General features: G+C 39.0%; 12 protein-coding genes, 2 long non-coding RNA genes and 1 pseudogene across 30 annotated transcripts in view; 6 read left to right on the forward strand and 9 right to left on the reverse strand.

Moving 5' to 3' along the window:
- LOC111340410 (E3 ubiquitin-protein ligase ZNF598) overlaps positions 1–4,169 on the reverse strand; it is a 4,310-nt gene extending 141 nt beyond the window's left edge. The window contains exons 1-3 of the mRNA XM_022947259.2: positions 3,879–4,169; positions 2,334–3,124; positions 1–1,122 (exon numbers count right to left, since the gene is read on the reverse strand). The exon at positions 1–1,122 is cut by the window's left edge and continues 141 nt beyond it. Coding sequence (XP_022802994.2) covers positions 102–1,122; positions 2,334–3,124; positions 3,879–4,055 — 1,989 coding nt within the window. The 5' untranslated portion in view covers positions 4,056–4,169 and the 3' untranslated portion in view covers positions 1–101. The remainder of the gene's footprint in view (positions 1,123–2,333; positions 3,125–3,878) is intronic.
- A 1,922-nt stretch (positions 4,170–6,091) lies between these two features.
- LOC148722383 (uncharacterized) lies at positions 6,092–9,411 on the reverse strand. The gene is made up of 2 exons (XM_088736716.1): positions 8,553–9,411; positions 6,092–8,331 (listed from the first exon to the last, which is right to left on the reverse strand). Exons 1-2 carry the CDS (start codon positions 9,051–9,053, stop codon positions 6,934–6,936), a joined length of 1,899 nt encoding a protein of 632 aa, XP_088592842.1. The 5' UTR covers positions 9,054–9,411; the 3' UTR covers positions 6,092–6,933.
- Positions 9,412–9,498: 87 nt separating this feature from the next.
- LOC111340406 (cytochrome b-c1 complex subunit 2, mitochondrial) lies at positions 9,499–22,545 on the forward strand. Its single transcript, XM_022947254.2, has 20 exons — positions 9,499–9,656; positions 9,809–9,910; positions 11,183–11,332; positions 11,474–11,538; positions 11,761–11,817; positions 12,174–12,234; positions 13,506–13,569; positions 14,855–14,888; positions 15,725–15,788; positions 16,172–16,229; positions 16,680–16,778; positions 17,351–17,414; positions 17,660–17,699; positions 17,907–17,962; positions 18,408–18,450; positions 19,183–19,263; positions 19,389–19,465; positions 20,107–20,179; positions 21,505–21,585; positions 22,236–22,545. Exons 1-20 carry the CDS (start codon positions 9,594–9,596, stop codon positions 22,320–22,322), a joined length of 1,419 nt encoding a protein of 472 aa, XP_022802989.2. The 5' UTR covers positions 9,499–9,593; the 3' UTR covers positions 22,323–22,545.
- Positions 22,546–27,405: 4,860 nt separating this feature from the next.
- Positions 27,406–28,857, reverse strand: LOC111340393 (uncharacterized). Its single transcript, XM_022947242.2, has 2 exons — positions 28,614–28,857; positions 27,406–28,532 (listed from the first exon to the last, which is right to left on the reverse strand). The coding sequence occupies exons 1-2, from the start codon at positions 28,708–28,710 to the stop codon at positions 28,069–28,071; spliced, it is 561 nt and encodes a 186-aa protein (XP_022802977.1). The 5' UTR covers positions 28,711–28,857; the 3' UTR covers positions 27,406–28,068.
- Positions 28,858–33,213: 4,356 nt separating this feature from the next.
- On the forward strand, positions 33,214–61,152 carry LOC111340388 (metabotropic glutamate receptor). 6 transcript variants are annotated; one of them, XM_088736203.1, is made up of 5 exons: positions 33,214–33,770; positions 33,936–34,394; positions 46,590–46,708; positions 48,997–49,264; positions 56,436–61,152. In XM_088736203.1, exon 5 carries the CDS (start codon positions 56,500–56,502, stop codon positions 59,314–59,316), a length of 2,817 nt encoding a protein of 938 aa, XP_088592329.1. In that variant the 5' UTR covers positions 33,214–33,770; positions 33,936–34,394; positions 46,590–46,708; positions 48,997–49,264; positions 56,436–56,499; the 3' UTR covers positions 59,317–61,152. The 6 variants fall into 6 exon arrangements, with proteins under 6 accessions (XP_088592329.1, XP_088592328.1, XP_088592330.1 ...); XM_088736202.1 differs by lacking the exons at positions 33,214–33,770; positions 33,936–34,394 and adding an exon at positions 46,244–46,354; XM_088736204.1 differs by lacking the exons at positions 33,214–33,770; positions 33,936–34,394 and adding an exon at positions 46,244–46,354 and having other exon boundaries at positions 49,174–49,264.
- Positions 38,301–41,218, reverse strand: LOC111340389 (uncharacterized). Its single transcript, XM_022947237.2, has 2 exons — positions 40,522–41,218; positions 38,301–39,878 (listed from the first exon to the last, which is right to left on the reverse strand). The coding sequence occupies exons 1-2, from the start codon at positions 40,631–40,633 to the stop codon at positions 39,487–39,489; spliced, it is 504 nt and encodes a 167-aa protein (XP_022802972.2). The 5' UTR covers positions 40,634–41,218; the 3' UTR covers positions 38,301–39,486.
- A 2,934-nt stretch (positions 61,153–64,086) lies between the features above and the next one.
- LOC111340402 (uncharacterized) lies at positions 64,087–84,257 on the forward strand. 10 transcript variants are annotated; one of them, XR_015992510.1, is made up of 6 exons: positions 66,407–66,545; positions 67,080–68,418; positions 75,182–75,266; positions 76,245–76,355; positions 76,675–82,382; positions 84,078–84,257. It is a non-coding gene; the product is annotated as an uncharacterized LOC111340402 (long non-coding RNA). The 10 variants fall into 10 exon arrangements; XR_015992515.1 differs by lacking the exons at positions 67,080–68,418; positions 75,182–75,266 and adding an exon at positions 64,087–64,103 and having other exon boundaries at positions 66,152–66,545; XR_015992508.1 differs by lacking the exon at positions 67,080–68,418.
- On the reverse strand, positions 64,828–69,814 carry LOC111340398 (fascin). Its single transcript, XM_022947246.2, has 2 exons — positions 68,834–69,814; positions 64,828–66,523 (listed from the first exon to the last, which is right to left on the reverse strand). Exons 1-2 carry the CDS (start codon positions 69,639–69,641, stop codon positions 65,856–65,858), a joined length of 1,476 nt encoding a protein of 491 aa, XP_022802981.1. The 5' UTR covers positions 69,642–69,814; the 3' UTR covers positions 64,828–65,855.
- Positions 74,208–81,821, reverse strand: LOC111340400 (chitobiosyldiphosphodolichol beta-mannosyltransferase-like). The gene is made up of 15 exons (XM_088736206.1): positions 81,623–81,821; positions 80,663–80,743; positions 80,359–80,465; positions 80,062–80,213; positions 79,223–79,312; positions 78,880–78,946; positions 77,971–78,020; positions 77,761–77,882; positions 77,214–77,252; positions 76,818–76,880; positions 76,586–76,696; positions 76,288–76,349; positions 76,143–76,195; positions 75,437–75,512; positions 74,208–75,101 (listed from the first exon to the last, which is right to left on the reverse strand). The coding sequence occupies exons 1-15, from the start codon at positions 81,819–81,821 to the stop codon at positions 74,970–74,972; spliced, it is 1,404 nt and encodes a 467-aa protein (XP_088592332.1). The 3' UTR covers positions 74,208–74,969.
- A 96-nt stretch (positions 84,258–84,353) lies between the features above and the next one.
- LOC111340399 (monocarboxylate transporter 12) lies at positions 84,354–88,989 on the reverse strand. Its single transcript, XM_022947249.2, has 4 exons — positions 88,697–88,989; positions 87,524–88,119; positions 86,920–87,289; positions 84,354–86,171 (listed from the first exon to the last, which is right to left on the reverse strand). The coding sequence occupies exons 1-4, from the start codon at positions 88,884–88,886 to the stop codon at positions 86,005–86,007; spliced, it is 1,323 nt and encodes a 440-aa protein (XP_022802984.2). The 5' UTR covers positions 88,887–88,989; the 3' UTR covers positions 84,354–86,004.
- Positions 88,990–89,417: 428 nt separating this feature from the next.
- On the forward strand, positions 89,418–94,770 carry LOC148722384 (uncharacterized). Of its 2 annotated transcripts, none has more exons than XR_015992519.1 (3): positions 89,418–89,840; positions 92,594–92,914; positions 93,132–93,425. It is a non-coding gene; the product is annotated as an uncharacterized LOC148722384 (long non-coding RNA). The 2 variants fall into 2 exon arrangements; XR_015992518.1 differs by lacking the exon at positions 93,132–93,425 and adding an exon at positions 93,474–94,770 and having other exon boundaries at positions 89,420–89,840.
- On the forward strand, positions 89,886–91,685 carry LOC148722385 (uncharacterized). Its single transcript, XM_088736212.1, has 2 exons — positions 89,886–90,993; positions 91,148–91,685. Exons 1-2 carry the CDS (start codon positions 90,644–90,646, stop codon positions 91,416–91,418), a joined length of 621 nt encoding a protein of 206 aa, XP_088592338.1. The 5' UTR covers positions 89,886–90,643; the 3' UTR covers positions 91,419–91,685.
- Positions 93,891–95,772, reverse strand: LOC148722386 (uncharacterized; annotated as a pseudogene).
- Positions 95,773–96,426: 654 nt separating this feature from the next.
- Positions 96,427–112,983, reverse strand: LOC111340386 (polycystin-1-like protein 2). The gene is made up of 13 exons (XM_022947229.2): positions 112,732–112,983; positions 110,309–112,583; positions 109,283–110,108; positions 107,840–108,416; positions 107,534–107,740; positions 107,278–107,403; positions 106,525–106,749; positions 106,203–106,445; positions 105,218–105,787; positions 104,047–104,277; positions 101,857–103,551; positions 101,501–101,666; positions 96,427–100,947 (listed from the first exon to the last, which is right to left on the reverse strand). Exons 1-13 carry the CDS (start codon positions 112,981–112,983, stop codon positions 99,491–99,493), a joined length of 8,850 nt encoding a protein of 2,949 aa, XP_022802964.2. The 3' UTR covers positions 96,427–99,490.
- An 11,818-nt stretch (positions 112,984–124,801) lies between these two features.
- On the forward strand, positions 124,802–137,331 carry LOC111340391 ((E3-independent) E2 ubiquitin-conjugating enzyme). 2 transcript variants are annotated; one of them, XR_015992449.1, is made up of 14 exons: positions 124,802–125,021; positions 126,531–126,704; positions 127,250–127,347; positions 128,228–128,288; positions 128,601–128,741; positions 129,113–129,231; positions 129,730–130,649; positions 131,382–131,632; positions 131,737–131,835; positions 132,101–132,317; positions 132,517–132,680; positions 135,198–135,459; positions 135,722–136,029; positions 136,598–136,737. XR_015992449.1 is itself a non-coding variant. In XM_022947239.2 (14 exons), the coding sequence occupies exons 1-14, from the start codon at positions 124,833–124,835 to the stop codon at positions 137,121–137,123; spliced, it is 3,423 nt and encodes a 1,140-aa protein (XP_022802974.2). In that variant the 5' UTR covers positions 124,802–124,832; the 3' UTR covers positions 137,124–137,331. The 2 variants fall into 2 exon arrangements, 1 of the variants encoding a protein (XP_022802974.2); XM_022947239.2 differs by having other exon boundaries at positions 135,722–135,923; positions 136,598–137,331.
- The last annotated feature ends 3,220 nt before the right edge of the window (positions 137,332–140,551 follow it).

Genomic DNA, 140,551 nt, shown 5'->3' on the forward strand with positions numbered 1-140,551 from the left:
CTGTAAGGTCGAATGTCCTCAAAATAGGAAAAGACAGAAGATAAACTGCAAATCACCCTTAAAAGACGATAAAACTAGGCACGATTTTGTAGAAAAGGAACTTATTTTCCTCGAATCCATGCTTCTTTGAGCATAGTGGCATTTTTTGGTGCTTTATATCTTTGCTGATAAGATGGTTTAGATGCTGCAGGCAATGCTGGAAAATCTCTTTCAGATATACCACCAATGTTTGTCTCCACATTCCACGCAGTGGCACCAGTTTGCCACACCCCAGACATTTGTGGCTTTTTGTTCACCATTCCAGCTTTATTTTTATGCCCTTGATGCTTTTCCATAATTTTAGCATCTTGATGGGCAGCTAACAGTTCTTTTCGTTTATCAGGATCAGGCAATAAATCTACCAGTTCTGTAAAAACTTGGGAAAAGTTTGACTCAAATAATTCACAACACTGAGCATAATACTCTTCTGCTGAACAAAAACTTTTACGAAACTTTCCAGATAATTCCTTAAACTCTTCAAATTTGGACTTATATCCTAATAAACCTCTAATTTTATCCACTAAAGCTTGATTTCTCTCTTGCACACTACTGTTTGCTTTGACCTCTGTTTTAGTGATTGTTGGTTCTTGTAAAGGTGCAACGTTTTCTTTAACCTTCTCCTTAGAGGTTGGCTCAAAGAGTGTCTGAAAACCAGGAGGGGGCTTAGCACGAGAAGTCTGCTGTGTTACAGCTAAAGGGGGAGGCTGACGAGCTGGTGAAGCAAATCCTGGAGGTACGGTGGGTGATGGTTCAAATCTTTCACCAGATGTAGACAGAGAGGGGAAGTCATCAACAGAGTATGGTTGAGTAGAAGCAGAAGCATATGTAGTTGGTTTACTGGGTTTGCTACCTTTCTTGAACCCTTCATCAACATTTGTAACCTCTAGAGAACCTAGCGAAGCTGGAAATTGAGCTAATGCTTCTGTTTCATTGTCAGGTAGCCCTCCAACTGCTCCCTTTTCCTCTGGCTTGTGCTTCTTAGGTTCTTGTGGCTTAGATGAGGGTGAGGGAAGCTGTGAAGGGTCCCTTGCAGATTCACTCAAAGAAAGGGCCATGGCAGTCTGTAACTCCAAAGCTACTTTCCTAAAATAAGGAGATACAGGTGAAAAAGTAAAAAATGTAATGACAGTCCCTACAAGAAAAAACAGATGGAATATCATTTACATACTAACACCAAAATAAGGGAGTCATAACATAATATGACAACTGAAACTATTACCAAATAGTAGATGAGTGCCAGAGCACCAGCAAACATTGCTGCTATACTACAGTGTAGTCTTATTTCTCTGGGTAGGATTCTCTCCACCAGATTTTGGTATCGCCATACACTACCAGTCTACATACTGTAAGAAAATACTGCTAAATACGATTCAGGTTTCTGCTGCATGAAGCAGCTAGGAGTGCTCCTACTGCTGCTGGATGAAATGTCACTACATTGATAGTTATGCCCTCACATTTTGCCAAGTTAATTTGACAATCTGCTGGTGGCAATTTGTGCCTCTGAGTGGAGAAAGTGGATGGGTTGTAAAGTATGTTGCTAAGAACACAATGCGATGAACCTTGTCTAGATTGTTACCACAAATTTTGCGACTCACAGTACACAGTGTTGACTGTAAGGCCCTCATGGAACAAGGGTTGAACTTTGTGAGAGAAGCCAATTTGTGCAAATAATCAAGTACTTGCCTAATTTTAAGATATTTCTTACAACTTATAAGATCTTAAATGAGCAATCTACTAGTTATTTAGAACCTATTATACAAGAATACCACCCATGAAGAACACTGAGATCATCAACTCGCTTACAGTTATGCATCCCACCTATTAAATCCAATTCCTATGGTGGACGCGCTTTTCAGTAACTGCACCGAAACTATGGAACTCAATTCCTGAATATATTAAAAGAGCGGAAACAGTAGAAACATTCAAAACTAGGCTTAAGACATTTTTGTTTAAAAAACATTACTGTTAATTAATTACTTATTCTTATGTCTTAATAATCTGTTGTTAGGCGCATTGAGATTAGAAATGCGCCCTATAAGCATCTATTTATTATTGTTATTATTATTATATCATTTATTATTGCTTTGCAGATGCAGCTAAAAAACACCTTTGTGAAGTCATCCCAATAATGCAGTTACTGGACAAGGCTCTCAGAATGCAATCATTTATGATTGTGTTAACAATAATACAACAGAAGGTAGACAATGCAAAGGAGATGATGGCCCTCCATAGAGATTTACTGATAATTCTTCCACTGGTAGAAGATTTATTTGTACATCTCTGTCACTACAAACCTGTTTGGCCCTGAAAAGTTTCCTCTTTTTCCCCCTTTTTCTCTCTTTTCCTTTCTTTGTTCTGAACTTCTTACTTCCACAAAATCTCTGCCAGCAATTGAACCATGATTTGTCTGAGGCCTTGGCCGAGGAGCAAAAGTTATATCAACATCTAACTGACGAGCCTGACGAGCCTGTGCTTTACTCAACTTTCCAGAGTGTTTTGCAGCCCGATGTGCTTGAAAATCAACCTTTGTTCGAAAGACAGAAGTAAATTGCTCATGAATACAATCATCTTCTTCACAGAGAAAGTGAAAATCACGAAAGTGCTTTCGTAGATGTTCATAATTGGGGTAGTAGTCCTGACTTCCATCCCGTTCACAGAAGTGACACCAGAAATGATCTTTGCGCAGGTGCTTGTGAAGCTCATCATTGTCCAGATAACGCTGATCACAAAATTTACAAAGAGGGTGTCCTTTGTGGGATTTGTCATCAGAGTCACCAACTCTACGGTGTCGTGCCAGCTCAGAACGAGTGTAGGCTTTTAGTTCAAAGCTGAACTTTTGCAAATTAGCCACACAAAGATCACAATAGAACTTTTCATGTTCCCGCTTCATGTGATCACGGAGACGATCAAATGATCTCTCTGGCTGGCGGCTTGGGCAGAACTGACAGCGATGTTCAAGGAGTTCCTTCACTTTATCTTGGATACCCTTTTGTTGGTAATGAATACTGTGTCGTTTATCGATCACAGAGGAACCCCTTCTAGCAGCAAGTTTTCTATAACTGATGCTATCTTTGGTTATGAATACCTTGAGAAAAATTGTACAAAAAAACAATAAGTATCTCGGACACAATCTTTAAAGGCAAAGAAATAGTATATTGTCAGAATATTCCTATAAAGTTGAGGGAATTATTGACATGTTCCATAGGTGTGGCCAATAATTTTTTTAGTGTAATTACATGGGTGATTCGCAGAGCAACTGGATTCTGTTTTGCAAAAAAATTTGCAAGTTGGCTATTTTGAAAACATTTGTTAACTATTATCACCACTTATACATAGCGATTGTAAAAAGAAATGAATTATTTCTCTATAATAATCAGAAATCACCTAAGCAGTTTTCATTATCAAGTATTTACATCAAATGAATGGATTTCATGAGCTCTTATTTTACTCACGGTTCATCAATGTAAAAGGACTTGTCCGTGTGATTCCTCAAGTCGTTTCACAATCAAATCGGAATTCATGGTAAGCAGAATTGTGGGCTCCTTATCATACATGACTTAGTATGTTTCGACAAGTTTTAGATCTAAGGCCCCTCTGCTAAAAATAAGTTGCAGTGCAGTATGAAAGCAACCTGGAGTTGTGGAACGCTCGAAGGAGTGGTAATCTTCGCACATGGCTGTGAAGAATGCTTCTACAAGCACTTTCATTAATAGTTCGATCGTCTAGTATAGTGAGCCGGTATTACTTTTAAATTATATTATTTCAAAAATTCACTTATCCTGTTTATATAACATTGTACTGCAAACATTAGAGGTTATTTCCATTGTAACTATACCGACCTGCTGCAGTTCTGTTCGGCAAACAGGGCAATAAATTTCCTTCCCAAGTACACGCATTCGAACACAACACTTGTGGCAAACAGGATGGTCACACACTCCAACGGCGAAAAACTCGATGTCCTCACAACAAACAACACAAACATTAACAGGCTCTCTTCGCACAGGTTTAGAACTCATCTTTCCTTCGTTTACCGCAAAGTTACAGTGATAAAAATAACAGAATTCCAGCTCATTTGATGACGATCAAAATACACTTAAATATGGCCGTCTGATCAAAGTGCATAATGTCCAAATATAGAATTAGTCGTAATGCATTGCAACACCAGACGACAGAACTTCGTCAGAGGGTATGCGGTCAATAACGTGGGCTCAAAAGTCCTAGGTCTAAAATTTAGCGAAATTACTGGAAAATAATAAGGGCTGCCTTTAAAACCTAGGGACTCTGTTTTCATAGAAGGCACTTTCCTATTTCCAGAGGTTTTATGGAGAAAATTAATTTTTCTTAATTTTTAGGGGGTGTACCAAGTTTTTGAGGGTTGTTCTGTAAAAGAAAAGCGGCAAGGAAAACGACGCCTCTAAGCAACAGAATAGGAAATCAACCATGCGAACGACTCAAAAGTCCGTGTTTCCGCGGCAAAACCTAACGCATGCGTATGGGGCGCCAACCCAGTCAATATTCCCTCTGTATTTCTGTGACCCAGTCTACTTTTGACATGGTCGACTCGACTTTTTATATGGTCAACTCGACTTTTTATATGGTCAACTTGACTTTTTACATGCTCAACTTTTGACTTTTTCTATGGTCAACTCGGCTTTTTTTATGGTCAACTTGACTTTTTACATGCTCAACTTTTGACTTTTTCTATGGTCAACTCGACTTTTTATATGGTCAACTTGACTTTTTACATGCTCAACCTTTGACTTTTTCTATGGTCAACTCGACTTTTTATACGGTGAACTTTTTACTCTTTATATGGTCAACTCGACTATTTACATGGTCAAGTGGTAATCTTTTGAAACGTTCCCTAATGCATTGCGCCCAATCACTAACAAAGATGGCTGCCAATGCTCCACTCTTTGGCTTTTGAGGAAAGAATGGCCCAAGACCCCTCTAGAGAACGCAACGAGTACGGATTATTTCTATTTTTTGACAATCTAAAGCTACTGCTGTCTACAATATCCTCATTTGAAGAAGCAGAAAGATGCAATAACTTGTCTTTTGAGGATCTTGACCTGGCAGCCGATCGATTGAGAACTGCTGCAGAGACCATCCAGTTACTCACATCAGAGATTGGGAATAACGAAGATTTCATTGATGTGGCATCAATCCTAAACTTGTCTCTTATTAAGGTTAGGAACTTGATTGATCAGCTGCAGCAATACAGAAATGGGATGTTAGATTTTCACAGTGAAAGGGCATATAGTAGCCCACCTGATTCAAGAAGGAACGGTCCTGGGCGCCCACCTTATGTCATTGAGGAAGAACAGATACGCTTTTTAAGAGAAACGCATTTTTCTTGGAAAAAGATATCTGATTTACTTGGTGTGAGCGAGAGTACCCTCTGGAGGAGGAGATTAATGTATGGAATGACTGACAAAGAAGAGTCAAGTTGGACTCAGATATCAGATTCTGATTTGGAAAACATAGTGAAAGAAATTCAAGAACTAACTCCAAATATTGGACAGGCCCGACTGGTTGGTGCTCTGAGAAGCAGGGGGCTAAATATTCCACGATGGCGTGTGAGAAATTGTCTTCAAACTCTCGATCCTGTTGGGACAGTTTTACGGTGGCGATCTGCAATTTACAGAAGAAAATACAACGTTCCTACGCCAAATGCTCTGTGGCACATTGACAGCAACCACAAACTCATACGATGGAGGTTAATAACTCATGTGTGCGTTGACGGGTATTCCCGAATTATAATTTATGCCCACTGCTGCAATAACAATAAAGCTGACACAGTCCTGGAACAATTTATTGGAGGTGTCAACAGTTATGGATTGCCTTCTAGAGTGAGAAGTGATTATGGTATGGAAAATTTCAAAGTGGCAGAGTTCATGCTAGAGCAGAGAGGTGTTGACAGAGGTAGCATTATAACTGGTAGCTCTGTACACAACTGTCGTGTAGAGAGGTCACACAGAGATATTTACTCAGGAGTACTTTGCTTTTTTGCAAGAACATTTTCTCGCTTGGAGGATAATGAGCTACTGGATCCAATAAATGAGTTGCATTTATTTGCATTGCATTATACATACATTCCCAGAATCAATAAGTGTTTACAAGAATTCAAGGGTCAGTGGGAAAATCATCCACTATCTTCAGAACGAAATCTTTCTCCTATTCAATTATATACAGCTGGAATGCTTGAAAATGAACACTCTGGATATGCTGCAGTTGAAAGCGTGTTTAATGCTTGTAGTATGCATGATTATGGATTTGATCCCTCTGCCCCTGTCCCTTTAGAAGAAGAGAATTATCAGGTAGTAGTTCCAGAAACAACTGTCCCACTTTCTGGTCAACAGATAGCATTCCTAGAAAGTCACTGCAACCCCTTACAAGAAAATGACAGAAGTGGAGAAAATACATACTTAGATTGTTTAAGAATTCTGTATTCTTTGCTTTCACAGGATATATATCAACTGAACTGACAGTAGTTGCAAACTTGTATTTTGTATAAGAAATCACTACTACAAGCTACAAAATGCACAAAACACAACGCTTTTCATTGCACTTTATGTTTTTGAAAGAGAACTTTAAATACTTATGGAATTCATTGTATGTTAAATAAATCTAACAATATAACATAATGTTTTAAACCCAACAAAAGAACCCTAACATAATTTCCATCTTATGTCTTTTTTTTTACAAAATTCATGCTAAGAAGCCTTGATAACAAGATAAAATGAGTGTGTTCAGTTGTAAGTAAGCAAACCAATCTTGTAAAGACTCAACTCAACGTAAAATTACATAGAAACTGAACAGTCTGAGAACAAATGAAGTTGAGTAAGCTATACATGGTGAGACCCCCTTTTGGTACACATTTATGCTATTTACTCACACTATGTTCATCTCCCAACTATCTGAATTTAAAATGGCCATGAATTCTTCTCTGAGCTCACAAAAGCTAGCATATGTGCTGGGCACCTCTAAGGTGTAGCTACAGGTGTGGGCAATAGGCCTTCTCTGTAGACCTTCGCTCTGGGTGAATGATATTGTCAACCTGTCAGTGACAAGAACATCAGATGCAGTTGTAAACCTCAAAAATGAGGTAAGCTTAGCTTGGTCAAGCCCTCTAATAAATCTCTTGAGGTGGGCCATTGTTTCTGTCTCAGCTGCTGTAGCTGGACTGGCTTCAAGTAGGCCAATAACTTTCACATTACTTGGAATAATTGAAGAATATAATTGATGTAAAGATTTCACATCTGAAAAATAAATCTTGAGGTGGGCAAGAATTGGTTGCCAGCAATCACTTACATATTTGGGTTTTTGCACTATTTCCTTATGAGCAACCTCTTTCATGATTTCTACAAAGTTACTGTGTGTGACTTTTCTCTTACAGTCAAATGCTGATAAAAAGTCAAGCATCTTATCACTGTCACATGCAATATTATTGGCCAAGCAGCCTTCTATAAGACTAGTTTCAGATGGAGAAACATAACATTTGAAGGAATCTTGCAACATTTCAGGGGTAATGCTCCCCTCCCCAAAAATACAACCAGCAAGAAAGGCTTTCCTTAATTTATAGGGAAAATACTGACTCTCAGTATATCCCTTAACAAGTATCCTCCCCACTGCTTCCCACTTATTGCGGTCAAAATCATGCCTAATATAAGGGACTCTTTCAGTCTCCCCCAGCATGTGGGACTCGTAGAATTCTTTCCAAAAGAGGGCAAAAGCTTCCCTTAGGACCCCATTTCCCTGACCAGCCTCTTCATGGCCAAGCTGATTTATTATGATGGCATTTAAACTGGACTTAAAAATGAAAGGATCTGAAAAGATGTCAAGCATATCAGCTCTTACATTTGACCTGTGAACTCTGATGACTTTAGTTGGCACTTCACCATTATTTGATGGTGAAGTTGGTGGAAATATTTCATTAACATCAACTACAACTTCATAATTATTAACTGACTCATTGTTCTCCATTTCTGGCAAGTAAGACATTGGATCTTCAGTCATAAGTAGTTCCCCCGGGTCTGTAGATACAGCTTCACTGTTTTGATGTTGCAATGATGAGGAACTTCCATCAACGAGGTTTTCTGAGAGGTCACCAGTGAATTGATTAAATGATGGTATCATAAGCTCTTCATCATCTTCATCCCTATCTATCTCTTCAAAGGGCTCCAGACATCTGATATACACACTCCCTTGACCTGAGAGTTTTATTATTCTCTCACCATCCATTCTAACTCCCTTTGCTAGTTTTGGCGTTACTAGAGTTCCATAACAAGCCTATAAAAAAATACAGTTACAATCACAAGAATGAAGCAAGTTCTCATAAACACCTTTCAAAGAATGCACGACTGAGTTAGCCACTTAGAACTAGACCTTATCTACAGTGTAGGAGTTCTTCTTGAAGTCTGCCTTACAACTTCATGTACTTCCTAAATTAATATACTCAGTTTCACTATTAGTTCTTTATCTCACCGAGCAGGAGAAAACCAAAAAATTACCTTGAGGTATTCAAACATAATATCCTCTCTTGGAAGTTGACTTTCAATATTTCTTTTCAAGTCTAAGTAAGACCAGTCTCTATTAAAAGGAAGCTGGTGGATAATCAAGCCCCTCTCTTCGAGCTTCACTTTGTTGACGTGACTTGGTACTTGGTTTGTATTAGGGTTTGGAATTATTACCAGGTCTTTGTAGAAAATTGTCTTACTGGGACGCCCAGTCTTGTTTCCTCGTGACTTGGAACTCATAAAAGCACTCGCTGAAGTTCGTTTTCTAGTTGCGGTGACCCCACGTGCGCTGTAAGTTGGAAATCGACGAGCGAGCTCTGCTGCAATCGAAGGGCTTGATGATGGAACAGAGGAAGTCGAAGCAATGTTGGTAGCTGTGAACGCTGCCACATTTCGAATGTCATTATTCTGTAGATTGCCGATGGCTTCGAGGGCCTGCTTAGCTATGGCACACGCCGAGGAGATATGCTGCAAGTCTTCGTTATTGTCGGTCATTTTGTTAGAGTCCTAACGCAATGCATTGTGGAGATTACAAAGTCAAGTTGACCATATAAAAAGTCGAGTTGACCATAGAAAAAGTCAAAAGTTGAGCATGTAAAAAGTCAAGTTGACCATAAAAAAAGCCGAGTTGACCATAGAAAAAGTCAAAAGTTGAGCATGTAAAAAGTCAAGTTGACCATATAAAAAGTCGAGTTGACCATAGAAAAAGTAAAAAGTTGAGCATGTAAAAAGTCAAGTTGACCATATAAAAAGTCGAGTTGACCATATAAAAAGTCGAGTCGACCATGTCAAAAGTAGACTGGGTCACAGAAATACAGAGGGAATATTGACTGGGTTGGCGCCCCATACATGCGTATACGTTATTCAGCTCTGTCACCAGACGTCACACCAGACCGGAAATGCGCCATGATTTCCAAATAAATGATTTTCGAAAACGCGTTTTTGATAACCAGCGGATGACCACTAAAAATATTATGGTCTATTGCTGACCCGGTCTCTTCTAAGATTTCAGTTACAGTAGTAATAAAGGCGAAGATGTTGCCTTTATCGCGAAGGTTGCCTTCAATTTCAAAAGGAATAAGTTGTGCAGCTTCTTCTGTAAGTAACTTCCATCTTTGAAAGTTATTTTGCTGCGTATTTAATCAGCAAACGAGTACGAGATGTGGCGACATTTTCTGGCGTGATATTAACTTGGTTTGCCTTTGTTAACAAGTGTGTCGCTCAAAAATTTGAAATTTAATCTACTATAGAAAAGGTTATACGCCTATGCAGCTTCTCCGCTTAATGAACCGTTGGAAGATTTGCAGGCAGGAGCTGGAGAAGGTGCTGATCTAACTCCCCAGAGTGTACAGGTTTGTTATGATAAAACAAGATGGATTTGTCATTTAACTGAGAGGTGGTACTGAGTAAAGGGTCACTGAGGATCAGGCTTGATTCGTGGAACATTGAATTTCACTACAATTGCTGATATGAATCAGTTAGAAATAATCAAAGAAATTAACCTATCTTCTGTTCTTGGTTGAACATGGTGGCAGTCCAAAGAGCAGTGGATAATATAGAATGTACATGTGAGATTTCGGTAAAACTCAAACTATCCTACCATCTTAGTAGAGATCATAAACTGGTGCTGCATTGTTAGTGTTACTTACTTCTTTGGTACATTAGTCAACAATTAAAAGCTTTTTTAGTCCTTGATTTTTTACATTTGAAACTTGGTTCTTGCAGTGGGTCCAATATAAACTATCAAGGAAGCAATTACGAGATGGATGTTTTCCTTAATCACCTGGAAATTTTCTATTTTTTTTTATGCATTGATGATGTACTCTTGCAAATAAGTTAACTGTTTTTGGGTGGGACTACAGACAGGACTACTGTTTATTTTAAACCATTAACTTCTATGAGTGACCAAGACAGAATTTCTCTTTACATTACTAAAACTATATCAAGCATACAAGTGATTAGAAAACAGACAATATATATAAGGGTTTACAAATTATTTTTTCCACAATGGGCAATAATATCGCAATCTGATTGGCCAATTTGCCATTATTGATAACAGTACAGACAACATTGCCTGCATTAACAAGTCACGCAATGGTCACACACTGAAAGGATCATTTTATTTGACATGGATATTGTGGTGAAAACAAATCAACAGTTGTTTAGCGTGGTCTGTACTCTTATCAAATGTTATCGACTATAAGGCTGTGCCTCACGAGTCCACAACATTTTGACCACTGTGATGACAAGTATTGTTGTCGATACAAGTACAGGTTTTATTATGGTCTGTACTCTTATCAGCTCTTATCAACAACCAGACTGTGCCTCATGATTCTTCATCATTTTGACCACTTTGATGAATTTTATAGGCGATAAGAGTACAGATCACACTAAACCACTTTTCAATTTATCAGGGACCAAATTCTCCAAGCTAATATCTTAAGAATTGTATGGCAGACAGTAAGGAGAATTTGTAGTGAGATCTTGGTAGTGAAAGGCTTAATGGGTAGGGGATTTTAAAATGGATGACTATGGGACCATGACCTGTGGAACTCCAGCTGTATCTACACGAGAGCTCATTAGTATTGTGGGATGAATTTTTAAAATACTGCTTACATTTGCAGGTTACTACTTTGGAAAATGGCCTGAAAGTTGCTTCTCTGGAGACCCACTCACCTAAGAGTCGCCTAGGCTTATTTATTGATGCTGCCAGTCGTCATGAAACACCAAGCACTCTGGGTATTACCCATGCTCTACGTAATGCTGCATTTTTGGTATGTATTTAGTGCTTTGAGAAATCTAATTTATACAAATTTCATCTATTGTTAATGCTTTGAGAAATCTAATTTATACAAATTTCATCTATTGTTAATCAGTTGCAATGTATATTCACAATTCACTTGTGTTGTCTCCAGGGTAATGTGGACTATTCAGGATTTAGAATTACAAGAGAGCTAGAACACAATGGAGCAACTCTAGAGTATGTTATCATTTCTCATGTATTTAAGCCTATTGTTTTTATTTGTGCTCCATTTTCAACTATTGCATGCAGATTTCATCTGATTAACACTTTTCATCTTTAACTGGTTATTCAGTTACCCTGTATCCTACAAATGTGTGTGTATTTTGTGTGGCTATCTACATGTATGTATATTTTGCGGCATACTGTTGATGTCGCTGACAACTCTGATGATTCTTACAGGGCCACTTGTAACAGGGAGAACCTCGTTTACTCAGCAGACTGCCTTCGTAGCAATATGTAAGTACTGATTTGCAAAAATAAAAGGGTTTTTAGGTAAGGGAACATAGTCTTATCTTAATTATTTAAATATGGATTAAATAATTGGTGTTTATTAGTGAATTAGTGTTTATATGGGTATTTGTTCATGACTGTTAATAATAAGTGTGTGAAAATGACGGTGTTAAGAAAGGTGTTCTTGCTTTTAATTTGTCTCTTTTGGTTTATCTGTTTTTGTATTCAAACTGAGGTTGGGCAAAAGAGTAAGGTTGACATCGGCCTGTCACTGGTAACTTTGACTGTTTGACTGTCCATCTGTTGAGAACTTTATCATTATTTTCAAACTAATGTACATTGAGTTTGTCAATAATTTATAGCGGCTTGGTAGTTGACAACCTGGCCAACATTGTGAAGAAACCGACCTTCTATGGCTGGGAGGTGAGTTTTCTGCACTGAACTTGCACATATACGACATTGAGTTGGAGCTGTTCATGATTATACAGTGCAGGTAGTTCTTAAAACCTACAGGGTGGCTGTAACTCCTCACTTGGACATGAAAATTGCACCTAAAAAAATAACTAGGAAAAATTTTGACAGGGTGGTGGTAGTATAAGCAAGGCTGTGCTTTAAGAAAAATTGAAGGGAGCCCAGTGCTCTGAAACTTTGAAATCCATGCTGCCCAACATATGCTTTTTATGAAAAGACTAAAAGATTCCTGAGTTGCCCAAGAGCGAAGGTAAAGTGCCAGGAGCTATTAGGCACTGCTAGACCAGGTGGTACTCACACCTTGTCATCAGTATACCTTTCCATTTTTCTAGAGAAGTTTGCTTTTTTTTTCTTTGATTATGAGAAGCCTGTGAAAGAGACCTGGCCTGGGTTGATTGAAGGTTGGATGAATGTATCTTATTAACCAAGCGCGAGGGCCGTACTGGGAGAATATTGGCCCGAGGTCTTGACAGTGCGGACCGAGCATGGCGAGGTCCGTACAAAAAAGACCGAGGGCCGATATTCTTCCAGTACGGTCCCGAGCAAGCTTGGTTAATAAGAGATTTATTATACGACTGAAGTTCAAAGGGACACAATTGCAGTATCATTCGGGACAGTGCCCGGTCCAATACTTAGAGAATATTGGACCAGCAGTAGAGCATTTTGATTGGTTGATTCTAGTTATTGGCCCTCTGACTGCCCGAGTCGTGTAATAATGCTATGTACTGGATAAAACTCTCTCCGGTGGATAGGACTTATAAAACTATTTGTACAAAATGCAATTCATGTCGCAGCCTGAAAACAACACCAACTCTATGTTGATCTTAATTATTAATTATTGATGTGATCGTTTTATCATTTTAGTACTTTTCGGACCACAGTAATTGGCTATCGCTGTTGTGGTTGCCTGCCCATTATTGTTATTGCTATTTTATTTTATCTGGTCATGTTATAGGTTGTATGTATTGTTGGCAAAGCTAATAAACTAAACTGATAACGCTATACTTTTTGCCATCACTCATCTGTTGGATGGCAATTTATTCTTTGGATAACGTTATCTGCCTTTAATACAATTGGGCCTATTTGTTCTTGTCAAGTTGCATTTCTTTTAATTATTGCCTAGAGAATTAGTATTAATTGACTTTCTCCTATTGATGTTACATATACTGTACCTTCTCTTGGTTTGGAAGTTGTTTTAATGTTTCAGTTACCTCTTGTTGCAGGTTGACCAGGTGACTGATCGTTTGAAATTAGATCTTGCAGTGAAAAATGCCCAGCCACCAATAAGTATGTTCAATATTGTACACTGTATAGATTTCTAAATAATAACAAAATTTGTCTTACTTTAATTTGATCTCGGTGTATTGTATATTTTTACCTTTAGGTCATTGGGTATTGTGCTTACTGCTTGATGTGAATTTAGACTGAAAGTTTATCCTTTCCTTCTATAATGTATATGTCTATTATTTCTGTAATAATATACAGTACATGAAAAAATTATGCAACACAGGTGCAAAGTTGTAACATGGTTGCAAATTACAAGAAACGTGCAAGCGCTTTCAAAATTTTATCTGTCTTGACTTTCTGTGATGCTTTTTTCATGTAAATTATCTACAAGTGACAACATGATTTCCTGTGCAATTTGGTGAAATGAGCACTTGTAATTTTTTCAAAGAATTCAAATTGCACTGGCCTGTCTGGACTCGTTGGGACTAGACAAAATGGTACGAATAATCGAGGGTCTGGATAATCAAAAATATGAATATTAATGAGGAACAAAAACTGATTAAATTAAAAGAGTGACATTTAATCCTGAAACAAAACATTTACAAATCATTTTGAAAAAGATATGATCTACATCTTCACTGTCCTATGTGAATACAACTCTGCTTGTGTGTATTAACAATTAGGAATTTAATGAAAAATGTCTTTACATTGGCCTAAAATGTTGAGGTAAGTCAATTTGTCTTAAAGAAGAACATCGCCTTTACTTCACTTTTCAATGCTGTAGTTTTAAAAAGAATATGGCTATGGATCTTGAACATGACTAAAAAATATTCATCGGGGCCAGAGAAAAAGTCCAATTAATCTAGAAATCTGGATAATTGAGGTCTGGATAAGCAAGGTTCAACTGTACTTATAACATAGCCAAAGTAAAGCGCACACTCTGATTGGTCAATTTAGCATCCCCCATTTGCCCATGGGTGTACGCTGCTGACGTGAGCAAATGGAAAGACTATTTTTCCATGTGCGCTTGTTTTTTCTGGTCACATAAGATTTGTTAAACAAAAGGGAACTCTTTAGCTACAATGTATCAATGTTATGTTATAAAACAAATGGTAAACACCACAGCGTACACTATTGAGTTATGGATGCACTTGGGAGGTTTGCTAAGCACTCAAGAAGCTAGAGTCGCCCGAGGCGATAGCCGAGAGCAACTCTTATGCTTCTTTTGTCCTTAGCAACCTCCTGCGTGCATCTGTAACTCAATAGTGTACGCTGTGGTGTTTACCATTTGTTAATTACTTTATTAAATATTTTAAGTCTACGTTGGTTTTCTTTGTGTGTTTAGATGTTGTGGAGGAGCTTCACAGAGTTGCATTCAGGTGTGCTTGTGCTTCTTAGGCACAGTTGCTGTAATGATTTGAGTTTATATCTAGGGTTTCTGTTGAGAAATGTTGTAGCAGGCAATTATTGTCATGTAACTGGGGAATATTCTAAATAGCAGCCAAAGAATATTCAAAACTCCAAAGTAGGATTGCCAATAAGTTTGAAAGTAGAAGAAAGATAAGAAACAGTAGGAGGCCAGAATATTGTAGTCTTCATTTTTTTCCATCAGATTGTAGGAAAAAGGCTGATAGTTTCTAAAGAAACTGTTTGGGGCTGCATCGGTGGGGGTAACGAAATAATTTGAATATATCAACTAAGTTGAAATGGTAAATTGGCCACCATTACGATTATAAAAGCTGACGTTTCGAGCATTAGCCCTTAGTTGGAGCGAAGGACTAACACGAGAAACGTCAGCTTTTATAATCGTAACGGTGGCCAATTTACCATGTCAACTTTGTTGATATATTCAAATTAGATTGTAGGAAAGACTGAGAACTTTTCATTTAAAATGTCGCATGCACAAATCTTCAAGTAAATTCTGAATGCGGAATCAACTTATACATGCACATATAAACTTCTTACAGGTAAATTTTGCCTTCAATTTTACTCAATACAAATTTCTTGGATGGCATTTCAACAATTAGATAACTCTTCATCAGCATTTGTAGTAAAATGGGGTCAAAATGGCCAGCTATCTATGGTAGACCAGTGGCTGGTTCTGGTTGGCTCAGCCCTGATGCCTAATGTGCACACTATGCTACGTTAAGAGTGAACTGAGTTTGGATTTTGTTATTAATTTGGGATTGCTTTGTGTGTGTCTTTTCCACTTCAGGAAAACATTGGGAAATTCACTGTATTGCTTGCCACACAGAACTGGAAAATTTTCTTCTGAATTGGTGAGAACGATTTGAAAGTATTCATAACATTGCGAGAATTATTCTCCTTTGATGTGATAATAATTATTATTGTTGAAGACCAGAGTTAAATGTAGATCGTACTCAACTCAGTGCTCATAATTTACTTTAGATTTTCCCGCTCAAGTGCTGTTGAGATTTTAAATAAAATTGGTTGAGGACTAGGTCAAATTTTTCCGTAATCACCCTATGAGAGGTAATTAAGATGTTAAGGCACAATGTTCAGTATTGCCACATTATGATTCTTTCAATGTAGAAGAAATGAAGAAGGAAATGATAAAAGAAAATCCTGCTCCTGTGATCACCTGAATTAAATTTTTGTAATATGAAGGTTTTATTGGAAACTTTTATTCATTACCATTCAGCTAAAAGAGTATACTGAGCAGTGTTATGTGGGGCAGCGCATGACTCTTGTTGGAGTGGGTAAGTTTGAATTAGGGATTATCAGCTATGATCAAAGACATTATGGTACACAGGCAGATTTACACAATCATGTCTGAAAAGAAGGCCCAACAAGTCACTGTTTATCAGGATGTTGTTTTTTGTATCTTTGAAATGTCAAGGGTTTGCTTTTTGTTTTGTGGTGTGGTTAGAGCTATTTAGAAATTTGAATTGAAAATTGTACTTTCAGAAGGAAAATTATGGAAAAACATGACTCAAGTTTATTTTTACATTCTCCTGGTATAAAGTCATCAAAAAATGATTTTATGAAATTTGTGATAAGCATTTCATTACAAATTTTAATTTAAACCTCTAAGTATTCCAAACAAACCTCCAATCAAACATAATAAGAGAGTAAAAATATTGCAAAGTTCTCAGCAGAAGATAGTCAAGATAATATTGTTCATAAGTGAAATTTGTTTCATTCCACAGGGGTTGATCACAGTCAGTTGGTTGACTGGGCCAAGTCAACTCTTTCTTTCCTTCCCAAAGGTGAACCAGCTACCAAAGAAGCTGCAAAGTATCATGGAGGTAAGTTAGGGATGTGTTCTAAAGGATACGAGTGTTGTACAGTGCTGCCAAGTTCTAACTTAAACTTTTACACCTTCCTTACATCATCTAGTAATAGGTGATGAGGATAGACAAACCTATCAGCTGAAGAAAGGCTGATAGTTTCTAAAGAAACTGTTTGGCGCTGCGTTGGTGAGGGTAACGAAATAATTTGAATATATCAACAAAGTTGAAATGGTAAATTGGCCACCGTTACGGTTATAAAAAGCTGACGTTTCGAGCGTTAGCCCTTCATCGGAGCGAATATTCATCTATTTGCTCCGAATATTTGTCTATTTGCTCCGACAAAGGGCTAATGCTCGAAATGTCAGCTTCTATAACCGTAACGGTGGCCTATTTACCATTTCAACTTTGTTGATATATTCAAATTATCAGCTGAAGGGTGTGTTTCCTTGACTTAATTATTTCTTAAGGCTAACTTACATGGAACTGTCTTGCAACTGTAAGAGGGCACTGCCAATCAGATTCCAAGAGTTGAGATGCCATAATCAGTGAAGACTGACTCCTTATCTTTTCCCCTATCCCTTAAACAGGAGAAGTTGTTCACTTCAGTGGTGGACCACTTGTCCATGCTGTGCTAGCAACAGAAGGAGCCAGGTTAGTGCAAAGTTTATTTCTCTTTGTTTTGCCTTATACCCTCTCAACCAGGTTACCTTTACATAGACAGTTCTGACGAAAAAATTCAACTATGAATAGTATTGCTTAAAGAAAGCTAGTTGATTACACAAGGGGAGAATTGAGTTTTCTGAAACAGTACATTCATAGTAAGCTGACATGTGTCACCATGTTATGTCCTCTTTATGGAATTCATAACTCATCTAGAACTTTACTGAATTTTTCAGCTTAGGAAGCAAGGATCTTCTTACATTATCAGTCTATCAGGTGAGGGCTCACTCGTCTTAATTTTGGACTTGTAAATCTAATTTTGGTGTCACACATTGGTATTACTGTCAGTCTCTTTCAGTCATAGCTGTCTGAATGGCTGGAAAATGGCTGTAATTTGTCAATGGATTTTTGTAAAACCATACACAAGCTTTTTAGTGAGTAGCTGTCTTACGTGTGATGACTTCACATTTGTTATGTTTGCAGAAAGTCCTTGGGGCAACACCTTACATCAAGTGGGGAAGCAACTCAATATCAAACCGGTATGGCATAACTCTCAATTCATGATAAGGGATAGAACTTTCTGTCATTTAAACCATAGAAGCTGCAGAAGCCAACAAGATAAAAAATCGTGCAATCATTGTAGTATCAAACAAACAGCGAGATTTCAGAGGATCTGATGCTCTTCCCAGTCTTCCCAGCTATTTGAGGAATGCAGCGATTTCTGAATAATTTGAAAATTGTATAGACTGAAACATAATTTTAAATTGTATAGACTGTTTATGATGCTCATGAGAGAGACGTGAAGAATGAAAAGTGCAAGTTTGTCCAATCATAATAACAATTTAGCAATCCTTCTCACCCAATTACAAAGTTTGACAAGTCTGCATGGCTTGTATTGTAAATGAAAGCTATGTAACCCAGCCATTAGCACTTGATACAGTGCACCTTTACTTGGTAACGGAAATGGTCATTGTCCACTTCCAGGCTTCTTATGGCTGCAACTGAATCCACAAGTGGAGCAGTAGCTGTAAGTTCACATTTTAGTTTCTTTTTCTGTGCAACAAATGATATTTATTTGTAAAAAAAAACCTGATTCATGTCTCTTAGGAAGGAGTCTTTTGTCTTTGATCCTCCTCCTCCTCTTCAGGGTGGAGTGGAGATCATTTTCCCATTGAATGATAATCAAGCCTGCATCTAAACTTTAATGTTTTTGTCACACAGAATGCATATATCTTATTAACTAAGCGCGAGGGCCGTACTGGGAGAATATTGGCCCGAGGGCTGATATTCTTCCAGTACAGTCCTCAGCAAGCTTGGTTAATAAGAGATTTATTATATGACTGAAGTTCAAAGGGACACAAGTGAAGTATCATTCGGGATCATTCGGGACAGTGCCCGGTCCAATACTGAGAGAATATTGACCGGCAATTGAGCATTTTGATTGGTTGATTTTAGTCATTGGCCCTCTGACTGCCCGAGTCATGTAATAAAATTTTTTACAGAGTGGGGGGTTTGTTGTGTCTCAAGGATCGTGACTTTGTGAGGAAGGTTTATTGAGCCTGTGGCTGGACATGAATGTTAATCATATTTTAAAACATGACTCTTGGGAAAGGTTTTCCGGAAATAGTGGAACTCTTTGGGAATCGGGCATTTTTTTTTAAATTTTTGCCATTGTAGGCTTAAAATACAGCACTACAAATAAGGTTTCAAAATAGTCAAGATTTCAAAATGGTCTATACATACCTTTTATTTCAATCAGGCATCAGCTTTCAATGCCAGCTACTCTGACAGTGGACTTTTTGGATTTTATGTGGTTGCAGAACCTTCAGATGTATCCCAGGTACAAATTAGTTGGTTTCTTGGCTAATTAGAAAAGGTTTATATAGTTTGATTTTTTGTTTTCCAACTAAAATTATTTTGGGTTAATTTTAATTCTTTTTTTTTTTTTTTTTTTTTAACCTACAGGTTATGAAATCAGTCATTGGCCAGTTTTCCAAAGCAGCCAAGGGAGAGATCTCTGATCAAGAAGTTGCCAGAGCAAAGTGAGTCATGTTAAAAATGATATGGGGGTGACTTACTATAGCTATTCTCTCCACTCCCAGTGGCGAATTGGTCCAAGGAAAACTGTCTGCCATATTTCTCTGTTCAAGGTTATCTTCTCAGCTACATATGGATCCAGGGGTAGCCTGCCTTGCCTGCCTCGTTTTCCCCAGTTCTTCTGCAGCTGTTCCAGGGACAATCTTGACTCCTGTGGGTTCCACCTGTTTGTAGGTTCCACCCCAGTACATGCTTGTAGATACTTTTGTTTGGTTTTCTGAGGATGTGCCTAACCCAACTCCAATTTTGACTTCTAATCCGGTTATTGATAATTTTCTGCTAAGCTTTTGCTGTGCAGCTCGTCAATCCTGACCTGTTTAAAGGATATGAACAGGATTTTCCTCTGAGTGGGCTACATCAGTTTCTTACTTTGTTTGTTTTGTTTTGTGTTGTTTTGTTTCGTTTTGTGTTTTCGATTTTCCACTCTTTTTTTGACAAAGAGGGCGGTCATAGTCCCCCTGGGCTCCCCTCTCAGGACCTACCTGTGACTACTCCCCTCCGGGTCCATGATTAAGTTTCATAGTCTCGCTTGTGTGCAATCAGTGAGACCAGTTTTATGTTCGTATTCGTGTTGACATTGCCATAGGAATCAGATGAAAGCACATATTTTAATGAACGGCGAAAGTCAGGAGACGCTGTTCGAAGACATTGGCGCACAGGTGAGTTTTATGCCATGCGTAGGGAAATAGCATTTTGCAGGACTCAGCTGGATCCTTGTTTTACTCTTAAGACCCCAGAAGAATGCTTTGTCCTTCGGTTGTTTAGTGGGACTCAAGATCCTGTAGGTGATGCCTGTTTCAACTCAGTTACGGGGAGTGCATTAGTTAATGGGTTCGAGGTGAGCAATTTTACATTCCAGAGGGTGAAAAAAAACCAGTATCACATCCATGTGGAGTTGAAATTCTCCTGATCGGTTTGCAAGGTTGTGGTTAGGGAAAGGCGCCAGCGCTGCCTGAACTGAAAGATTCTCTGACTCTCGGAAACCGTATATTGAAAACGAATCGTTCGTAAGAACGGTTTTTACCGAGTTTCTGAAAGCCAAATTTAACGCCCAACCAAGTGAATGATAAGTGTCACAGGGAATCCAGTGAAACTGGTGCAAAGTAAAAAAATGTGAAAGTGGCTGGAAAATGTGGCCGGCGAATTTTTACCCAACCGGATAACTTTGGCCATATTTCAAATGATTAATAATAATAATAATAATAATAATAATAATAATAATAATAATAATAATAATAATAAACTTTATTAATGTGTCAAATCAATAGCAGTTTCCCACTAAATAAGGACACCTAAACTAAACTAATCTAATGTATATAAAACGCATAATATATGCAATCCTGCCCCGTATAGTTGACCCTATATATATGCACTACCCTACCCTGTGTAATTAAAATTACCTAAAAGATTAGAAATACAATACTGATAATATAAAATATTAAGATTTACATAAAATACAGTTCTTGCAATTGTCCGAAGAGATTCAACTTTGTATATCTAATGTATGTAAAGCAGTTTTAAATTCTTGTAGCGTTCTTAGTGTTCTTGTTTTTCCATCTAACTTAGACCAGATTACTGGACCTAAGTACCTAAGAGAGTGCTTACCATAACGTGTTGTGCTTACTCTGGGCTAATAAAATCTATTATTATTAATGTCAAACAAGTTCTTAATATTATTCGGGCACAGATCGTTTTTAACTTTATACATTGTGATTTTGGACCTTGATGCTAACATTTGAATACGACCGGCATATCCATACATTTTTCAGAAAACAGGTAGTGAGAATACTCAAACTTATCAGGTAGAAGTTATCTTGATCTAACGCCAAATTCTCCTAATTAATATACAAGGAAATGTGCAGCATCTAGAGGGGAGAATTTACAATCAGATCGTAGGAGTTAGAGAGTTAAAGTAATAAACCAAGTACACATGCTGTGTCTTCACAATAAGATAATTCTTTTTTTTTTTCCTTTGTTTTATTAGATATCGACAAAAGGAAGTTACAGGACACCTCAAGAAGTTGCCGCTGCTGTTGACTCCATCACAAAGACGGATATTCTAACGGTAGGAAAAGTTCACCTGCGAGAATAATAAGGGCTATTTCTGGGGATTCGTTGAGTTTAAGTCAACAATTTGTAACATTTTTAATTGGAAATTGAAAACCGAAGGCGTTTTGTTGAGGAAGCACAGCGCTTTGATGGCGAGGGTGGATTTAGTGGTATAGCGTCGTTAAGTCGTGTTCCTGAGTAAGACACCTTTCTCCCTCTTAAGCACTACCTTCTTTCCATTTAATTCTCATTCTCTTTATCCCCTTCTTTCTCCTTTCCTCGATCAGTAGAGTTGATGCAATCCTGCAAATTTTAGGAAAGCTAACAAACAAGGTTTTGCTGAAGTACTGTGCGCTATGCGCTAACTCATGTCAAGAGAGGGGCCACACCGTCACCAATTTATGCAAAGTAAATGAATCATTTCGACATCCCCTCCCCCCTCATTTCATAGGTTTCCAAGTGGTATTTTCTCGCCTTTTTCAATGGTTGTGGGGAGTGGGAAGGCGGTGTGGTGAAGTGAGAGTGAGTTGATCGTTCCTTTTTGTTATATCGAAGGTTGTCATAATATTTGAAAACGGGAGAAGCTCCTCAGTCTTGAAAATGTCTTCCTTTGGCCTTGTGAAGACGTTACCTTTGCTTATACTTTGCCTTTATCCTCGATCACAGGTGGCGAAACGTGTATTCTCTGGCAAACCATCGCTGTCAGCCATTGGTGATGTTTCTGCAATGCCCAGTTTGGATGAACTGATTTAACTTTGTGTTGACCGGCCCCTTTGAATAATTGTGTGTTGCTGTGCAGTGTTACAATTGATGCAGCCGGAGCCATTGGTAGAGACTTATTATTTTTAACGGAACTGATTGTTCATGGCGCCATTGGCTCTTTGTAAAGAATAGAGGAATGTTTATCAATAAACGCGTCGCCCTGGTCTTGGCGCTCTTACAAGAAGCTTTGATGTCAGGGATGATTTGTTCTCTGCTCTGTCTCTGGTTTTTTTACACTGTTTCTCTAGCAGCGGCGTGTACCGGGTCAATGGAAAAGTGAAAGATGTTATTGCATGAATCTTTGTCATGCAGAAAAATCAAATCGCCATTTAGAATAAAGTCCTTCAGCGCGACATTTTGCACAAGCTACCCAATACAGGAGTCTCCGGCGAGATTTCTCTTGGTTCCCAATATGTCAAGTGTCCACTTGAAATTTTTGAGCAAATGCGTCCTTTAAAAAAATGATAGAAAGAGCGAAAAACAAGCAAAGAAGTGTTGTGTTTGGATAGCCGATTCTATTTTACTTGAATTCGAAGTGGACTGATGACAGTCTCTAACTCCTGTTTCATGTTCGCATATGCGGGCCAACCCTGGTGGCGGAAAGGCTCATGACAGCCCTTAATGTTCTCACTCTTAACCGGCTTTACACCCTAAGATCAGTATGCATATTCTCCATACTGTTTTCTATACATTTCCTAAGGTGCTGACAGGGAGAATTTGTTTATCAATCAAGAGCTTCTTTAATTAGGTATCATTTCTTCTATTTTCACGACCGTAATGTTTGACTCAAGCGTGACATTGTAATGAGAAATTAGATGCTGCTACTCTCGGGGGCTAAAAGGTCAAACGACAGACGTAAACGTGTTTCTAAACAGCGCTCTTTTACCTCGATAGGCGATAGGTGAGAGAAGATAAGATGCCAAAAAACCAATATAGTGAAACCTGTATTCAGGGGACTCTTGTAACTGTTTATCTGTGAGAAATTGTCGTGGTAAAGGAAGGCGGGTGCGAGTGGAGTTATACACCAAAATGTATGCGCAAGGACGGAATCAGTTGTCTTCTAATAAACCCTCGCCGCAAGTCTCCTACTCCTAAGCATTGCTTTGATTCGTTTTTCAGTGTTTTGGAGATTGTTTTATTTTCCAGATTGTTCGTTTTTCTAAGTCATTTTAGCGTCAAGGAATGGTAAACCACTAGAATGTTTTCCTTCCTGCCTTGGGAAAGTTGAGACACGTTTTAATCTTCTCTTATTGCTTCCTTGCAGTGTTAACATTCTTTTAGTTTCCCAGTTTCTTAGTCACAGACTTTGGACTGCCACGTAATGGCGTTCACCAGTCAGCTACTAGTTTAAGAAAGCAAAAAATGTGTGTTCATAGGATGGCTCGCTAATCATCACCTCTTCGAAATATTTGATATTACTGAGCGCCTTGTTGACCGAAATTGGTGGGATTGCATGTATATGTAATCTGTTTACTTTGGAACCTTTTACAAATTTAGCGGCTAAGAAGAACGTATTACCAGCTCGTATCAAAACTAACACGGTTTGCTTCAAGTGTGCTGGTGCAATTAGTATTATCATAATTTTTCTTTTCCTCATTTTTCAGTCATAGACATCAATATTAGGGGGAAGGGAGAATAGTACTCGTGTCCAATTTCAATGAAATCATCTGCAATTAGGTCACAAGTGTTGTTATTTCACACCTCTCTTTAACGCTTTCTTTATGATCCCTAAAATTGCCATTAAATTAAATAACTGTCTTATTTTTAAAAGGAGCTTAAATTTTAAACTCGTGCTCTTTGTTTGTTTTTTTTTTTTTCTGTTTTTTTTTTTTTTTTTTTTTTCGTTGCCTCTTGATCGCCTAGACTTTTACAGAGTTTGGACTTTGGCAACCAACACCCAAGTTTGGTTCCGAGAGCAGTTTAGACGTCCTAGAGTATTCCGCGTTTCAGCACAAATTTTTGATTCATTTTGTTGCGACGTACAATGTTACCAGAACTGACAGACACTCGCAAGGCAGGAATAAACAAAAAATGAACTTCTGTGTTGAAAACGGAGAAGATTATTACAAGTTCCAAATGACCCCGCCATATCGCACCGTTGTTTTCACAAGAAACACTGCCCAGTGATATCGAGATTTCTAGTAATTGTACATGTTCAAGATGCGTCCCTATTAAATTGAAAAGTTTTCTAATGGAATTTTTGAGATTAGTTTGTTTATCTTTGGTAGGTCAGGACTGTTTTTTTGTTGCCGGCCTTTGTAATGTAAAGGTTATGTCAATCTTGGGTTATCTTCCACAACCAAGTTGCCCATTTTCCTTGTAGCCGGCATTTTGTTGTAGAAGTTTCTAGCGAAGTTCTAATTGAATAACTTGCAGCGTCATCAGATGTAATGAGTTCTTTGCAGTTAATCGGAAATGCTGCACCGAAATAGTGTTGAATAGCGGAAATTTGTTACGGATGTTTTTTTCATTTTTAGGCCCCAAGCGTTGGAAAATCCTGTTTATTTTTTAATTATAGGTAACATTATGTCTGTTTATCTTGTAATCAGTGAAAGTCTTTGACCTCGAAGCAACTGGAAATACGCCCCCGTCTGGAAAGTATCCCGTTTGTACAGCATATAATTTGTGATCCTTCATGTTTTGAAACTCCCGTGTACGGCAGCAGAAATTGCTCTATTAGGAAAGTACACTGTGTCTTTTTTTGTCGGGGAACTTATTCCTGCATCTCATCAAACCTCAAAGGTTAGCTTTACAAAATAACGAAAGGCAAAAACGAAGTCCGCCACGAGTTCAAAGTTTCTGCTTTAAAACGTGCGTTGTTCCCATATTCCATCTTTGCGAGACATTCGTCGGAGATTTCACCAATAGAAAGGGAATAGGAAACATCCCAAAGTTTTCTCTACACTCATTTAGCAATCAGCGAGAGCGGAGTGAACCCATTCATGATCTACTGGCTTGACTGGGTTGAAGCCGTCCTTTTAGGCTAAATTCTTATTTCTTCATCCGTCACTGTAGCACTCAAAACCATCGACTTGCTGAGGCAAATGTTGTGATAATAGAAAAACAAGTGTATGCAATCAGAATTTCCTAAGTGTGATAAGTGAAAAGTTGCATGCAATAATGCATCTATCGTGCGCAAAGAAGCATTCACAGCAGCTGAAACAAATCGCAATGACAGAAACATCTGCCGGGCTAGTAATTAGGCGTGTACTATCTGGATCCTTGTCAGTTTCCGATTTGACCTTCGTTTTCTTTTCTTTCCTTTAGAGCTGGTCAAGCTGTTAACTGTGTTCTCCTAATTGCTTTTCTATGTAATCTGTTCCCTTTAAATTCACGATTTCTAGAAATAGCTACATGCATGCTCTAACTAACCACAGGGAAGTCAGAAGTCAGTGTAATTCGCATGTTGTTCTTGGGGGGCCTTTGACACATGACCCTTTCTGGGAAAAGACGGAAGATGTATTTCTTTTTTCTTTTACAATCCTTTAAATAGCCTTGGAAAAATGCACCAATACAGTGGTTTTAAACGTTGCACAGGGTTCAGAAAATGTTATGATTCCGCGTTTTTAAATACTGAGGAAGTTTCATCTTTGTTGGTTCTTTTGAGGGCAAAAGGATCGCGTGGTCGTCGAGGGTAGGGATTGAGATAAGACTACAAAGATAGCTTTTTTGTCAGGTTATTTCTGAAAAGATATTTCTAGAGAGAAATCAGATCTGTACTGCACAAAAAAAAACCAGAAAAAATAGCACTCCTTTCGTGCGAAACAAGGTTATGTCTCCCCACTAACCGAGTTATCTTAGTAAAAATAACTTTTGAGCATATTTCGGGCGATTGCGTGCAATCAATGGAATGAGACAAATGATAAAGAGAGGAAATCACCCGCTGAAAGTCTGTGTCGAGTCCTAATGTAAGTTTCAACTCTCAGTAATGAAACACTGTTTGGATCTTCTGCCATTTATTCAATTTGTTTTCTATTTGGGGTATTATAGGTGAGAAATTACCACCTAGTGGTGTCGAGACTAGTATAGTCTTATTGGATTAATTTGTGCCATATATCTGTGTGAGACCAAAACCATTTGCCGAAAAAAAAAATGTACGTCGAATTTGTGAAAAAAAAAACTTGACTTGAAATCTCAAGCACATAATTCGAGTTTCTCATCTGAAAATGTTCGTGTTTTGAGAAAAACTGTTTGTTTTCTGATTATCCAGTCAGGAACCACGGGGTAGTTGTGTACGTCAGTTATACAGATGTGGCGGGAGAACTTTCCGTTTCTTGACCTTATACGGCTTCGCACATAAACTTTGTTTCCGTTTCCTGGGTCTTAGAGCGTAAGTAACTTATGCTTTCTCTTATGAAAACAGAGTTAGTGAGTGTGTGGGTGGTGAGGGGCGGACAGCTACGAGATACTCGTGATTTCCACACCTTCGGTTTCGTTTCCTTTGCGAAAATCAGATTTTTATCTTTTCCCTTTCGTTATTCCTCACGTATTGTGCATGTTACATCAAATCTTACAGACCTTAACATTCCCTATTTTTCGTTCTTCTTTTAAGCCGTGTTATAGAATTTAAAAATTTGGTCAGAACATGTGCTTTTAAGGAAAGGCCACATGCCTTGTTGAAACTGAATGTCGCTAAGCTTTTCAAGAGAGTTTCGTGATTCTTAGGTCGATTTATGCTTTGCAAAATTGGTGAAACATTCTAGAATCAATGTCCCTAAAAGATCCTTTAAGCCCTCAAGGCACATCAATCTTAATCAACGTCAGTTGTACGTTTCTATGTCATCTGTAAAGCTCTGCTCGCTTCTACAGGTGTAGAACATGCCCACAGAATAAGCAGATATTTAGAAGCTTACATTAATCGCAAAAACCATCCAACAAAATTTTGTAAATGCGTTGTGTACAAGGAAGAGAACGATGGATCTCCATCTGTTTAATCTGTTCTTTTTATGTCCTATTTCACAGTGCTGATTGTTGACCTTTGAAAAGGGGTAAATTAATGAGCTATTTGTGTGCCAAACACAATACTTGGGAGAGCGTGGGAAAAACTGCAAAAGCGAAGACCATGACGACGATATTATACTCTGTCTCTTTATTTACAAGTTCCGCTAATAAAAATCATCGATACAATATATTGTGTACAAAGTTTTGAAATATGTAACAGGAAAGGGAAGGCCATTATGAACGCAACAACTATTTCGTAACTCACCACATATCAATCTTCAAATTCTCTCCAGTTGCTTGAAATACATTCGATGAAGGACCAAGGAGAAAGGGAAATTGCATCAGAAAACTGATGTTTAAACCTTAACAATTATAAGTAGATTTTAGATATAAAAATTCCTTATTGAAAGGTGGATAAAAATATACATTACCTCCTCGTGATAGCATTCAAGTTATTTACATGTAAACAGTTCGATAATAATTCGCGATATTTTAATGTTCTATTACTGTCAATTATGCTAGGTGTAAGCCCTCGTACTGATTCCGTGATCAAAAGTCTTCCACGTCAATTCACATCTTATAACTTGAAATACGTCATCGCCGTAAGGTACAAAAAATCCTTTTTTCCCTTTCGAGTATGACGTTTGCAAATGATTATAGAAGTATATTATGAAAAGTGATTATAAAGCAAAATCAAAAATGGAAATTTCTACGAATTTACAATTCTCTCATGTATTTGTTAAATGATTATTCTAATCTTATTCAATGTGGAGTTTTTGGTTCATTATACTATTTTCTAGAGTCTAAATCGGTGTCTGCCGTTCTGGGACACTGCGACGGAGTGGCTTGCGCTTGCCCCATCGCTTGTAACTCCTTCGTCTTCTTCGACTGTATTCTTCCGTAATTGGCGCAAGAAGCTGTGAATCATTTTCCTTTCTTTGATGAGGTCTTGTTCGATTTGAGAATACTCATAGTTACAGCATTTCTCGTAGAAAACTTTATGAGGTTTGCATTTTGCCAGCAATCGGCGGTTGATTGGGTGGCTGGTACGCTTCCAAACTGCTGTTTTCATCTGATGAAAGTGCCTATTGGGAGAGATTTCGTCTACATTACTCGTGTACCTACACGTCTCTCCGATTTTGGCCACATCTCGCCCGAGATTGCAGCATTTTTCCCTTCGAGTAAGCTTCTTTGGTTTTTCAGCCTCTTCGGTTCGAGGTTTTGCTGTCGAGCCGCCCGTAGCCTGAGTTTCAACGAAATCTGAAAACGGAAGAAGACGACAAATTCAGCTGAAATTAATCAAAACAAAAAAAAAATATTTTATTGCGCACTAACACCAACCTTTCAAATTTTCACTGTTATTAACAATGACTGCCCCATTGGTCAAAAAACTGAATAGCACCACGAAGGCAATGGAATAAACTGAAACTGGCTTCATTTTGCCGAGCACAGGTCCTCGTGAATATGCTTGCGTAGTAACTGCGTGAATGTCTCGTGTTTGAGGTTTTGTTTTGAAACTTAACCCAGTAAAACCAGTTCGATATGTTTGACGTTATTGTTATAGTATTAGTCACTGAACTGAGTAAACAAGTTAAATACCATTAGTTGTCATTCACCATCGAGGGTTTACTTGATTGACACCTTTAAGAACAATGGGGAAACAGAATAACTGAGAAAACAATGGTTTAAATTTGGTTACGTCGCTCCGGGCCAACAAAAATCTTTTTGTCCCTTCTTTTAAACATAAATAAATAATGTCTTTGTGAAAACCGAACGCCTTTCGCACCCCATCTTCTGTATTGTTCTTAGGATCTTCTATTAAAACATCTGATTTAATCTGCCGTAAGGTCAGTCATTTTGTTTGTCAGTTCTATGTTTTGGTGTGTTCTAGTTCCAGAAATCCGTGGGAATGTTTACCCAAAGGGTAACATGTATACACTAATTACCGATAACTCACAAAAAAGGGCGATCTTAGCGTAGGAGTGACACAATTGATCTCCCAGAAGAGTTTAAAAAATTTATAATTTTATACTTTTTTTTCTCTTTTGAGCTTGCTGGGCATAGCTAAGCGGATAACTGGCGGAAGTTTGGAATCGCTTGGGCTAAGTGACTGCTGTAATTTCAAGTGAGATGGAAAACTTCCAGGCGCCGAAATGTCTAAGCACACTGAATAGTTTTAACCTAAAGTTGTCCCTCAAAAACGAAAGATTTTGTTATCTTCTTGGTTTCTCTTGTCGGATAACAGATTTAGTGTACTTTTTAGCTAATCACTATTGTTTATTCTAACACAAGTCAAGCACTTGAAAGGGTTAGGGTTTCCGGAATATAAGTACGTACAAAGTGAAAGCTCTGGACTGCCCTCAACACTCTTGAAATGGATCTAGTGTAGGTGGAATGATCCGACGATATTGGTTTTTTCAGATTTTATTGTGCACTTGCAATTGAAAATTACAAAGGCTGAAGCAATCATGATGACTCAAGTGATGCAGTCAACACCCTCGAGGTTTTGGAGCGAAGCCACAAGTGGACGAAGGAATGCGGTAAAAAATCAATATCGTCAGAATTACATGGCATGTCGCCGCTATTGTTCTGTTAATTAAATACCATTGTTCTTTTGAATTCAACTCACGTTTAATGGAAAATAATACAGAAAGACTTTTTCAACGCACTCAGAGTGCTTCTCTCTCAAGAACTGCCCTATTTGAGATTTCTTCTCTGTCCAAGTATTCGTTTTCCCTTAACAGATGCTTCAGTAGATGTACTGTAGAAGACCCAAACCGTGTTGCGATACGTACCCCTTATCCCTCGAGGTCAAGACTACGATTCTAATCAATGCAATATTGTTTTGAACCTATTTTCGAACATTCACACTGCCAGGCACATCTACAGCTCTAGCTCCTGCTTGCCTCACCAGGGACAGCTTCACATGATTCCATTGTGCCGTACCTCTGGGTGTTCCCATCTCCACAGAGTGCGCAGTGCGATATGAAATTTGAACACAATGAGAATGTAGTCATTGTGTATAAATTGCCTGTGATTGTTTACTTTATACGTATTTGCAAATAACTGCTTGAATGGTAGTTTTCGGAAGCAGTCATAACAGCAAGAAGGAGTTGATATCTCGCGTGCTGTGATGATGGAACAGATCGTTCTTTCTTTGGCTTACTTTAGGTGTAAGAGTTAGGAGCTAACTTTCTTTGATGCCGCAGGTGTTTAAATCGCTTGCCAGCAAAAGGGTAAAACAACAGCTCTTTCATTGTCAGCTTACAAAGAATCTTTTTGACGGAAAAATACCACTGATTTGTGTTCACGTGAGCTGCACGTGTTGTTTCCTTCAAACTATTGCCTTAAGTTTGGTGAAAATTACTTGATTAGGACATGTGAGAGGACAGAGCTTTTTATTTTTGATCATTTGCAGACCAATTTGAAACGCTCCAGCACATACGAGCGTTGAAACGATCCATTACATAATATGAGTCAGTGTAGGTTAGTGTAAATCAATTCACGTTAAGTACTGGTTAACGCCCAAAAACTTAAAAAAAAAAAAACTGAGGTATCTTAAAAAGGATCACTCTGCTAGTCTCCACGATGCAACAGTTGCTGAGAGATTTTTTCATACTTTCTTCACAAAATTCTGTTTCATTTACGTAAAGACGTCGCTCACTATAACCTTAGTTTCATCAACTCAGTGAAGCATTGCATTTTAAGATCATGGCGTCAAACAAATTAATGTCTGCGCTGTGTTAATTATTTTGAAAGATATATCGGGATGATCTAGGGGCTCCATACTTGACATTTAGAGTTGCAAGTGGCTGTAATTATTGCCAATTTAAAAGCTATCACTATTGTGATTCAGCTGGGAAAGCAAGTATCTCTTGAAGCTAGAAGAATCATTAATAACGTCCTCTTTAATGGATTCACTAACATTCCCGTCGAATACGTTTTTAACTTGTATTTTCTATAAACAGAAAATGCTTCATTGCAAACATCTTGCAGTGGGCGTAAAAACAGAAAAAAGACCAGTCATTCATTTACCGTCCAGGGGTGGGAAGGCGGATGTGGGATTTTTGCATGGATCACATGGTTTTCAGTGAGAACCGAGAGTGATCATCGATCAATCGTCGCCAACAGAGTATAAGGGGTGGGGGTGGGGGTGGAAGGGGCTATATCAATTGCCAAAGAGGGGGCAGGGGATCGGAAGAATACTACCGAGCCTTGTGGGAAGGATCAGGTAAATAACAAAATTTTTTTCAAAAACCTCGTTCCCAGGGCCTTTTTCCCCGACTCAGGAAAAAGGCCCTGGGAACGGGGTTGTTTTTCCAACACACATTCTGAAAGATTACTTTAATTTTACTGCTTACTTTGAAAACATTTCAATCTATTTTTCAATAGAGGTATTGTCTTTAGATCATTTTTGTCGGATTTTTAGACAGCTCATCATAATTCTTAAATCTGTACCAATCTACGCATCATACTTGATTATCTCGTATGTATCCTGTAAAAATGTTTTCTCGTGCATGTGGGATTATTAATAGATCATAACAGTGCAACATGAAAAAACGTATATGCCAAAAAGTAAAATCAGAGAAAGAAAGATGTTTTTTCGCCTTGTCATGAGCATGGGATAAAGGAAAAATTCTGGGTTTCCAATATCCATATCGGGACCCAAACGATTCATTAAGATCACTGATCACTTCACGTGTACCTCCGTCAACGTCATCTATTGCATAACTTTGTATTTATTTCAAAAAGATATACATCGGCGAAACAGGAAGACGACTAGGTGGCCAATTTACAATTTCAACTTAGTTGATATAACCAAATTACCTTGTTATCCCCACCGACGCACCACCACAGTTTCTTTAGAAACTTGTTCCCTTTATTCATTTGAAGATGATTACTTTATTTGAAAGAGTTGAAAGCAATACAAATAGGTGGCCGTTTTACTTCGTAACAAAGTGGAACTCTTAAATGTAATCTTATGGCCATCTAATGCAACATTTGTTAGGTCAAGATCATATTGGCGTTATTCTGTCTTTGTACACGAAAAAACTAAAATAGAAATACTGGCCAATATCTTGAAATCTTTACATCACGTTTGTTCAATAACGTATATTTATTGAAAAGATGTTACTTGTTACAGCCCATTCATTTAAATTTGTGACCTAGTGGTGTGATGGGTTGGTAACAACCATTCGCCCCGATGAAGGCGGTGAATTCGGCCAAAGTATAGGCAAAGGATATCACATCTATTTTGACACTTCATCTTGTGTTGTGGTCATATTTACAAGAGGCATATATCTATAAACTGCCAACTACATCTTCAGATAAAGATAAGCTGATCGTTATCTGTAATATTCCTTATGGAATACAAACATCATTGTTGAGATATTTATAGTCAGTTTTAAAGAAAAAAATTAGCCGGGGTGAGTAACGCACATAAACGTTTCCGTAGTCTCAGTCTAAGTCTTCATTTGTCATTGCAATGTACGATTCTAAAAATGTATGTTTTTACCCCCAAAATATCTAAATAGGCGAGCCAAAACTCGGGTCGCCAATCACCTTTTCATATTCAAATATTAGCCTAATTATAAAAGAAGACATAAAACGCTCAGTATTGAGTTTTGAGGGACGCGCACACAGTTCTGCGGAGTTTGAATAAGAGCAGTCCTTTTAAGAAGGGTTGTACTCATTGAGAGGATGGTTCTCTAGGGAGGTTCATCTGTTACTCTCTAAAAAAATGTTACTATCTTGCCTACTTAAGGGATCCGTAATAGAGAAAGGGCGAGAAACGTAACATTGTTTGTAACGTTTGTCGCAGACTAGTTTAGTATATTACTCATGATGTCAGACTCAGACGCCCCCTAGAGCGGCCTATATGTTTGATTACGATATAGTAATCAAAGCCTTTAAGAACATGTGATTGATCTCGTTCTTTTTCGCTCCAAATGGCATCGGATGGTTTTCTTTTTTTCGGTGATCGTTAAACCCTTCGTTAAACCTCAAACCTCATAATCCGTTCATGAAGGCCACGCTAGATAATTTTTTGCGCTGTCCTTAATCCTCTCTCACAAGGGGAGCTAACTATATTTCGTGCTCAATTGTAAACTCGAACTGCCGTTCAATGACTCAGATTTCGCAGATGCTGCTAGATGGTCTTTTCCAAAGTATTGACCGAAAGAGCACTGGACTAGAATTGTGACGAAAAGAAGTGCGGCGAGCAATGAACATGAGAAAACAAAGGGGAAAAACTTCCAAAACCTCCAATTCTTCGTCTTTGGATTAATTGAATTAGTACTAACTTGAATGACTTTGGCCAACCGTATTCGAAGTATTGTAGCCAAGTGCTAATGAGGCGTCTCAACCACTCGGCCCAGACCTTTCTCGCCAAACGGCGGCCCGCCATCATCGTAAGTCAAAAATTGTTTGCTTCGGCGCAAAATGTAGACTGACAGTTTAGACTCTACACTATACTGGTACGCCGATACTTCTCACTAGGTAACTATATTATTATTACTCAGCTAGTTAATGATTACTTGAGCGGTGAAGGACTGCCGTACCAGTTGAATCTTTGAAAGGTCGATCGTCTTTGACTGTTAATTCGAAGTGTTTGTTTTCGATAATTTATACTGACTCCCGTTTTCTCTCATTTTTCGTGTACAGCATCGTATTCGATAGTTCACTGCGAATTATCCCAAAGTGCCCAGCCGAAGTCAAAGTAAGCAGTAAGTGACGATGTGAAATCAAGAGCATTGTTAGATTTTACAATGGAATCTTTCGAAACAAATTTTGAACGACAGTGCAGCATGACAGAGACGACTATGGCAATCTTTATGGCAGCAACAACGACGACAACAAGTACAGAAACAACAACAGTGACAGTGCTCATGTCAGGAAAAATAGCAAAAACATCGTCAAAAGCAAAGGGCGACAATGCCAACAATACCACAGCCGGCAGCCATTAAGAGTAAGTTGAGCACTTTTTGCTCAATGATGAGAACGTACCGCATGAGATGTCACCTCTCCTCTCAAGATTATTGCTTGATTCCAAAACCTTTGCGGGAAAATTCGAAATCCGTCTTACGCTGGGATTCCAGAATTCAAAAGTATGGGACAATCATGGTAAGAAAATTTTCATTTTACATGAATCTGATTCCTAATGTGTATAATATTGCAGAATAATGTAAATTTGTGGATATCGTGGTACGTTCTGTGACATTTACCTTGGGTACATTATCACCAGAGGGTTGTCCCTCAGTCCAGTTGGATGTTTGGGTGGGATGGTTGAAGAGGAGGGGGGGGAAGGAGTCCGTTCCCCATCATACCCCAGGGCTTTCTTTGCTACTTGTCTGACAGTACCAAAATCCTTGCAACGACATGAGACATGTTACCGCTCAAACGGCTACCTTTTTTTGTGTGAGACGGGGCTCGGATTGGTCTAGAAGTTAATTTACATTCCCCCCCCCCCCCCCCCCCGCTAGGCCGCTCCCAGTAAAAGTTCCTGGATCTGGAACGTTAAGTTGGAGGGTTATTGACGAGTGACTTAGTTCAGTCATATCGGCTTAGAACACTTAAAAACTTTTAAAAACTGAGGTATTAGCTGAGAATAGGTAGACACGGCAGATTTTAAATTCTTGCTTATTTTTGCTACAAGCTACAGACGACTTTGAATTGCTTACGTATCCCTATCTAAACGCGTAAGAGGTTAGGAGCCGTTACGCAAACCTTCGACTGGATCTCAGGTCTGCACGGCAACAACGTTATCCCGACAGTGTCAACAATGGCAGGCAGCAAATAGGTTTGTCCTTGCCCTTAGCAGTTGAGATATGAAAAGTATGAAAAGCTCCCCGAAGACATTCCATTATTTGTAAAAGGAGACTTCTTTGGGAAAGACTTGTCAATAACTGAATTTGCAGGTGTAGATGACTCGGTCGAGGGCTTTTGCCAAGCGGGACACATTTAAGGGGATTAAAGAGTAATTCTACTCCATCAAGTTTTCCATAACAAGGTCGAGAAAGTTTCCCAGAGAAGCTTCCCTTACTGAAGTAAAGTGATAAATCGTATCCTTGGTTAAAGACTGATAGTTTCTAAAGAAACTGTTTGGGGCTGCGTCGGTGGGGGTAACAAAATAATTTGGATATATCAACAAAGTTGAAATGGTAAATTGGTGACCGTAACGATGACAAAAGCTGACGTTTCGAGCATTAGCTCTTCGTCGGAGCGAATAGAGGAATTGTGGGTTGTGTGTGCTTTTAAAGGCAGAAAATGGAGCTACGTATCCTTGGTTAATGCTTTTGCTAAACTTGCTTAAGAGATAATGCCGCAAAATGAAAAGATATCCAATCAGACTAAATCGATTGAATTGATACCTATACTAGGTCAGAAGAAAAGAGAGAGATAGGCTTCTAGTTGTTATTTCGATTATCCTTTTAAATATTGGATTCATTCCACTTTAGTTCGCCCGATGGAATAATTTGTCGGGAATCCGTCTTAAGAGTAATTTTTAATCTTTTCCGGTGTAGGTTGACACAAAAGATTTCGAACTTGTCATAGCTCGTCATCTAAATAAGTTCAATCTATTCTCGACCTTGAATTTTCACTCAAGCTGCCAGGACTTTTACATTCAATACAGTTCTGGGTTGAGTTTGCCTGCACTCTAGACCAACCCTGTTTTCTCAGTTTGCTTCACACTATATACAGGAAATAAAACTGAGTATTGCGTGGACCAATGTGTACAGAGACGTACGAATCATACCTCTTTTAGAAAATTCCGCGACTACTCATAATACAGGAAGCCAAACTGACATGAGCAGTTGTCAAGAGTGAGTAAATTTAAATTATTCTAATAGCTTAAACTGGCGCGGTGAAACCATAGCTCAGTGAACTGGGCGTTGTTTCTTCCGGTAATCCTTGACTAATCTGTTCGTTTTAATTATATTGAGACCTAGATTAAAGGTTTTTTTAGTCTGGACGGTTTGCTAAATAAATTTGTTGAAAGTCCCGCCCAGAGATTACAGGTTTCAAGAAGCAAACGTCGCGTCTGTAATGAGGAAGTGTCTTTAAACGTGTTAATGCGATAAGACGATAATGAGAAAGAAGATTTCAGTTATTTGTCACTGGTTCAAATCTCTTTGGATAATTCCAATTACTTTGGGAAGTGGAATAAAAGAAAGATTAGTTGCGAGAAGAGCCTCTACGTCCCAAATTCGGTAACTGCGTAAGCACGAAAACGGAAACGTTTGGTGGAAGTAGTCGGAGAAATCAAACCGCGGTCTTTTGGATGTGGTCTTGATGTCAACCTTGGGTCAAATTACAATTCTTCTTTAGATTATGATTTAATTGCTTTAGCGCTACGATTTTCTTTTTTATTTTTGCATTTGTTAAATCAAATTCAAAACAGGAAGATGAAATAAGTCTCTCGACTAGATTGGGATAGTTTTCTCTAGCTTTGGCAATTGGCTTTGAATCAATATTACCAATTTGCGACGATTATTTATTCGGTTCATAAAACCTGTCTCTAACAAATGTATATCCTGACTCAGTGCGTACCATAGGATCAAAGGATCTATGTAAAGCTATGGAAGCATCATCTGATTTATAATCTTTAATATAATTCCTACCAAGGTCACTAAGATCCAAGCACACCTCGTGAGGGATGGAATTACTTCTTGGAATCACTTCTTCTGTAGATTAAGTCGGAAGGCTGTTGCGGTCGAGAATAATTTAATTCGTCAAATCCTGGCCGATCTATTTCTATCCTTTTCCTAAACTGACCGTCATGCAAGTGTCGAGTTTAACTCGGTGATCACGTGATAAGTTTCAATCTTCTTGAGAACGAAAAGGAACACAAGTGCCTCCTCCCTCATTTCCCCTCCCTCCCCCTCCACGTAAGATCAAAGCTCGCCATACTGAGTGCGGGTATCTCTGAATGTTCGATTATTTTGTGGCCATATTTGAAGCCTATACAGTTATATTTCCTTCACTGAGGAACTAAGATGCTAGTGTTAAGCCAAAAAGCGGTTTTTCGTAAGTCACTTATGCGATGCAAACAGCTGGTGTTTTGAACACTTCAATTATATGTCTGCTGAGTGAGATCATTGTCGAGGAAATCCAAAAATACCCTCACGAATAAACATTCTATATCTTACTTACGGATTTACTCCAGATGAAGGAATTTCAATTTTTTATCCAATTTACACTTTGGAATGTTTTTTTTTTTTTTTTTTTGGAATCTGCAAAGACTCCTCGCATCGACCGACAAATTCATAAATCAATTTTCGCACTAGATTTCAACGGTGATGTTTTATGAAAAGATAGTGTTGATATTGGTATAAGGAAAATTAGCCAATCAGATGTGTAATCAAACAGATTCGGGAATCTGCACGTGCACGCGTTAAGTCTTCCCATTTATAACACAGGAAGGAACTCGGACGTCAATGCACACGCTTCACTGAATAATAGACATTTTTATGAAGCTTATTATTGCTTTTACTCTTGACCTCCGGACATCAGCGTTTTTTCTTTCTCGCGAGATCATCTTGATACTACATCACTTAGGAGCAGTATAAGTCTATAAGAACTGAGATCATGTTTCACTGTAGTATCCAAATACTTTGGTTCTACGACTATATGGGGACAAAGAATAAGCAGAAAGTAATGATTACATCAAATTTTTCTTTTAACTTTTTTCGTAATCGTCTGATTTTGCCTAGAAACGCTTAATTGAATGGAATCAATATAGGGACATAGCTGAAACAAGATAAGAAATCCTATTCAGAGGAAAAGGAAAATTAAGTCAAACTCTGCTTGCACGTCCGCCCTGAGGTGCCTTTATTGGTAGAGTGAATTATATTGCGTATGTTAATTAATGAAAGAGGGACGTTTATCCAAAAAATGAGCCTTAGCGGGACCTGGGGTGCAAACCAAAATGGAATTGTTAATTGGATCAAAGGTGTAGCTCTGAGTTCTTAGAAGATTATCAAAAGAAGTGGATCAGAATTATTTGGAGAAGGCAATTACTCACTCAAATCATTCATCTGTATTATATTTGATCGTATATCTGTTATCTCTGTGACTAGTATTCAGTTTACTCATTGTATTGCTAGTTTACACCCGCTAATACCACTGAACTACTCTTAAGTTGCTTAAGATTGCCTTGCTCTCTGGAAACAGCGCTTGAGCAGTGCATGTAGTTTCCAGGGAAAATCTCTCTGTTTTACTACATACGTTTAACATGACTTGTTCTTGACGCTAAACGTGTCTTGGTTCGTGTAACTACTCACAAATGACGCCTTAACAATTTCCCTCCGATCCTTTTTATTCTCGTCTGTCTTTCTGATTGACAAACTAAAGTTTCGAGAGGCCAAGCAATCCTGTGGCTTTGCAGATGGATATTTGGACGATTGCAGCGCGTCAATAACAGTTCCTTGATCGCGTGATAACAATGCTAATGGATGCTCTACCAACATTTGTCAGTAGCTCGGCTCCTCCTACCACTTAACTCCACTTTGCTATACATTACTCACGCGGCTGACTTAGCACATCATCAAAACGTGTAATGCTGACAGCTCAGATATACTAAACAACACAGCCGACATATTAATAGTCTCTTTGCCGTCATTAACCCCATAAAACCAGACAGTCTTAAATTAGATTATTCATATATTTAGTAAACACTAGAATTCAGATCGGGACAAGAAATTACGCTTTTTCCACCCATTGAGGAGATCTTAAATGCCTAAGGGCTTAAAACCCTTTTCAAGTCGATTTGAGTTCCTAACGATCTTTGTTACAATTCTACAGATAAATTGTTTTACCCTAGTGAGATACATAATGACAACGAACATTTTGCTTTACAAAATAAAAGAGTTGGATGAAAATATACATGTCATTTCGTTATTATTTAACGCAAATGTCAACCACGTTCCTAGAGAATCCAAATACTTCACATTCTTCAACAGAAAAGACGTAAATCGGCAATGGGAACTTAAATGGCAATTAAGAATTCCACGAATATTATAAATTTGTCTCGACTGCCTTTTATCTTAGAAATAAAATAAATTGTAAACAACTTTACCAATGGCATCAAAACACGGACACGGTATAAATGGATCAAATACAAAACCATTTAGGTAATTATCCGTTCATTCTGTCCTGTTTCTCTCTTCAGAATGTAAACGATTACGTGTTACTTCGGAAGACTTTGTTAAAAAGACTAGGTTTGTTCCGTGTGTGTCTCCAACTCTGTAGAAGCGCTTTGCATTTGTGTTTGTGTGGCTGCTTTTGCTTTGGCTTGCTTTTCTCGAAGTCTAAGCTCGCAGCAATCTTGAAAGCATCGCCTTTGTACTGGTCCTTGAGATTCGCAGAGGTTCAAACGCCAGCGAAATCCATGTGACATGCGAAGCGAGTTAGCAGCATCCATTCTGTCCGCCTGGACATTGTGCGTCTTGCGAAGTCGATGACTTGCAGACTTGTGGTGTTTCAGACCTTGTACCAGAGCCTCGATGTTGCATGTGTAAACTGACGACGTGTAGTCAAGTCGCACAGCCTTTCGTCCAAGTTTGCAGCACAGGGTAGTTCGTCGGCAAGCCGTTGGTGAGGTTTTATCTATCGAGGAGGAAACAGAATAAGCAATATCAAAAAAATCTGCAAGCATTTGCTCTTGGATTACTCGCGATCATTTAAGCCCAATAAAGGATTTTTTGGATTTTTTTAAGTGAATGGCATAGTAGCATTTCGCTACGAAATTCTGAAAAGAATGTCAACAAAAACATAAAACATGGGTAATTCGGGAACGCTTTGATCGAGTTCTGAACGGTACTTAAAAACACCACACTTGTACGAGATATTAGCCCACTAACTGACGAAGGCGCACATGGTCTTTCGGAATAATCTTACTCGTTCCCTGAACATCTTTGGTTGAACAATTTATCACTTTAGCTTCAGATGACATAAAGCAAGTCGATGGTAATGAGAAAAAGCTAATAAGACTATGTCGTTTTCAAAATGTGGAATTATTATTGTTATCTGGCTGTTGTCCTGGCTTTTTTTTTTTTTTTTTTTTTTGAAGACATTTCCCTTAGAATGGCTTCGGACAGTCTTCACAGTTCCTACAACAAGCTAGTGTAGTTTGGTAACCTCTATCAGATGAACGCGCGTAACGCAGTCTAGAACTAGAACATATTCCGTGTCCATAAGACACGTTTTAGAAATCGAACGTGCAAGAGCAGAAGACTTTACTGAGCTATACCTTTGTTTCGTCTTGTTCCTTCAGCAATTTCATTACGGTTCCCTTTTCTAGCTGAAGCGGCCAAAATGAAACTTAGAATTCCAATTGCAAGAAGAACTGTTGTTCGTCGCATTTCCAGTCTCACATAACTCACTTGGCTCCAAATTATTCATGAATTGCAGAAAGGCACGCTCTCTAGCGCACTCCGACTGATTGGGTCACCTGCAAATGGCTTCGCACTCTTCGCTTGTATCAATCTTTGTATAACACTAAGCAGGGCCTTCAAATATGATAACAGCGCTTAGTCACGTCGACAACTCTGGCTTAATATCCTTGAGCCAGCAGAGCGATTTGAAGTGGGGATAAATGCGACCTTTTACAAGAGTTTTGACTCTCTGCTGTGGTAAACTTAGCTCTTATATTGATGAACGATTCTGCGATGTTGGTGAATTGTTTTCGAGAGCGACTTGTACCGGAGCCAAGAACCACGCCGCTGACGTGCTAATTGTTAGCCAAGCGTACGTTTAATGTTTCTTATAAGGCTGTCACGGACGTATTCATCTGCCGTGTTTCCAATGAACTAAAACGTCTGCGCATTCGTCTGACTGCCGTATAAGCGCTGTTGCATGACCTGGCGTCGTTGAGTGACGGAAATCCAGGTCTCCCAGTGTTTTGACCTCAATCCACACTTGTGGTTAATATGCGTACGTCCTGTTCGTATCGCTCGCTCAAATGGTCGAATTAGAATTGCGTCGAGTATGTATCGAGTGATGCACAGCGAGAGATCTTTGTCATGGCTCGAAGCGTTTCCAAACAATCCTTAAATCTATGGTAACAGACTAAGACATGAACTACAAAGTATTTCATTCAATCTTTTGTTGTCTTTATCGAATTATTCATTTTGCAAATTGAACCTTTTAGAGCCGGTGAGCTGTGACTTGAGGTTATTGAGGGGCATGAAATTCCACTTCTAGAGACAGTATAGAAATCAAAGAAATGTGACGATGTACATCAATTTGTTTCAAGATTTTTTACATCCTTCAATCAAGTGGTAATCAGAACAAAAATGTGAAATTTATCCACATATTACTTTACAACGTACATGCTTAAGCTAGTAATATGTTGTCGGACTGTTTATGTCTTTCATCGATAACAGAGACAATAGTATGCAACGAAGGATGAAATTTCTCAGTCAATGACAGAAGCGTTCTTGGACAAAAGAAATTCCAAGTTTTTCAACATGAATCAAACCCTCTAACCTTCAAATCATTATTTCAGACGCTTTACATATGCACTTTACAAAACTTGTCGTTAATTGCAAGGTCAGGTAACAAGTTTCATGTAACAGCTGTCCTGCACTATTGACTGTGGAAGCTATGCGTTTGCGCAATGAATCACAAAAAAATGGGGGTTTCAAGCTTGATGAATTCAGTTAAAGGTGTAAGTTTTCAGTCAATGACAAAAGTAAACAATAGAACTTATTGTCCAGAATAAAGTTAAGTTTCCCAACACAAAAGAGTCTACATCTGTAAAGCCGGTAGTTTATCGATTTCAGTCCAATATATTTGAATGAAAATGTGAAACTAATCCTCTGTTCTCTGTTTGTCTAGTTACCGGAATTTGTATGTCTCCTTTTTATGATCACCACACACTTCGTATTTCGAGCAGAATCTGTCCGTCGCGGTTCCTGTTCGCAAGGTGCTGAAATCTACTTAATTAACACATCAGTGGTGTTTGACATATGCCAAATAGCGTGGTAGGGGTACTTAATTGCGCCAATTAATAATTTGTTCTTGAGAGAAACCTCAATCCCCTCTCTAATCGCTATAAAGAGGCCCTCCCTGGAATACTTTGGATGGGGTTTAACTATATTCCGAAATCTTATCCATATTTATGACCAAAACACAGCATCTTACCAAGACAGTTTTTGTTAGCCCTCCCTTTAGAGCAATTTTCAATTAGTGTCGAAAGTGATCCGGGATTGCTTTGGTTCTGCCTTACCTCACCAATGATTGGTCCAGAAAACTTTACGCCATCCTTTCAACCAATCAGATTCAAAGCTAAACCAATCTCAACATGGTTGCCCGCGTTTTCCCGCGTTTGAGGCAGTGCTTGTTTTTACTTCACGTTCTCATTGGCTCTTCATTACATTTCCGTTCGTCTAATTGGCTGCCAATAAAATTTATCGAATTGCACACCGAATTTCTCTGCATCATTCATTCTGTCACCTCTCTCAGTTGTAGCACTCTGCAACAAATCTTACCCTTGTAAGTTGGTGTTTTTCAGTGACGAAAAAAATGACATATGTGTTCATCTGCTTTCGTGATTACCTTAAAAACACTTAGCGCCGTCAAATCTTACCCTTTTTTAGGTTGGTGTTTTTCAATGGCGAAAAAAATGACATGTATTCGAGTGCTTTCGTGATTACCTGGAAAACACTTGGCGCCGTCAGACCAGAATGGTCAAGTGTTTACCAGTTTCTTAAAACTAAATGGTATAAAGAGAAAAGACCAAACTCAACCGCACGAGGAATACCTGAATAGCATCTTCATCTGAGTATCGTCTCTCGAGCACTGTGCTAGCGTGCACAGTGGTTCATACGCTACGGACTGCTGAGTGACAGATTGTAACTCAAATTTTAAAGTTTTCCATTTGTAATAATTTTTTGATCTTCTCAAGTTATATTGTGATAGTATCTTTACCCTTTTTGTTTTTGATAACATTTTAAGTTCTCTTTTTCTCACGCTTATATTAGGTCTATTCCTTCAAGTTGACTATACCTCTTTGCGGTGCGAAAATGCAAGGGAAATATCGTGACGCTGATCGATTCTTTGAGAAATATCAGCGGTGCAGCAACAGGAGTCTTGTTATTTTCGGCAGTTTTATCAAAGCTAGCATTGTTGTAGTGCAAATTTCGAACTCCCTTGAGTGATAATTGAGTACGAAAGGCGGTTTCGCGAAATTTTAGCCATAAGTAAGAAAAAAAAAAATCAACAAATTAAGACGATATTCTTTTTAACTCCGTCTGAGGCTTGAGCGGAAAATAATAGTATTGATCTTGTGAGGCCATGTTTGATGTTGACTGGTTGCTTTTGAATTTACCGGTCAACGGTTTAGTAAAATATCACAATAGCCCCAAAATGCGCATCATAACGGGAAAAAAAAAAAAAAAAACAGTACATCTCTATAGCGCCGGAAGAAACATCGACAAAAGGCTGAATAAAACAGAAAAATGTACGATTAGGTGTTGCGCTGGGTCGAGCACGATTATTAACGACTCCTATAGGTTTGCGTGCGTGCTAATTTGATCAGAGCATCCTATATAATCGTAGAAAATGCTTATGGTATCATGAGGCTATCAGATGAAGTTGTTGAAGGTTTCAAAGTGCTAGATTACGAGAGAGGAATCTCCGTCACCTCAGTGTACGCTGGAGAGGTTTGCATCAGTTTTGTTTGCTGATGTATAGATTAAAATTGATGGAATAACAAGCTTTGATTGGACACGCCGGAGAGAGGCCGTTGCAAGCCGCATGGAACTACATGGTTGATATCGATGTAAAAAAAAAAAAAAAAAAAAAAAAAAAAATGGTAAATTCTCGATGACTACCTGATTGGAATTATAGAGAAGTTTTACTTTCAGTTATAATTGCCATAGGTCACTTTGATGATCTCTTGAGATACTGTCGGTTTGGATGCGAAGAAATTAAGTGTAAAGTTATCTTTTAATGGGCAAACACTTTAAGAGTGATACTGAATTGTTTGTCAGTTCCCAATTCTTTTGTTGACTGGCTGTGCAAGATATGGACGCGTGGCGTGGGAAAGCTGTCCTTCCCTTTTCTGTGGAAACAAACGGAATGGTTTTCACTTGTTTTTGTTCGATTCGATGGATGATTGTCATCCATTTAGATGTGAAGAAAGTCTGTTTTGAGGACTTTATTCTAACCGAAATCGGATTTTGTTTTCTCAAGAAGCTTTTCTTTTACTTACATCGGAAAATTTCTCAGATGGTCTTAAATATTTATGCAAAAGCAAGCCGTTTTTGGGAAAGCCAGAATCTGAATGTAAAATTATTCACAAGCTTTCAGGTTTGAAATAATGCATTTCCGTTTAGAAATAAATATTTGAAAAAACTGAAGTCTTGCTCACAGCATAATGAGCTGCAGCTGGGTAACAAACAAGCGATTTGCCAATTCAAATAGTATATTCAATGAACAGTTTTGAAAAATCATTAGTTTTTTGACGGTTTTTAATCGAGCTGAAACTTTAGGTTATTTGTCATTTGCTAGCACTTGTGTGAGGAGGTTCCAGTCGAAATTCATCATTACAAAGATGCTACAACAATGATTTGTGTAGTTACTGTTTCAGTACTTTTAGTTGCAACTGACTATCTTCAGCGTAAAGGGGATCGCAAAGCACGAGAAGTGCTATTTTTGAAAATACTAAGACGAGAAGAGGAAACGAAACGTGGATGGTCAAACACTGTGCGTGCGCAAGAGTCTAAAAATTATATGGTCGGAAGTTTGAACTAGTGTAAAAAGGTTACATTTCTAACTATTCCAAAACGTGGGACATATGAAAGCAGGATTTTGGTGAAAAGTTGAATCTTGTTCTTGTTTTACTGTGAAATGACCTGAATGTTTTAAACGCGACGCCACGTTTCGGTGATGAAGGCAAATGACAGAACATTTCTCCACCCCTGCGGCTCTTCTCACTCTTCTACCCTAGTTCCCAGTCCACTGTCCGCGATAAAACATACACTTGCCGATATAGACTTTCCTTAGCAAATGCAAAAAACTACTTTGTGCTTGGGTTCTTGTTAAAAAAGCCTTGTTTATTATCGCCATGTTCGGGCCTAATGCGTTTCAGGGAATTGAACAATGAGTTTAGACGATATGCCGTATATAAACGTAAGTCTGTTGTTTCCACAACTCCTCGAGATTGAAAGATCCTTCATTTTCGTTTTCTGAACTATTGCCTTAAGGCGGTGAAAACTCACCGATTCATTTCTTCAGCACTCTTCTCATTTTACTCACCGGCACAACACAACAGTCCAACTGTTGCCTCTTGTATGTTGCCTCTTACAACAATGTCTCAAGTCCCAGACCCATATATTATTTTAATGGCGTCAAATCGTTTCCTCATTTTATCAGTTCTTGAACTTAAAAAAAGTCACATCTCTTACTTTTGGCTTTGTCTGTAGATAAAATTAGACGTACATTCATCCTATTTTTACCGATAGACAAGATATATACTGAAGATAGGCAATATAATCCATTAGAGTTTCCTGCGTAACAACTACAGAAGACTTCCGTGCTTGCGCTAATGAGAGCCGCGTTAGGTTTTATTTCTCTTTTTTAGAAGACTGTATGAAAAGATAAATTGGAAATACGCAAGGCATTGATTATTGAAAAACAAAACAAATCGCGGAAAAAAAGAAGAATAGAGAAAACCTTGCATTAGGATCGCTTAACATTTTGTCATGTTTGTAGACAGGAAGACATCATAATTTTGATCGGTTCACCTGTCAAAAATGGAAGACTGCGGAATAGAATTATTATGGACAGATATCGGCTAAGAATGGACAAAATATCGTGACAGTAAGTTTTTGGTGATGGCAGAGTGCTCAAAGCTGCTGCCATCTTTTCGAGTGGATAATTGCGTTCGTTTGACTAAAAAGGAAAGAAAGTCCATTTATATTTACTCGCACGTTTCCATAAATAATTTATGGCTTACATTTGAGGGAAATAAATGATTTGGTTCATTCAAATTAAGACCCGTACAGAAAACAATTGGTTTCCTGCATCCGGCCATTGAAGCTGATCAACTGGGGCAGACTTTCTTTGATGGCGTTTAGGTAACCTTCAATACAAAGTTGGGGTCTTGAATAGATCTACTCTTCCGTGGGCATTGTTTCCGCTTTGTGTGATAGCAAAAAGGTTCCCCCCCCCGATGAGAACTCATTTCTGTATCACAAATCATGCTCACAGCGCTTGAATCAACGCTTGATTATTGCAGACGAATCATGTCAATGATTGATATAATGTAATTTTTCGTTTCTTGTTTTGATTTTTGTCTTTGTTTCATATTAGAAAAAAATATTTGCGTGACTATGGATGGGGTTAATGCCCGAATACTTCCTGAGATGCTTCCCAGTCGGAGAAAATTTGTAAATACTCTTCCCTGATCTTCGCGGCCTCCGAGGCTTATGGTAAGTACACTTTAGAGTAGAGTAATTACTGTTCTGATGTTTATTTAGTTACTCTGATGTGATCGCTATTTACAACAACACGTATACATGTACCTCAATAACATTTAAAGCCTAGTTTTCGCTTTGTGTCGTTTTCGTGTTCATCCCTACTAAAATAAAAGCTTTTCCCTCTTCAGATATTTTCTGCTTAAAAATTCGTCACGCCAAATTGAAATTAATTATGGGTCATGCGACGTGTAAGTTTTTTTTTTTTTTTCTGTATTCTTTTCCCCTCAGCGACGTGAAAAGACAAAATACGTAAAATGTTTTTTTCATTTTGTTGGGAGAAGGATTGAAACTCCATTGAAAATATTATCAGCGTTCAGCTGTTTATTTTCTTCGAAGATTTGCAATATTTTTTGAACACCTGTCATCTCTGGCTGGACCGCTGACCGTTTTTAGCCAGATACAAGAACATCGACTCATACTTACATCAAGAAAACGGAAAGCGATGGGTCACGAATGACAACAATCGAAATTCCATTTTGGAACCTGTCTGGATTTGTGAATCATTGATATGTTGATGTTTAACCAGAAAGTCACGTTCGTGTATCAAAACTTCATTATTTTCCTCGTATTTAGGCTAACTGGAGACTCAATTTGTCGTTAACTGGATGTGCTCTTAAGTTGTCAAAAACACGTACAACTTCTCGAGGTCAAGAAACTCGCGAATATCGACACTGAAAACTCTCATCAAAACAAGTTATTTTAGCACTGTGAGTCCGACAGAAATTCGCCACTAAAAACAGCTTTTACGGCTCACGGCTCGTCCATCATTAATTAGACCTAGAGAACGTACACCAATCATATTCGGTCGGCATTTAATACCCGGTCCTTTCGTCTGTAAAAGAGCTTGTTTGTCATACCTCAGTCTGTGTCTAAACACAGTTCGAAATCCACCGTAGTCCGTTATCTGTTGTCCGGGCCGAACTATAAAGCTCGTGTTTCAGACTGATCCGACTTTAAATCCAGGTTACGATCGTAACATTTGTTTTCTCGCCGCTATCATCTCCAATGTTAAGTAAAGTTTGAGCGCTCGGTTTTACTGATCTGTCGTCCGTCAATTAGGATTAAAACTCATTTTAGTGTAGAATGAACCATAGGCGACCCAAGCGTGCTGTGTGTAACTTTTGGGCATCTAGTAAAATAAGGACTGGATTGGATTCGTAAAACATGGATTGGATTGGTAAAACATGGATTAGATTAGTAAAACATGGATTAGTAAAACATGGATTAGTAAAACATGGATTAGTAAAACATGGATTAGTAAAACATGGATTGGTAAAATGAACGCTAAACAGGGCGAGTTACATTTAATCTTACTTTTAGTAGTATTTTATCATACTTTTTTACTCTTACTTTTCAACCAAATTATTTGACACAAAATAGACAGTTTCATTTAAATACTGATGTTGCCTTTGCCCACCAGCAGGTGGTTTCAATCGAAAATAACATTCCTTTACCATTGTTTTATTTGCGTGGAAAGTGACAGTTGTGAAATAGCTGACAAAAAACCGCAAGCGACTAAAACGTGACGCTTGAGTAACCGTACACGACTAAAACGTGACCCTAGACGGCCCAGAGTAACCGTTTCCTTCTTTGATTTCCTTCGCTAAGATTATGCAGTGCACGGAGTATTCTAAAATTTGACTAAACCTTACTTTTGCTGCTCTGAATCTTACATTTATTAGAGATCAGAAACTCCACCAACGCCCGCTCCACCGAAATTAATATTCCTTTCTCAATCCTAGCCAATCACATGGTACTTTCCAAATTATGGAAAGTTGACCTTGACTGCAAGGTAAACTGATATTTTCCCAATCTGCATGAAATACTGAGAAAGCTTTCTGACATCTAATAAATGTGACCAAATAAAAGACCATCCAGGGGATCGTTAGGAAATTTGTTACGTTTGTCCGATTGTCAAGCAACACCGTCTGGGGAGTCGTGCGTGTAATTCGACCTGATGCGCTGTGGTATTTGAATCCCGTAGTAAGGGCAAAAGGATACGCGTACCTACAAAACGATTTAGCCAGAATGGGTAGTAAAACGGAGCGGCTCTCAGATCGATGCAGCAGAATTTGGAAACTTTTGCCACTGGAAAGGGTAGGTAATAGCTAAGCACTCTCGCGGGTGGAAATTTGAGGGGGATCGGTCGCCTTTTGTGCAATTTATCGGCCTTCGAGTGGCGACGGTTGGTGTTCGGGACCGGTTGAAGTTTCCAGCCTTGATTTTTTTTTTATACACAGTTGACCGGTAACACCACACGCGTTACAAAGAAAGTCGCCAAAACAGCGTTAAAAGGACCGTAAACGACAAAGCAGCAACGGAAAAAAGGAAAGGAGACTTCATACGATATATTCCTCGCTTTTATTTTCCTTTTTAATTTTTTCTTAATTTTTTTCATAATTTTTCCTATTATACAGTTGATTGGTGGTGACACCGCACGCTTTACAAAGAAAGTCGCCAAAACAGCGTTAAAACGACCGTTGGCAACAAAGCGGGTACGGAATAAAGGTAAGGAGACTGCACATGTTTTATTCCTCGCTTTTATTATCCTTTTAAATTTTTTTGCTTCTTTTTTATTTTATAATTTTTCCTTTTTTTAACAACGCATACGTACGCTTGAAATTCGATCTTAAAGTGCTACTGAAACGAAATTTTCGTATCTGAAATATTTGCTCTAACCTGCAGTTTTGAATATGCTGATCATCATGAGATAATTTGCTTTGGCCAAAAAGAAGCGAAAGATATCCTTTTTAACCGTTCAAATCAAAAATTTTACACAAAACCATGTCCGGGCCCTGGTACCGAGCGAAATGGATTGATGACGTCACTGGTTGCGTTCACTCCGATAGCGTGGTTTATTTCACTCACTGTTTGTTTGTATTCGTGGGCGAAGGAGATGGCAGATATTGGAGTTTTGTCAAGTGAATCTTCTTCTGAACGAAGCAAAGTTGTCTCCAGTAGCGAAGAGGAAGATGGTGGCGTAAAATGGGGTTGACAAGCCTACACGACTCCCAAGCGTGTGTTTAGAGTAGCCTATTCAAAGTTTAGCCCTCACGAGTATGTCTTTGAGCGGCTGCCCTCTTTTGTAAGATACGGGCGGCTGATTTTTGTATAGTTCACTCAGTAGTGGTTGTGTTTCTATTAAATGCCAGTTTTTCATGAGAATTTGCTTTATGTGTGGCACTGAGTACGTGCATCAGGGATTGCGTCTTTTTCGAATCGTTCGCCTTTGTAGATGTACAGCTATTTTTTTGACTGTCTCGATCGTTAAGTTGTCTTGATTGCTTTCAGCTTGCGCCACGCGCGCTGATTCGATCGTACTACAGTTCTTAGTGTTCAGTGTTCCAGCCATTTTGGCTCGTTTTCTTTTCTTTATTTCGGTATTAAAACGACCGATTTCACGTTCATAGAAGCACATGATCGCCTTTACTGTTTCTTGCTCCGCGTTGTTAAGAATTTGCTTTATCTCATTTTTGAAATCCTCGTCTGCTCTTATTTTGGCCCTCGCCCTATATTGTAGGGATTCTGGGCATGTTCTGCTAGGCATTCGGTACAGAGGGATTTGTTCGTTATCCTCAGACTTGCCGAGTAGATCATCTTTAGTGGCGGTGTCGTACGAGGCTTCCATGTTTTCTTCATTCTCTGAATGGCATTGCTTGGCCCGGGGCGTTTAGTAGCCCATCTGCCGTAAAATTGTCTTTCGACATTTTCTGTAGATGGTCAGGCAAGACTGCGGTTTCGATCCTAATCTTGTGGATCTCGTCAGTTGCCGATTAACTAAATAGACTGGTAGAGATTCGTTCTCGATATCAGTCGGGAATTTTGCTCCCTATCCAGGCGAACCTCTCGCAGATAGCCAAGATGCCGATGTGGCCGCCAATGAATAAGACGAGGATGGCATTTTGCCCGAAATCCTCTTTTTCGGCCTCTCAACATGCAAGCCACACTCCATGCTTTTACCTTTCTTTCACAGAAGTACACAACCAGTGACGTCACAGAGCTGTTTTGGCCGCGCCAAGATGGCCGTCAATTTTGATCTCAGCGGGTCAACTTCGAATGGTTAAAAATGTACTTTCCGCTTTGCGTTGGCCCCAAAAATGTACACAGCGTTTGCAAATAATGTTCAAACTCTATTATGTTGCAAAAATCTCGGATATGAAAATTACGTTTCAGTAGCACTTTAATATGTTAGTTATTGCCGTTAATGAACTTTACACCCAAAGTCACACACCAGACAGACTGAAACCTGGGTCACACACAGTACGCTTGGGTCGCCTGTGAATGAACTGACAAGCACGTTAATGTTCGTTGAAAAGCCAGTGTTTTTAAAACAAATACCTTAAATTACTGATTAAAATACGGGAAGCTCAGACATACTGTTTGCCGATTATATTATGCCGGTCAGTCTGTCAAGTTGTATGTTAATTTTACTGCGACAGATTTTAAATGCTGATTCAATAGAAGCTGTTCTTTTGCCTTAACATCATTGTCTACTTATTTGTCCTGGTCGATACGTGGTCTATATTTTTGCGTTTCTTGGTTAATTTGCTTCCCATCACGGGCCCCGTGGGGACTGTTGTCATAGGGATGGGTTTCGATGGGTTCTACCGTTAGCAGTAAAACGGCCAAAGCATTCTGCCTTTAGGTGTAAAAATTGACAAATTTGAACCGTTTGTCGTAAAAATTTTTCCGGTGACCGCAATTTTTTATTTTTAATAAGAACGTCTAATTTTGGAGCTAAGGCTGGACGTTCTTATTTCATTTATTTATTTATTTTTTTTTGTGATTTAAGCCTGAAAACGTTCTTCATATGTTCTTAAAGTTGTGTGGTATAGTATTTCAATAAACGAATTAAGTTCGACTACAAACTGAGTGTATCGTGCATTTAGAAAACCGCATTGTTACTATTAAAATGTATTGAGTTAATAGTCCTGATAGACCATGGTTTTGCATTTCTTTTACCTTTACTTACACTTCTCACAACTGAAAAAAAAAAAAAAAGGAAAAAAATCAGCAAAAATAAAGACTCTCAGCCTCGGTACGATCTTACTGTGTTCTAAAATTTTTGGTTAATTTCAGCCTGCACGTCCTTGACGAAAAGGGTGTGTATCGGCCAAGATTTTAACTGTCAGCCGGGAAAGTCATTATCCCACTGAGATCCACAGAGAGTTATCTTGCGTACCTTAAGCTGAACACCTCCACGTTTTACCTGGCTGGTTTATGTGGCATTTTTTTTTCGTCTTTTTGATATCTGAGGTGTTATTCTCTATAGTTTGTATAGCAGGTGATGGATACAACATGAAAATGCAAATGCAAACAAAGAGTCGTTCCGCTGGAGGTTTGCAGGCAATGTTTAGCAATGTTTTTACTTTTCAAACACCACGTATCACTCATTTTCTAGAAACAGTACGTCTGGACTGCCTGTGGTGAAAGAAAAAAAAAAGGTTAAGAGAAAATGTTGAAACTTGACTCCTCATGTTAAGTAGCTTGTTCATTTTGTTTACATGTAATCTTCACCTCAATGACTGCGAGCCATGATTGGGCCTTCAACATTCTTGTCATGTTTTTAGGGAGTTCTCAGTAGCTTGTTTCCGATGAAAGCATAGGCCTTAGTTAAAATCTGCTCGTGGCCTATGTTGCATTAGACGTCTGGTAACCGTAGCGGAGTTCTCCTTGAACGGTAAGAATTCGGGAATTGTGTTGTAAATTCAGTTTTTTTAATTTGCGCAGTATGTGCAGCAGTTAGAGTAGCTGGCAGAACAAGTCTTTATTCTTCTGCAAAGTAAGCACTCTGCTCCATTGTCACGCTCAAGTTTATACTAGATGTTGTTTCGTTGGAAGGTTTTGGTATCAGTTGTGTATCCAGTCTTGGCTTAACTTGTTAGCAATCTCTAATACAAAGGCTACAAAAGTCTCTAGAAAGTCATTATTGGTTCTGCATTCGCTACAACCAGTCGATCATTAGCGCTCGCAGGAAGGTCACTCTGCAAATATAGCCAGGCGTAATCTAATTTTGAATGTATTTTCGTTATACTCACACGCACACGGTGAAAACATCCTTTTTTTTATTTTTCGAAGATAGTTTGAACTCGTTTCGAAATCACTGGCAATCCAAGACCTCTTCATTTGGAGTGCAGCATTTACTGACCACGTTTAATCCACTACGCTATTGGTTGGTAATTTGTGCCGTGATAGAGATGTAGCATCATGACAACAACCGCGACTGAGGTCTTAATGGGTTTTACTAGCGGCGTAAAGAATGGAAAGTGTTTTTAGAAGACCTGTTATTTTGATGGTCTTGTTCACAATTTTTGGTGAACGATTTTTCTTAAGCGCATTTATCTAAAAAAAAAATACATTAAGCAAATCTATTCCCTCAGACCCCAATCTTCTCAGTGCATGTTTTCGTAAGAAGATATATTTTGACGAAGATTAACCGGTTAGTTGCACGCGCGGACCATTACATGTAATTATATCGTTAAGCTTCATCGCAGTGACAGACAAACATTCTGAACATGACATGCAAGCCTGCGATAAAGCGTGAAATATCTCTTTTTCATCTCGATTTCATGCGCGAGGATAAGCTCTAAAGAATTTCTTTAATAATAATCAGAAGTCGCAAGGAAACGAATTAAACCGGTGTTCATTTCTGCATAGAGGACTACGCCTTGTTACCTTAATTATGCAATCCACAGTATTAGTTCAGGAACTTTATCCACTGTATGATTTCAGCAGTCTCAATTTGTTGCTCCGTGTATTAGCTCATGTCGGAGAAATGTGATTTATAGGAAATCCATAACTGCGCTCATTCTTACGATGGAAAGATGAAACATGTCACACCAAATTCAGTTTGTCTAAGATGGTTTTAAAGCGCATCGTTTTGCAAAGACGGTTGAATTGAAACCGTTCTTCCAATCCAGCAATTCAGTACAGCATGCAGAAAACTGCATAGAGCAACGTAGCATAGTTTAAAGAAGGCTCACTCGTCTCCATACCTGATTATTCAGCCGGTAAGGATCAACCTAAAATCAACACTTATGTCAGTAAGTCACCTAGACCGTCACGAACTCTTCGGAGGTAATTTTTGAACGTTTGGAGGGCGAACTTTTAGTGAGCGTCATGACAAATTCTGATACTGTCTGTTGCATTCGAGAGACTAAACTTTTCAAAGAGTAGTCGGTGAAGGGTAGAATACAATAAAAGTTTTAGGCTTACTTCCTTAGCTCTAACGAAAAAGATCAGCAGGTAGGCTCAAACAACTCTATGGCATTATCGAAAAAAAAAAAAAAAGAAACTCAGTTTTATAACGTTGCTTTACGAATGACTTTCGGTTGAAAGTCACAAACAGGCGAAAAGGAACGTCACGCTGAAATTTTGGGAATTTGCACGAAAAGGGTATTTGATGTACCGATATTACATTATGTTTCCCTCAAGAAGTAGTGCAAAATGGTTTGATTGCTAAGATCTCTAAACAATTCTTTGAAAGTTAATCATTTTTACCTAAATAGTGTTTTCGTGGGATGAAGAGTTCTTTTATTTTGTGTTTGGTTTGCAACTGAGTTAATAACTCAGGAACAACCCCTGTGATCAGTTCTGATCGTGGAAAAACATCTAAACCAGAAGCTATAGATAGATTTAATTTTCGCCGCTGATAAAAAACTAATTCGTAGATTAACTTCAAAGGATCATACCTAATAAAATTAACATGAAAGAAAAACACAAAAGGGTCATCCATTGTGACCAAACATCACCGAATTTTGGCCTGTTCTCCATTTAGTCCTTTTTCGAAAAGGTACAGCAACATTTTTTAGTGGAAAGCTGTACGAAAAAAGTGCCTTTAATTTACCCGAATTCTCTGCTACTATTCTGTTGTATGAGTGCACATCTGAGAAACAGTCTCCTCTACTCCTTCATACGTTAAAGATCTATAGTCACTACTGAGTACTGTTGATATGCTGTGATATTAAAGGAAAATTGTCAATTGTTTTCCATACTATCTGATGACCCTGTGGACATACACAAATATTCCTGCAAGTTCTTCCTCAAGTAGAAACACAGTTTCTGATTGCAATTTTTTTTTAATTTAGCAATGTTATCGGAGAAAATTCCAGTGTTTAATTGCAACGAATAAGTTGACGTCGCGGATTACGAGTGTAAGATCACAACGAAGAGTATTTATTTCTTATCTTTTTCACCTTTTTCGTCATCTCCACTCCTACTAAACCAGAAGAGAACGCGGACATTATTATTAAATATTCCTTTGCTAATCTAAAACATAAAACAGAGAAGAATTCAACCTTCGTCCATTAAATAGCTTTAGGCAGTGATGCGATGTTTCTAGAACAACTAAACACTCGACACACCTTGATAAGTTTATTAAAGAACAATTAATATCCGGTCTGACATTTTAGATTGTCGTGGATATGTTGCAGTTATTTTCTTGTCAAACAAGAGTCGAAATGGTGGAATCATGATTCAATTTCATCTGTGGGCACTGTCGTTTTTATCAGCGCTCGGGATCAACCAGAATAACTTTAATCATGGTCTATGTTTTACAGCTGTATTATAATTTTATGCAAACACATTTCGTCTAAACTCTCTTCAGGGATTAAACTAAACAAAAACGTCTCTTTTGTGTGTTTTGTGCCCTGCGATAGTGCCCATAGGGTAAAAAAACAAAGAAACACCATCGACTCGTGTCAGCTCTTAAAACCATTGCTTTGTGCGGTGAGTAAATATTTGGTGGTCCGCTCTGTTCAGCACGGTTCTGTTTCCAGGCCTGTCCTTCAGACGAAACTCACTAACACGAAAACCAATTTCCAACTTTATGTAAATTAAATACAAGGAAGGCCATCCAGGCACCGTTCATTGACAGATCACCTTGAGTAAAAAGAACCTCACACGTGCACTTTCATCTCTAAGCACCTCAGCTCTTACTTGACCCTTCTCAGTTTCTTTTTGTGTTTTGTTTTGATATAATCCTATGCATTTGCGGTCACAAAGAGTCCCAACATGCGTTTTTGTGTCATGTCGCAGTGAGACAGTGATAAATTCAGGGGGCGCCTGAAAAAAAAAGTTCATGCGTTGAACGATAGTGAGTTATCTGCTCTCGTAATATGGTGCGGGTAGTATTCTTTCGTTAAACCTACGACATGAAGCGCGAGTGAATAGAAAACCTGATCAAAAGAGTTCACATTTCTTGATTTATGTTTAAAAATGAACGAGCAGCTGCCCACAGGTCTTACTAAAGCAAGATGTACTTATGATAATTACCTTTATTATGTTTGTTTGGGGTTAAATGCAAATGCTCTTGATCTAAGAGAGCTCGATTGTCACTAGCTGACACTGATTCATTCGGGTGTCAAGATATATGTGATTCACAACGAAGGGCAAGTCTTCAATTTTCAGTCTTCCTGTAGAACTAATGGGTATAATACAAAAATGAAATTTAATATAACCATTATTCATCCATTCCAATCTGCTTTATAATTCAAGGTACGTAGATCTTTTTCATGTACAAACAAATCAGAAGCCTTTTTTAAACAACAGCATGCACTAGACATGGGAAACCTTGATTATACTCATAATTCGCGCAATCATCCAAATTATCTGGTGATTATGAATTGAGTAAATCTTTTCATTGTTCGTTGAACTTGGTTATTTCATTTGACTTTATCAGGCTCGCCAGACGAAGTCCATGGTTCTCTTCCTGATTTAATTTCTGCACGAAGGACGAATTCGACATGGAAGCATTTAATACGAGAGCGGTTTTCATCGTGCTTGGGTTATGTTGCTCGCTTTGCATTAACTTCACTTGTGCGAACGGAGACATGAAAAAGCCAATTGTCGCCGGTCTTGTTCCCGTGCATCAGAGGGAGAATGGAGACTCGTGTGTTAAACCAGACTTACGCGGCATCTTGACGGTCGAGGCCATTTTGTTTGCTGTGAACAAAATCAATGAGAAGAAAATTATTTCTCCAAACAAATCATTAGGTTATGAAATCAGGGACACTTGTCCTCGGGCGGATAAAGCTGCCATGGACCTGGTGGTTAATTCTCACCGACCTAAAGATCAGTTTCTAGCTGCAGCTGTGGGCGATCTACCTCAACAGCGTGACGATACTGACGCATTTTACCGCGCATTGCTGATCCTTTTCACCGGCCAAACGCCCCACATGAGCTGCATCGCTTCGACTTACCAAGTCAAGAGAAAGCTAGATCTGATATCTCGCACAGAGTTTGTATTTCATGCAATCGCGAGGGACAGATCCAACCTAAGGGCGATTGTTCATCTAGCGACGCGACTGAACTGGACATATGTGGGAGTAGTGTACGACAACAGCCCTGAGGGAAAGTACACGGCAGACCTTCTTGAAAAAGAGGCCTTAGACAAATTTGTCTGTATCGGTAAAAAGTATTCGCTGGCATCAAATGCGAGCGAAGCACAAGTCCAGACATTGATTACCTCTCTGAAAGCTGAGAAAAATTTTTCAGTGATTGTAATGTTGACCTCAAAGCTCCTTTTCAAGAGCATCATTGACGAAGCATTTAAGCAGAAAATTAACGATGTAACGTGGATCGGAACCGATTCGTCATGGGACAACGCGGCCGCATTTTCGATCGAAAATACAGCAGCTCAAGGAATGATTAAAGTTGGTACGTCCGCAACGATTGTAGAGTTTAAGAGTTATCTTCAACAATTGATATCAAATCCTGGCCGTAACAAATGGATTATGGATATGGTGTCCTTAGGTCCAGCCTCTCCTGAACCAGATACGAAACCAACTGTGAGAACTACAACCAGTCCCCAGACCCAGCCACCTGCAGCTACTACTCCTCAAAAGAGTAACTCCACCGAAAATAGTACGGCGCCTCCATCTACAGTTCCGCCTGCACCGTCCACATCAGCCCCAACTACTACCCCTTCTGTGGTACCCACTGTCGTCCAGTTGAACACGACTCTGCTGGAGCAACTTGTGATTGAGTTAAAGTCGATGGCATACAGCGCCACCTGCACTATTGATTCTATTTTTGCCGTGGCTCACGCTCTCTCCGCACGAGAAAAGTGTAAGACAAACTGCCCAGAAGTACACGACTTTCACAAGTTCATCCAGAACGTAAACTTTACAAGCCTTAGTGGTCAAAGGGTACGTTTCGACCCTCAGAGAAACTTGAAAGATGTTGAGTACAAAATCGAAATACTACAAACTCCTGGAAATGGATCGGCCGAATCAGCTCAAGGTCGGACATACCTTAAGCTCAATTCTGTTGGAACCTGGAAGCAATCAGGTACAAAAAACTCAGAACTGACTATGCGACCTCTGACAGGGATTCAGTGGAATACAGAGGAAACCAAGGTACCAAAATCCATCTGCCATGATCCATGCAAACCTGGAAAGTTCAAAGCCTTGAAGAAAACCCGAGGCGAGTCTGAGTGTTGTTGGCACTGCTTACCATGCGCGGAAAATTTCATCAGTACAGAGGACGAGTCATTAAAATGCACTCGTTGTCTATCGGGATCCACAGCCAACGCTGCAAAGACTGAATGCATCACCCATTTTGAAGACTACGTTTATTGGAGCGACGCCGGCAGTCTGGTTATGTTGTTCATCATGGTGGTGGGAATCTGTTTTAGCATCTACGTTGCAGTAGTGCTTTTCAGAAACAGAGACACGCCTGTGATGCGTCGAGCCAGGAATGCTATGCTAGTTCTGTTGCCTTTTGTTGTTATACTCTTCTTGATTCCAGTCCCCCTCCTCAGTAAACCCAACACCTCCTCCTGCGAGGGTTATCGAGCGTTCTTCATCATAGCACTTGGCATTCCTTTAGCTGCCCTTATAGCTAGATGCATATTCGTTGAAAACCGGTACTACGACGCGGAGGGTCAAATCAAGGAGAGCTGGGGACAGTGCATTTGCACTCCGCGCATTCTTTTTGCCATAGCAACAGTTCTCATCCACATAGGTGTTATAATTGTCATAGCGATTTTTCTGCCAAACGAGATTTTACGCCACCCCACAGATGACCCTTTTACTGTGTACATCGAGTGTTCCATCCACGAGGGATTCGGTTTCTTGGTCGTCATTTTCTACATCATGGCGGTGGCCACCGTGTATTCGATCATGTCCATGAGCGAGGAAATCACCCCCGAGAATGACATGGAGGTGCGCTGGACGTCGCTTTGCATGTTTAACTGGTACGTGATCTGTTTCCTCTACGTCACGATTAATTACGGCGTGAATGGAAAAGGAAAGATCTTTGGCTTGGCCTTTGTGGATTTCCTATTCGCAGTCAACATCTTAGCTTGCATCTACCTCCCCAAGTGGTATGTAATCTTGTTTCAACCAGAAAAGAACCAGGCGGACGTCTCGCCTTGGACCATGTACGTTAAAACGCAGGAGAAAGTGTCTGTGCGTCTGTCAGGAGAGGAGTCCCCCGTGTTACCAAAACGTGACCCTCTGGCCAGTACAGCCAACGACCATACTAAAGGACACAACGACGTGGACGTTGACAATAATGAGTCCAGAGGCCTTGTTTATGACAAGGATACGGATGTGTAAGGACTGGACACGTCTCTAAGATTTTATAATTCACCGCAGAGCGGGAAGAACTAAAACTGATAATAGCAAAAGGATACTGAGATATTTTAAATGTAGGTCATATCTGCTTTAATTGTTTGTCGCATTTTTTTTCTGCACTGACGATACCTATTGTGCATAGCCACAATGACATCGTCGAAAATTGGCCAGAGGTGATGTCAGAAAACAAACGATACATTAGCGAATAAGTATTCAATCAAAAATTTTAAAACGGTCACAGAATGCTTGCCCTGTTTGGATGATACAAATTACGAATGGCTCCGATTTGGATACGAATAGGTCATTTCGTTTGACTCGCTGCTGTTCCCACAGTTTTCTGGGTCGATATGGTGTCACTTCTCCTAGAAACTCATGTTAGACAAGTCAGAAATCTTCTTCCAGGTGGTCAGTTAGTTCGTACAGTGGTACACAGCAGTGCAAGAAAAGGCGAGATTGTATTTTGGAACCACTTTTAACTAACAGTTCAGATCCCGGTTGTTCAAAGGTTGCATAACGCTATCCATTGAGTAAACATTTATCTGGTGGATAGCGCAGTTCGTTTTGTTTACACTTTTCCACCGGATAGCGTTTCATCCGTTGCATAGTGTTATCCCCCTTTGAACGACTGGACACAGGCTGTCATTTCGTAGAGGTCTAGGAGCCCCGGTGATAATAATGTTACATTAGTTAATTCTTTTTTGGAAACGAAACTGTTTTGAATATTTTGTATTACTGGACTACCGAGTCTCCGACGATTTTAAAGTACATTCTAGGTTACTTAAGGCTAGAGTTACTATTAGTTATTCAGTCGTGGAGAGCTTGAGAGACATTTTGTCTTGGAGGATATGGCTTAGGTTTCAACAGCCTGCAGTGCAGGCGTATCATTAAGGCGAGTTAACGTCACCATATAAGCTCGCGATCGTTTTATCGACCAGCCGGCCATATTTGATTTTGAGTTAAAGCGGACGATGGGGGGAGGGGGCGGAGAAAGGTGAGAAGACCACCTTACCCACCCTCCTCATTTCTTTTGACCGTCACTCAACCCCTTGGCACGAATTACTTTCTCTCCCCAGCCTTCTGCTGCGGTAAAAAATCAAAGATGGTATACGCAATTTTCACGAAGAAAGTACTGTGCATTCGCTCGCTAAAACTACGCCTGATGCGGGCTAAGGTTTCAATAAGCGACGAATGAACGAAAGCGTACGCGATAGTTCCAGATGACTTTATGGGTAATGGTAGTTTCGTTGTCTGATTAAATTCTTGATACTACCCTTGTTTGGCGATGGGAAGCTTGAAAGAAGAAAAAGGTCGTAAATTCATAGGCTCCATTTTTTTCTGAAAAAATTCAGCCTGTAAACTGCGATGAGCCAATGGTAAAGAACCTTTACCCGTGAAATTATCTGGCGACATCGCGCATGTTTCTACGCTTTCGTAGGACAACCTCTTGGCAAAAAGCTGTATGAATGATATAATGACTCTAAGATGTATAAATTTATTCTGAAAGTGATACGATTGAGAAAACCTCGATTAGGAAATCAGAAATATCTTTGTAGCTTTGCAGCAATTTTTTGCAAGGTTTCAGTCTCAGCACACAATGTAAGAGAAATCGATCAGATTGTCCGCAAAAATCTTACCGGAAATTGTATTGAATACTTTCGCAGGTATCACAAGAGAACGTGTTTAAAAGTTTGCGAGGTTCATATAAAACATAATGGTTGCAGGCGTTAATAGGCCGCTTTAAACGATAGACGAGATGTAAGCTGAAATCTTTCTAGATTTTTTGTATAATTTACCGGTACTGAAACTTTGCCAATCCCGTGAAGTTGTGAAGTTGTTTCGTCGCACGGGCCACGCAGGTATGTCGAGCAACTGGCGCTTACATCTTTCTGTGCGCGCCAAAATCTAATCTCCTTCGGCTTGTTGTTTAGGCAAGGTTCAGCGTGTTTTTTTACGACAATGAATAATCCGGGTGAAAATGTTTCAGATCGTTGTCGAGTATGCTGTTCTGTTTTTATCACCATTAAGAGAAAAAGAAATCTTACTGGCGAGTTCATGAAAATATTTGAAGAAGTTTCCAGTCAAAAGGTTTTACCAGACGATGGTCTTCCGCGTGCAGTTTGGGACACTTGTCGCTTTAGAATTGAAATATCCTGAAAACGTTATTGTAACAAAGAGGCATCGATAAAAGTTTCCCGTGGGCAGTACCCAAACAAGAAATTCGAATTGTTGGTGTTTCCCAGTTTCTACTAGAGGAACATTTGTCAAGGTATGCACAAATGCAATACAACCTATGTTGAAAAAAAAAAGAAAAGAGAAGCTAAGCGTGGAAACTTTTGTTTATTAGATGTGGGTAGATGACCCTGTACTAAGCTGACAATTACCGTGTAAAGCAAGCCCACCCTTTCCATCCAATATTTCTTGGTCTTTTGGTTTTGTTTCCCCCAATGAAAGCAGCATCGATTCCCAATGATCTAAGGTATTTAACTTGGTCTTCAACAATCGACAAAAGAGGTGAAATGACAATGACCAAGGGACTAGAAGAGAATCCGTGGCCTTTTGAGCTCAAGAATTTGAACACTCTAGGCCGCAGTTAACAGATTAAACTCTTTCCAAACCCATCAGCAACTGTCCGATCATATCTCTCCTTCCCAATGTTCCCGATAATAGGTTTTTGTTCAGAATTTAATTCGCTAACCGAAAACACAGCTAAGCTTTATCTAAGCGATTGCTGGAGGTCGTCCACGAACTTAACGTTCTCTGCAACCTTGGACCATTTTGTAAAAGACTTTGCTACGAAGCGAAGGTTAGATTTTGGCACGAACAGAAAACTACGTAAGCGTAAGCGCCAGTTGCTCAACATACCTGCGTGGCCCGTGCGACAAAATAACTTCACAGGAATGGCAAAGTTTCAGTAACAGCAAATCATACAAAAAATCTAGAAAGATTTCAGCTTCCATCTCGTTTAACGTTTAAAGAGACATATTAACGCCTGCAACCGTTATGTTTTATACGAACCTCGCAAACTTTCAAACACGTTCTCTTGTGATACCTGCGAAAGTATTCAGTATAATTTCCGGTAAGAATTTTGCAGACAATCTCATCGATTTCTCCTACATTGTGTGCTCGGTGGGACTGAAACTTTTCACCTCGCGCAGAGCTCTGTCGCACGGCCCAAGCAAACATGGCGAGCAACTGAGCTTATTGTCTGAGTCCGTGTAAAACACACGAAAGCACTCTTCACTCTGATTGGGCAGAAAAACACAAAGATTTTCTGGCACCGATCAGATGCCAGAACGACTGCGATCGCTTGGAACTAGTCTTGTAAGACAATGTCCCCAGGGGCTCTTCTGCCGGAACTTGAAATCGACTCACAGCCCCTGGGTCTCCAAGGATGCCTTTTCTGGGCTCTTGTTCGATCCACATCCACTTTTCCAGAGTCCTGATACAGTCGCTCTGATTTAGATTTTCCATGTTGTGAAGCCAATCACAAAACACGGTTGGATCGCAACGCCTGCAGGCGCGAACAGTTACTCGGGAAATGACCAAAATAGAGCATCTTCCTTGTCTTGCTTGTCACACCATGTTGTATCTAAGCGTGAGGCGGAATGTGATGCAGGATAAACATGGCTTTCTTAATCCTTTGAGGTAAGGTGCCATTACTAACGCCGTCGAAGTAGCAAATCTTTTGGTCTGCTTTGTGCTTCAGGTGAAAAATTGTTTCAGTGCCAATTTTCAAAAGATCGAGTATGTGCACCTCACAGGCGAGCGGTAAACAGAAATCGTTGGTGAGATGTCAATCTGTAAAGCATTTCTTTTGTTTTTTGGAAAGTACAAGCTGAAACACACTCGATCGATCGATCGTCAAATAAGTGCTTTGATAGCGAGGGGCTACGTGTCAAAGTGAATTGAATTTTGTTTCTTTCACAAATGCAAATCTGTTGTTACGTGTCTGAACAATAATTTTGTATGCTGTAAGCAAATTTGCACAATACCGAAAAAGCTATGTAAGTGCTGAAATTATCGAATTAAACCTGTCATGATAACTGCTACGAAAGTTGAAAATATCGAAGCCCTTTCCAGTTTCAGTTTTACGGTTGCAAACCTTGTTTTGTCTGTGAACAATAATTTTGTATGCTGTATGCAAATTTGCAAAATACCGAAAAAGCTATGCAAGTGCTGAAATTATCGGATTAAACCCGTCATGATAACTGCAACGAAAGCTTAGAACATCTAAGCTCTTTCTGTAAATGTTAATTTTACACACCAAATAAATTGTGGATTATTGAGTTTGTCATTAAATGTGTTAAGAGTGTTTTTGCAATGCAAGAAATGGTTACCAAGGAATTTGGTGGCTCAAAGTTGATTTCATCCTCAAACTCCTAATATGTAATTATTAATTCTCCTTTCATATGCTATAAATGTTCCTGTAAACGAGAGGAAAGAATTGGGTTTTAAATCCTGATGACACCCATCAGCGAAAAAGATCATCTCTTGTTGACACCCATTTCTTAGATGTGTTGTTAAAACTATAGGGTTCTCCACAAGAGCTAATTGTCAACCAACACCCGCTGGCTGGTCTACTATTTTCAGCTGGCCACTTCAACCTTTGCTCACCAAAATTACTGGTTAAAAAAGTGATGCAAATACCGAAATTCATTGTGGAAGTTTGTGTGGCAACTATTTCCCAGTTTAAAGTGGGACTGAACGATAATTTATTAGTAACAGGTCTAGATGTGAGAATAAATTCCATGATCAGGATTTCCTCAAAGGTTGGTGCAACATTTGTGGAATACCACTGGGGGCAATTTAAAGTAACCCTTTCACTTTCAGGATCTTATTGTTAATTCTCTCCTCAGGCTGTTATACAATTCTTGTAAATTACTCAAGAGAACTTCATATTTGATCAAGATAACAACCTCTACTTGATAAGTTTTAGTATTCTCATTACCTTTTTGCTGGATAATATGAGGATAAAACATAGGGAGAAGTTACATGTTCATCGCTTTTGGAAGTTAAAGGGTTAATTAATAGTTCCTACCCTTTTTATACAGTCTGAGAAAAAACATGGGATCCATTGTTACCTGGCCGCCCACCACATATTTGCCTTCTGCTCTCAAATTTGATGACTTTTTCATAGTGAAAGGGTAGTGCATGGCATGATAAGAAGTGGTATCACATGATGTATACCAAAAGGTTGCATCTGGAAGAATTTGTGCAGGAAGTTAAAACATGTATGGAAGCTAGAACTGTTAACTGAAAGGCAAGCCCCTGGAGCTCAAATTGCTGAAATAAGATGCATGTAATGAGAAGAATATTGCAACACATACATTAATAAAAATAAATCCACATAAAACTTTTTAGTTTTTTTAGCACCAAAGTAGCTCTAGAGAATGTAAGGCCAGAATGTGTTATGTTAGATGTGCATTTTATGGCACATTGAGGTATAAGTGGGAAATAATCAATCTGCTAGTAGATAACAAGGGTAGTTGGTGATATAGGGATGTTACAGTTTTATTCATAGCTCAAAACAAATGCAGGGTTTACAACTTCACTATTTCATGTTTTTTAAATGAAAGGAGTCTTTATTTTCACAATTTTTGACATTGTCAATTTGTTCCTTGATATTCAAACCCAAAAACTAACTTGTTCTTGCACAAGATACTGTGTATGCAGTACTGTCATTGACATAACAATTATTCTTAAAAAAATTTTTTTTTTCTCTTTTGGAACCTGGACTGTAGGTGTAGTTAGTGCACACTTTTAGTTTTATATTGTTTAGAGCTGTTAAAAAAAGTGTCAAAGATAGATTTTCTCTGTACTCAGTACCCTCTGAAAGCTCTGTTTTTAGTGGTAATGAACAGTAACTAAGTATACTCTTGTAATCCAACTGATTACAAATTATTTCAGAACATTTTTATTAGAGATTCTTTCTGAACCACATCCAATGATTGGAAAAAACTTCACTGTTTCTCCAGTATTTGCCACCTAAATAAATGATTTTCTTATTATAATTATTATGTTTTGTTATGTCTTGTTTTCTTTTTTAATGTTGGGAAATTCAGGTTATTTACCAGCAAAAGTTTTTTGCCTCATAAATGAACACAATTGTAAACAAGCTAATTATAATAACAACTATAATAATCATAATGATAATAATAACAATTGCTTGAGATTAATTTTGAGCAAGCTAACAACCTTGGTTGAAGACGTTACTTTTTTGATGTGGAAGGCAGGTGTCACTGGACCAGTAGACACAATCTAACCTTGTCTTTAAGTCACCATTTCAGGTTTTAAGGCTGTTATACAAGTGTGACAACTGAAATAAATCTTAGAGCCACTTACACTCAGAAGTAACCATAACCTTCTTATAATAACGCAAATGTAACAATATCATTCACAACTAAGGAGAATTAATTAAATTTAGAATTTTTATTAGAAATCATCTGTTATGGTTTCAGCTTACTGGGTTCAAAAATATTGTCTAAGTTTGAAAAATTATTAATTCATTCTCCACTTGCATTCTAGTACTCCCATAAACTGTTTTTTCCAAGTGACTTTCCTGAGGCACAAAGGGATCCATTCTGGTGCCCCTCTAGGTAAAGTCCATTGGCAGCTTTTATTGCCATTCTGTTGTACTTGGGAAGTTCAATACTGTACTCATGGGCACCACCTTCGTCACTTGCCAACACTACATTACCTTTTTCATCACAGCACCAGTACTTACCAGAGTCAGTACGGATCTTGTATGAACCATTCTTGCTCATCACAAAGAACACATCATATTTAGAATGATTGCTCTCTAATAAATCTTTTCCAGATTTTACTCCAACAAAGCCATGTTCACCACGCAGGACCAGCATGGGTCTGTTGACAAGCTCTGGCACATGAAACCCTCTCTCCTGGTCAATTTCATCACTGCCTTCAATAAGATGGCCATTGTCCTTGCCTGTGATGTACTTCCCATTTCCAGCTTTGAAAACAATCTGTTTTCCATGCCATTCCAGCTCAAACCAGCAGTTATCTCCTGGTGTTTCTGCTGAAGCTGTCATGCCCTTCTCACCCAGGTACCAGTATTTGCCATTGGTTCCACGCACTGCTACTTGTCCCTTGTCACTGGTCTTGTCAAATTCCAGCTGGAATATCTCTGTGTCTTCAAGTTCATCACGGCGACTCAGGATCACATCCATTCCTATTAAAGGACAAATTTGAAGGTACAGAGCAAATCTACTTATTATGTCAGAGCACCTTTATTTTAAGTGCTGTGAAACCAAAGTAATTGCAATGAGGTGGTGAGAACACAAAGGAAATAGGCAAAATAAGTTTAAGCAATTGTGGGAGTATGGAAGTGATACAGTTGCAATAGGGTTTAGCTCTAAACCTAGTAGATTGAGTAGTTATTGTAAGAGAGACTAACTGTAATACAAGAGTTGTAGGATCCTGGATTTCTCAAAACACTCAATGGGAAATTGTTGTAATGCACATTCTATTTAAGTGAAAGTGTACCTGTCACAAAACAGTTTGTATACAACATAGCTTTGTCCGGTCAGGAGAGGACTAGTTGAGACAGAAATTGAGCAATTGTTAGCTGCCCTAAGCAAACTCTCTTCCATCAGTTTCCAAAAATACGAAATTTGTTGTTTTAAAAATATTCATGACAAATTTGTTTTATTTTACGATTTTACTGAAAAGTTTATGACCCAGACTTCAATCTTGTAATGAGTTGTCCTTTGACTTTGTTTTAACAGCAGAGGGAATCTTGCCCAGGGGACTAAAAGCTCTTTACATCAATGGTAACCCCAGAACTTTAAAATGAAGACATTCCAATTAAATTGAATGGAAAATTTTTTGTTATCCAAGATCAAAATGAGGCAAAATGATAGTTACATTTTTCAAATGTTGCATATTATTAAGGATACTTTGTATTAAAGAGCTATTTTCGTATCGAGATAAGCTGCTATCACATTTCCATCCTGTTGTGACAAATATCAAGACTATGACAACCAAACAATGCTCTTGTACAAAAACTCTTGACCCTCCATGCCACACATAATTTAAACAGATGAGAACTGATAAGTTTTGAGCATTGTTTACCAATTCAAAAATCTACTACATTCAAGTTGGATGTATTCTCGTTTCAGTTACAGTTATTGATATTACCACGAAACACCTTTCTGTCTGTACAACTGTTATCGCTTGTTGTTATCATATCAATCGGATAACATTATTATTTAATGCCGGGATCACTGATTGATTTCAGGCTTCACGCTTCCTATATTACCATTTAAGGTAATAAATTACTTAGAATTCAGCCCAAAATTGCACAGTTTTTAAAGAGGGCAAAATACCAAAAAACAATTAATTTTGCTTCGGGCAGATGTCACCAACCATTGTTTCACTGGGTTCTCATTTAAGGGAAAATTTCAGTTCGTTTGATCATGTCATCACCGCTATTCCACGTAACTTTGCCATGTTTCACGCAGAATTCAATGTGAAAAACGTTTTTTTTTGTTTTTGTTGTTGTATTTTAAAGTACAATGCAAGCAGTTTCCGCAAATGAAAACATTAAAAAGACTCGTTGGGTGAAAGGTGGCCGTTCGACGTCGGAGTAACGACAAAGTAAAAATTTGAGAGTAAAAGCTGCCGGACTTCCGTTTTGGTTATTTAAATTTTGATCGCTGGAAGGAAATCAAGGAGACTGAATGTTTTGCAATGCGATAAAACCAGCCGTATCCAATCGAAAATGCTTCGACTATCGTTACTTGATGGAGATTTCGTGACAAATAACTGATGATGGAAAGCTTGATCAATATCGATCAACTTAGCGCCATACGAATCAGCTGACTCTGTCGCGCGGAAATACCTGTCAAGATTCCAGCAACTCGCCCATGCAACTTACAAAATGAATCTCCCTACATTCCAAAACTCGCCTCTTTCTTGGTTTCCTTTTGAATACTTTGTTGCTATGATTTTTCATTCACGTAACCAAAGCGATTTTATTGTTCCATTGTCTAAATCGTGTAAAATTATTATGAACACAGTTGCCGCAATGGCCGCTTGTAAAGAGCCAGTCGGAAACCTAATCCGGTAGGGAATTTTTTCATTATTAATATTCTTGACCCACTGTTACCATTGTGGTATTTGTTTCTCGAGTTGAAACTTAGTCCAAAATGACCGTCATTTTGTGGCATTTTCCGCTCGAAAGCCTTCTATTTTGTTTTCCGAGATCCTCGTGGCACGTGTTTAAGTTTTTCGATCGCAAATCCATTTATCTTCGCTTTTCAACTCGGCTCCCACAATAAACAAATAGAGGACTCGAAACAAAGCAACTTCAAACCTGTTGATTTATCGGCAAAATGTGGAAAATTTGCATTTTTGGTGAATGAAAATCACATCGACGTCGCTCCTATCGACAACTCGTCGACAACGGTTAAAAGTTTCGTGTTTGAACAATAAATAAAGCAAGCTTTATTTGTACTCAACCAAAACAAGCCATGCATACCTTGGTGAATCGAGAGTCGTCTGTCTCTTTGGCCGATGAATGAAACCTGCGGCGGGCTATCTTGGATAACGAAAAGCTCGTCTTTTCCGACGGTGGTGTTTTTCCCGGCTTGGATTTTACCCGTTCCCACCGCTGCTAGATAATTGCCTTTGTCCGTTCGGAAGGCCACCTCCCCCTCGTGAAACTCAATGGTGAATAGACTTTTTTTGCTGGGATCTTCATTCAGAGAGCCGTCGCTGTTCAAGTACTTTTTATTGCTGGCTACAAAAGCGTACTTTCCTTGATTTTCGTCGAACTCGAGGGTGAGCATAGCGTCTGCTCCCCATGGAATAATCTCCGTGGCTGTTATAGTCTCGGTTTTGGTGTCGAGATGCGCGTAGCGTGTCCTTCGCGAGCTCATCACATTGATTTGCGGGTGCATGGCGAGCTGAATCGACCAAAGCTCAGTTGTTGATGGTTTAGCCACGCATTTCAGCTGATCACCTGCTCCTCCGAAGTAAGCCCCGTGAACGCTCTTTATTGCCCAGTTTCCGCTGGCTTGCGTCTCCACCGTGAATTTCGTTTCCTCTGTACGCTCTTCTTCTTCGCACTTCATGTTGCCTTTCGGATCAGCAGACAAGTACCGGTTCAAGTGACTCCGAAAATAGCAGATGTCGCTGCCTTGGTCCTGTTCCAGCGTCCATATCTGCTTCTTCCTCATCGAAGCTCCATCGACGTTCAGCTTGAAACCGAATGTTTCGAGCGTGAGATATTTCTTACTGGCGTTGTTCAAGAGTCCCAGAGTCCATTTAAACGTTTTAGGAGCCATTATATTTTCTAGAGGAGTCGAATTTTCTACTCGGCAAACGCTTTCAACTATGGGTAAAAACGGTGATTATTCAACCTAGGGCAAGACGTGAGAAAATCAGCGAGCGATCAACGACGCGTCCGAACTTGAGAGGAGAGCGCAATGTGTGATCACAATGTGGTGTGAAATGTGTAGCTATGTGGCTGACTAAGGAGCCAGGCCTGGAGGAAACGATCAGTTCACGCCCTCTTACTGCGCGGCTTGTCATTGTGATAAAGCTAGTCGCGAGAGGCATGTCATACATCATTTATGTGACAGCGTGTGGTCGGTACGATCTTATAGTATTACTAACTGACTGAAATAAAACTGCGGTCAGTTTATTTTTGTTTCAAAATTAGAAACTTTCGATCCTTTAAACCCTGTGGTTGGGGCCTCAAAAGCCTCGCAAACGCAGCATTTCCGTCGCCGCGCCTAGGCTTGTGTTTTTTTTCGTTCCTGCACGTACTCGATCAAAAGACGAGTGACCAGACGGCCATAAGTGCTCTTAACTGCCAACAGATGGCTTTATCGACTCTAACAATGGAAACCGTGACAGATATGACAGTACGCGCATTAAAAGTCACGAACATCTTCTCAAAAATATCGCTCACGGCTCGTTATATTGTTATCGCAAATTGCGCGCCTGGAGTAGCCATCGAAAAACATTATTTTGTCATTGTCCAGTTACCTCGTTAATTATAGTTTAAATGCTAGTCTACTGCATGATAGTTACTTCATTGGCTGACACCTGTTTTTCATAAAGGCAGAAGTATCTAAATTGGAGCCAAAACGCGTCCGCGATCTACATCTACATTTATTAGTCTTACAAAGGGGGGGGGCCATCACGCAAGACATAAAATAACAATATGGGCGAATTTTATAGATTGATTGGAGGTTTTTATCATCATAGTGTAATACAGTTCATTTGGCCTAGAAAGCACCAGGAAAGTTACGGTACATTGGAGGCAGAAGTCGTCCTTTCGGTCCTATGTTGGCGTTCTGGGAGGTTGAGCTTATATTGATGTTGAATACACCAACGAGCTTTCTTTTTATCATGCCTTAAAACTGAGGAAAATGTTTATTCTCAAACCCCAAGAATCTCACCAGATACAGAAATTAAAAAACCAACAGATCTCTCAATGAGGTTTAAGTAACTGGCTGTCTCAATGATCGTGCACAACATGTGACATTGTTAATATCGATGGTTCGCGATACGCTTTTTTCACCAATATATTTATTTTTTCCAACAAAACCTTTAACTCAGAGAACTATATTTTTAACCAATTACATCCTGTCGCGTCAGTGATATTTTCCTTTCTGTTCAAACGATTCGTCATCGTTCTTTTTATTGTATATTTTTTCTTCGTTTACTTAGCTTGACAAATTTGCTTCGGACTTATATCAGCCACCATGGGTTTGGATGCTATGGTAACACAACTCGACTTTTAGTTGCTGTTTCGTTTTTTTAGCAAACTAACAAAACAAACGGAAATTACACTGAAACGCTGATAATAATTGCTAAAAAATAATTTCACCGTTGTTTTCTGAAGAAGACGATTCAATTCTCCACAAAGAGCTATTCGTTTTCTCTCTTCATGATAAAGAGGTTGTCTGGTTGTCGCGTAAATTTTCAGTATATCTTATCTAGATTCTAATGTATACAGTAAAGTGTTATCGGCTTTTAATGATTTAATTTTTTTTCTTTTTGAGATTCGGTCGTATCACATCGTATCATATCATATCTTCGGAATATTAAACTGAGTTGTATAATGGAATTTGGTTAGAACTGACCCAGCAGTTATTTACATGCACCTGTCTTAAGGTATAAAATATGGCAACAAGAATTCGATTTTTGGCTCGAGTTTTTGCAACTTACGGTGTAAATTTTTTGTTACAATAATCAAGTTTAATGAGACTGTTTCAGATCACAAAAAGCGCAGAAACATACTATTACGATGAAAATTACCGATACCCGATGTAGTAGTGTGATATATCTTTTCACAAAATTTATCATAAAAGCAGTATAGTTGGAGCATTTCACGTTTTTGGTTTTGTTTGAAATTCCAAACTACAGCCGCAACAACAATCGCTCGTAGTTTGCGTAGGAGTTTTGTAACAGTAATTTTATTTAGGCTAATTTAGACCGGCTGGGAAGGAGTGTGATTAATAACAACCTTGACAGTATTTATTTGTAGAACTAGTTTGATCTTGCCAATCATGAATTGATAATGAAACAGCCGTTAAGTCGAGGAAATTAACTTTGTTAAGCAGACAAAATTTCCCTACGATTGAGGGCCTCAGGAAACGGAAGTTTTTTAACAACTAAGAACGAGTTCAGTTCCAACTTGTAAGCCGCTGATCAAAAAACAAAAAGTATGTTTCAGGTACATCGATAGAGAATGACAATCCCTCCATCTGGTTCCAGCCGGCTTTCCAGGAGATCGAAGCGCACTACGTATATTTTGATAGAAGAAAATGCCGCATATGAAGTATTTACTTTTTCAAGCAGAAGCGTTAGGATTATCAGTGGGTTTCATGCAGAGTGTTGCGTGATTGTTTCCCTTTCAACTGCGAGTTTGGTGCTAACTGTTCCTATTATTACAAAGGAATTGTTCCTTCCCTATTTCAGACAGATTTGTGAATCGAATTCTTGACAGGAATTTTGTATCACTGTCCTGGCTCGCAGTGACTTGCCTTGACCTAACACGGGCGGGGAAAACAAACTGCGAGATACGCTTTATGGTTTTATCAATTTTATCAATTTCATGCGGTTTATCAAACACCAAGATTAAAGAGTAAATGGAAATCAGTTGTCTCGGGGACTCAGCTTCGTAGCCGCCGCGCCAAGAAGGGCACAAACCCCAACAGTGGCCAAAACTGAGATCGCCGTTGTTAATGTTGTCGAACAGTCGGCATTCTGTATTTTGTTTCAACGAAAGATCGTATTAACTTCATTGAGAGATTTACACATAATGCCTTATTCGTCTTTTGAGGAGGCATTTTGTACCCACCAATTACAATGGATAGCGTAGCCTGGAATCGTTAATCGTGATAGGTCGACCTAGGTGTGGTTAGCATTCCCTGCCGTAATCCAGTCAGATAGTGTGAAAGCCGATTAGTCCGGCTTATACACCCAACACGTACTCTCTTTGTTCTGAAGAGTTTTCGGCTGGGTTTCACTCACAACTTTGTTTATCTTTAGTCCTTAACAGTTCAGAATCTTGCAGGGACAAAAACGAATGAAAGAAATACGCGTAAGCCTCTTTCTCAGACAACAGAATTAAAAGTACCGATGATCGCGCCATGTATGGTGACTCCCACAGAAGAAACACCATAACTTTTCTACTCGATACTCTGACCAGCTGGATTATAATCAACTAATTGAATCACGGTCAATGCTCAGTGGTAATGCTTCTTTGAACGGGATTTGTCTCAGTTCGCTATTGCAAATTTTGAGCGCGTTTCTGTTTCCGATGATACCGAAAAGTAGAATTTGTGGAACATTCAAAAGTTTTCATGTAATATTTCAAAAACGAGTGCGAGTGTTTTGTCGGGGTTTCCAAACACGAGAAAACTTATGAAAGCACGAGACCCGTAGGCCGAGTGCTTTTAGTGTGTTTGAACACCCCGGTGAAACACGAAGCACGAGTTTTTGAAATTGCTTCTCAATCGTGCATCATTAGCCAAGAACAATGAAAAAATTCTGACTGATTTTGGCATCAGTGGAGTTTGACATTTTATCAAGCTCTAGGGTTTGATATTTCATCAAATTATAGTGGAAAAGCCTCTGTCAAGTGTTTCAGCGGGGTTTCTAAACGCACACGTGGCCAAATTGGCGTATCGTGATTGGTTTGCAACTTGATGAATTATCAATGAGTTTGAAACTCATTTGACAACCATTCCTTAGTGGTTGATTCAACAGTGATGCTTAAGGGAGGCATTACATTCCAGTTACTCTTGGGGTGAAAGTGTTGATGATTCAGGGGCGGATCTAGGGGGAGGGTGCAGGGGGGTGCGCACCCCCCCCCCCCCGCCTGAGATGACCTGCGGCTTTCTAAAACAAGTGGTATTGTAAGAAATATACAAAAACTTTTTTTAGAGACATGTTTCGGCATGCTTATGCCATCTTCAGTCAATGAGTAACTGAACGTGAGTAATTATATAATTATTTCGCTCCGACGAAGGGCTAACGCTCGAAACGTCAGCTTTTGCAATCATTACGGTGGCCAATTTACCATTTCAACTTTGTTGATATATCCAAGTTATATAATTATATAACAGACAAGTAGATGAATAAAATATTTACAGTGTGATGTAATACAAAAGCGGGTACTAATTACAGTCAATTGAGTTGTTGGCAGAATCCAGAATACTAAAGCAAAAAAGGGAGTATTTGTTCTTACAAGAAGGAGATGTGTTCAAATGCTTAAAAATATGCGAGTTTTTATCGCTTTCCGTGTGCTCCTTTATCCTAGTAGAGAAGTGGCGACTAGTTTCGCCAATATAACGGGAATTACATCCTGCACAAGAAAATTGATAAACAAGTGGTATTCTACCGTATCGTTTGATATGTATTCTCAACAGTTCATATTATGTTACTGCCTAGGCAAAAGCCTTCTTCGTATTCGCTATTACAATTTGTTTACGTCCGGTCACCAGTCGGTTACGCTATTCTTTAATGGTGCACCCCCTCCTCAAAACAACCTGGATCCGCCCGTGATCAACTCCTGAGGATTCTTTCCTAACAGTGTAATTGAATGCTTCTGTTTGACGAACGAGACGGTTTGCTTTAACTGCTGGAAACACTGACTCTGGGAGGCCAAGTTGTTTGGGAGGATGACTGTTTGAATTATATGATATATAAAACCAAAAGACACAGCAATGACGGAAAATTTTTCTGATGTGTCAGCGTAATTTTTGCGCAAATGAAGCTAAGTAGGAGTCTTCTACGTTTCATCGAAACTGTGTATCGGAGAAATTAGAGTTGGGTTTAATCTGAAACAAACAGCTCAAAGGCGCAATGGCCTCCGAATTTCTTTTCCATTTACTGATCACTGACGACTGTTTGTCAGTTTCGTCAGCTGTTAGTCATTTAGTTTGTTGTGAAAAAGACAGTTTTAATGGTCATTAGTTACTGTCCTCTTGATATCAGACTTCATCTAAATAACCCATTTGGATATCTACTGGTCTTAAAAAAAATAGTCGAACATTTCTCAACCAAGAAAAGCACACAAGAGGTTGACTTCCAAGGCGTTGTATTTCATCATAAATTGGCGTTGTGGTGAATTTCAAGGAACATTTTGAAATGTATCATCTCTCTTTTAGCAATGGCAGAACAATTTTATTCCAACTCGCATCCCATCTCGTTCTTTGGAAACTGGCTAAGTTCTCTCTGTAACTAGTGAGTAATGGCTTGCTCGAGGGAAAGCCTCGAAACAGTTTCTGAAATAAAAAAAACAAAAACAAAACAATAGAAACACAATCATATGACAGTTTTCTTCTCTTCTCTTTGTTATTTCAAGAACGCGCTTCCTCGATTTTGTGTGTCCTGGAAGTTTTCTCATAAGTGATATGTCCCTGGTATCTGAGTGTAGGAAACCAGCAAACGTAAGTGGAATAGAAACGTTCTCTACGTTCTGAAAAACAGTTTCTTTCAATCATCTTATTTGAATAGAAAAGGGAACATCAAAATAGTTATTTTTTCGGAGATAAATGGGCCACGTAGCAAGAATAGAGGTTCTGATTAAATTAAACTAAGCCTATTTTTTAAAGCTTACCTTTAATTGTTGAGTCAGCTCCATACTGTCGCGGAATATCAGGCCATTTTCCTCATGTTTGACCAACTCATGCAAGCTGAAATGAACGCGAAAATTGCCGGGTTATCTTACTATGGTCACATTAGATGTTAGAGTAGTAGGCATTACGGCCTGGCTCTTTGTTTATTTTTTAATCATTGCGGCAGCATGTAGCAAATTTCAGAAAACAAACGGTTTTGCTGGTATCCTGTTGATAGCCTGTCAATAATGCGGCAATAAGCGTCAGGCAACAGTTTACTGGCTAACAGTCAGTGGAGGGGAGCTGTTCACTTTTACCACCTAGGAATAAATTACATGCCAATTTTTTTACCCCAATATACCACATTTGGCATACATATGGGTCATCAGTTTTTGTCTTTTTATCCTTCATCAAAACACAGAGTTAAGATTGCTTGCTTGATAAACTAACAGAGTGGTTCATCAAATGATTAGGTGCCCAGGAATCAATCAGATGCAGGGCTTGACACTAACGGTAGCCCACTAGCCACAGACTAGTAGAAATTCAGTTTTGGCTAGTGGTTTTCAATTTCCACTAGCCAGTTTCACTAGTAAACAGACTGAAATTGTCATAACATCTAAAAACATCTAAAATGTCACTAGCCACTTGGCTAGTAAGTTGAAAAGTTAGTGTCGAGCCCTGAGACGTCTTAATTCGTTCATTACTTACCACTCAAACTGTATAGCACACACTGGCAAGCCACAACCAAACATGTCTACAACCTAGCAATAGACAATACACAAATAAGTGATTTACAAAAAAAATTTGTAGGTATGGCTGCAAAGAAACAAGGAAGAATATTGAACTGGCTCACCTTCATAGGCAAGTCTAAACCTGATGATGACTTGTGCAGACACACACCAAGGTCAGCTGAACCTTTAAGTAAGTTGTAACATTCAAAGTTTGTCAGCTGTTAGTATGAAATGATTTCAATATTTGAGGAGGATATGATCAACACAATGAAGAAAAACTTTTATATAACCCTGTGACATATATATATAGGTATATTTTAATTTACATTCTCTATTAGAATTTAACATCTAAACAGCACAAACAAAAGCCCCTGTCCACGTGGGAGGGGTTCTACAGTAGTCACTATGGCAAGCACTCACCTAACAGCCGTGGGTAGTCTTCTGGCTCAAGCCATGGGGTGCATATTTTTACATGTTTGAAGTTCTTTTTATTAATTATTGCTTTATAGTGTTCCTTCAAAGGTCCCTTGCCTGTCATGGAGAACAGAAAAAACACAGAGGTTCAGTTAGTCCTTCTCATTACTGGAGTGTTTTAGCAGGTGATCTGATTACCCCCCCCCCCCCCCCAGATCTTTATTTAACAAGTACTCACCAGTTATGGCACAAACTAAAGAAGGAAGGGATGCTTGGTCCTCACTTATTAACTTCTCATACTCTATATTGAAGACAAATAATTAAACCTTTGTCAGTGGTTATCATTTTTAAAGAAATTCCTGGTGATTGATATCTTCCACACCTGTAAATAAACTTTACAGGCTTCCTCTCAGCTCATTTGGGAATGGGAAGAGGGATACAAAAAAAAAAAAAAAAAAAAAAAAACAAGGAAAAGGAGGAAGGAATGATTAGGAATGATGTTATGCTTTATTCAATAGCAGGTTACCCCAAGATTGTTTTGAGAAAGACATCCAATTTTGTAAATTAATTTAAATATGTTTATTTTCCTCAGAAAAACAGATCAAGGGCTTTGATATTTTTAGGTGGTTCTTACCTTCAAGAGAATCCAGTAAAATTGAGAAGTCTTCATCTTCTGTAAACAATAAAACGTGTGTCCTGAGTTAAAACACAGTGTTGTGACTACTGTAGACAACATAATTTGAATATATCAACAAAGTTGAAATGGTAAATTGGCCACCGTTACGATTATAAAAGCTGACGTTTCGAGTGTTAGCCCTTCGTCGGAGCAAATGACGAAGGGCTAACGCTCGAAACGTCAGCTTTTGTAATCGTAACGGTGGCCAATTTACCATTTCAACTTTGTTGATATATTCAAATTATTTTGTTACCCCCACCGACGCAGCCCCAAACAGTTTATTTACAAACTATCAGCCTTTATTCTACTGTAGGCAACAGTTTTTTTGTGTGCTCTGGTGACATTTTTAGTTATTGCAGCAATGCCAAAATTTGAAAATCAACTGATACATGCTCATTTGGCACTTTAGCAGTGAGTTAGACTAAGTGGAACACTGCGTTGTCTTAAACAAAGGGATAATAGTTTTAGGAGTTTTATTTTCTGAGCTAGGGATTTTTATGATTACCTGTCCAGCTTGTGCTGCTGACAAGTAGAGCAGGCCTGTGTTGTCTGAAAAGAACTCTACCATCTTTTAACTGAATTGTAAATGCTGTCATAGAAGTTACATCATTCTTGAATTCTGAAGGACTTTCAAAAACAGCATACATTCTTAATTGATGAAATAAAAGAAACCATCTCATGTTAAGACAGAGATAAGAAATTTACATTACAATACCTTTCTGGTGCACTGAAAACTTCATATTCCTTGGACAGCTTTAGAAAAAGCTGAAATGTAACATTTGCACATGTAAACATAAGCAATTCAGACACAATTTCTTGTCTAATCTAAAATGATAGTATGAGTAAAGTTTGCACAATGTTTGAATTTTTTCCGGTGATTGATTGGTTAATCATACATTTGTTGTCGTTGTGTAAATACTTCTTACTAACCACGTTTGAGGTCTGCAATGTAAGTTACAGACCAAGTTTTTCCTCTTGGATTCATGGCCTTAACTTACAGTACCAATGGAGAAAACAATGTTAGTAATTAATATATTTATTATACCTCTGGCTTGAAATAGACTGCAAAGATTTCAATTCAAACAAACTTTTGAAATTTTTTGTGGACTGTACAGAGAATATCATTTGCTAAATTGACCAATCATAGCCCACAAACTGATGTGAACAATGTCTGAGACCTTAAATACTGCATCTTGAAGTTATGGGGTTGCTTTGTTTCTTTAACTCCCAAGAGTGACTAACATCTAATTTCTCCTTACAATATCACCCCTGAATCACACATGAAGACCATGATAATAAACGAAATGATCACCAACTATAGAAGCACCTGATTGTTAAACAAATTCTCCTTGTCAGCACTTTAGGAAATGTATAGAGAGCAGTATTAAGAATATGCACACTCATGGCAGGAGGTAAAGGCTTTAATGGGCTTTGACAAAAAACCAATCAACTTTGCCTTGTTAAGAGCTAGGGTTTTAACAAATACTCTAATTGCACTATTCTTGCTTGCCAGCCAGCAAGCCAGCTGGTGACTTACTCTGCATCTTAAGAGGCCTTTTCTTTCCCACTATTTAATTAACAACTCAATGTAAGTTAATTTGTAAAAATTGTAAGAATTACCCACTTGGTGTTGTGTGGAAAGATCCATTTCATGAAACCGCAATGGAGGCCTATCATACAAAGTGTGTGCTCTATGGAATAAAATTTTTTAGGCTGTTTTCTATGTGTGTATATTAATTATATGCATTCATAAATATTTAATATATGACAAGCTGAATTATACACAAATTGTGTGATCTATTGCTGAACAAACACAAGGCAACATGGAATCCATTAGAATTGTAATGGTTCCACATGCATTTTGTATTGTAGATTGTTTTAAATTAGGTATTTATTTCATTATTTATCAATTCATTTACTTTATGATAAAATTTATATACTTGAACACATTACACATTGATTGATACCTTATTTCGTATTTTTCCCACAAGTCCCTCTGCATTGCCCGAGTGACACACAGGTTCATTGAGGACATACTTCCACAAAAGAATTCATACCTGCATATAGTAAAACACGTGACAATATGTTAAAACAACAAATAATCAGGTCCCATGACAGTAAAGGGACATTACATTCTTTGAAAAACTTACAGAGCTTTAAAAACAGTTGAACTATTCATATGCTTGAAGATAATTAATTTAATGTTGGGTATGACACACTGGCAGATACAAATTTTGCTATCCAAGGATCATTCCACACACTCCTGAGATTGGGTGGGAAGTGAGGGGGGGGGGGGGGCTGGGGGAGAAGAAGAATCAAGCATATAGATTTCTTACAATCTTGTCAAATACCTGGTATTACTATTTGTCAAAGTGATTTGCCATCAGTGTGAAATCACTCTGTTGTATTTTGCTCTTAAAAGTATTTTTAGGGTACATTTTCATATGAAAAGCTGTGTACAGAGTATAGCTCAGTTCTAACTCTTTACCTTGGCCAATTTACATTTATCAACTCAGTGACAAAACCAAATTATCTCGTTGACGATGAACATACATCATACCCTGTAGCATTTTTCTGCCATCTGCGTGCTTTTCCTCTTTTATTAGATTGTGCTTAGTTGAAAATATAATTCAAAATAAACATCTTCACTGCTATACAACTCAATTCATGCACTGTTGTTTTAACTGATGATAATGTAATGTAATTTTTTTTTTATCCTGAGCTCATTTCTCTCTTGTCCTTGTCCCTAAGTTTTATCTGGGGTTCCCTTTCCTCATAACACAGCATTGCACACACAACCACCTACCATTTGGCTACCTTCACCAGAGGGTGAACAGTACTCTTCACTCCCAAAGCCAAAATTGTAAACCCATAGTTATGCCAATCAATGATAAATTTACTACCACAGAGGAGACTCACGAACCAGGCTGCTGCCAAAGATGGGATGGCTGGAGGATTCTATAGATTAAGCAGGACATTATTATTACTTTTTCTGTCACAGTAATGATTGATCAATAAATTCTGGACAATGGTAATATGCTCCTTTTAAAAATCAACAAATTATGACAAACATTGGAAATATTTTATAAGGTTATTCTGTTACCTGAACTAACAAATGGGTACACTGGGAACCACAGCAAAGAAGTGTTACAAAGAGCTGGAAAAACTGAATGAATGCTTTCAAGGCATAAAACAGCAATTTGGGTAATCCTATAAAAGTTAAGCAGAATGAAATGGAGTGAATAGCTATTAAACATGTGCATCATTAAAAAAGCAATAAGGTATAATTGGTATAATTTATACACTTCAGAGTCAAATTCATAGAGCTCTTGATCCCTAGGCTTAAGCTCCCCATGATGTAGACTAATCTTAAATACTTCTAAGGATACTGTTGGGCAACTCCATACCTTTCAGAAATTCAGGAAATTCTGGTAATGTCTTTATTATGACTTTTTCACTCTCTGCTAGTTCCTTGATAGGATTAGACCCTGAATAGCAGATATGAAGTACACAATTGTACAACCTCAGTCTCTACAAGCTTATTCATTTTATTAATTTAATCACTTTCACCAGAGTATGGTGAGGGTCGCACAAGAGAGCGAGGCTCCAAATTAAGTGCGCCCAATATCCCACCCCCGGGGAGGACATCCATCACACAGTAATCTCGTGTGTGGAAAATTAATGTCTCCTACCCCAACTCCCTCCATTTATTCATCCCTATCCGAGAAGACTACAATATCTAACCATTTCTTGATATTATAGAAAGGCAGCAAATTCTTCTCAATTATTTTAAGACCCTGAGTGTTGGTCTGGCCGGGGCTCGAACCCTCGACCTCCTGCGCAACAGTCCAGCGCTCTATCCATTGAGTTTTACAGTGTATGTGTGTGACAGTGCTAAACTCCAGACAGTTCAAACTAACAATGGCCTCCCTCCTTTACTTAAACTCTGTATTTACCAATTCAAACCCATTTCCATTCCCTTATGAATTTAAAAAATTGGGAGATTCCTCCATCTTAGAAGTAATGAAAGGTGGATTCCAAGACTCAAGAATCTCACCCAGTAGTTAATAACCTCCCACTATTGGATCTTGATTGAACACATGTATGGAAATGTTTGTGCAAATACCAGCATGCTGACTGAAGAACTACCCTGCAGTTTTCATCATTTGGAAACTGATCAGGAATTTCATAGATCCCTTTGTATATTTTATAGGCTCACAGGGGTAAAGTGGTATAGTAACTTTAGACTTTCCAACAAGCCTAAAACACTCCTCAGGCAAACAAATATCATCGCACCCCACCACTGTGTAAATACCCAACCCCCCCTCCCTAAGCAAACTTCTTATGAAGCCAGTATCATTCCATACCTCCGAACCCAACCATATCCACCCGAAAGCCTGCCTTTGTACAAGAAAGTGCATGATTCTGCATGCGAGGACTTCTGCCGATGTCTCCAAGTACTAGGATACAAATCCTTGGCTTAGAAGGGTCTTTTCGAGCCCTTAGCCAATACACTAAAAGTACGATCACGACAGTAACACCCGTCAGAGCTGTCGCCACATACATCTAAATTGATTCTTGACTGGTTAGTCAACAGAAAAGAAACTGTTCGCTTAAATAAATTGTGCTGACTAATGGGTAGTTTTGGCGGGTCACAACCACACCATTTGCTGAACGTCAGTCATACATTAACTTCTTCAAGCTCTTCTCGTTCTTCTACAAACGAATACACGAACATTTCTGGTCAGCAGACACTCGTCAAAGGATAGAAATACCAAGGACCCACGGGATAGCATACCCCATAATCATTTTTGTTTCACGAACATTACTTGGATCGCTCATACTAGTTGCAAGCAGAAACTACGGTCGAGTTGTTGGAATTTTAAGGCTCAAACATCAAGGAAACGATGTCCAACTTGAGAGATACAACGCTTCGCAACGTGCCAGATTATTTGACCAAAAATTTATCCAAAGGATCCGATCATTTGTGGTTTGGATGGTGCAAGATATGGAACAGCTACCGTGCCAAGTACGTTCAAGTCAAGAACGCTAAACTGACTCCGTTTATTCATATTTGCATTGCTGCCATGGCCATTAATTATTACATGGAGTATCCCCACAACAAGGGTGAGCTTGTTTGTTAAGTCTGTTGTAGATTTCTAGCAGCTTCACGGTATGATTGGGGTGTTTTTCTTTGTCCTGAACTATCGCACGAACTGTCTGACCTCTTGGTTATTTCTCAAGGTTACATAATTTGTTTCCACAATTATGGAATTGCTCCATCTAAACAATAAGAAATAACTAAAGTAAGTTAGTTTTGGTTACTCTACAGTGGGATTTATAGGAAGGAAGTTTAGCTGGAAGCACACAATTATGGATATTGGGTACTTTCATGATGCCGTGCGATGCCAGGAGAACAAATATTTTGGGCCATCCTTGTCGTACCAACCTATTGTTTTCACTAGTGACATTGGAAAAAATTAGAGGACACAATAAAGCATGGGAAAATGACAATGAAAAAAAACAAACAAACTAAACAAAACTTCACAGTCTCTTACAACAAGATTAACCAAACGTTTTTGTCTTTTGAAAACTTTTAAACATATAATGAATAGCCCTAGATCTTTAAAAGAAAAAGAGTCTATGAAAATTGTTGATAGATAGCATTACTAAAACTAACTTTAAGAGGCATTTCCTTTGAAAAAATGTGACCAATTTTTAGTCAGGAAAATCTACTTTGGAATCCTACTTTCGAAACTTCCTGGAGAAATGGAAATATAGTTGAACCTACATTAAGTGGCATGGTACTGAACAGTCACTCTGTATTAAATGATCAGTTGCAAGGTCCCGAAATTTTCTCCGCTCTATTACTATAATTTTTACCTCTACTGAGCGGTTGTGGTCACCCTTTACTAAGTCCTAACAGCTTTTTTGTGTTGCCTTCCACTTATATTTAATGGTCAGTTAAGGTGGCTAGTATCACATTTCATCTTTTTGATGGTGTGTAACTTTGAAAGAATAAAACAAAAAGACTGATCAAGGTATTTTGAAAACTTTTAAAGGGTTGAATTATATAATCATTGGTTATCCAGAAATAGGTGTCATTTGGTTGGATTCCATGGCAATGCTTCCAAAGGATTGTTCAGACACGTTTTTTAGCTTAGGGCTCAGATAATTAAAAAACTAACTCTTTGGTCCATGTTTATATCCTGGAATCAATATTAGTACTTTGGGTACAAAGTTCCTCAAAGCATCCTGTCTAATCCCTCGCACAAGCTCTATAGCTTACTACCTCCCAAGAATGGGTGCGAAGTCAATTTAAGGAGTCAGCACTCTTTTACTACACGGCGCCTCCACACCATTCGTACTCGAAATAGTTTTATCCATCACTATGTCCATAAAGCAATGACGTAATATTGTTTTTCTCTTAATTATATATTTTTGTCTTTTTAATTAGTTCTTCTTAGCCATGTATTTTTTGTAGTATATATTTTATTGTAAATCAAACGTAATTCAGCCTGTGGCTGCAAGGTTTTTGATAATAAACTATCTATCTATCTATCTACCACAGATTCTCTTTCTACTTTAGACTTTTGGAAAATATAATACACACAGACATCACACAAGTCAGTTGTTAGTATACTAAGCAGTCAACTTGTTTTAAATGGTCAGCTTACCATTCCCTGTGAGTGTCCTGGAATTAAGATCCCCTTGAAATAACAATCTATTATGAACGTACCACAGCAGAATAAACATTGAGAGTTCTTCTGTGCTCAATTGTTGGTCTTTTAGATAATGTGTTTGTTTGTTATATTCCCTCAGCACATTCCATGTGGAGGAAGTATCACTAAACAAGATCACAGCTGGTAATTGCCTGGGTGTTTGTGTCACAAGGAGCAATTTTACAAGATTACCATGGAAGGAAGCATTTAATAAGTTGGACTGGACAGTTGATGTTGTAATCAAGCAATTTGTGAGAATAAAATCTTTATTTTCAGTGTTGTAAGGAAATCCAGGTTTATTATCTGGGATGGGGCTCTTCTTTCAAGGTGGGAAAAAATCCTCTCCCAATGAAGTCAAAAGAGTTATGTTTTCAACTTAAGCAATGAAAGCAAAAATTTTAATTTCTTTGTCAGATGTGCTTGTAAGCTTACCTTTGTTAAATGTGCAGTCCAATACTCCATTTTAGGTAATCTTATATTCTATATGCCTGAACCTCATGTGTTTACAGTTATCTACAATTTAAGCTCTAAAAGCAAAAGTTTCAGTTCTTTTGTCTGTTGCCCCTTTCAAGTTTTGAATCTGATACTTCTCTGTTAATTTGAATGCAGTTATTTTCAAGCTCACTAATCCATGTACTCTTTCCATTATCTTTGGCTTTCAATCCTTTTTCTCTCTCCTTGTCCTTCTTCTCCTCCTCTGCTTCTTCAGGGAAAAAAGTGATTCACCAGGGTAGTTTGTGGCTTGTCGTCTCCTCAATTATTGTGCTTCAAAACAAAAAGTGACGGCTCGGCTCATAGATCTGCAGTAGCATGGAATGCTAGGCTCATAGATCTCGGCTCATAGATCTCGGCTCATAGATCTGCAGTAGCATGGAATGCACTTCCCGATAATTTTAAAGATTCCCCAAATTTATCTATTTTTAAATATAACTTAAAACAATCCAAGCAAACTGTCATGAATATTAATTTTGAAAAGGGAGGTAATGTTATACAAAACATGAAACCAAACTTTCATTATTACTAAAATTTTATGGTTTACTTAATTTATTCAACTTATAAATTCTGCCATGTCTGTGTTTTGTAATAATAGACTATTTAAGTTTAGGCAGGTCCACATCAGCTGTAAAGTTGCGCAAATTTTAACCTGCGTTATCAAATAAAGTTATGTATGTATGGCTGCAAGGTTAAAGTTCCGTTTCCCAGTTGGCTGACTTGAAAGCCCCTAGCATACTAGTAGAGTAGAGGAAGCAATAGACATCCCAACTGCAGGGACCACGGAGGTATGACTTTAGGTGCCCTCCATATTTAGACATTATTGAGGCTTTTTATGCGTTTGTGAGACATACTCATGCAGTCTTGAAGTAGTCAACTGTTCGAAGACTTGCGCAGAGTGCATGAGTGTAACTAATTGAAGAACAAAACTCACTCTAGGTACAATATCTTGACAATCTTGGTTAGCGTCAAACAGAAGATGTGCACACTCAGATCGAGAGCCTTTTTAGTTGGTGATCATTTCCCTTATTCTCATGACCGTATTGCGTGATTCATGGCTGATATAGTATGGAGAAATTAGATACTAATCTCTCTGCTCAAAGGTCAAAGGACTCGTGCGGTGATCAGAAGGAACAACTGATGCTTTTCTCCTGTTTCCCAGCGAGGACATGAAGTTGGCGCCTTCACGCCTTGGATGAAACCTTGGGAAATATCTACACTCTTTCATGAGTATTATTGTAAATACTTTTTATAGGGGCAAAAATTGAATTAACGTTCGCTTGAAGCGACTTAGCTTTGGTTTTCGATTTAATTCGACATCATTCCAACTAACATCAACTGAAATTCACAATTTGTGGAATTTCCGATTGTAAGATTGAGTGGACTGCCAACCCATTACAGCAGATCCAGCGCCCTTTTGAAAAGGCGGTTGTTTGTAATCTCTTTGTCTGAACGAGCAATTCATGACCGACAGCGGAAACTGATGTTCTCTCCTCCAAGCCAGGTTCGTGATAGCTGCTATCCTCCCTCGTGTACTAAGTATCGTTTTTAATTACATAGTCCTCAAGAGATATTTCAATCTTTTCAGTTTTCCTGTCTCTAAAACAGCCCAGCACCCATGGAGTTAACGAAGCTGCGATAAGGGCACCACCAGCCATGAAGAATGCAGGCTCATATGTGCCAAGTTTGTCGACGGCAAAACCTGGAAATGAAATTGATTCATCTGTCATAATCAAAGTTCTATCAAGATTCACAAATGTAATTGGTCATAAGGGTACTAGGGAAACCGGTTATTCGCCAGAGATTCATCTCGCCCAAAGTCATGTCGCCCGGAACCCTAGTCACGTCGCCCAAAATTTTTAGTCATGCCGCCCGAAAAAAAAAGTCAAGTCGCTCGAAAAAACAGATGCTTAAAATATTAGACTTCCAGACTATAAATAGGCAATAAAGTTGAGAAATCTTAAGTACTAAAGCGCTCTCTGTCTCCGACAACACCATAAAGATTCTGAAAAGCGTTGTTCGTTTCTAACAACAAAATGAAGCGTTGTTCATTTGGTATGTAATTGTTTCGTAATCACGGAAGTTTCGTAAGCTTGAGAAACTTCATCTTGGTTTCTAACACCGTAACGACTTTGAATTCTTCTGGAATTTCTGAATTTCTGGTGTATCTGTTGTAGTTCAATTTTATCCTTGGTTCAAATTTTATTTTCCTTTGTTTCAAACTCATTATCATACATTAACATGACCGAGAACAAAGGAAAATAAAATTTGAACCAAGTATAAAATTGAACTAAAACATATCCAGCGTGTCAACTTTATCCAAACTTTTTTCAAACTACACTATCACTTGTGTTTTTATGAGACGAACTTACAATTTAGAAGGTCTTATAACATAAATTCAAATGCCGTGGTTGTCTCTTGATCTCTTCTCAACACAGCATTGTCCATACCTGACAGCGGAGGTCCAACCAATGTCACGAAAGACGTCGTCAACAAAACGTTACCAAACGCTGATCCTGCTTTAGAAGGCTCTACGCTTGTCAAAGCTATAATATTCACCGCCGCAGCCATCGCCCCATCGCAAAACCCGAATATAAGGGAATATGCGACTAACCACTCGTAGTTCTTTGCCAAGACAAGGAGTACTGTCGAGACCCCGTTTGTGATTGCCATGCCTTGTAAGATAAACCAGTTATCCAGTCGTTCGATGGAGCACAGAAAGCCACACACAAATCGGCCAAGAACAATATTGATTCCCATAAAAAGAATGAGTCTTGATGACGCAGCAGAAGACATCCCAAGATCTAAGGAATACTTCACCTGAGAACGTAAAACAAAGTGCAAGACAATGTAATGATACCTTGTTACCTGTCGAGTTAACAAGGGGAGGAATCCTAGAGTGTTTCATACCGTTATAATATCTTTCTAACTTCGTTTTCTAGGTCCGTACCGTATGTTACGGACTTGGTTTTTTCCCGGCTGGAAATAACTCGGTCGGTCCGTAAGCCAGTGCGGACCTTGCACGCGGTTAGTAAGAGGTATAGAGCTACCTACCAGAAGCACATAGATTATAGAGCGACCAAACATGAAAAACGCTGCTGTGACTGTAAGCACAATAACACTAGGGACTTTCCACACGGAGCAATGGAATGTGAAGCGTTTGGACTCTCTCGGCCTCTGTCCATCTTCTTCACTTGAAAGCTGTTCACCGCTGTCAGAATTTTCTGTATCCATTTCAGAATCAAACAACAAAGCAAGTAACGCGTTCAAAACTAAAGCACCTGCCATGATCCGTAATGCACTTCTCCAGCCAACAGCGTCAGTAAGAGATTGAAGAACTTGACTGAGAACCATTGTTCCCAAGCCCTGCCCCGTTGAAGCGATTCCAAGAGCAAGCGCTCCACGTCTGTCAAAACATTTCCGAACCATTACTAAACCTGATACAAGTGCACAGCATGCCCCAATACCGATAATACTGAAGGCCAGGTACAAGATGGTCAAGTTCTCAGCGAATGAAGCTGTCAGTAAACTGAGCGCATACGCCACACATCCAGTCATAGATACCGCTCGGCAGCCAAACCGGTTGGCTAAGGAGCTTGCAAATAAGGCAGAGAACGGCACCAGGGAGATAGGAAGCGAACCAACCCAGGCTATAAAGGAAGGCAACAACGATAGTTTCCACATATAAGAATTTCACAACATCCAAAATAAACTTGGTCAAAAAATACAAGGACCAAACATTAGGCCATTTGGAAACGCAGACAGGGAAGGACTGCTCGTACTCTGCACCCTTTATGACGGAGTCGACCCGACCATCACAATAATAGTTTATAGTCCTTCACAAACGGTGGGTTACGTAATATTAGAAAAATGGTATCGAGCAGTCACGTGGCGGTCTCGTGTCAGTCTCGTGTGACACGACTGCACTTGTAACTGGAGGAGCTGCCTCCTTGTTGTTGGCCACTCTTTGTGACTGACTGGAGACAAAAAAGGTCTCGAGATAGGTTATTTATTTGAAGAGAAATCCTACAAATTTTTGGTGTCTAAATGCAGTAATTTCTCCTCTACAAAACCCTTTCTACTGTTGCGTGAGTTATTTGTGCCGATGAAGTTGGGCTACCGTGTTATCACTACAAATTAAATCAGCGTCTGCAAATTATTTCAGCATCTCGAGGGATTGAAATCTCCGGCTGACTATTTACATGTCTAGTTGAAACGTTTGCATACCTGTACGTTCTCTGCTTTCTTTAAAATGATCCATGAACACTGGCAAGAGCACTCCAAAACTATAAAGCAATCCAATGGTGAAAGCCAAATTCGTGGCAGCGGCGAAGCAAACCATCCAGGCCCAGATGCTGTCCTTTTCGTGTGACGGGTGACCATCACGACATTTTTTACAGACAACGCAAGAAAACATAATAACGATTTAAGACCAATAGTAAATTTCGGAGATGGACTCTTTCTTTGAATGACGAATAAAAGATGTGATGGCATCGATTAGGTCACGCAGAGTCACGTTTCATCATGTGATTACGTAATATTAGCCGTTGCTTAGCAGTACTGGCCAGTTCCAAACCCCGCGCAAAAACACTTCGGAACTATTGTTTTCTGCCTTTCTCGTTGCCGTCGCCGTCGTCTTCGCTAAAGCTCCCTATAAGGGAATTTAAGCAAACCACGACGGCGACGGCAACGAGAACGTGTGACAAATACAATTTTCGATTTTCCTGATTATCTAGGACAGCCTGACCCTTGATTCTGTGAGAAACGTTGTTGTGTATGATCCTATGCCCTGCCACTTTTTGAAACCTTTGATATATATATTTTTGATCTCTTATGCCTCGTTTCGACCCAAATAAGCCTTTGCATATTTAATTGGCACGGTAGCCATGGCTAACGTATCCCTTGATGGAACGTTAGGCCTCACGGAACAGCGTACGCACGTGAGTTAAGCAAAATTTCAGACATGCGCAGATGACGTCCCTTGTTGTGTTTACTTCTCCCCTCCACGCTTTTAAAACTTTACCGTTGAATATCTTATCAAAACACAAAGTCTCTGGTAGTTTAATACTTAAACCGCGAAGACTGCAACGGAGTTAAGGATTCTACCGTTTTATTTTTTTTCTTGTCATCGACTTAGTGGTAGAAATGCTATTTTTTCGTACTGTTTTGTCATTCATTGCGAGTGGTGTTTATTATTTGGAATTTCGAAACGGACAAGTTCAAGAATTGGCATCGTAGTTTCAAGGCAAATTGAGGTTTGGAGTCCACTGTTGTTCGTATTAAAGTTATTTTCATCTTTTTAACGCGCGCTCGAGATGTAATGGAGGAATGAAATATATCGACTGAGTAAAGCAAGCGCACGATGCTCGAGGTAAGATTATAAACTAGGTTATCTTGACCCTATCTTGGGGGTGTTGGTGGTAATACGTCGATTAGCTTACATTCAATATCGCCCACCCGAGATCGAGAGTGAACTCCGGTTTATTCGTCAACAGGAACCAAGAGCAGTTAATCAATCACTTCTCGGGTACTCGATGGTACTATTGATGATGTTTGACTGATATCGATTGTTAAATCAATGCTTATTTCTTTTGGGCGCTTTGAATGTGGAGGATCGACCAATACACTGATTCTTTTTCGACCACACTGCATATTCATATTTGTGTTGGTCCAGATTTAGAGGCTATGACAAGTTGCCTGTATGTGAAAAAAAATTCCATCGTTGTAGATATTTAATAGGGGAAGAAAAACGTTTAAAGGGGAGAGAGGATTCATTACGGGTCAGATTTGTACTACTTATCTTTTACGCGGAATAAGGAAAGACAGGATAATGAAATTTGCACGTTTTTAACAGTTCCAGCGTTTAAATCTAATTTATTACTGTTATGCATTGTACACTAACTGTATGTAACATAACATTGGCTGCATCACTTAGCTTTGCTCTTCCTGTACAAAATGATTCACTTAATGTACAAGAACACCTATACACAAGTCATGTACTTATCACATTAAAAGTTACCTACTGCTAATGATATGTTTAATTATACATGCGCAACATTATAATGATATAATTAATCTACATGTAGTTAAGTATTACATTTATTATGGTCTTAAACTGCTGTAGTAAAGTGACAGCATTTCAATGTTTGTTTAATATTCTACTAAGCTACAGTTATGCATAACAATTTAAAATCAGATATATTACAGCTTCATTTACCTACTGTTCATTTTGAATGTAAAGTTCAATTCGCCGGTAACAAAACGAAAAAGGGCCTGGGACTGAAACTGCGATCGCAAAGCATGCATGGATTGTTTGGCTGGACAGAAATCAAAATGGCGTCCATTGCGAATGATAGTAAGCTCTCAGAAACTAAAGAAGAAGGCTTTATTTTAACTGAAGACGATATACCTGGGGCTGTTTTGCAAAACAGAAATGTAGAGGCATGCAGTGTGGTACAGCTAAAGCGCTGGCTGATTTGTAGGGGAGCGAAAACAAGTGGTAAAAAGTCAGCTTTAGTCAGCAGGTAAAGGGTCAAATTCAGCTTTTTCGTAGCTCTTTCTTTTGCTCACATAAAAACCATTAATATTTCTGATGGAAAACATATTCACTTAAAGATTTTATACATTAAATCGTCTGCTTAGAACTCCATTAACATTATTTAAAATCGTTTTGCATAGGCTAAAACACTATGTAGAAAATGGCCTTGACAAGAAATATCTTAGAGACCCCGACAACGGCGCTAATATTATGAAGAAAAAAGCAGATCTTGGTTTGCTTGATAAGAGAGAGCCTCAAACAAATGGAAAATTTCCAAAAGAAGGTTTCAACTCTGATCTCAATGCTCTCCCTAAAGTATCATTTGGAACCATCTGGCGTTACATGATCGACTCAGTTGACTCAAAAAAACAACTCTCAACTGCTAAACCTCTTGTAAAGGGGTTCAATTGAATTCCTGGAATTGAATTCCTGGAATGCTGATAGTGCTCTAGGTCTGCCAGGTTGTTTTGTACTTTCTAAGTCACAGTATATTCTTTCATAATTGTAGCTTATATTCTTAGCTGAGTCTTTCACTAGGTTGTAACACATCATTAACATTTCATAATCAGAGAGTCCAGTGTAGAATGCAATGTCATCAGGATTATCTTTGTACTTCTCAATATTAAAAACTTCACTATTACTTGAAATAAAGTTCAAATGTTTGTTTTCTTTTGTTAACTGGTCACATTTATCTCTCAATTTTTTGTTTTCCTCTTTGAGTTTAGATACCTCATTCAATACCTCTTCCAATGATGCCAAATCTATGTCAGTTTGAGTGTGTTTAGAAAGATATTGATGTTGTTCTTCTCGAAAATTATTCAGTATTTCCTCAGGTTGAACTTCTCTCGTATAGTATGGATCCTCGTGCAGTGATTCAGTCGAGGTCGGTGTTGTTTGGGTTACAATGTTGGCATTGTTGTCAGAGTAACTGCTGTCAGTATCAGTAGTAGATACAACAACTGATGAGACTTTCCTTTTCTTTGGCACAAAGTCATGCTTAAAGATTTCTCTCCTTGATTTTCTCTCTTTTGTCCATGGAAATATTGTTGGCAGATGATTTCTGCTGAGTTTTTGGCCACCTTCGAAGTGTTCAGAACAGATTCTCGTTTGGGAAGAATCCAGCTTTAGCGATTCGTTTCTAAGCGATACTTTGTAGTATTTCCGAGCCTTTTCGCACTTGGGAATCCTGTAATATTCCAGATTTGGTTTGTTTCTAAAGTTGTTGGTACACTGGGGCACACAACAGTTAAAATGATGTGGCATTTTCCTTCAAAACAGCTTTGAATTAGTCTCTTTTGAACAGGATAAATTACAACACATGTATGTCAACATGTCTTCCTGTCCAGCCAATCAATCCATGCATGCTTTGCGATCGACATTCGATCCCAGGCCCTTTTTCGTTTTGTTACCGGCGAATTGAAACATTTATTAATTTTTAGATGTGTCTCTGTGTGTAAAAATGCATTCATGTTGAGATACATTTACTTCATGCAGTGTGGGTCAGTGAAATCAGTTCTTATGTACAAATCTAAAATGTTTAAAAATTACTGAGCCACCCCTATGACTACTTTATTCTTCATGTGTAGGCAATGGCGTAATATGTACAGTCATGTGGGACCTGGAAAGACAAGTAGTTGGAGGTTGGAAGACATTTGGAAGGTTTTGTAAACACAACTGGCATTCCCTTCGTAGATCATAAATTGGTAGCTCCTCCCCATAGTTCCACACCTTTAGCACTGCTAGCTGCATGAGTCTTGGAACTTGTCCATCAGGTGTACTGGTAACTCCCTCAATTACTGTTGGGCTGAATGACCTTTGTCCCCCCAGTGCAGATGTTCCCTTGACAGGAGCTTTCCAGTGAAGTATAAGTTTGCGACCATCAGCTTTTAGTGACTGAATCATATCCGGTAAGTCATTGTTTACTTTCTTTTCTATCCAAGCTTTATGGTAAACATCCTTTGCTGTAAGTGGCCCATGTGTGCTGTTTTCTCTAATCTTGTTTAAGTTCTTTCTTGCCTCTTGCAAAAGGTCTGTGGTGAGCATTTGGGCATATTCTTTCATTCTTTCTTCATGAACTTCACGTGCGGCTTCTGTGGTCCTGGTGTTGGTTTTTCCACTGTGCAGAATGTTCTCAACAAATGTGATTGAAGCCTGTTTTGATAACTCTGACATGTTATCATTAGGATACAGTTGTGAAAGGTTGAACTGTCTTTCTGCAAGAACATTGTTAACTGGAAGACTAAAAATGTGCTTGGCGTAGAACTCAAACAAGTTTGGAGTGGCTTCTTTACTTATGATTGAGCTCTGTTGTGATAAAGCCATTTCTTTGATCTCACATAGCAATTGGGGTTCCTTTAATTTCCAAAGAGTGGCCCATTTAATTAATCCAACTCTGTCCTTAGAGACCAATGTTCTGTCCATAAACATGGAAGGGAATGTTCACTGACTTTCCTTTTTGATTTTCAGATCTGACTGGGACTCCAAGAAGCTTTAAAACCGAAGGCCAGAAATGACTTTGGTATCTCCGATCAGCTCCCATTCCAAACAACTTAGGAAAAGTTAACCACTCTGCTCCATGATCTTTGATTACTTTAAGTGCTTCTTGTAACATTGGCCTCTGCACTTGTTTGTGAAAATGGTCAATAGCTGCTGGGTCTTTCAATGACATCTTTACCTGTTGTGATGATGTTACAGGAAAATGTTCTGATAGAGACTTCAACATTTCACTTAACAAAACAGTTGCTGGCCATAACCGTGCAAGGTAACCACTGGAAAAACCAAGTTCTGCATCACTAGCTTGGGATGTGTTCAGAGATGTAATGATGAACTTGTCAAGGAATTCAAACAAAAACTTGATTTCAACTTGAATCATAGGACTTGAGCTCATCTTAATGACATCTTGCCAAATAGTGTGGTGGCTGTCTGATTTTGGCAATCTTTGAAGGAGATGCTCAGCAAGCTGTAGACAAGCTTTTCCATACTTAAGATACCACTGGAGAGTCTCATGATAATATGTCCACCTTGTGTCAATGAATGTCTGAGGAAGGGGGTGGCTCTTTACTAAGAATACCTAGAGAAACATACATAACTTTGTATTGGCTTGGACACTCATGATGGAGCCAAGATATTTTATATAGCAATTGTAAAACATGGGGGTTACTCATGTCACCCTTTGCTCTAAACCCAGCCTGGCACATTCTTCTCAGCATGATGTTTAGTACATGTGGGTAGCATCCTACAAAGAACATTTCTTTTCAAAAAATTTTGGTGTTGTTTGCTAAGAGACCATTTACTTTTCCCTTTTGGGTAGAGGCATTGTCCCCAACCAAACCCGAAACATTGATGATGTCATATTCATTTTTCACACCATGATAATCCACATCAGACTGGTGTTTTCCAGACCCGCTTGCTGTAAGGCTGTTTGCTAGGACATAAGCTCGTGGCTTGCTCTCTCTAGGGCACCAGGTGTGAACACCCACTATGTGCCTCTCCTCTCCTCCTTTGTGGGAGTCATCGCTCCAGAGATGAAAATCATACTTGGAATTTGAGAAGCACTTGCATAAAATTAGTTTGTCTGCTTCACCTAAGAGAACATTCCACTCAGAAAGTGTACTTGGGGAGACAACAAAGTTTGTGGGGGGCTACAATCAAACAAAATATTGAAAATCAGATGTAATGCTACAGGTGTCTTTTGATAAGATAACAAAGATGCATGTTGCATGTATCTGACACAAGCCATAAACATCAAAGTTCTTTGGTTGTATCCATCGTTACCATGTGCAGATGTCTCCACAAGAGAATATCCCTTTTTGACAAACTCATTGTTCCCCTGCAATTTCTTTTTCAGTTTTGAGGAAGCAGATCTTGTCCCTCTTACCTTGTTGCTGACTTGTTTTTATTTTTTTTCAGTAGACGTAAGTTTGTTTTGACACTTTTTGAGTTGAATTTGGAGCCTCAACACGTCCTTTTTCAATTGGATGTTCCTTCCTTATACAAATACTGAAATTATGAAAAGGCGACAATTGAAATTAGTCAAATGTAACTCACGGATTTCACATGATAGAGTATGGAAACAAAGAATACAAAGTAAAAATATCCGACTAGAAATCCTATCAATAAGGTATGTTTAGAAACTCTCGATATTGTATGACACTTAAAGATACGCGTCGTTATGATTTGCTGACCGAAGAATTAACTTGCCTGTACATTTTATTACTGACCATGCGGCCATATCGACTACTCTATCTTAACATTCAAGAGGTTTTTTTTTCGGCTTCTGTTTGGTGGGAGTGTTATCGGTTTATGATTAAAACCATTTAAAAGTGGTGTCAACTACGATCGCGCAAGTTGCAACCGGCGAAAATTCAGAATGGGAATGAAAATCAGTCACCGTAATTGATGGCTCCGACAATCTGCAGTAGTACTCGTAGACATTTGTAAGTGTTTGCATTTCCATTCCCTCCTTAAAAACACTTACCTAGACTGCGCCTTAGGGTTTTGACTGTTCCTTTTAGATTGGCGTTTTCGGACCTAAAACCCTTACACTCTCTCTCGAGTCGATCGAGTTTTTCTTCACTTAAAAAGCTGCACACTTGCACTGCAATGCTGCTTTTTTCTATTTCTTCGGAATAATTCACATATTTTCTCGGCTTCTTTTTGACTGGTGGCTGATTTTTGCAAGAAAACTGGCTGCCGTGAGCTCTTTTACGTGCCATCAGGTCTCATCGTCGGTGAGTCGGCCGGCGATTAATTAACAAAAATCTGTAACTTTGTAGTAAACAACTCACGGCGCGAGCCCGCGTTCCTTTTCTCACGCAGTGCTGCAAAGTAATGTAATCTGCGCATGTCTGAGATTTTCATGGGGTTATGGTTTCCATGGGTGGGGTACCTTTCCGTGAGGCCTAAACGTTCTCTGTTCGTGAGATAATTATATGCACTTCGCGCAAAAAGTTAGACCGTTGAGTTGCTGAATAAACTTCGCTCTTAAAATAAAGAAAAACTGTCTTGTCCGAAAACTTCTTCATGTTTGACGCAAGAAAAGCCCAAATGAGGAAACAATTGTCTTTTTTGAATGGAGGACCATCATGAACAATTTTACCGACTACACAAGGCAACAAAATAATAATCGAGCATCAGCCGCAAGGATGAGAAGGCAAATCCCTTTCCTGAATATTGAAACAAGAATATAAAAAAGTGTTTTGTAATAAATGTCCCTTTATCTTTCATATCCTCATATACCGATTAATTTTATAGACGAGAGTCACCAAAAATGAATTACGAGAATAATAATGATATCATCAGATATAAATGCGGTATGATATCAGCGGAGAAGGTTCATTTTATTTTCATTATCCCTGTCGCCAGCAGATGATCATTCTATAGTGTCGCATTTTTCTACTAGGTTGATCATTGACAATCCTTGAAAATAAAACTTAACGATGCTCAATTAGGAACCTTTGTCGGTTTTGTTGTTGTTATTATTATTGTTTTGTTTAATTTAGTCCCTACAGAGTGATCCTTTTATTTCAAATTAGAACTTAATTAAGCTTAAGACTTTCACTTCCAAAATGTATTAGGTATCGATTCTCTGTGCATTCTGCTATACACTCTCAAGGGCGTAGCCAGGGGGGTCCTGGGGTGCCCGTGACCCCCCCCCCCCTTGGTAGGCCTTCTTTTGAACAAACTACCTACAATATTCAGGTGGTGAAAACGCCATGACAATATCTTGGCCTGCCCACTATACTCGCACTGCTCATCCCAAAACTGTAACATTAAGTAAAACATGCACGGCGGGGAGGTCGACATGACAGTCTGGTGAGTAGCCTCTGTGACCCCCCCCCTTTGAAAATGCTGGCTACGCCCCTGACTCTTTTTAGAGAACCCTTTTTTATATAAAAAAAAACCTTCAGGCTGAGATTAACCAAAATTGTATAAACATAGTAAGAACATACCCAGGCTGAGAGTCAGTTAAGAACGGCTCATTTTTTTATTTTAGTGAGAAGTATAAGTAAAGGTAAAAACAAAAAGATAGGAAAACCGTGGTCTAACATGACAATTAACTCAAACACGTGGAGACATTTTTTAACATTAGTGATACGGTTATTGCACGATACATTGAGGAACAACTCTGTTTGTAGTCGAACTTAGTCTGGACACGTCCGAATTGATTAATTACTGTACTACTCAACTCTAACAACATAAGAACGCGAAAAAAATAATGTAGTGAGGTTAGCGACTCGCTTGATCGTTTAACGAGAGGCACCAAGACTATGGACTCTTATCTTTTTTTACTCTTCTCGAGAGCTACTACAGCTTCGACTACCTTGCTTCAGACCTTTTTTTCTTCTCTCTTTCGCGAGAAGTGCCCACGTATTAAAAACAAAAATCACAGACATGTTAGCTGACCGTGGGAGTTTCCATAGTGTATCCGTTTATTTTGCAAAAAGGGGGAAACTGGGTGGCCCTCACCGACGAGCGCCAAGGAACCAATTGAACGCTAACAGTTGCGCACAGGAATCGCGCGCGCAAACAGGATCTTCAGAATGAGCAAAAACCCAAGGTCAGCTTTACCAACACAAACACGACCACCTATGAAACTAATTATTCTCAGCCACAACAAGCGATTAAAATGTCTAACACGGTAATAAGGAAGTCCGCGAACTGAGCCAAGTTCAAGTGCACACAAAAAAATAAAAGATCAAAACAATAAATCTACCAAAACAACACGTAGGCGCAAAAGGCAAGGCTTAACAAAACAAAAAGCTTAACTGAAAAAGTCTCAAAATAACAACTCCCAATTTACTTCACAACAATAAGAACGTTTAGCCTCAGCACATAAAATGAGACGTTCTAATGAAAGAAAAAGTGTACATTTCTTAAATAATTTCAGCTCTTAGAATTTGGTTTCAAATTGAACAATATTCCCACTTTGTAACTTTTCTTTTTCTTTACAACGCTCTAAGTTCTAAGGCAGTCAAAAACGAGTGCCTAAGAGATTTATACTGTAGTAAGCTTTCTAAATGTATTTGCATTTACTTTTATGCTGAAATAGAGTTGATTCCATAGTTCCACGTTAGAAAAAATATAGCTTCCGACCATATCTTCTTCTTACGCTCCACAAATTTCAACATTCTTGAAGGATACTTCATAAATAAATGGAGTACCCTTGATGAATCTGTCAGTGCTTTGAATAGATGTATTTGTGATTTAAGAAATTGGATGATTAGGGATAGGCTCATGATTAATGACGATAAAACTGAGTCGATCTTAATAGAAACTAAACAACAATTAGGTAAGATCAACGATGAATGGAATATTTCCGTAGGTGATTGTGATATTTATCCTAGTTCCTGTGTTAGAAATCTCGGTGCATTGTTTGATAATAACTTGTCAATGTCAACGCACGTAATTAAAATTTGTAACTCCGTGTTTTATCACCTACATAATATTAGGTGGATTAAGAATTATTTATCTCGCGATTCGTTTTTTTATTAACGCTTATTCATGCTTTTATCACTAGTCGTTTAGACTATTGTAATGGACTTTTGTATGGCCTTCCTAAGTCGCAAATAGCCAAATTGCAACGTGTGCAGAATGCTGCGGCTAGACTTGTACTGAGTTTAAGTATGTATTCGCATATTTCTCCTGCGCTTTGTCAACTTCACTGGTTACCAGTACAACATCGTGTTCATTTTAAGATCATAATTTTAACATTTAAAGCTATTCATGGATGGGCGCCTAGGTATATCATTGAACTAATTAACATCAAGCCTAGGTCTGTATATAATCTTAGATCAAATCAAAGTTTATCACTTGACCCTCCTAAGGGGAAAATGCTTGCCACGTTGGGGGACAGATCATTCTCTGCTGCCGCCCCGTACTTATGGAATGCTCTGCCAGCTGAATTACGTGATATTCAATCATTTTCCTTTTTTAAATGTAAGCTGAAAACTTATTTATTTCGTGCAGCTTTCTCTAAGTACCCTGTCTGAAAATTAATTTTATTAGTATTACTAATTAAGTGCCTTATTAAGATCCTAATTCCTAATTAAGATCCTTATTATGGATATTCCATATTATTCTTATTTTTAACATTGTTGATATAATGTACATGTAATTAGTTTTATAAATTTGAATTTACTGTAGTGTTCCAAGTTGTTAAGCGCTGTTGATCATTGAATGAAAATAGCGCTCTAGAAGTTATTGAATTAAATTAAATTAAATTAATAAAAAAAATTGTACGGAAAATTGTAACACAATTCAATCGTTTAGATTTTTGCGTATTGACGAAAAGTCAATCTGAAATATAAAAGACGATCAGCTCTCCAGGATAGGAGATGAAGTTCAAGTTGGTGGGGCTTAGCTAGTTAAATGAACGAGTCTAAATACACGAACAGGCAGTTTTGAGTTCCCATAGCTCTTCAGTCCGTTGAAATGGCAACCATCGGGAGCTAATTAAGTGTCCAGACAGGCATATTATCTCGTTAAAAACGAGATTCAGCATTTTTTGCCTTTTTTAAAGACCCATGACGAATTCTCCTGGAGATGTAACAGCAAAGCAAGTCATCTTCATTCTCGATATCGTTGATCACATTTACGTAACATGCCAGTCTGTCTAAGGCTTTTTCAAGACGCTCAGCTCTCTCTCTTCTGTTTGCGCGCGTCTTTTTACTCGGATGCAGATAACTGTTTATGGCCTTGTTAGAAAACGTGAGCTGCGATTCCTCAGAGGCTCTGTTCAGGGCTCTTATGCCTAAGAAATCTCTGAAGTGCCTCATGATAAATTCCAGCATTTCAAATTCGTTCTGCATTTTGTCATTTTGCCGTTTTACAACTTCGAAAGATTCAATTATGATGGCAATGAGAAGATTTAGAAACAAGAAGTTGGTCAGGATTGTGTAGAGAAAGAATATCACCGCGCAAAGGATCTTGTGCAATCCCATCATTTCTTCCAAGTCGAATTGTCCCAAAAGAACACTGAGTAGTTTTTGCATGGAGCCAATCAGCGTGCTGAACGATTCATAGTTGCTGGCTAACAGAAAATGATAAAGCTGCGAAAACGCCAGAAAGACGATGGTGAATACTATAAAGTATTGCAAGAGTTCTTTGCTTGCGTGTCGCAATGTACAGGAAAGAAGAAATATTCTCCGGTTGAATCTCAACAGTTTGATAAACTTGAGACAAGTGACAAACACTGTTACACCAACCACGTTTTCGAACATAAGCTGCCAAGCTGAGAGGTACTGGAAACTAATGAACTTGGTTGGATTTTGGTGATAAAAGTGCAAAGTCCACTTCCTTAATCCCAGACAGATAAAATAAAACGACAGAGCGATCCAGCAGAGGATCAACACAGCAAGGTCCATCAAATTCCACAGCTCTGTGAAGTACCTTCTCCTTGTTTTGTAAATCTTTTTAGCTTCTCGGTACGTGAAGTAAAGTACAAATAATAAGAAGAAAACTTCACAGGCGAGAATAAACAATTGGAAATCACCCGCGTAACGGTAGAGGCGGTACGCAAGGACCTCTGAGTGTGGGAAGACTCCTCCTGTTGGAAATACCTCCATCAGAAACGTTACCGCACAGAATAGGTTGCTGTTTGGGTTGTAAAGTGTAAACTCGATAAACATGCTTCGTGTGTGGCGATCCAACCAGAGCGCAGTTCTGGAATCCCTGATCTGTCGCAAGGCTTTGTAATAAATGCGAGACAGTTCCAGCACATATCCCCCTCCCGAGTATGTTTTTATACCACCCGTGTAAGGGTAGCCGTCTAAGTCGCTAGCAGAGCTGTATCTCCAGGGACTCGGTGACGAATTCTTAGTATTGTTTGAGAGTGAATCCCAGCCAGTTGCATATGCTTGTTTTTCCTCTGTAGTCATTTCGTACTGTGAAGAACACCTTGAGAAGAAATCTTGTGCTTGGGGTACCACACGACAAGAATCTAAGCACGAGAGAGAGAGAGAGAGAGAGAGAGAGAGAGAGAGAGAGAGAGAGAGAGAGAGAGAGAGAGAGAGAGAGAGAGAGAGAGAGAGAGAGAGAGAGAGAGAGGAGAGAGAGAGAGAAGAGAGAGAGGAGAAGAGAGAGAGAGAGAGAGAGAGAAAAAAGAAGAGAGAGAGAGAGAGAGAGAGAGAGAGAGAGAGAGAGAGAGAGAGAGAGAGAGAGAGAGAGACAACGATAGAATGGTTAAGGGAATTAAAATTCCTACGCGAAATTACTTTCTACTATAATTGGTTTCAGTGAATATTCAGGGAAACGAGAGCTGATATTAACTCGGACAGTGTAATGTTACAAGGTTAGCTCGTCAGGTGTCTCTCATAGATCTCCATTAATGCTGTTATAGCTTTAGTAAGATCCATGAATGAAGAATGTTGTTTTGTATTTCAGTTCTAGAGCTCCGAAAAAAGAAATTAACCTGAAGTCGAGAATGTCAAGAGACGATTTTGTTTACGATAAAAGGGAGAAAACTACTTTCCTTCTGTTTTATATCCTCTCACCTCTTTTCGTCCTGTGCTGCCGCAATCGGGCAATGCCCACTACATGTCCACTTTCCCCTTCAATAAAAGTTGGTGCTTTTCCGGTGTAAAAGTATGATGGCAAATTGTACAATGTCGGAAGCATTGCGAGCTCCATCCAGTCCCACATATCTCTCTGTCGAATGATCTACAAAGAGAAAATAAAAAAAGGACAGTCAGTCGAGTTTGCACAAACAAAGTAACAGACCAGGTCGGGTTCTGTGATGATCCACTGCAAGAGCTGACTTCATCTCAAGGTAAACAACGAAGAGAATATATGATTTGAGATGTTTAAGTTAATGAAAGGCTCTTGGTAAAGAGAGTAAATCAAAATTTACCTCAGTGAATCGCTCCGGCTTAGACTCCCTTGGTTTCCCGCTAAAGCTTTGCTGTAGTAGAACTTTGGCAACAGCGTCATTCTGACGAAAAGCGCTTTGATCTCTGAAGCCATAGGCAATGAGGAGAACAAGTAATGTAAACACTAGAAAGGATCCTATATCAAGCAGTATGGCGTGCATCATACGTTCCTTTTGTGCCCTGTCTCGGGCGCGCTTTATACTATCCTCTGTCGGCACCTCAACAGGAGGTGCTTCAGGACGTTCCCCGAAGTCTTCTTCCGAATCCTGAAGCTGTTCCTGTAACGGTTGCTCGTCGAATTTGAGTTGTGATTTTGGCGAAAATGCGACTTTGCTGGGCTTTTTAAAGATGTAGACGAAAACTACAGCAAAAGCGACAACTTTGAGCGGTTGGCTCACAAAAATATCTTGTGAGAGCGAGAAGAACATGGATATGAGCCATTGTGTGGATTTCTTGAGACCAAACTGGATCCCGTACAGCAGTGTGACCGATGCAGCCGTTAACGAGGTTAATATGACCAAAAACCATCCGACATAGATAAACCACCAAGGCAGTCCTTTCGCACGTGGTGCATATTTCGCAGTTGGTGCATTCGACGACTTCTCAGGGTCGTTTGTGGGTGACTGCCGAGATGGAGAGCATCTTGTTAAAAGAGATCTTATATCAGAGGTTGAATCAGGGGGAGATTCCATTGCCAAAGATACTGAAAGAGCAGGAAAATGAGCAGACCGTAAAGCAGATGCCAAGCTAAATCCTTTATCTTCGTAGTATTTTTGTGGTTCTTGTGGAGAGCATTTGTTTACACTTTGGCTTTGACCAGCGGAGTGGATACAAAGCGCAGAGCCTTCCCTAGATCCGAATTTAACCATAGTGATTTCCGTTTTAATGGACGAGAATCGTTGTCTGGGTTTTGGCTTGAAGCAGCCATGATTTCGTGTAGCCTCAGGGCGGCAGTGTCTAAAAATCTGCACCAAAAGCAAATTGATTGGAAACACGATAAGACTGCTACATATTCCTATGGAAACTTGTTCCCAAGAAAATTCAAAAGGACCGAGCTGAACAGCACTGTAGCGGCCTGTATCACTCTCGTACCACAAGGCGTTGGCCATCATGGTACACAACAGAACTGAGAGGCAGCAAGACACACGCTGAACCCGTGTGAAAGGGGACTGAGGCGGTCGCCACACAACTGAAAACCACAAGTGCGAGTCAGTCAGGTCATTGTAGGCTTTAGTCAAGAACAAACGCCGAAACTCCTTCAATTCCTTGTTGCTTGTTACTGGAAATATTCTATCAATCAGACCATCACCTTCGTCTACCGCAAGCCAGCGTTCGCACACGAAGTACCAGACTCCATCAGTGTCAATTTCACGTATGGATATCTGCTTTACGAACCAAGCTGGATCCTTACCGAAGTTATCGTGCCACATTCGGATGTACAACAGCTCCCCGAGGGTCTCCGAGGTCGTTAAGAGAAACGAGTCGACGCTGCCTCGAGCTAACGTCACTCGATGGCTGCTCCTAAGCAGAAACGCATGACTTTCGCAGTTTTCTCCTGTTATTGTCATGGCAACGTTTGCAGTTGTACCAGCGTGTCTGCGCATGCCAGTACAAATGACTACCTCGTAAGCATGTTCATCTCCTGGTCTGTTGCTCGGGCTCAAAGTTAAGCCTGTCTGTGGGAATAACGATAGAAACAAAATGGGACCATAGCACTTGCTTGACTCGGCCCAGTTCCTTATCTATAAAACCCTGACGTGCCTAATTTACACATTAGCTATCGCCAACTGATAAAGTATCATAACTTCATTGGCTGAATGTGACGTTTATTAATCATCTATCGGCCTGACTTCAAGTGACGCATTATACACCGAATCAAAATATGGCGTCCAATTTGAATTGCCATTGTTCTGGACTGACTAGCCCTCTCACACATGTGATAATCCTTTTGTGTTTCCACGTCAAGACGAGGCTAGTAAGTCCAAAACAATGGTAATTCAAATTGGACGCCATATTTCGATTCGGTGAATAGCGAAAAATGTATCCTTAGCCGAAAAAGAATAACTTGATCTCTCTTTCTAACAACCAGCTGTAATTGCTATGAAGCTAAAACAAATAATTTCCATTTGGTAGCACTCTCAAAAAAGAGCAAGAAAAAAATGGCAAAATACCTTATTTTTATCTTTTTGATCCTGTCGACGAGCCCAGACGAGAATCAAAAAGTACAAACCAAATGTGACACAGAGCACGGAAAGGACTGGGGCATAGTTCGACGGGTCTGATATTCTGCTGGCTATGAGGTTCAGGTCAAGTTTATTGGGAGGAACAAAAACACGGCTTCCAAACCACGTTAAGTGATTACTACGACATTCAACGCGCTCTGGTGTGGTCAGGGAACCAACCTTAAAAAAATAATAATAATAAAAAAAAAACAGAAAAAAGTTTTAAACAAAATCCTGCGGTTATGCTTTTCATTTGATTTAAAGAGTTTGCGATTAACTGAAAGATAGTTCTCCGAGCAGATGATTTGTGACTTACTTAGCTGCGTCAATTTCATAACCTATATCATGGTACTAAAAAAAGAACTAAGAAACGTGTAGATGCAGTCTGTACCACAAGCGTCATGCGCGTTGTTCAATAACTTACAGGCTTTCTGATCAGCATACCTAGACAAACTTGCGCATCCCCACACACATTTTTTGAGACCCTTACTGTCTCCCCTGCCACTCTCATCAGGAGTTCCGCAAGATGCCAAGGATTCATTTGCATTTAACAAAATGGAAAAGGGAAAGGGAGGGTTATTTAAGAACATCACACTTGTTGTTCTGGAGTTGTTCTAGAGAAGTGCGCCAACTAATTATGACTAAGAGTGTACCTCTACAGTTATAAATAGGTCTCTATCTGAATTGGGTTTCGTGATTCACAGCTCATCAGAATGACTGACCTTTTGTAAAGTCTTTTACATCTCGAGAATGCGCAAATTGGCTCATCGGGAAAATAGTGCATATTTGTAATCAGCCATTGCAAACGAATGTAACAACCTCGTAGTGATCTCCAAAAGAGTTTTTCTTCTACCACAATATCAGTTCTCATATTTACTGTCTCGTATTGAAAAGTTATTTTTCACAGAAAATCTCCTAATAATGTCGCCTAACCGAACTAGTCACGGCAATTTGCGTCCGGCTATCGAGATGTCGCCATCGTGATATCCTGACACAAAATAGTACAAGATATGCGGGACCGATGTGCGTCAGTGAGGCCTGATCGCGCCTTTTTCAGGGATAGGGATCAGAGCTGGTGACAATGTTGAGTAACCACCCCTGTCTGCCCCAGCCTGCTTACCTCACAACCATCTGTGGTCCACGCCTGCATTTTCTCGTTCCAATAATAACAGCCGACGGCCATCACGGATACCTGATAGCGTATCCTAGATGTGATAGCTGTAATATCCGTAGCATTACTTTTCGTCTGTAACTTCACACCGAGGTAGAGCCTCTCCGAAGTATTTAAATACTTTCGCGATATGAGTCGCTTTAAAGTGGTGTTACACGAGGCGATAATCCATCGGAAGTCAAAGGTGTCAGTCCTTGGCTTTGAGTTTCTCCTTCCCGTAAAAATTAGTTTGTGGCCGCTCATGACTCCAGTACAGTTTATCGTAAGGTAAAGTGCACTTTTATTATCGGAATCGATCTTGAAGATTGTGATGTTCTCTTTAGCATCGATGATACCAGTCATGTTATTACGATCTTTAATATCTGTTTGGTTCAGCGACAAGAATATAGACACAGGTTCTGCAAGATCCTGGATTTGGATTTCCTTCCCAGAAGTCTCCAAGAACTCAAGCGTCGATACTGGTGTATCAATGGGAGTGGCATCGTTTGAAATGAACGGGGTCTGGGACATGGTTATCACCTACATTAATAAAGTGATTAAGGATTAGGATGTAAATAGCAAGGGTATCCTTAGGGGGTGTCATACATGGGCACCACTTTAGAATGTGATAGCATTTGGTTAGCTCATGCAAGCTGGAGAGGGTCATCTTTGATCTATGACCCCTCCCCAGTCATAACCTTGTAGAACCCTTGCTCACAAAGTGATTTCTCTATAGAATAATTTCAATGTTCCAATGAACTATTCAGACGCAAATCTAAATCAGATATGACGGTGCTTAGAGGTTTTCAGTCACCAACTCAGATTTCGCGCCTATTTTGATACCTGTAAATTTTCGTGGCTGCATTAATCAAACTGCTGCATGAAATAAATTAATGTGCATCTGTGCCACCCGCATATTTGCACACCAATTATGTTGGGTGGTTTTGAAACTAACCTTTGTATTAACTGTGTTAAAAGCACCGAGTCTGTCTTTCTTTAATTCTTCCGGAATTTTAAAAGTGACCACTCCACCGTTCAGCGCCGCGTCATTTATGTCACTGGGAGACTGGCGAGTAAGGGTCATTTTCATCAAGCTTGAGGACACGTGGTTGGGTGGATCTCCATTGCGCTGATAGTCCAATAGTTTTTGTGCAGCATAATTGACACCCTTTAAGGACTTAGTAGTGGCTTGTTCGCACTGAAACAAAGAATTTTATTATCATATAATTTGACTGTTTGGTATAAATGGTTTCTTGAGAGTTCTAATGAAGTTATACCTTCTCCTGGTGGTCTTTATTTCTGGCCTCATTACTATCATCAATCCAGTCTTTGATTTCATCCGAATTCTGTTGGCGTTTTACTTCATTACTTGTAGACACAGATGCTTCCAGGATGATGTTCAAACCACGAATAATGTCCCTGGCCTCGTTCGCTGCTTGGAAGCTCTTGAATTTAATAACCAATGCTTCGGCCATGTTTGAGAGAGCAATTGCACCATCCTCCTTAAAAATGATAACAAAAGAAATGTAGTGAGGTGCACCACCAAAGACGAGATCATCTAATCCATAATACTTGAGAGTCTGAATTGAAGTTACGCTTGATGGCGACAGTGAAACAGCCGGCAGCCCTCTAAGGCGTTAAATTTCAATCGTAGTGATCAAATGTACCACCCGCTTCTGTTTGCTATAAGACCCTTCTGCATGCATGTCTGACTTGTATCCCTGAGGGAAGTTTTTCCGATTTCCTCAGTACTGCAACTTCTCCATAGAGGAAATGCTAGTTCAGCATTTCGTAATGCTTTCTTTGGTTGCCTAATCTATATTTGGGTGAAGGGAGTTTCTCGGAGACTAGGGTTTTTCCCAAGTGCAAAAAGCGGGGAGACTGGGCATTGCTTTCTTCCCCTGCCCCTTCACTTCTTTCCCTTCGTTAAGCCTTTTTCAACTTTGTTTGATTCTTTAAGGGGAAATTTTGCACAGCGTTTGAGCGGAAAAGGATCGAAGCTTACACGGACTAAAAGTAATGCTCCTCACCAGTGCTTCAGGTGATAGTTCAGCGGTTACTCCGATGGCTTGAAGAAGTCCACCTAGAGCTTGTTGGATACTCTGCGGACTACTGCAACACACCTGAGACAGTTCAGCGATCACTGCACGTCGGACCTAAACAAACACGATACACATAAACACGTCCGCATGCCTTAGTGCTAACCCGCAGAATCCAAAATTCAAATTCATGCTTGAATAAGAATTTTGAGGCTTGTGTGAGTGTACAAAGGTTTTCAGTACCAACCTCCACACGGTTACCCATCTCGGTAGAATCAGAGAAGTGTTCCTGAGAAGATACTTGGTTTAAAACCGTGACGACGGTCGTCATCAATTGTGTTGCTTGTTGGAATTCTCCGACCTCGAGAAGTTTCTCCAGCATAGAGTCAGGTCCGCTGACAATTCCTTTCAGAATTGAGCTGACAGAATCAGCCTCGGCACCAAAACTTCTCACCTGCAACAAAACAAATAGTTATTGATTCTTGAATCTTAATTCAAAGAAACAGAGTGTCTTTTTAAAAGCTACTTCTACATGGTCGACATAATAGCACACCTTCGCTTGAAGAGGAACGATTCTGTAGGATCCTAGAGCGTCTGAAATTTTCACAAAAAGGTCCACGTTGTGATCGTTATCGTTCAATCCTGGGGGAAGGAACAATCCATTAGAATACGGCGTCCACCCATAGTACAGCAGCAACGGTCCTTGCTCGGGATTTCCAAGGAAAAACTCGTACTGAAGAGGCATGTCTTCGTCCCTCCAACCCGCGCAGCTGATGATAAACTGCGTCTCGATTACTTGGCCTTCCCAAGGCGATACAAAACATGATCCATTAGTCGGAGACATGTCGGTTATTACCGAATACTGCGCCGAGAAGCCGCTGTTGTTGTTGGTAAAGAGAATCGTGTAAATCCTATTCGAAATCAAGTTCCTAGGATCCAGCAGGAACTGTTTCTCGTAAGAAATTCTGATTAACTGTACACCTATAGAGCGTTTTGAAATCCGCCCGTTTGCTTGGGGAGGTCCGTAAAGTTCCCAAATGCAGGTTGTATTTGTATCGTCTTGGCAACCGACACCATCGAGGATCAGTTCTTTGGAAGGTGTTAGCTTGTGCGCGCAATTTTCCTTGCATCTGCGGGAAAAAGAAGCAGTTAAAGACAATAAAAAGTTTTCTTCGATTATGGAACGCTTGAGAGGAATCACACCAGACTTGCAAATGAGTAGCAGGTAAATCCGCTTTTATGGAGAGATAGAATGTACATAACAGCAGAGAGAGCGGAGGCTATTATCAATTCGGGAAGCTCGAAAACAAGTGCCGGGGGCGCGAGTTAGTAGGGGGGTCTGGGACCGTCTTCCTCGGAAAATTTTCAAATCACCATCTCCGGGGGTTATCTGAAGGCACTAGGCAGGAGTGATGAAACGTTGGGTCGATGAACTGTAATTCGCCAGTTACATTTATTAAATCCTTAAACCAGAGTAGCATCAACCATGTCAGGACCTTTTTTCGTTTCTTTTTTATCCTTTTCATTCTTAATACGTACCGTATATTAAAGCAAGATAAAATGCCGCCCTTGCAAAAAGTGGTGGAGGAGGGCTGAGGCCTCCCCCAGTCCCCACTCTGCCGTTCCTGAACAGTATAAAGGTTATCCAAACGGAATTTACGATAAGCAACGTTTTGAACTTTTAGCTGGGATTGTGATTCACTTAGGATGGCACTGGATTCTTTACTGACGTCATAATTTTATGTAGTTGCATTCATTTGTGAATAGGAAAAATGATACTTTTTCTAGTGAACACGACTTTGAACAGGCCTGAGGATCATGGATTGAATTGATTAAGAGTGAAGCCTTTAAACGATTCTTAAAGTACTTCTGATCGGTTGCCTTGTAGTGTTGCGAGTAGAGAGACCAAGTGATCTAGCACAAGTAAACTAAAGAAATATATCAATCCAACCTCATTGCTTTTTTGATCAAGTTGAACACGATAATTAACACCGACCTGACGCAAAGCGGAAGGAAACTGCCTGACACAACCTCTATACTCTGTGTTGCTTCAGCCTTCCTCGATCCTTTGGTTAGCACAACAACGAACCTATATGTTCTATTGAGATCAAGGTACTTCGGAGGAAACACCAACGCGGGCCCTCTGTTATCAATTGATTCCTTAAAACAAGAGACACTGCGATTGTTGTCACAAAACCACTCAAATGACAAAGAACTTTTGCCTCGGCTGTCGTAAAAATCATTCGGGTCACGTGAAGACGAAGCATTCAAAACGATATCTTGATTCCAAGGCATAACTCTCTTGTTCCCACAGTCTATGACAGCCAGCAGTTTCGGCATGCGCACGCGTAGAAATCCAATTGCAGATTTCGATAGCCCAAGAGGTTTTGCTGTTACTAAGAGGGTAAATTTGTAAAGACCACTCCTGAGGGACTGAGATTCTAGTAAGAGCGCACTCGAAGACAGAACTTCCTTCGACAAGTGGACAACCTTGGTGAGGGCATCGTTCAAAATATTTTCTATCTTCCACTTATATTCTAGTTCTCCGTAATTAGAGCAGTTTATTTTCAAAGAAGAGTAGAGAGAATATTCATTCTCTTGTTCAATCTCAGGGCATTGACTGCTGTTATCACCAGCACCGAGCATGCGTAGTTCATGTATAACACACGGTATTTCACTGATGTAAACCGACCGCTGCACTGAGATATCAGGGCCAACAGCACTGGTCGCTGTAATGGACAAACGATAAATGCCACGCTCGTTGTACTGATGGGCTACCGTCACAAAATCAGGTAACGTTCGTAAAAACCCCACTTGCGCTTCTGAAAGAAAAAGGAATGGCATTCGTTCGTACCAATCTAATATGCTGGACTACGTTAGTTTTAGCAGAAGAAGATCGATCTTTTCTTAACGTTAGTAATGGTACTCAAATATTTTTGCAACATTTGTAAACTCTCATGAGCAACGTTTGATACCGGTTGAAACAAATTCCATGAATTCAAAACATCTGAGGTTTACTCACCAGTATTGTCACCATATTTTAGTGAGTATGTGACGTTGTCTCCTTGGAGAATTTCAAATTTCAAAACCAAGAGGTTAGATGACGTCACAGCTAAGTCTCTGATATGCAAATCTATGAGGCGATACTGGACGGTCACGTGGCCAGATAATACCACATGATCAACTGTAGAGGTAATATTCACTGTGATGAAATATTGTCCCGGGTGATAAAAGGTGTGTGATAAAGTAGATCCAGCTTCTTCTAAGCTTGATCTATCACCCCAGTTCCAAATGAAGCGTACAAGATGAGGATTTGTGACAAGTTCTACTGAGAAGTCGATTGCGTGACCAACCAAACCAACAGAAGCGTGACGAAGTATGATGTCCTTTAGGGAAGGAATCTGATGGCGATCCACTGATGCAGATTTGTAAAAGGTAACACTAGAAGGTCTTATGGACATTACTGCTTCTTCACTGTACGTTGAATACGAAGAAATAACCCCGCTCAAGCTATCGCTCGCATGTAAAGGTGATGTAGATGTTGACATTATTGACGACTGATAGACAAGGCGTGAGGGCGACTCAGTTGCAGTTGCACTTTGCGTGTGGGTCGAATACACAAAGAACTGGACCGTTTTCGTGCGAAAGGACACATCATTACTCGCGTTAACGGTAATGTTCGCGAATCCTGTGTTGACAAAGCGATGGACGATTTTCCTCCCTTTTGAGACAGTTGAATAATTGTCAGACTCTCGGATTTTCCAGGTAAATACTGGAAAATCCCCGCGAAGGAGATGAACGTGAAATTTGCATTTCGTTCCGACCTCGGCCTGTAAAGCACAGTCAGAAGTAATATTTATTCCTTTGACACTGTAAATTGCCCTCAACGAGTGAACAATGTTCAAGTCAGGATAACTATTGGATTTGCACGTTATTCTATATCGTCTATGTAGTGCTCTGCCAAAGCTTTTATACATTGTCACATTGCCTTTGCTGCTGTTGCTGTATCCAGACGCCCGAAGTGTTAACACAGGATCTGCTACAATGTCGCTTCCCCTCCTCCCCTTTAACCCATGTTGTTCAAAGAACAAAGCTGGTGTCCCCCCAGGCCAATTTACTAGACAGGTTATTTTCACAGGCACACCGGCTGGGACTTTCAGGGGGGCATCAATAGACAACGGATTTGGAATAACTTGAACAGTGTGAGGGACGGACGACTTTGAGATCTTATTATAGCAGTGCAGAGTGAAATTCGTCGGGCCTCCTGGTGTAAATACATGACTGATGGTTTTACCCATCTCCCTTGCAGTGTAATCATCTGGGCCAAATTCCCACGTGCATCCGACCTCTGAGCCTTGTGTCGCGTTGGAAACCATACACGTTTCCGCGTTCTCGAACGCAAACGCATTATGACACACGCTCGCTCGTAGACCTTTTATCGACTGACGCACTGACAGAATAATGTTATCACTCTTTCTCTTTTGAGAGACAAGATTGGTTACAGTTACTTTTACGTATACATATCCAAGATAACTGTACGAAGAACTGTACTGGAAAACTCCTCCTTCGGTGGTATTGTTGTTTTCAAGATAGGGAGACTGACGAACTGTCAGACTTGAGTCAGGAATGTACCATTCACACGTTACGTTAGTGCCTTGTTCCACCCTCGCGGTAATGTTTGTTGTGGTATTCACTTTAATGAACTCTTCATACAACAGGCGCACATGTGCCACTGAGTTTTGAACCGTAATTAAAGATCGGAATGCGATCACTTTGTGGGAGCTGATAGCGTTAGCAAAAGTCGTTATTAGAGGATAGAGTCCAACCTTTTCTAAACATGAAACAAAGATGGCAGCTGCCACCCTAATTGAGCCGTACAGTTTTATATCAAAAGACAACTCCAAAGGCTGCGCTCTCGAAAGGTCCACGGAAATATCAAACGTGTTCCGCGCTGGCATAAAATAAACACTTCCATTTTTCCCAGCGGTAATTTGCGTCAGCTCAGCACCTGATGAGTTTCTATAGAAGCCCACAATGTCTCCGACATCTGCAGTAAACCATTGTCCCTTTGGTATGACAATCAAGTTATGCCCTGCTGTAAGATTCGCCTCCACGCTATACACTTTAAGATAGTTACTGCGCCTTTGCCCACAAGGCATGATGGATTTATACCGCCAATGACGTACATCGAAGCATACCTTCTTACAGCGATCGCTGGATGGAACCCATTCCCCGCAGGATGATTTTACTCCTCTGTACCTTGAACAGCTCGTACGGTTCAATTTCGCCCTGTAAATCTTTGAAAAGAAGTGACCGTTGAGGAATTCACTAAAGCACGCATTGAAAACAAAAGTGGCGGGCAAAACAAAACAAGCCAATAGAAACACCGTGGCAAGTATGTGTTTTTTAAAGTAAAAACGCATTGAAAACAGATTGAGAGCTGACCTGCAACTGGATGAGGCCAGGTTTCTCAGCATGTACCTCCCAGGCCTCTACTCTGGTCCTCGACAGAAAATGAAGAGATGGAAATAAATACAGTCCAGCCTCTCCACTCTTGGCATCCGATTGGTTAGTCAGCGGAGGTCCCGTACTTCCTAAAATTTCCCGCGGCACGTCTTTAAGAGAACAAGTAAATAGTAAATAAACAATAGCCGCCGTTTGACGCGAAAATATGTACGGGTATTTGTCCTTGAACATTATCTATTCCAAGATATGTGTACACGTACACGTACATATGTGTACACGTATACAATTGCATCAATGGCCTAATTAATCACAATATGGACTTGACAAACGTAACAAAGGCAATTTTAGATTACCGCGTGTCAAAAGAAATTGGGGGAAGCAAAGATCACAATATCATGCCGTTTCCGATTTTAACTCCCTCAGTCAGACTATCAAAGACTCAAAGAATGTCAATAGTTTTAGACGTAATGTTTTTAAGTTTTTAATATAGCTACTTACGTTTAATTTTTATTTATACTTATTTTTAATATATTTTTGATTTTTAATTTTTTATGCCTTTTTTGTATCCTTTTAATCCCTTTGCAATTTCATTGCTTTCTTGTTTCTACTATATATACCTAGTTTCGAGGTCCTTTTTGAAAACCATATCTGTTATGAAAAAGTTTCCTCAATAAAGATGATTATTATTTATTATTAAGATGCACACAGTTTTCAGAGAGCGAAGCCCGGGGAAAACTGTGAGCTTCGAGGTACAGATAATGTCCAGGGACAAATAACCGCATATATTTTCGCGCCAAAAAAGGTTTCAGTGTTTTTCATCCTTCAAATATTTTGCAACGCGCGTGAAAAAATGTTTCCGAATAGCTTACTGTATGCAGCGTGGTTTCCCTTCTTCTGTAACACCCTCAACACTCTCTCTCATTTGAATTAAATTCAAAATGAAGACATACCGTAGTGGACGTAAGGTTTGAAAATGAGGGAATGTTGCTTGGGTGATATTCTCGGATATTACTCAGTTTCAGCTGAGGGATATTCGGTCACGTGCTGCATTTCGACTAATTACGCGCATTTGATGGATTATAATGTGCTATACTAGTAGTTACAAAAATTAAACAAATTGGTTATTCATGAAGGACGTTTTCTTTCTTTTGTTTCTTTAAATAATATGTTGGACGTGGAAACCACACGATTTTCAAAGTTGGTCTAACTTTGTCGAATTTAGTAAATGGGGCTTTTCAGTTTCTAAGGGAACTTAATCAGTTACTTCGAATTGCTATCCTTGCTACTAATATTCGTTCCCAGACTTCCCCTGCCCGAATATTTCGGCTGCTTAATATATGTTGAGTTATGCACACCATTACGAAGTCGTACCTGGGATTGAGAGTGATACTGTTTGATTTAAGCTGCCCAATGATATAAATGCGGTAACGCCACCTCCATAGAAATTATATGCGTTACAATATAAATAAGTGAGTGGTTCTACAGGAGGACACCAGGTGCCATTTACTTGAAGGAAGGACACTCGGATCTTGCGTGACAGTATGAAGACTGTCAAGTTACCCCGAGAAGCCACGAAAATGATGTTGAACTCGCCAGGAGTGACGTAATGATGTCTGAGGATTGATCCCTCTCGCCAAGTTTTATTGCTCTTTCCATCTCCAAAATCAATGAGATAAAGCAGTGATTTTGACGATGAATTTGATGCTGTCACACTTGATTGTGTGACAGGTGAGGAGACTGATGGCGTCATCTTGGATGTAAATGCTGTGAAAGTTAATCCCTGATATATTTCAACGGATGCTGTAGAAAGGCAGCTGGTGTTGTAAAGCAGAATGTTTCTCGCTGCGGCAGGTGAGCTGCACGGATACTTCATAATCATTGGAAGAAAACTGTCGTTCGCACAGTGACACTCTGTGACATTGAGCACTACAGCCAGAGGAAATCGTGCATGTGCGCAAGTTTCGATACACTTATATGGAGAGAGTGTCGTTGACTTTTGTCTGTGTAAGTTCAACTCATTGTTTTGCTCTTCATAGCAACCCAGGAGCAAATTGTCTAAAAGCGAAACGATAACAACTTCAAACTAAAAGCAACAACAACAAAAACACATAAACAAATAGACAAAACTTATAAAAGCTTACCTGGAGATTCCGGCGGTAAGTGGAAAGTTTCAGGTGACGGGAGACTCACTATCTGTTTCAAAACAATAGCAAACGGAAGCATTTCAAAAGCCAACCAACTGAAATTTTGCCTGCAGTTACCAATTTTTGCACAATTCACACAAAACACAGATAACGAGTTTTTGTGCTGTTGTGTTTCTAAAAGTAACTCGGCACTTTCAGTATAAAATTAATCAGCTCGTACCTCGAAAGCGAGGGCCACGGGAGTGAAGTTGGGTATTTCAGTGTAACTTTCCTAAGGGCTTTTCAATTTCAATTTTATATAATAACCTAGAAAAGTCTCCTAAAACTAATGTACCATAAAATTCGAATGCACGCTCGGAAGAGGTTTCAACAAGAGGATATATGTGCTTATCTTGGTTTCGGCTAATTCTTTCAAAATTTAATAATGAGGTAAATGCAATTGAAAACATGGCTATTCATCGAAACTCAGATGGTGATTACAAGCAATTTTCTTGCTGCGTCAAGTTTTCGTTTGATGAATTGTGGGGTGATATAAAGTAATTATAGGGAAATGTTTTCAACGTGGATTTATTTAATGACTATCCAGTTAAGAAGTGAAACGATGAAACACATCTGCACCTTTTTTTAATCAAATAGCAGAGTATTCCTCTGTTACTGGTTTATAAAATTTATGACAAGAAAACCTCACAAGAAGGAGTATAACAGCTCGAATATTTCGTCATTTGATTAGCTTTGTTGTTGTTGTTGTTTTTTTTTCATAAAAATTTTGCTCCGATCTAGTAATCTTTTCAGTTATGGCGGTTTGCTATTGCGTTGTTCCTAAGGTTGAGTTGTTTGATTGACACAAGATAATGAATAGGATCTTTAAAGCGACATAGGTTTTGAAAAGGTTCATGCAATATTGAGTACTTTAGTCTCGTTGGGACAAGTTTTAAAGAGTCGACAATTTTACGGAAGAAATTGCAGGATTTGTTCCAATTGTAAATTTTTAAAGGCTAAAAAATGGAAAATTCCCAACAAAAGGCCTTTTTCATTTGAGCTCTCGATTTACCAGAACAAATTATTTCTTTAAATGGTCTAACTTCACGTACAAATTAGTTTCTAAAAACGGAAACCACCCATGAGTTATTACAGAGGTGTTTTATACAATCAAGAAGAAAACAACAAAAAAATTAAACATTTAGATGTATATCATAAAAGTTCATGACGTCTTCAAACTTGTCTAGACCCTCCAGCAAGTTGATTACATAAAAGCAAAGCCTGTTTTTATTCTAGAACACAATTCGAGAACCGTTCTCGAATAATTTTCATTACAAGGTGTATTGAAGTTGTTCCGCCTCAGATCTCGATTCGGCACAAAATCTTTTAACACTTCGCTGGGTTATTACGTAGGTAAACTGATAGAAAATATTGCTCTAACCAGATAGTTTCGAGTTTACCGGGACAATAAACGCAAGTTTTTGGCTAATATGACCAAAACATGGATAATGGCGCTATCATTTCGAAAATGATCGAAGTGTACGCATGCTTTCTTATTACCAACATCGACGTACCTCTGTGACATGACCACGATTTTATATATAGCTATCGTCAACTAACTTTTAGCAAACTTTTTGCTGATTAACCACCAAAAATGTCGATTGCAGGAGTCAAAAGATTGACATTTATGGTATCCAATCACACTCACAGAGTAGGCTTTTTGGATGATCGAATCACGTCCAAATTGTATACCAGTTGGTAACATTAAATACACACATTTTCATTGGCAGATTGATCAGAAATAAGTCACTTACATGACCAGTTCTCCACTTGAAATTTTCATTCGTCTTTTAAAGAATAACTATCGAGTTGTTTGCAAGAACTGACAATAATCTGAAACCTTATCTGTACAGCCGATTTTACTGCGAGCTGTGTCAAATTATATAATCCACTAAGAAATGTTAAAGATCATGTATTGTCCATGTATGGGTGGCCTAAATCTTGAAGCTTATCCCTTACTTCATCACGGAAAAGAATTTAAAGACTTCTCCAGTTCAAGTTGGAAAATTGCGCAAGCCCGAAACCAGTACTCAAACACGAACTCGAACAGAAATTAGATTCAATTTATCCTCAATTTCTGCACGCTTTGACCTAACTTTCTGATACAAAGTTGTCGGTAGATAGGACTTGGCCTGCGTGCGGAAAGAAATTATGACAATGTACTGTAAATATCAATACCAGGGTTAAAATTTACCTCGCGGACTAACTTTTTTTGAATTTCAGACGAAGCGAAGCGAATTCAAATAGTGAGGCTGGAAACTGGTACTTAAAAGAGCGACTGTCGTCCCTGGGGAACGTTTCGCCTTCGATTCTTGTAATGGACGTCAATTTAGAGATTGGTTAATTTAATAAGGCGAACATATTCGTGGTATGATTAGAACTGGGCGGCTTACCTGATGAAAAATCTGAAAGCTTGTGAGAAAAAAACTCAAACAACAAGCGTACATCTTTGTTGATAATTTGAAGCGTGTTTCTCCTCTGTCGCTATCAATGCGGTGCCGTCGTCAGGCAGTTTTCAATTGAACTGTTTTTCAACGAGGTATGTTTAGTCAACTTTTCATCCGGTCTTCATATAATCGTCAACACGACCTGCGGTGGAACTCAATTACCTACGATTGTGAAAAGGTGTAAAGAATAGACAAGCAATTACCTTTATCAATCAAAGTACAAAAGCTGAAGCCAGAAATTCATTACTCACAGCAGAATTTAATTCCCTAATGTGTCACGTAAAATACGAAACTTATGAACACCCTACGTTGATATCCAATCGGATTCAAATATTACTAATGTCAAATGTTTTCGTAAAAGTAATATTAGATTTTAAGGTATAAAAAGAAAGCTATAAAACTGATCTGTCAAAATGATAAAGTTTCCTTTGAAAAGATGGTTGATTGAACTGTTTAAACTGTTTGTCATGCTGACCAGCTTTTTTTTCTCCCTTAATTGCCTGTGAAAAAGCAATTTAAACAAAATTATTATTTCTTTGATCAAAGGAAATAACCAAAACTACTTTTGGGAGGAAGTTATGCAAATCAAAACAGGGTTCTTTTTCAGAGAAATCGACTTACTTTCTCTACAATCTATTTTCTCAAGAAGTTTCTGGAGTTTTTGAATAACATTGATTGTCTTTGACTATTACTTGTTTTAAGCAAATTTAATACGTTACAGTTTACGTTTGTCTTAAACAGAGGTCGTAGAAGTAAAACTTACCGTGGATACGTTGTTCTAAAAGCAAAAATTTTTTGGTCGTGCAACTTTAATGGTAGAAAAAGGATTGCATGTCCAGGCGACGGCAAGGGTTATGATCTAAATATTTTCATAATTTGATTTTCATCGAGATCAGAACAGAAAAATTTAATTTTTTTTTTCATCCATGACAAGGGAACGTTAATTGAAATTTTCTAAACTTCACGTTCACAGCTAGGAAACTGTGCTAATATTCGGCTTTATGCTTAAACAGTGCGACAATTTGCGCAGTGATGTTTAGCGACTACGGACGTCATTTGATTTTAAACCGTGTTTTAAGCGTGGTAATCCATACGAGATGAATTAAGAAACATTTACAATTATTGCCAGAGATAAAGAGCTGTGATTAAGCAGTATTTTAAAAACAATTTCCACAAATTTTTAATCTCTTTAAGACCCGGAGGTGTTACTGAATGCTTTTCTTGTTCTTTTGCAATCGTAGTTTGATTTAAAGTGATTGCGTTCCTGCAGGGATCTTGGATTACCCTCAGACGGATATATAGAAGGACGGTAGTGAAAGATGAACAAGCCTTTCTTTCAGTAACGATGAAGCTTGCGTTTACCTCAGTGAGGTATGCACTAGGAACTCTAACGTCGATTTTGTTGAAGACATTGAAAAAGAGCATTTTTTGAGCATAATTTTTCAGTTTATACGCTGGATTTTATATATATGAGCTACCTATTGACTATGCAATCGCATTGTTAATGGTGTGGTTCTTTGTTACGAGATTATGTTGCAATAAAAAACAGCGTTTTGTTTGCTGAAATCGAAGAATATCCAAACGAAGTATTGATTTCCCTATTTAAAGTCGACAAAATGTAAATCAGGAGAGAGACGTGTTTGCTCTCTTACGACATATACTAAGTGTTGTCATGGCAATAAGTTCCCAGAAATTTTTTGATTTAGAAAAGGTTTTGAATTCAAATTTGCAATGATTTCGAAGATGAAACGACAGATGGTACAAAATTTATACTCGGCCGGCAATTTTTACAGATGTCTAAGGGATTTCGAAATCAGGAACATAAGTTCACCGATTTTGTACTCGTAAGACTCACACCTGACTCCGTCACTCAGTTTAGTCATGTTAGCTATGTCCTCGCGAAAGCTCGTTTTAAAAAAAAAAAGGGAAGATAGGAAAATCTTGTAATCAATGTCAGGAAATATAACCAATTCTTTTCAATATTAATTGAAAGAATTTCTTTTGTGCTGATATTGTTGGTACATCTTGAACTCTGGTTTACCACTGACCCTAGAAGTCGGTTTCCAATTAGTAACTGTGTTTTTTTCCTCTTCTCTCAAGTCACCCAGGTACATATATGAGTGTGAATCCAGGGTATATCTGTTAGTAGCTTCGATTTGCATTCTACTATAAATTGAGATAAACCCTGAATAGGTCATTCTCAACCAGTCAATTTAGAAATTTCCATGATCGTGTAGCAGGACTGGTCTTGCCTTGCAAAACATTTCTGCGGTCGAAGGATAGATCATTATTTGGCCTTTACAAATGAGTCATCAATTTTCTTCACTTGACGTCTCAGTTCTTTTGAGTCTGGACGTGACCTTTTAAGTCCAATGACGGTGATTAACTGAATATTTATTACATATTATTTTCGGGTTCAATCTGGAATCATGGTTAGGTTGTAATACGATGAAATAGGAACGATTTTCTTTTCGGAGTCGAACATTATCCGTGAGTTTCATTGAAATATTCTAACTGTAGCGTTATTCAAGTTAAAACACGTACCTGATTATATTCGGCAGCTGTACCTACCAGTACAGTGAGTCGCACTGAAATTTTACGTGAGGAGTTCTATCTTAATTTTCTCCTCCGTGCTTCTAAGTTATCGTTTGAGGCCATTACAACAAACGGCCTGATTAATTAAGTGCCCAAGTCATTTGAAATTCATAGCCATTTGGCATAAATTTGATGTAACAGTTGGCCATGAGCAATTGAACTCGGATTTGCCATGGATACTAAAGATGTACGGTAATACTGAACTTACGTGTGCCTGCAGTGATCTTTCTTACTGTTGTGGACTCCATCCGAACGAACTACAAGTCTTCATGCTGAAACGTGAGGCGAGGAACAAGTGTAAACCAGGAATCTGTTCATGGATTAATTTCCTTGAAAACGAAAACGCTAAAAAAAAAAACTTTAATGGAGTTCGGGATCAGATTCTTTCGTCAAAATCTTTGTTGCCCGCGAACGACTGTTATCATCACAGTTTACAATTAGTCTTTTCTTCTCTCTTGATGATATGGCCCGTGCATTTTTTCAAATTGGTCATTTTTCGGTTGAGAGGACAGAAAACGCGAGAAAAGTAATAATGAAGTGTCCATCATTGTCTAAAAAAGAGCGAAGTTTAAACAGTACATAACATGGCGTCTTTGAGTGTCTTACTTTTAAGATTAATTTGGCCAAACTTAGCTAATGACCTCAGGGCATGGCATGACCCATCTTAATAAAGACTTATGTGTTATGTATTAGGGCTCTTGTGCACGAAAGTTGTCATCTCTGTACGTTATATACTGTGCTTGCCTATACACCTTTTTTTTTTTAACAGATGTTCTGTTGTTAGGATTTTTATTCTTTTTCTTTTATTTTTTAAAATTATTTTACTTATGATAGCTTCAGCAGAAAGATCTTTCTCATTCACAATCAAAACTTTTCTGAATTAAGCGGAGAAGGGCATTAATTTTTTAGGTCAAACTAAGATCAGTGAACAAGTCTCTTGGTTTTCTCTCATTGTTTAAAACAGCTGTACTGACTCAGGTTTAATCACGATTTTTTTACGACAATGGAATCGAAGTGATAGTAGCTCTGATTTTGCTCACTTTCTCAATTATCTAATCCCGTAAGAAGTGAAAAACAGAAATGTATTGTTTATAGCTTCTGCGATGTCCTCGCTTTGGAATGCAAACGATTGAAGTAGCAGTCAAGAATTTCAGTTTTTTTACGTTTGCTGTCAGTTGTCGCAAAAGTCATGTGAAACTTTCCAAAAAGTAGTGTTTGAAACATTTTCATCCGCTAAATTCAGTTACTACCTAGCTAATTGTGCCAAGGTTATCTGTTAGGCTTAGGTAAGGAGGTATACCACAGTGAAATTGGATTTTCATGAAAAAAAAGAAAAAAGAAAAAATATGTTAAATGGTAATGTACTTACTCACGAATAGCCAAAGAGCTTAAGAACTCGTTTCAAGGGCTCAGGGTTTGCGAGTTTGAAAGCTGCGTGTTGGTTTTTGTGGATGAACAAAAATCGAATAAACTGGACAAAACCCTGGAGCAACGACGAAAACGGCGAACAGAAAAAGCTTACCGTTTTCTATCACGTATTATGGCCTGCAGGTCCTAGGTTCAAACTTCTGCGACTGAAGACGAGTGTTCTTATAACTTCCTTTTCGTTCTTGGGTTAAACGTGTCCGAGAGTTCAGATCCCTTTTATACTCTAACACTGCGATTCAGGCAATCTATCAAATCGGCGCAATTACATGTTACTTGGTTAATAAATTGCGGTTCTCTCTGGCTGAGATCACGAAATACAGGTTAAGGTTGCGGATCCAACAACTTCCTAATGCTGTGGCTAGCCTTTGCATCTATTAAGTCCAAATCCCCACAGATGTTCTAAGTTTTTTTTCTCTCAGTCAAATGCGGGATCATTGCTTTTATTACTTGAGTGCCTGAGTGATCAAAAGACAATGGTATGAAAGACAAATAAATACGACAGAAACATCCTTGAAACTAATTCCATTACCTTTCTTATTAGGATTTCTCTTTGTTTTCAATGCACTGGCAAATGACGCAGGTCAACATAAAATTTAGCTATCATTCTTTTTTACATAAATCATTAATCTTTAAGTCAAAGCTTTCGGGCCCACTTACCATTAAGCTCAGCTCAAGGCATCCTCGTTAAACATGCATCGAGTCATTATTTACATCTCAATGTTTCTGACATTAAGTAAAATTTGTACATGCTTTTTTTTAAGTTTCCATAGTATTTAAGGGAAACGTGAGGAATGGCAAGCCCAATATTTCCAGTTTCATTATGTGTTTTTATTAATACTTGTAAAAAAACGCAGCACAGTAATTCATTATCCTTTCAAACTCTTACTATGTTTAAGTGATATCAAACAGTACATTTTCTTCAGGTGTACTTAAAAAGCAGTCTTACACTTTCCTGTTTTTTTTCTTGCGTATTTAGTAAGTAAACCTCTTTCAGGCGGCTGGTGTGCCGGTTGCTAATGTCTGCGACTAAGATGTTATCCGAGAAATGAATATTCGGCCGAAAAGCAAAGCGACGAGGGAAGATGTGGAAATTTTGAGGGCAATCTGTCAGCCAAGGACTTTACAGTATCAGCGGGACATACCAGCGAGCCAGGAGGGGGGGTTTATTTATTTTATAATCCTTCCATCAATTTTTTGTATCGCGTGTTGACAGCAAATGTTGTTGACTCTTTTGTACTTTTCGGAACAGCATCTGAGTTAAGCGTTTTCATGACACTACCACTGAACCCTACTATACTGGTTCTTTTTTCTTTTTTTTCATGTTAATTAAGAGATGAAAAAATGAAACTCTTCAGTTGGCTTTGCTTAATTCTTTTCGACGGAAATAATCAGAGGACAAATATCGATGTAAACATGGGTTATTGCGTAATAAGTGTCCGGTGATTTTGTACCTCGTGACGTTAAGTAGCCAATAGAGTCGCGCGAAAATTAATGGTGGGTTCTAACTTGGAGTATCTTTGTGAGGCTTGGAGAAAAAAGTTTGTTATGCTATAATATAAAGACATACATACATACATACATACATACATACATACATCTTTATTTAACAATGCAGGTTAGAAGGATCGGCAACACCGAAGTCATGATGTGGACCTGCCTAACTACAAATTAAATACAATCACAATAAAATATATAATAAAAATTGGAAAAACTGAGTGAAATTGCTTCTTAAATACAATTCTAATTAAATAAGTTAAATACAAATCAATATTAAATTTACAATTAAAAATACAGAAAGTCATAGTGTTTCATTGAAACACAGCAGGAACCTTTGGCAAAATTTATGCTATTGAGAAGATGCTTGTTAGCCTTAAGCTTAATCTTAAACAATCTTAAGTTAGCACATTCCTTGACATGATGGGGAAGAAGATTCCATACCAAGGTGGCCCTGTGTTTAAAAGAAGACCTGCCAATTTCAGATCTTGGTCTTGGCCCTTCTAAATTTAGAGAATTTCTTAAGCTGTAATTCGTTTTTGCCCAAGAAATTAAAATATTTAGACCCTCGGTATTTAAGCTATGATAGGATTGATAGGTCAGAACCAGCAGTCTTTTAACATTATACAAAGAAATGGGATTCCATTGCCTCAATTTCTTGATCTCATCAGCTGGGGTGGTCATAGGTAGCTTGCAAACAATCCTAATTGCTCTCATATGAATACGTTCAATATCCTCCATAAGTGATGGGGAAGCAGAGCCCCAAACAACAACATTATATACAACACTAGGAATAATTGAATTGAAATAAATAGATTCCTAGATGGACTGAGGCAGCAATTTGATTTGCTTCAAAACAGCCAATTTCTTGTTAAATAAAATACAAACATTCCTAATATGATCCTGCCAAGTTAACTTATTATCTATAGTTAAGCCAAGACACCTAGATGAAGACTTGAGCTCGATGGTCTTGGTGCCATATCTTAAAGCTGGCAGAGGGCCTATAAAGGTGGATCTAGATATTATCATTGCTTCAGTCTTTGATTCATGTGCAATTAGTCTGTTGACTGTGCACCATATGTGTAGCTGGGATAGAATACATCAAAGTGAAGAGATGATCATGTCTGTATCCCTACCAATGGTATAAACTGTGGTGTCATCAGCAAACATATAGAGGTCACCATAAGATATGGATTCAGGCAAGTCATTAACATATATTGAGAATAATCTAGGCCCCAAGATGGACCCTTGGGGCACTTCATACTTCACAGGTTGTAAGGCAGATTTCTTTCCAGACATCTGGACAAACTGATTTCGGTTAGACAAATAATTGGCAAGCCAAGAAAACAGATACCCCGATATTCCAGTGGCTTTCAGTTTCTCCAACAGGATTGAATGGTTAACTGAGTCAAAAGCCTTGCGGAAGTCAATAAATAGTACACCCACTACCAAACCTTGATCCAGAGCTGACTTCTAAGTTTCTGTCATAGGAAGCAAGAGACCCAAAGTTGAGCGATTTTTTCTGAAGCCCCACTGGTTGCGACTTAATAAATTGTGGGACTGCAAATGTTCATTCATGGAATTGCACACCACAGCCTCGAGAATTTTCCCAGGAATGCTAAGCAAAGATATCGGTCTGTAATTGTTCACATCGCTTGGTTTGCCTTTCTTGAACACAGGAGTAACGCGAGATAGTTTCCAATCACAAGGGAAGGAGGCACATCTGTATGATCATACGATTACAATAAAATTACCATACTGACTCGTTTTACTATGACTTGCGTTACATTTGCAAACTTCCAATACATGGCCAGTACGTGTTGCCACTAACTAAAATACATTCGCACCCATTCAATTTACGGTAAAACAGGTTTTCTTTTAAAGCCTGGTTACCAAGTTAGAGGCTTGGCTACTTGTCCACTCGGAAAGTGCCATGGCCGAAACAAGCGGCATTTACGCCGAGGATATTGTGAAGAATTCTCAAGGAGTTGTTGGGCTTGTTTTGGAAGATGCAGAGGAAACATCTGATGAATCGGACAGCGAAGGAGAAGTGCTCAAGAAGGGTCACATCGTGGTGTGTTGGTACCCTTCAGGAAACGAAGAAACCTTGTCGCTTACCAAGGTAATTTTTTTCTTAGTACTTCAGTTCTTCACGTTTTAGTAGAATTTTGGCCGTACTTGAGTCATATTTCGCTTTTTTTCCGCGTTAATTTTTACTTCATAGCACCTAAGTTTAAACCTTTTGACCTAATCGCAATCGATACGACCCCAGCCTTAAGGGGGATAATTTCTAAATTGTAAGTGATGGCACTGATCTGATCTTTGTATTGCGATATTGTTTTGAAACGTGGTAAAGGATGAGCTTAAATATTAACAACTTTCTCGGTTTTAATAAACAGAAAATATTCTTTTCATGTGCTCCGTACTTTTCGTGAAGCTCCTTTTCGTGAAGATGAAATTTTTTGAAAGGTATTTCCTGTACGATGGAAATTACATTGTAGTGCTTTTAATAGCCCATTTGAGAATTACCCTTGGCCTCATTTTCAAAACGAGTCCTCGTGCTAATTCTTTCATATGATAAGTTTCCATTCACATGCAAATTAAATTCATTTTCACAAGAATGGTTGAGCACGAGGACTCGTTTTGAAATTGAGTCCAAGGGTAATTCGCAAATGGGCTATTAGGTTATACATACTAGGTTTTTCTGACTTACTTGTAATGTAATTGAACGAATATAATTTAAGTTGCAAATTTTTTACCCAACTTTATATAAAGTCCCCACGCCTTTCCAAATTGTTACTTTTTTGCCTCATTTTTGAAAACCAAAACTTAAATCCACACAGATGTACATATAAAGAATAAGAAAGATGTTTGCCAGTTTCATATCCTTTGTTAAAATTCTAGTTGTAGATGTGAAAGGTTTTGATACTGCTCACCTTTTTACAGACTTATTATTGTGTAGGGTCTTATTTTTAATATTCTTAAATGGTTAGGTTAATTGATTAAAGTAAAATGATTAGAGTCTTTGTAGCTACATTACAAAACAGTTTGGTGGGTGGGGAAGGGCAAGATTGATTTGTAGTAGAGAGCTCAGATTCTGACACTTTCAAGTTCAGTTCTCAACTTTTGTTTTTGTTGTCTGAATTATTATTGAAAACATTTAGGAAGTCAGTTTGAAGTCACCTCCTTCTAGTGTTATGTGCTGGGGGGGTAGGAATTGTTCACTAAATGTAGTTTTGTACTGAGGGAAGGTCTGCACTGAGTTCAAACAAGTACCATTAACTGAAGAGGTATCCTTTTTCATACCCTTCACTGAGAAAATGGTTGTGCTTTTGCGTAGCCATAGTAACACACTTCATTCTCAGCGGATTGCAAGGATCTAAAACAGTTACTTTTACAATTTTTTTTATGTCTTTTGCACCCCCACTTGAGTCAGCCACTACACACTTTTTTGGATGTGTGAGTGGCAGTTTTCCTGCTTTTTTTTCCTATTTGAAGGAATTCTAACCTTTCTGATTATTTCCAGTCTCAAAATGGTACATGTACCCTCTCAGGTTATCTAGTTACATGGAGTAGTTTGAAATGTGCATCATTTATTATGATGACCAATAAACTTTGAAACGTTTTTCAGGTCAAACTAGCAGACAGGTCTCTCCTTCCGGGTGATGTCGTTAAGTATTCCGATGCCCACAAAGGAACCCAGAAAGGATTTGTGAGCAATGTGGAAGTTATTGCTAGTGTCAAAGTTCTTGTGGCTAACCAGAATTTTCATAATGTGGACTGTAAAGAACTTTCTCCTCTACAGGTATTTATATAATGTGTAAACTCAAAACACATGTATAGGTTATGTTCTTTGCACGAGCAAATTGGCTTACCCCACCAAATCTATTCCTGTTTCCCACAGGTAAAGGGATTAGTGAAAAGCTAGAGATAGTCTTCACAGGTCATCCCAGGCTTCTTCTCAGTGTTCATGAACAATTCTTGTTTTTAAGGACAGTTGTAAGAACAATTAAATGATTGTACTGTACCTCACTTCTCAAGGTTAACTCTGAAAGGTCTGTCAGACTCAGGAGTGTCAGTTGATTTCTTTTACAAATTGGATTAATGTGAAAAGTAAGAAATAATTTGTTGAGTTTTTCTGCTATAAAACTAAATCCAAAGAAATCATTCAATCCAATAAGAGTGGAGGAAAATTTAACAAGGAGCCTTTGAGGATTTCAATTAAAAACAAACAAACATCATTACTCTTGAGTGTGCTGACAGTTTAAAAATAATGATTGCTCCATCAGGTGCAAATTAATTTAAAACTGACTGCGATGAATATCAGGCCCAACACTTTTTCATTTATAGGAGTTCGTTCCCGGAGTTCCTGTCAGCTTGGGCCCTTGGCTTGGAATTGTCACTGAGGTTCATCGCAAAGTTGTACTAAGAATCAAGAATGGCTCCAGGTGTATTTGAGCTTGCTTTGCGATATTTTATATTACTTATTAGTATAATTTCCAAGCTGAGCAAAGAGTTTCCAGCAATCTGATTGGTCGAGTGGTTCCTTATATGACGCTATATAAACCGCTCCGTGCGGTTTATATAAAATGTTAAACTAAAATGTTAATAAATTTTACTAAAATGTTATGATTTTAGAAATTCCTCTGTTGTTCAGCTTTGAAATTATACTAAAACAATTATTCACCTCAGGTTCGGTAAATATTGTCGAATAATCCCCTCGACTTCTTCTCGGGGATTATTCAACGATATTCACCTCGCCTTCGGCGAATAATTGTTAAATGCTGGAGCTTAAGAAGTCTAAGGACCCTACACATTACCAGCATCTGTGCCCTTTTTTGGTTTTCAGGACTCTGCGTGATATTTTGTATCACATGTTTAATACAATGAAAATCCACTTTAGAACATGTCACTTTTATTACTGCTTTTGTTTCAATTGTACAAAGCATATGCCAGGTATTAGTCAGTGTTCTACCTCTTAGGTAGTAACTGGTAATATTTAATGCCTATGGTATGTCATATTTTTTTCTTAAAGTTGCCTGGCATTTTTTGAAAATTCAAAAGGTCAGAGGATTTTTCTACCCGCCTTCAAATCCCTTTTACCTGTTGTGCATAGAATAAGGGAGGACACTGATTAATATTTCCTTGGTCCACCTACATGGACTAAGAGAAGAAGTGACATACATGTGTACAATAGAGTGATACATGATTGTTTAATTTTGAAAAGTAACAGAGTTCTTCTAACTGCTTAGTTTTTTTGTACAATACACCACTTGTAGTGAGTAAACCATTCAATTTACAAATTCAGAAATTTTGTGTGAAACACAGGTGCAGTTTGGAAGGAGAGCAGGCTTCCTTGATTTATGACACAAGCGATCAACGTGATGAGGTAAATCAATTTCAGTGACCCTATGCTAACCATTGATATTTCCAGGAGAAATTCTGTCTCGATTACTCATGGAAATTAAAGGGTTAAAAAACTTACACATGTACACATAATTTATTATACCATCAATGCATGTACTGCTGTCACTTATAAGTGGACTGGTAAAAGCAATAAGTGGAGCATGGAATATGGAATATGACCCTTTGTACCATTTGAAACATTGTACTTGTTCTTTGAAAGGTTTATTCTTCCCTTTCAGTTCTAGCTCTCCTTGGATACTTACTGATTACGTTGCATCTTGTTCTATGTTTTTAGGAGTCGCCTTTCTATTCTGCATCATTTTATCCAGGCCAGAAGGTGGCTGGTCCTTCACGGGCTTTCAAAGAAGCTAAATGGTTATCAGGAATGAAGCCAGTCATTCACAATCAAGCACAGATTAAAGGAACAGTGGAGGAGGTCAGCAGAGCCAAAACTTTAATTTATTCTTTGTTTGTCTCCTTCAGGTGAAGAAATCAGAGCTTTGCATAATTTAAAAGATGTTTGTAGTGATATCATCAAACTTAGAAAACCATGAACACCTGAAATATGTTGAGCATGTCTATTTTGTCATCAAGAATTACTAGGGAGGCGAGGATGGTAAGAATAAACCAAAAAAACAACAAATAAATAAGCATTATTATTTCTTACAGTCAAACTAGACACAATCACTTTCCAGAAGTATCTCATGTTCACACTTAAACTGAATTTCACATTAAAGTTGTTTTCAGTTAGACTGCTGAATTCAAGTTAAGGAGTGTAATCTAATTTAAATTTTATTTCAACATTAGGCAAGTATTATTGCATGTGATGTAGACTGGCAGGTCTGTGGTGCATGCCAAAATAATTGCCAAGGCGATGATTGTCTTAAGCCGCCTGATCCCACAGTGACACAGGAACAACTTCACAGGTTAGTTATCACTCAGGGCCCAGTTGTATAAAGGGCAGATGATGCTATTCAACTGATAAATCCTTATCCGGCAGACAAGTGATAGCAAAACAAACTGTGCTATCTAGCCTGATAAAGGTTTATGCACTGGATAGTGTTGTCCAACCTTCAAAGAACCGGGCCCTGGTCAATTGCGCGGAACGCAAACGTAGAATTTGATTTTCCATGTAGTCTGAGTTTCTTTGTACAAGTACAAGTTGTCTGCTACCTGATGTTAGCTGATTGATTTTGAGTAAAATTGGGCAGGTCTCAAGTCATTTAATTTCCGTATTTTGAATCTGGTGCTGTCTCTTCTCCAAAGATTAAACATGGACCACTTACCGTTCTTTACTTTTCTTTTCTCTGCTTTTTTGAGGTGGTTGTGAACTAGAAGTACCTAGCTGGCTTTCACCATGAATTTTTTTAGGTGATTTTTTTTTTTAATTTTGCTCTTGATCTTGTCATTATTTTGTTTTGTAGACTGTTGGTTGTAAACCATTTTCGACATGCCAGTCTTCAGATTGGAGACAAAGCATTCTATACCTTGAAAGCCCGCGATCTGAGACTTGCCACGAGTGGTGGGAACTTTTTATCTAAACAACAAACCAGTGACAATGACAATACAGAGGCACTTGACGAGCTTAACGAGGATGCGCGTACCATTTCAGCATCCGATAGTCAAATAGAAGGGTGTAGTGTACATGACCAGGAGACCTCAAAAAGAGGAAACGCAGAATTGGGAAGTGATGCTAAAGATGCTGTTAGTGATTCTCAAGATAAAACATCAACAGGTGCCAGTGCGAATTTAAGCTCTGGGGGGAGTTCAGGGAGTTTTTATTCAGCTGAAAGTGAATCAAAGAACTCTAGTTCATCAACTTCGACAACTTCCTTATGCGATACAAATCTTCCTGCGCCCACAGAAACATCCTCAATAAAGAAAGACCCTTGTGCTTGTCAGGCTGGTGAAACTGGACCAGCTCAGAGTGAGACTAATCAGGTGGACACACACGAGGATCAGCCTCATACCGCTGGCTCAGATTCCGCAGAAGCAGATGCAGATGCAGATGAAGATTCGGACGGTCTTGAGGTTGTTATACCAAAAGTAAAAGGTGCAAATCTTATGGGTGCTCTTAAACATGATTCTGGTCTGTTACATGGGGCACGCTATCCGACCAAGCGAAGGAAGAAGCGTCTAAGAAGGAAGCGAAAGGCAGCTCCACCCTTGCAAGTTAAGGTCGGTGACAAGGTGTGTGTGGAAGTGTCAAATACTTGTACCACAGTGGATGTTGTCTGGCAAGATGGCTCCAAAGAGGACAAGGTGTTATCCACGGATTTAATACCAGTGTTTCACCTAGACGAGTTGGAATTCTTTCCAGGAGATTATGTGTCTAATAAAAGGGGTCAGTTATAAATGTAATACGCGTCGTTTCTTGAAGAAATCGAATGATTTCGGAATTACGTAAATCTGTTATACTTCATGTATTTAGGGGGTAAGTTTCTAAAGAAGCTGTGCTGCTGCGTCGGTGGGGGTAACAAGGTAATTTCGTTGTATCAACTATGTTGAAATTGTAAATTGGCCACCGCAAAGAGTTAAAAAGCTGACGTTTCGAGTGTTACCCCTTCGTCAGAGCGAATGGCGAAGTGCTAACGAAGGGCTAACGCTCGAAACGTCAGCTTTTTTTAATCTTTACGGTGGCCAATCTACAATTTTAACTTATTTGAAATAACCAAATTACCTCCATGTATTTAGTCCAGTATACAACTCTACTTTCGACACTCAATTAAAAATTGCTCTGACTGAACTAATGATCAGTTTTCATCGTTAGTTGGCTCTTACGGTTAAAGGGCCCCGACCTCACTTACTCACCCACCATAAAGAGAGAGAATTATTATGTTCTGCAGTCTTTAAACTTATCCTTCATTCTGTTTCTTATTCTCAGAAACTTTAACGTGGTCTTTTGGGCATGTGTGGCTCTTTCTTTAGGAACTTCACTGATTCATTCAGTCTGTGCTATTACTGTGTTTGCTTTTCTTTTCTAAATAGAGGTTATGTCCGGTTGTTATTTTTGAGTGGCAAGAAAACCACGCTTTTGAAAGTAGTAGCCATTTTACCAACTATGTTATCTTCACAGAGAGTGAAGATTCGTCAAAGTATGGCGTGGTACTCACCGCCGACCATCAGTCACGCTTGTGTTTCATCAAGTGGTTCTCACGAGATGGTGAACAACTGAGTGTGGAACGTGACGTGAGCGTGTACGACATCACGGAGCATGCGGATTTCGTGTTCAGCGCGGGAGATGTTGTGGTGCGCATGGCCAGGGATGACTTTGAAAACGAGGCTGGCGATCAGAATTCTGACACGCCGATTTCTTGTATAGGTCAGGTAGGGTGAATTTTTAACGAATTCTATCGACGGCAGGTAACAGTCTGTTTCTTCTCAGATTAGCCTCTTTACCGCAGTTTCTTTACCTTCTCCTTTCTCTTCAGGTCACACGAGTGGACGAAGAAGGCAATGTGTCCATCAGATGGGTGGACAGTACGGTTTCCAAAGTTAAACCTCAGGAGCTGTACAAAGTTGATACCGAGGTGAAGTTCGTTCTATTTAAGCTTTTGTCTTTCGTGGTGGATTCGCAGTGTTTATTATGCAAGTGTATTTAATCAGGTATATCGTTTATATGTATAAGTTTTTCGTGTTTTGTGGCATCACGCATTTTGCCATCGGACTGAAGGTTCTACTCTGTTCGCTTTACGTGTAGCATGATTTGACCCATGTGGAGTTTTAAAGCATGATTTAGAAACGTTTTGAAGCTTTGCTGACATCTATTGATTAAATGATTGACCGATATTTTAGGATGATGGACAGCTGTCATCAGATGGTTCTACAGTGGCATCAGATGATGGATGGGAGACCACGAGTGGGGAGAGTACAGAAGATGAAGGGCCTATTGACATCATGGATCACGTACCCAGGCATGGCTCCTCAGCTGGCGAGGAGGAGAATGTCGATAGAGAGGTCCTACAGGAGGCGAACAACAGAATCAACGAAATCATGTCAAGTACAAATCCTGGTAAAGTATTTTTGAGCGTTTTTTACGGAAGATGAGACTTAAATATTAGTCCTTGGTAATTCACTTTGAAAATTTAAGAAATGTATCCGGGGTTCGTTTGATTTGAACAGGCGCCCCTAGAAATGTCTCTGATTAATTCCTATCTTACCAAACCATTAGGCAATGATTTTAAGAAATGGCGAACTTTTTCATTTCATAGCTTTCATGACGTTTGACAATGTTCCTGAAGAGCACATCCACTTTCATACCACATTCCAAGCACAAAATCCTGGTCGCTTCTTGTCGTGTCTGCGAAAAGAGATGGCGTTACTGATGTTTTCACTCCCAGCCGGAATCATAGTGAGAGGATACGAGAATCGTGTGGTGAGTGTCCTTTTATCAGTGTTATAGAGAGAGGAAGGAGAGAGAGAGAGAGAGAGAGAGAGAGAGAGAGAGAGAGAGAGAGAGAGAGAGAGAGAGAGAGAGAGAGAGAGAGAGAGAGAGAGAGAGAGAGAGAGAGAGAGAGAGAGAGAGAGAGAGAGAGAGAGAGAGCAGTTTTTTGTTCTTCAGCAACAAAACAGTTCATTCTATGCAGTGCATTCATTGATGCTGTTTTGTATTCACGACATGAAAGTAATGAGTGGCTCATTAAACTAAACGACTTTTGATGCGGTGTTGTGACAGTTAAGTCGTTTGGAATGAAGCTATTAGCTTTTTTTTTTTTTTAATATGGCGTTGTATTGCGTCAAAGGTTCAGAGAGTGGCCAAAAAAATCTGCAATCTGCCGTTCTACATACGCAACTCAATTTTGCCATCTTGAGTCTTATGTCGATGATTCTAAAGTCTTGTTATCTTTCAATGCAACTGACTCTAACAATGCCAAGATTAAGCTCGAGGAGGACTTACAACGAGTCGCTATTTGTTGTTGCGAAAACCAGTTGCTAATAAACCCCGATAAATCGAAATTTATGCTGATTGGCACAAGGCAGCTGATAAATAGACATTCCAATAGTCCATTTTACAGTTGTGTGCTTGGTTGCCAAGCCTTTGAATGGGAGTGAGGCTAGAGATGACCTTGTTATGATACAAACCTTGCTGCCTTTCAAATGTAAATCACTTTGTTATCATGCTAACTAGATAAAGGTCTCTATCACAACAAGGTCATCTTTAGCCTCACTCTGAATCAAAGGCTTGGCAACTAAGCACACAACTGTAAAATGGCCGATTGACCACTTTCATAAATGGCTGCTGGATGAATATTCTTTTGTTTAAATTTAAATTGGCCTTTCTGGCCTCGCTTGAAATAATGTATTCCTTTAAATTTTGTACTGGAGAACGAGACCACAAAGGCTAATTTAAATTTAAACAAAAGAATATTAATCCGGCAGCCATTTATGAAAGTGGTCTGTGATTTCTCGATGTCACTCCTGGGGAAGTCCTAACCCCTGTTGACTCGGCAAGAGACTTGGATGTGATCATTGACTCACACCTGACCAATGATAGTCACATTTCTTACTTCGTCTCTTCTTGTTTATCAAAACTAGTCCAGATCAACTGAGTTGAAAACAATTTCGATAAGGAAACACTAAATAACAATTATTCCACGAGCGCGCGTTGGATATGAGATGATAGATAGCCAACTCGGCGCTACGCGCCTCGTTGGCTATAATCATCTCATATCCAACAAGCGCGAGTGGAATAATTGTTTTATTAAAAACGTTAAATTAAATTATAAATTTTTAGCTCCCGTTTAATTTTAAGCTGACATGTACGCCTACCATATTTGTAGATTATGGTATATTGGCTGATATACCATAATGGCTAAGCCAATAAAAATTCTTGAATTGCATTATCCAATGATCTAGTTTTTAATAATGCTTGTTATTTCATCACTGGTATTCAGCAGAATGTTCTATTGCTCAACAGTGTGGTCAAATACATCCTCCTCTAATATAAAGAAACTGCAACTCATCCAAAACTTTGCTTGTAAGATCATCACCGGTTCCAGGAAGCACGATCATGTTACTCCCCTATTGCACCAACTTAACTGGCGGTCAGTGAGCCAGACACCACAACTTAGACATACAGTTATGGACTATAAGTGTGCCAATAATTTAGCACCCGACTACGTATGTAACAAGTTACAAAAACGCACCACCATACTTGATCGAGCCACGCGGCATAAAAAAAAACTTCAGATCCCCTTTTATAAGTCCGCGAACGGTCAACTAACCTTTGCCTATAGAGCGGTTTCACTATTAAATTCCCTGAGGAGTGACCCAGTGAACTTGCCTTCAGTAAAGTCACTGAAACATTCTCTAAAAGACTCCCTAAGAGGGACACAATAGTCTTTGTATGATACCCATTGGACATATATATATATATTTTTCATTTTTATTACCCTATTTTAAGTTGTTCATTTGGGATTGTAAATTGTCTACCATTGTAAATAGTTGCTGAAAAGCCTGTATAGGAGTAATTATTAAAGCTCATTCATTCTATTGAGTTCTATTAAAAGTTGAAATCGCCTCTTGCAATAAGTTTTCTGCAAAAATTAACCATTTCGTTTAAAAATCATTAAGGTAGTTCCTGTTTCTCTGGGGATATCCTCTTATTTAAGTCACTCGTACTTGTAGCCAAATATTCATTTTTATCCTTCATTGTTTTAGTCGATTTGCATTCATGGTTACGCTAGTTATTTATGACCACATCGAGTTGGTCGCATTTTATTATGCTTCAAGAAAAAATTCACAGTGATCAGTCAATGTCTAAACTTTCAGCTGTCATCGTTGGGTTTAAGATACTTGTGAGTATAACTACAGTGTACTCTTTTACAGCAGTTCTGCGTGTCAATGAACTTTATCAAAGGCTCTTGATTAGCCCCTTTTATTTTCACACCAGGACATTCTGAGGGTCATGATCACAGGGCCTGTGGAAACCCCATACGAACATGGACTGTTTGTCTTTGATGTTCGACTGCCGCCAGATTACCCTGCCTCTCCCCCTGTGTTCCACTACCTATCCCAGTGCTCTGGTCGCTTGAACCCTAACCTTTATGAGGACGGTAAGGTTTGTGTCAGTCTGCTGGGAACCTGGGCTGGGCGTGGAAGCGAGGTTTGGACGTCAAAGTCGAACGTACTTCAAGTTTTAGTATCAATACAAGGTAATACACCGTAATTTTTTTAATGTAAGTTACTTTGATGTTTAGACTTCTCGTTATTGCTACCCCAACCAAAAATTAGCAGTAGTTGCCTTAAAATCAGTGGAGAAATCTGAAATTTTGCATAGAGGGGGGAATTGCAAAAGATCAGAATTACACTCTAGAAAAGAAAGTAGACATTTAGGAGCCAAAACGATTTTAAATATCTACTGTATAGTTTGCTTACCAGCAAGACTCATTTTAGTGCCGATTTATTTTCCCTTAGGACTTATTTTGTGCAGTGAACCATATTACAATGAAGCCGGGTATGAAAAACAGAGAGGAACTGGTCAGGGACTGGAGAACAGTCGCCTTTACAATGAAATGGTTTTATTGAAACTGGTCCAGTCGATGGAGAAACTCATTACAAAACCTCCAAGTGGCCTGGAAAAAGAAATATTACAGCATTTTGCGCATCACGGAACAAGGTGAAGTATCATCAGTTCAGTCACTCGGTCAATCAGTGTGGCAGGCATTCAGACCAAGGGACCGACTCTGTTAACTCCGCATCTGTCGGTGGTTGATTAGTTCTCAGTTGAGTTATTTTGGACTTGCCAGTTTGTCAACCTATTGGTCAGACAGACAGACAGACTGACATATAGACAGACACAAACTGACTGACAGATAGACAGAAAAACAGACAGACAGACATGCCAGGGTTAAAGTGATTAGTGAACATAGGCTACGTATTGAATTCAGTGGTTTCTCTATCGATAAAGCTATTTACTGTATTTCATAATTGTTAAAGTGAAACCACGAGTGGAGATAGCGTGGACCATTATGAATACCGTTGTAAGAATCAAGCTAAACTAGCCCATGGTATTGATTATCCACTCAAAGTCTTGGTAACAAGAGCGGAATTGTCTGCAAAGAGTAATAGTTTGTGATCCAAGTATTGTTGTCTCATGAATGCTCGTTGAACCTGGATGAATTTAATCGGGTGGACAACGCTTTCAGTTGAGGAAATTATTACTCGATAGAGAGCATAGTTCGTCTTTTACACCCATTGATGTGATGCTGATATCTCTACCGCTTGACCGTAGCAAGTATTACTTCAAATATAAAACCTTAATCCTGACCATCTTTGTTATCTCTTTTACAGAATGGTACGGAAATTCAAGCGTTGGATTGATTTGTTCCACGGGGAGTCAACGACACTCTCCGAATGTGAAAATGGCGACACTAAGGATGGTAAACCGGAACACGTAGAAGAAACCGTTCGTGACGTTATTCTCGCAGAAGCAACGCGAGCTAAGTCTGTACCAGGATGCGATAGTGAACAGATCTTTAACGGCCATTCTCCAGAGGGAGTACTGGAACCAAACGAGGAGAATGAACTTGTTGTAAAGGACTGCGTGGCTGAAAATGGCGTCTGCGTGGCCGAAAATGGCGTCGTGAACGAAGACAACGACCTCGAGGATAAAGGGGCGAGTTGTCCTGATCCATCATCCCTAGAAGGCGAAGCTTTGAAAACCGAGCACGATGACACATGTCAAGGTGCAGCCTCTTGGGAAAAGATCGGCCCCGATTATCCTTTGTTCCCACTCTCTCGCGGATTTTGCTTGAGTCTCCAGAGGGCGTTGGAAAGTTTCCAGAACGCTTTGGACAAGGCGGGACTCAAGCCATGATACCAAGAACAAATCTGTGACTCTGTAAATTATGAAGAAAAAGAGATGAATTATGACAGAAATAGGGTTTTAAAAGTTATTTATATCTTTGAATGAGTAATTCAAATGTTTTGAACTCTGAAAAGCTGCTATGCGGTTGTATTTTCGTTATTTTGACTCCTTGAGAACCTGAAGAAGGTAAACTGAATAAATAGATTGAGAAATGTCATATTTTCCTCAAAGTGACGACTTACTTTCCTTATGAGAAGTGCTATGGATTGCAGTTGACTTTGGTCTAAATCTCCTCCTTTTTGCTTGAAAATCTGCTTAGACCGTTTTTCCTTTCAGTTATCCTATACTTCTTTGATTTACTGTGAGCCAAAGTATTTATGTGAGAGCATGTTTCTTTGTAGCGACAATCGGAGGTAAAGATTTTAGACTGTTGTGAACTGCTGCTTGTTTATTGAAACAGATTCTTGGTTACGTAGAGGTAGTACATGGCCGCGCGGGGGATACGAATTTTATCTTCGAGTGTTGTATCTCTCACGAGTGAGCGAAGCAACGAGTGAGAGATACTTTCAGCACGAGAAGATAAAATTCGTATCCCCAAGCGGCCATGTAATGTTCTGTTTATTTTATAGATACTGATGAAATTTGCACATGAAACACAACTTTCTTTTATTCATTTTCTAAACAGCAAAATGGTGCAATTAAAGTGGTCACCTATCGGAAAATACCAGACACAAAAATGTTGTGAAACTCGGATATAAAGTTATAAAGGAGAAATAAGACAATAATAGCTATATTTTCTGTTCCAAAGAGAAATTTCAAAAGAACCGGCCGCGCGCCTGAGCGGGAAGCTCTCTTTGTTGCAGAATTCTCCACTGCGTTAAGGAAAATTTCTGCGTTCCGCTGGTTCAGCAATCAGTAGGACTGTATCTTTCTGGTTTATCAAGTTTATTTACGATCCGCGTACGCCTCTACAATCTCCGTAAAAGTACGTTCAGTTGATCTCAATGTCCATTCCGAATGTCCTCAATTACAACATGTTATCTCTATTTATCACAACGGAAATATACACCTAGTTACGTAAATCCGAGATTAACAATGCTTATTTGCGCTTTACTAAGCCATTTTCCTGTTGCACAGCTTGACTTGCGTCCTTACCCAGACTAATCCAATTAGCCCCTAGCAATTAAACCCACACCCACTATTTGCGGAGCACGTGTCACATATTTCTATGTGTTACAGGATGTTCCAGCCCAAACGTACGCCTTAAATTCCTCTAGATAATTCACTTGCGTGTATAAGCTAACATTCTACCGATTATTTATATTATCTATTGTTATTTTTGCTATTATTGATTGTGCAATAACACGTTTTACAACACTCTTGTAATTAGCTGGTCATGTTAGTAACCATAGCGACACCAATATCCCCACACGTGCAAGATAAAAATGGTATCTTCACTGCGCGCAATGAAGATATGATTTTTAGTAAAAGGAAAAATCCTGGTATTTCATCAGTATCTATATAATAATTAACCATAAAAAGGAAAGTAGAGCTCAGATATATTTACGTAACAAGAGCGCTTTTCAATCAAGTGTTGCAGTATATATTCAAGTGCAAAGTAATCCTAACGGCCAATCAGCCAGAACAGAGAAAAACAGCACAAATAGTCAGTGTTAAATCAAAGAAAAAAGGTTTGATTTTTTTAAACCGATTGGATACGCAAGGACCAAGTCGCTCCTGGTTTCATTTTTGTATTCAATAGTAAGAGCAATTTTTGCAACAGAATTCTCCCATCACATGAATCGTAGCGGTGGTCATGCACGATTGACGCTTAATGTTCGCGTTTGGTGTTAAAGTTATCAAATACACCTTCTTTGAACCGGTTCAAAAATAGTCTCCCTCGCAGCCGTTTTTTGGGGGAGCGTTGCGTGACATCCAAAAAAAACGGCTGCGAGGGAGACTACTTTAAAAAGTACTCGGCGAAAAATTTCAAAGCTGTCGAACGTGGATATTTGGTGCTGTAGCTGTTGATAAGCACCTTGATTAACCCCTTCTTAGTCGGAAAGTGTGACGCCTGTATGAAATACATGTTCCGAACATTACGGCGTAATGCAGAGAAGGGGAAACAAGTTGTTGAGGCGTGCGCGCAAACGGAAGACCCTTGAGTTCCTCCGCTGTACTCCTGTTTACTGCTACAACTCCCAACCGTTTGTTCATGTCGCCTTTTTTTCTGTACTGTGTGTTGGAAAGCATGTGTGGGCACATGGACCGACGTATAAACTTAGCCTGCTGTGGGCGTAGTTTGTAATGCAGATAAAGATAGATAAAAAAATTAAAGGGAAGAATTCGATTTTTTTTCGCAAAATCTCTGAAAACATCAAAAGATAAAAAGTAGTAAGTCTGTAAGGACAAAGATCGATTAGACTGGTGTTTTGCTTTCGTTTACGAGGCGAAACTGTTGGAAAGAGTGAAAAAAAAAATACAATTCTGGTCTATAGAATGAACTTTTAGAGAAAACGGAGGAAAACTCTGTTTGAAGGGAAATAAATAAATACGCATTGCTGTCAATTGTTTTGAAACAAAAAATCACCTTCTTGAGCAGTGCAATTTCCCTGGATAATTTTGCCGATAGTTACTTCGTAATGGTTGTAGACTTCAAACTGAGAGGTGATTTTAAAATAAAAAAAAATTATTCTACTGTCCATAGCATCTTTATTTTGTATATTTACACGTACACCATTTGAAATTTTTTTTTACTAACTTGATTCGTGGGATTGTTTTAGGCCCGGGGCCCATCTGGAAACGGCTTATACTATTTTGCGAAACGAAACGAAACGAAACGAAACGAAATTGTACTATTTTGCGAAACGAAACGAAACGAAACGAAATTTTGCGAAATGGCGTTTTTTGGCCTTTATTTAGCAAATATGTCCTCTTCGTCCGAAACAAAATGTTTCCACTAATATTATAATCAATATTTCTAAGAGCCTGGTCACCTCTCATTTCATTGACCATAGTAGAATTCGCTTCGCAAAGTAGTAATTTTGACAGAATTACTATTTTGCGAAATGGCGTTTTTTCACCTTTATTCAGCAAATATGTCCTCTTCGTCCGAAACAAAATGTTTCCACCAATAAAATGATCAATGTTTCTAAGAGCCTGGTCACCTCTCATTTTATGGACCATAACAGAACTCGTTTCGCAAAGTAGTAAATTTGACAGAATTACTATTTTGCGAAATGGCGTTTTTTCGCTTTTATTTAGCATATATGTCCTCCTCGTCCGAAACAAAATGTGTCCACTAATAAAATGATCAATATTTCTAAGAGCCTGGTCACCTTTCATTTTATTGACCAAAATAGAACTCGTTTCGCAAAGTAGTAATTTTGACAGAATTACTATTTTGCGAAATGGCGTTTTTTCGCCTTTATTCAGCA

This window comes from Stylophora pistillata, chromosome 10 (genome assembly GCF_964205215.1).
Source record: "Stylophora pistillata chromosome 10, jaStyPist1.2, whole genome shotgun sequence".
Classification (NCBI taxonomy): Eukaryota; Metazoa; Cnidaria; class Anthozoa; order Scleractinia; family Pocilloporidae; genus Stylophora; species Stylophora pistillata.

Excerpts from the sequence above, each read along its gene's own strand:
- LOC148722383 (XM_088736716.1), bottom strand. The coding sequence starts at position 9,053 with ATGACCGACAATAACGAAGACTTGCAGCATATCTCCTCGGCGTGTGCC. Across the intron at positions 8,332-8,552 it reads TTATGTTTGAATACCTCAAG|GCTTGTTATGGAACTCTAGT; the intron begins GTAATTTTTTGG and ends ATTTTTTTATAG.
- LOC111340406 (XM_022947254.2), top strand. The coding sequence starts at position 9,594 with ATGTTGCCTTTATCGCGAAGGTTGCCTTCAATTTCAAAAGGAATAAGT. Across the intron at positions 17,963-18,407 it reads AGCAACTCAATATCAAACCG|GCTTCTTATGGCTGCAACTG; the intron begins GTATGGCATAAC and ends GTCCACTTCCAG. Across the intron at positions 18,451-19,182 it reads CCACAAGTGGAGCAGTAGCT|GCATCAGCTTTCAATGCCAG; the intron begins GTAAGTTCACAT and ends TATTTCAATCAG.
- LOC111340393 (XM_022947242.2), bottom strand. The coding sequence starts at position 28,710 with ATGAAGCCAGTTTCAGTTTATTCCATTGCCTTCGTGGTGCTATTCAGT. Across the intron at positions 28,533-28,613 it reads TAACAGTGAAAATTTGAAAG|ATTTCGTTGAAACTCAGGCT; the intron begins GTTGGTGTTAGT and ends TTCCGTTTTCAG.
- LOC111340389 (XM_022947237.2), bottom strand. The coding sequence starts at position 40,633 with ATGCGACGAACAACAGTTCTTCTTGCAATTGGAATTCTAAGTTTCATT. Across the intron at positions 39,879-40,521 it reads AGGAACAAGACGAAACAAAG|ATAAAACCTCACCAACGGCT; the intron begins GTATAGCTCAGT and ends CCTCCTCGATAG.
- LOC111340388 (XM_088736203.1), top strand. The coding sequence starts at position 56,500 with ATGGAAGCATTTAATACGAGAGCGGTTTTCATCGTGCTTGGGTTATGT.
- LOC111340398 (XM_022947246.2), bottom strand. The coding sequence starts at position 69,641 with ATGGCTCCTAAAACGTTTAAATGGACTCTGGGACTCTTGAACAACGCC. Across the intron at positions 66,524-68,833 it reads ACGACTCTCGATTCACCAAG|GAATGGATGTGATCCTGAGT; the intron begins GTATGCATGGCT and ends GTCCTTTAATAG.
- LOC111340400 (XM_088736206.1), bottom strand. The coding sequence starts at position 81,821 with ATGTATGTGGCGACAGCTCTGACGGGTGTTACTGTCGTGATCGTACTT. Across the intron at positions 80,744-81,622 it reads GGATATGGTTGGGTTCGGAG|GGTCTAATCCTATCAAGGAA; the intron begins GTATGGAATGAT and ends TCTGCTATTCAG. Across the intron at positions 77,883-77,970 it reads GTTTTCAGTGCACCAGAAAG|TCCTTCAGAATTCAAGAATG; the intron begins GTATTGTAATGT and ends TGTTTTTGAAAG.
- LOC111340399 (XM_022947249.2), bottom strand. The coding sequence starts at position 88,886 with ATGTTTTCTTGCGTTGTCTGTAAAAAATGTCGTGATGGTCACCCGTCA. Across the intron at positions 88,120-88,696 it reads AGAAAGCAGAGAACGTACAG|CCTGGGTTGGTTCGCTTCCT; the intron begins GTATGCAAACGT and ends CTTCCTTTATAG. Across the intron at positions 86,172-86,919 it reads GGTTGGACCTCCGCTGTCAG|GTTTTGCCGTCGACAAACTT; the intron begins GTATGGACAATG and ends TTTCATTTCCAG.
- LOC148722385 (XM_088736212.1), top strand. The coding sequence starts at position 90,644 with ATGCATAACAATTTAAAATCAGATATATTACAGCTTCATTTACCTACT. Across the intron at positions 90,994-91,147 it reads AAGTCAGCTTTAGTCAGCAG|GCTAAAACACTATGTAGAAA; the intron begins GTAAAGGGTCAA and ends CGTTTTGCATAG.
- LOC111340386 (XM_022947229.2), bottom strand. The coding sequence starts at position 112,983 with ATGTTCAAGGACAAATACCCGTACATATTTTCGCGTCAAACGGCGGCT. Across the intron at positions 110,109-110,308 it reads AAAATATGGTGACAATACTG|AAGCGCAAGTGGGGTTTTTA; the intron begins GTGAGTAAACCT and ends TTTTTCTTTCAG. Across the intron at positions 107,404-107,533 it reads AGATGGGTAACCGTGTGGAG|GTCCGACGTGCAGTGATCGC; the intron begins GTTGGTACTGAA and ends GTGTTTGTTTAG.
- LOC111340391 (XM_022947239.2), top strand. The coding sequence starts at position 124,833 with ATGGCCGAAACAAGCGGCATTTACGCCGAGGATATTGTGAAGAATTCT. Across the intron at positions 127,348-128,227 it reads AGAATCAAGAATGGCTCCAG|GTGCAGTTTGGAAGGAGAGC; the intron begins GTGTATTTGAGC and ends TGTGAAACACAG. Across the intron at positions 130,650-131,381 it reads TTATGTGTCTAATAAAAGGG|AGAGTGAAGATTCGTCAAAG; the intron begins GTCAGTTATAAA and ends TTATCTTCACAG.